Source organism: Ammospiza caudacuta, chromosome 3 (genome assembly GCF_027887145.1).
Source record: "Ammospiza caudacuta isolate bAmmCau1 chromosome 3, bAmmCau1.pri, whole genome shotgun sequence".
In the NCBI taxonomy this organism is placed as follows: domain Eukaryota; kingdom Metazoa; phylum Chordata; class Aves; order Passeriformes; family Passerellidae; genus Ammospiza; species Ammospiza caudacuta.
The window spans coordinates 118,378,746-118,504,383 of NC_080595.1; the positions used below are offsets into that span (position 1 = coordinate 118,378,746).

The following is a 125,638-nucleotide window of genomic DNA, read 5'->3' on the forward strand; positions in this document are numbered from 1 at the left end:
TCTGTGTCACTTTGGGCAGCCAGTATCCAGCATCCAGTCCTTCCTTCTCAAATGCCTCTGCCAGGAGCTGGGCCTTTGAATCCTCCTCCTGTGTGTCCTCCTGCAAAGCCATGGCTGTGGAGGAAGAACAGAGACTTTCCCTAAGGTTTTGTCGTAGGCCCCAGGCTCCTGGCAGAGGCTCTGCAGCAGCTGCCGCCCTGAGGATTGCTCCCACACGGCTGCTGGAGCCAGGCCCGGGATGGCACAAGAGCCAGGGTCTCCTTCGTAGCACCCTGGATGTCTCCGTCGCTTTCCTGTTTGCAGGACCAACGCTGAAGCTGAGTGTGTATCTCAGAGACAGCAATGACACACAGAGACACAAGCACAGAGATACACACAGACTCCCTCAGCCACACAACCTGCCCTGGACAAGGTGCTGCCTTCACCATCACCCACATCCTCCCAGCACAACTCCTCCATCCACAAGTGCAGACTGCCTGGGGCCATTCCTGGCTCCCTGGAGCACTGGCACAGCCCCTCTGCCCATCCAACAGCCCTGCCTGCATCCTGCACCCTCTGCCCAGCCCACGGCTGCCCTGCTCGCTGCCTGGCCCAGCCTGCTGCTCCCAGCACCCGGAGGCAGCGCTCACACACTCCCCCCATGGGCACCCCACACTCCCCAGACACACTCCCCCCATGCCCCCCAGGGGCTCTGAGCTGTGCTCCTGCTCCAGCTGCCAGCGCAGCCCCTCCCTCGCCCCTCTCTGGCCTCTTCCCAGGAGCTGCTTCCTGGCACCCTCAGGGGCCCACCCCAGTGCAGGGGGAAAATCCACCTTGTCCCTGCCCACAGCTGTGTCTGGGACATCCTGGTGGCCCTTCAGGAGATACTGGAAATGCTGGGACCCATCTCAGAGAGGTGGCCTTTGTAATCTGCTGCTCGTTAGCACAGAGGATCTCATCAGGCAGGTGCCCTTTGGTGGCAGTCTTGGCTTCAGCCACCACAGAGCCAACATGATCAAAATCTCTGTGACAGGAGGAAAAGTGCCTGCAAACTTTCAACTGGGCACCCCCCCCTTTTAACTTTTGGGGGTTTTGACTCTTTCACACAACTCCAAGAATTGTCCCAGTCTCAGTTCATTTGGATACTGGAGAGATTTATTCCTTGCAAAAAATCTGTCTGAGTATTCAGCTTCTGTCCCACCAAGGCCACAACATTGACACCAGCACAGGAACTGATCTAAGGGGATTAGATTCAGATCCAATAGATCCAAGGGCTCCTGCACCCTCCAGCTCCTTCCAGACCCTTCAGAGGCAGTTTTCCCTGTGCAGGGAATCACTGCAGATGTGGGCAATGTGAGCAAGGGCTGTGGGCTCTGATTCCCCTCACTCACCTCACAGCAGATGCTCCCGTTGCTCCCAGCCTTGGCTTCCCAGCAGACACCGGCAGTCGAGGGCCCCGCCTCAGGGGACACAGCACAGCAGCAGGGGCAGGCCTGGAGTACACGGTGGGTGTGGAGAAGAAGATGAGAACCCCTTGAGAACTCAGGAGGAAGAGCAGCAGGAAGGAAAGGCCTGAAATCCTAAAGGAGAAGAACAGACAGTCAGGAGAAGGCGACCCATGAGTATGGCAGATACATTCCAGGGACACTGGAGGCCAGCCCTTCACCTCCACTGACAAATGCCCAGGCAGCAAAGACTCCTCAGGGCTCTTCTGGGGAGGTGACCAGAGCAGGGTTTCACCTGGGACCTACATCCACATTCCCCCACCAGAAGGAAGCTGGACATGCTGGAGAGGTGGGACAGAGCAAAGCCCCTGAAGGTCACCAAGGCCAAGTGCAGGTGCTGCCCCTGGGTCGGGGCAATTCCAGGCCCAGACCCAAGCTGGGAGGAGAATGGATTGAGAGCAGCCCTGAGGAGAAGGACTTGGGGCTGCTGTAGGGTGAGAGGCTGTGCAGGGAACATCTGTGCTCTGGGTGCAGCAGACAAGGTGAGGAGGGAACAGAGCCAGGGGAACAGCACTGCCAGTGGGGCAGCAGGGCCCTGTCCCACCACTGCCCACATCACGCAGCTGCTGCTGGGGGGAAGCTCAGGGCCCCGCAGAGGGGGGAGAAGCAGCACTGGGCTTGGATCCCAGCAGGCACTGAGCCCCCCCAGCAGCTCATGTGCTCCCACCAGCATGATGGGGACAGGATGGGGACAGGATGGGGACAGCAGAAACAGGAAAAGCCCCTGACTCAAGACAAGGGCAGTTCAGCAGCAGAGGAAAGCTGGGTGTGCTTGCAGAGCACAGGTGGGATTTCAGACACCAATTGTTTTCTGTGGGCACATGTCCAGCTGCTCCCTGGGCAGCAGAGCCTCAGTGCAGGATGACTTCTCAGGATGGGAACAGCTGGCTCAGGGTCACTGCTGGAGCTCGTCCACTTGAGCCACTTGTCCCAGTCCTGTCCTCTCCCAAATTCTCTCCCACTGGAGCACTGCCAGTGCTGGTTCAGTTTCAGGAGGCAGAGGCTGCCCTGGACAACATCAACTCCAGCTCAGTCGCACCCTGATACTGCCCCCAGGCAGCCTTGGCAGTCCCTGCACGGCTTCCCAGTGCTGCAGGAATAAGGGAAAAGCCCCATGCGACTGTGTCAGTGCTCGCAGAGGCACTGAGCACATTCAGAGCATAACTCGGGACCGAGTTCATCCTTGGAAGCAAAGGAGGGAAGCAGCAAGGCTGGCAGCAGGCCCTGCCATGGGAATGCCTGCACCCCATTTCACAGGAACAGCCCCCCGAGAGTGTTTTCCGCAGCCCTGGCCCAGGGAAAGGGGCTCTGGGAACACTGCTGCCTTTGAGGGGCTGTCCCATGGACCAGAGCGCTCGGGGTGGTGATGCTTAGACTGCAAGAGAGGAGAATCCCACCCTCCCTGCAGGGGCAGGAAAAGGAACGATCCCCCCGGCTCCTGCCCTCAGGGGAGCGCAGCCATCCGGCCCCGCCGCGGGGCTGGGGGTGCCCGGGCCGGGCAGGGTCGGCCCCGCCTGCGGGGAGCGTTTCCCGGCCGGGCACGGGCTGGCGGCAGGGAAGGGGCTCCGCTCGCCATCTGTGCCCGGCCAGCCCCGCTGCCGGCTCTCGGGACAGCCTGTGCGCCTCTGCAGCCTTCCCTGTGCCCCTGCATCCCCGCATCCCTCCTCCTTCCCCCGCCGCTCCGCTCCCACCGCTCTGAGCCCGGGGCCCTCCCAGCTCAGCCCCCGCAGCGCACACGGCTCCCCCGAGCTCCCCAAAGCGGTGCCAGCAAAGGCGGCTTCCTGCAGCCCACGCTCGGAGCACACAGCGCCCGTCCGCTGCCCTCAGCCCCCTCTGCTCCTGCCCTGCCATCTCCCCAGCCCTGGCAAAGCACAGGGAACAGGAGGCGGGAGAGCAACAAGATCCCGCTCCCGGCAGATCCCGGCTCTCAGCCCCGCAGCTCATCCCCATCCCCGCAGCTCATCCCCAATCCCCATTCCCCATTCCCCATCCTCAGCCCCGTCCCCATTCCCCATCCCCATCCTCATCCACATCCCCATTCCCATTCCCCATCCCCATCCTATTCCCCATCCCCATTCCCCATCCTCAGCCCCATCCCCATCCTCATCCCCATCCCCATCCCCATTCCCATTCCTATTCCCCATCCCCCTATCCCCATATCCCCATATCGCCATGCCCATATCCCCATAGTCATTCTCCATCCCCATTCCCCATACACATCCTCATCCCCATGCCATCCCCATTCTCCTTCCCAGCCCCATTTCCCGTCCCCATATCCCCATATCCCTATATCCCCATCCTCATCCCCATCCCCACACTCATTCCCCATTCCCCATCCCCATCCTCATCCTCATTCCCCATCCCCATGCCCATTCCCCATCTCCATCTCCATCCCCATCCCCATCCTCATCTCCATCCCCATCCTCATCCTCATCCCCATCCCCATCTCCATCCCCATCCCCATCTCCATCCCCATCCCCATCATCATTCTCATCCCCATTCCCCATCCTCATCCCCATCCTCATCCCCATCCCCATCCTCATCCCCATCCCCATTCCCCATCCCCATTCCCCATCCTCATCTCCATCCCCATCCCCATCCCCATCCCCATTCCCCATCCTCATCTCCATCCCCATCCCCATCCCCATCCCCATTCCCCATCCCCATCCCCATCCCTATCCCCATCCCCATTCCCATTCCCTACCTTCTCCTTCCCTTCTCCCTGCTCAGTGAATTCCAGCACAGCCCACCCAGATCTGGCTCCTTTGGAGGGAGCTCTTTCCCTTTTTATAGGAGCAGTGATTTAGCAATTACTGCTTTCCTGGAAATCTTGTGATTTTCTGCAGCAGTGTGAAAGTGAAACTGCTGCTGCCTGGTTGGGAGTGAAAGTTTTTTGGTGAGATGTGAACTTGAGGGTGTTGGAAGTCTTTTCCAACTTTTTTCTTTTAGAGAAGGAAAAAAAAGAAGAAAAGAATTAAAAATTGTTGTTCAACGTGTAGCATGGGACGTGTCTGCCGTTCTTTATTGCAGCACTGGTCATTTGGGGGATACTTCCTCCAATCAAGTCTGACAGTGTTGGATGAACAGAGCTTTTATCATACAACTGATTGCATATTCATTAGCTATCCCTGCATACTTGACTTTATTTTACACAGTCACACCCCTTACCAGGAGTCCTTATGTGGTTCCTGGGGGTCTGTCTTTAAAATTCCATGTCCTTTTTAGGGGCGTGTTCCTTGACCCCCACTTTTGAGTAAGGGAAATATCCTTGGTTTGCACAACTTCTGCTTTGTCAGCCTTGCACAGCTGAGCTGGTATCCTGCTCCCAATTTTCATGACTTCTGTTTGCCTGAGTTACATCCTTTATCTGTTTCTCCAAGGCTGTGCTGTTCTCCTGTCCATATCAAATCCCTCCTCTTCATTATTCTGAGTTCTTTAGGGAACCAGTCTCTTAAGATTTTTATTTCCTTTAGGAGTGTAAGGCATTAAAACAGCTGCAACACTGAATCTTGATGCTGGCTAAAACCATACAGTAATTATTAAGGTGGTGATTATAAACAGATGTTTCACCAGGTCCAGCTGGGTACCCATGAAGGACATTTGGTCCAGATTTCTTCAAATCGCCAGGAGCTGTTGGTTTTGAAATTTGAGTTTGTTTCCAGATTTCCTGGACAACTGTAGACACTCTACAGTGTTTTTTGGTCAGTGAATACACAGCAACTGGAGTTAATTATAGTCCATGTTCCTCCTTGTGATGCTAAAACAAGGTCTAGTGCCATTTGGTTTTGTAAAACAGCTCGTGACAAGCTCTTGACTTCTTCCCAAGGGGCTTAGGCCCTTTTAATTCTGGAACAAGGTATCCAAAATTTTACTTTGTGCCGTTTCAACGCAGTAAAAGTTGTCAGCAGTGCTTGGAAAGGTCCCTTCCACTTTGGTTGGAGTGCAGCAGTTCCCCAGTCATTCAAACAGACCCAATCTCCTGGTTGGAACTCGTGCCCTGGTGTGTCCAACCACTGCAAATCCTGAAAGGTTTTACTGAGAGAAATGAGGTAATTATTCAAATCAACCTCTGCTTTTTAACATGTGTGTTTCCTGGAGTGTGGCACTTGGTAGGGTCAACCACAGAGCAGCTCACAGGGGCTGATTTTGCTGGTGCCCCACGGCTGAATTCTGCTTTGAAGCAGAGCACCAGGTAAGGCTTGGACCCAGGTCAAGGAGCTTTCCTGACACATTTTACCCAATTGCAATTTGATTGCATAATTCACTCACTCCACTTTGCCACTAGCCTGGGGCCTGTAAGGAGTGTGAAGATCCCAAGCTATTCCCAAGGCTTTCCTAAGTTGTTGTTTCTGCAATAACATGGGAATCTGTGTCTGATGACACTCCCAAAGTTACCCCCAATTTTTGATTTATTGTATTTTTGGGGTTTTGTATTTATTTGATTTGACAGTACTTTAGTGACTTCCCTAACCGGGTTGGTGTGACAAGGGAAGATTTCTGGCCACCCAGAGAAGGAATCCACCAGAACTTTATAATAATTCTGGATTTATACCCCCCCTTGTCTGGGCAATTCAGTAAAATCAATCTGCCAATGTTCACCCAGAACATTTCCAGGTTTTATGGCTCCCAGCATTATTTTGTTAGCCTTGTTAGTGCTGTTTCTTTAACAAACTATACTTTGTTGGATCCTTGATTGCACAATCTGAGCCATTTTAGACCCAATTATAGATTTTTGCAAACGTTTTAAAAGTTTTTCAGCACTCCAATGAGTGTCTTCGTGTTTGTGACCCCCTATTTCACACAAGATCAGTTCTGGGACTGCTTTCCATCTGCTTGGGGTAACTGCCCAGCCTCATGGATCGAATTTTGCTTCTAAGGTTCTGCTGTTCAACTCCTGCACTGGGCAGGCTCTGCATTTTTGGGGGGTCACAGTGATCTTGGGGCTCCTCCAGCACTGTTCCTGCATGTGTTGCTCAGTCCCAGCTGCTTTGTCCTCACACAGCATCTCCTCTGCTCCCACAGGCTTTGGGACATCCACAGGGACATCATCTTCACTCTGGGCACAGGGGAGAAGGTGACACTGTTGTAAATAACTGTGTAGTTGTTGGCTTTCGCTATTATATTGGCTTTTGCAAATTATTTTGTGCTGTTTGTAATCACCTTTCAATTTTCCATATAATATAATTTCATATTTATTATTCATTTTAATATTTATTTCATATAATAACATTTGTCAGCCTTTTATGTTTAATACCCTAATTCCAGTGTAGATTATATATTTTAGTGTGATAAATATATTATAGTTTAAGCTCTCACAAAATATTAAAATAGAGGCTATGTGCTGTGTATTATAACATTAACTGTTGCAGAAGTAATTTTAGTTGTGAAATAATAACTAATGCTTTTATTTTTGTAGCTGACTGACAATAGTGAAATAACTAATATTGATTGAAAATACTTATAAAAATGGCTACAATGTCTGTATAAGATAACATTGAAAAGAACCATGAAAATAACACCAAAAGAGCAAGGAGGAATTCACCACTCACTCTTCAGCTATAAATAATTGTCAAACCATGGACCAGGGGCCCTTGTGAAGAAATAAAATACAAAACTCTCAAAATCACATCTGCACTGTGGCGCATGCTCTAAGATAAGGTCAGGAGTCAAACAAAGCTAAAGAATTCCAGGAACAAATAAACTCAAGTGAATTTTGAATATGTATCATTTTCGTGAATATGTATTTGAGCAATGCAATGAAAAATATATGAGAGTTGTTATAGTTAATAGTACAAGTTGTTATAGCTGTGCATCCAGCACTGTTATTTTTGCTTGTTATAGTTAATGTTACATGTGGCTACGGCTGTACATCCAGCACTGTTATTTTTGCTTTATCCCTTTTATCCCTTATTAAATTTCTAAAAACTTCAGAGTGTGTGGTGGTGTTCACAGGGGTCCCAGGAAGAGGGAAGAGACGAGGATCTGACTCCATGTTTCAGAAGGCTTATTAATTATTTTATGATATATATATTAGATTAAAACTATACTAAAAGAATAGAAGAAAGGATTCCATCAGAAGGCTAGCAAGGAAAGGAAGGAAAATGGAATGATAATAAAATCTTGTGACTGGCCAGCAAGTCTGAGACAGCTGGGCTGTGATTGGCCATTAATTAGAAAAACCACATGAGACCAGTCACAGATGCACCTGTTGCAGACATCTTTTTATGAAAAATCCTTTCGTTAGGATTTTTCCTCCTGAGAAGCTGAGAGGCTGCAGGAAAATGTAAACAATGATTATGTGCTGCTGTGGAATGCAACAGGTAGATCTTTGATTGGCCCATGTTGGATATTTGCAATTAATGGCCAATCACGGCCCAGCTGGCTCGGACAGAGAGCCGAGCCACAAACCTTTGTTATCATTCCTTCCTATTCTATTCCTAGCCAGCCTTCTTATGAAACCTTTTTTTCTATTCTTTTAGTATAGTTTTAATGTAATATATATCATAAAATAATAAACCAAGCCTTCTGAAACATGGAGTCAAATCCTCGTCTCTTCCCTCAACCAAAACCCCCTGAGAGCACCATCACAACGCACCTGCTGCATTCCACGGCAGCAGATAACCACTGTTTACATTTCGTTCATGAGGCCTCTCAACTTCTCGAGAGAAAAAAATCCTAAGGAAAGGATTTTTCATAAAACGCGTCTGTGCCAAAGAGCGAGCCTCGTTTCTCGCAGCACCGTCCATCCCCCGGGCAGCGCAGCCGCTGCCCCCAGCACGGGCGATGCTCACCGGCAGCGATGCTCCGCAGCTCCTGCACGTCGTGCCGCAGCCGCAGCCGCAGCAGCTCCCGCAGCAGCTCCCGGCGCCGGCCCCGCGGGGTGACCCCCATGCGCCGCAGGGAGCCCTCGCTGAGGCGCAGCAGCGCCCGGCCCGTCAGGGCGTGCTCCCGGGCCAGCTCCGCCGGCCCGCCGTGCGCCGCCAGCCACGAGCCCACCTCGGCCCCCGACCACTGCCCCGCCGGGCGCTGCGGCCCCTCGGGCACCTGGCGGGGAGGGGAGGGAGCTGGCTGAACCGTCAGGGTCAAGCTGTCACCTCAGTGGCACAGTGTCCCCCCACCCAGACTGAGCACAGCCCTTGGTCACATCCCTGCACTGCACCCTCATCCCTGTCCTCAGCCCAGAGGGGTCCCCAAATCCCTGCCTGGGCGGGTCTTCCATCCTTCCCCCCTGGGGATCCATAAATAACTACCTATAGGAATTCCCCCTCTTTCACCCCTGGGGTCCCCCATCCCCTTCCCATGGGGGTCCCTGAAATCCCCACCCATGGGAGTCCCCAAATCCCTGCTGGTGCGGGTCCCCCATCCTTCAATCCCGGGGATCCACAAATCCACAAATCCACTTATAGCAATCCCCCCTTCTTCACCCATGGGGTCCCCCATCCCCTTCCCGTGAGGGTCCCCAAATCCCTGCCTGTGCGGGTCCCCCATCCTCCCCCGCTGGGGATCCATAAATAAGTACCTGTAGGAATCCCCCCTCTTTCACCCATGGGGATTCCAAATCCCCTGCCCATGGGGGGTCCCTGAAATCCCCACCCATGGGGGTCCCCAAATCCCTGCCTGTGCGGATCCCCAATCCTCCACCCACAGGGATCCACGAATAACTACCTATAGGAATTCCCCCTCTTTCACCCGTGGTGGTCCCCAAATCCCTGCCTGTGCAGGTCTTCCATCCTTCCCCCCTGGCGATCCATAAATAACTATAGGATCCATAAACAAATATAGGAATCCCCCCTCCTTCACCCGTGGGGTCCCCCATCCCCTTCCCATGGGGGTCTCTGAAATCCCCACCTATGGGGGCCCCAAATCCCTGCCTGGGCGGGTCTTCCATCCTCCCCCCTGGGGATCCATAAATAACTACCTATGGGAATCCCCTCTCTTTCACCCATGGGGATCCCCCATCCCCTGCCCATGGGGGTCCCTGAAATCCCCACCCATGGGAGTCCCCAAATCCCTGCCTGTGCGGGTCCCCCATCCTCCCCCCCGGGGATCCACAAGTAACTACCTATAGGAATCGCCCATCCTACACCCGTGGGGATCCCCCATCCCCTTCCCATGGGGGTCCCTGAAATCCCCACCCATGGGGGTCCCCAAATCCCTGCCTGTGCGGGTCCCCCATCCTCCACCCCCAGGGATCCATAAATAACTACTTATAGGAATCACCCATCCTTCACCCATGGGGTCCCCCATCCCCTTCCCATGGCGGTCTCTGAAATCCCCACCCATGGGGTCCCCAAATCCCTGCCTGGGCAGGTCTTCCATCCTTCCCCCCTGGGGATCCATAAATAACTACCTATAGGAATCCCCCCTCTTTCACCCATGGGGATCCCCGAAATCCCCACTCATGGGGGTCCCCAAACCTCCTCCTGTGGGGTTTCACATTCTCCCCACATCTGGGTACCCAAACACCTACCTATGGGGTCTCCCATCTTTCACTTGTGGGTCTCCCCCTTTCATTCATGGGGGTTCCCAAACTGCCACCTGTGGAGGTCTCACATCCCCATCCATGGATTTCCCCCCTCTTCCACTGCTGGGGTTCCCTGGCAGCTGTCCAGGAGGGGTCCCCAGCCCCTGCCCACTCTCACCTCAGCCTCGGGGCTCCCCTCCTGGGGTGCCTCAGCCCCATCCTCCGCCGGGAGCTCCATGTGGGGCCGGGGGCGGTTCTGGCTCCCTGCAAACGGGGCTCCGTCAGCGGGGGGGCCCTGGATCAGCTCCCCCATATCCTGCAGGCCCCACAACCCCCCAGCCCTCCACCCTGCCAAGCCACCATCCCATAGTCCCTGCCGTGGGCACACAGTCGGGGGCTGTCGCGCTCCTCGGTGCCACCCACCCCGTGCCCCCCAGCACAAGGGGCTGCTCCCGGGGGTGACACGCCGGTGACACCGGCCCGGCTCTGCCGTGCCCTGAGCCCGCAGGGGACACCGGCACCGCCCGGCCGGGATCTCTGACTCCTTCCTTCTTATCCCCCCTTCCTCCTACCTCGCTCCGGCTCCGTGCCCGACACCAGAAGAGCCAAAGGAACCTTTGCCCGGGCGCTGCCTCCACGGGCACAGCCCCGGGCGTGCCCCGAGCGCTGCCCCACAAACGGCCCCGCCGGGCACACGGGACCCCTGGGCATGCCAGGAGCCGAGGCACGGGGCCGGGCGGGGCTCGAGTGGGCTCCATCCGGACCGGGAGCCGCGCAGGGGCTCAGCCGAGGATCCCACAGCCCTCCCGGACCGCTGCCGCCAGCCCACCCCGCTACCCTGGGCACCTTGCACGCCGCACGGGCACGGAACGCACCGGAGCGGCTTCAGCCTCGGTGGTGCCGATCGATGGCCCCGAGGGTCCCGCAGGCGGCGGGGACGCGGGAGAGGCAGCGGCGGAGCGGGGGAGGAGCGGGATGAGTCTCCGGGATGAGTCACATCCGACGGGCTGCAGCCCTGCCCGGCCGAGCGTGTGCGGGCCGGTCCCGCCTGCAGCTGCCCAGGGCGCTGCTCTGCCCCCGCAGCCTGCAAGGGGTTAAACCCCCCCAAATAACACCTGCAGGGTGGGCAGGGCACGGCTGGAGTGCCCGTCCCGGGAGGGATTCAACAGCAGCGTGGATGTGGCATTTGTGGGTCAGTGGTGGGGGAGTGGCTGGACTCAATGCGGAGTTTTCCCACTTTTCTTTTCCATCTGTGAAAAATGCATGTATTTTATGATTGGCTTTTTGCAAATATTCAAATGGATATTGTATGTGTTGTGTTAGAAAGCAATGCTGTATTAATTCTCTTAAGTACTGTGTTAAATATAGTTTTAGGTTATAAAAATTGTTAAAATAGAAACTATGCTACGTCAGATGCTTTGTTTAAAAGAAAGGACTTGCAGCAAGACAGCAGCCACAGGACACCTAAATCTTTCAGAAAAAAAGAATTTATTGCCTTCTTATCAGAAGAAACTAACTTCTTTCCACCTCGAAGGCGCTGTTAGGATTTGGAGGAAGAAGTTGACAATGACCAGACAGAATCTTGTGTTTGAATGGAATTTATGAATCATGTATGAAGTCTATGAATATGTAACAGGCTATTGCTTTTAAGGGTTAATCTTTGTTAACCGGGGTCCTTTTTCAGGCTCGTGATGCCCAGAAAAGGTACCCAGACGTCCGTAACTCTTTGTTTTTATTGTCTCATATTGTCCTAACCATTTTATTACTATTTAACTTTTAAAAATTTTAAAAACAAGTGATTGGCGTTTTTCACACATCCTAAAAGATTCTGTGATTCTAAAGCAATCTCGGCCTTCCTCTGGCCCTGGCAGTTCCCCTGTCCCCCTGGAGCAGTGCTCTTGCACAAGATTTCCAAGGAAGAATAAACAGGACAGCCCGGGTGCTGCACCCATCCCTTGTCTCAGCCGAGGAGAGCCAGGCAGCAGCTGGTGGGTGGCAGAAACTGCTTCTGTCAGAAAAAGGACTCGGAGGTGTTTGTGAGGTTATTTAGGAGAAACTCTGCTCCCTGGCAGGTAAGGGCAGCCACCCTCAGCATCACCAAGCCATGAAGAACAAGTGAAGAAAATAATGAGGAAATTAAAAGAACAAAAATCTCATCTTCCCAAAGCTAGGGTGAAGGACAGCCCTGCACACTTGAAGTTTGTCAACACCTCAGAGCCCCTGCCAGGGCCTGAAGGGGATCCAGGAGAGCTGCAGAGGGACTGGGGACAAGGATGGAGGGACAGGACCCAGGGAATGGCTCCCAGTGCCAGAGGGCAGGGATGGATGGGAGATTGGGAATGAGGAATTGTTCCCTGGCAGGGTGGGCAGGCCCTGGCACAGGGTGGGCAGAGCAGCTGGAGCTGCCTCTGGATCCCTGGCAGTGCCCAAGGCCAGGCTGGACATTGGGGTTGGGACAGTGGAAGTGTCCCTGCCATGGCAGAAGGTGGGTTAGGTGACCTCTCCAAGCCCCTGCCCACTCACACCAGCTGTGATTCCAGGATTTCAGAGAGCCAACACCTGGTGTCAGCTCAGCCTCCAGCACAGGAACAGTCCCCAAAGCATTTCAGGTGAAGGGAGGGAAAGAAAACAGCCAGAACTGGGTTTTGTCCTGATTTATTGCAGTTCCATCAGTGACATTCATTTGTCAGATGCAATTTGCCCATTCCAACAGCATTTGGACAGTGTGGAGCAAAGTGCCCCCTCAGAGCCCAGCTCAGCCCCTGGGACTGCCCCACTGAGCTGCTCCTCCCACAGCATTACCTCCCCTCTCAGCCCCTCCCTTCACATGCTCCTGATCTCCAAACTTAATCCTCCATCCAGAGCTTTGGAATAACTTTTGTTCCCCCGTGGGAGAAATCCTGAAGAGTTACCAGAGGGATCAGACAGTTACAGGGAGCCTGCAGAGACTCAGAGCTGTGTTAACTGCTCCTCTCCTGGAAGTGGAATAGAGCGTGCTCATTACATAAAAATTACTGGCTGAGTAGCTAAAAGGGATTGACAAAGGCCACAAATCCCCTCTCCAAGAAGGATTGGGTGTAGGATTTATTAGTGCATTGAAATGGCATCGCCAGGCACAGGGTGGAGGGACAGCACTGCCAGGGCTGTTACTGGGGGTAGAGCTCCACAATCATCGCGTGACCCTGGGGACAAACAGAGACAAAACAGCACAGGAATGGCTCATTAACAGAGACAGGACTAATTATTATTATTGACACAGACTCCTATCAAGAACATGAGCTGGACACGAGCCCAGGTGTGCCCAGATGTGCCAGAGGCCAATGGCCCCTGGGCTGTGCCAGCTCTGGGGTGGCAGCAGGGCCAGGGCAGTGCCCGTCCCCTGTGCTGGCACTGCTGGGGCACCTCCAGTGCTGGGGGCAGCTCTGGGCCCCTCCTGCCAGGAGAGACCTGGAGGGGCTGGAGCGTGTCCAGAGAAGGGAACGGAGCTGGGAAGGGAATGGAGCCCCAGGAGAGGCTGAGGGAGCTGGGAAGGGAATGGAGCCCCAGGAGGGACTGAGGGAGCTGGGAAGGGAATGGAGCCCCAGGAGAGGCTGAGGGAGCTGGGAAGGGGCTCAGCCTGGAGAAAAGGAGGCTCAGGGGGGACCTTGTGGCTCTGCACAAGTCCCTGCCAGGAGGCCACAGCTCCCAGGGAACAGGGACAGGACTGAGGGGTGATGGGGGCAGCCAGAGGTGTCTGAGGGAGCTCTGAACACGCAGCACCCAGAGCTGGGCTCACCAAGCAGGACTGCAGAGTCCCAGCAGGACCAGCCCTGCTGTTCCTGCCCTCTCCCAAGGTCCCTCCCTCTCCCCAGGCTGGGGCACAGCACCATTACCTGCCCTCCTGCAGCACAGGCAGCCACCAGGCCGTACTGGCCCCCCTCCTTCTTCAGCCTGTGGGCAGCAGTGATGACCAGGCGGCAGCCGGTGGCCCCAAAGGGGTGTCCCAGGGACAGGGAGCCCCCCCAGGTGTTGAACTTGTCCAGGGGAGGGGCTCCAACCTGCAGGGACACAGAGGGACACACCCCATGTCACCTGGCTGGAAGGGGTGACACCTCATCCCCCCTAATCGCAACATCCAGCCTAAAGCAGCTCAGGATGGCTGATGAGGGGATAAAACCACCCCAAAGGACAAAACCACACCTGCAGCCCCTCAGGGGAGCCCTGCACTGAGCAAGGGCTGAGCCCCTCTCACTGCCCTCACCACCCTCCTCTGCAGGGATTGTGGCTCTGGATCTCCACCTCCTGCCGACAACGGGAACAGCAGCCCAAGGAAATCTCATGTCCCAAAGAAACTGCACAAACTGGGATTTGCTAAGCCAAGCTCAAGGAGCATCACTGCCCCTCACAGGACAGAGCCAGAGCCTGGCTGTGCAGCACCAGCACGGGCAGGAGGGAGCCCAGGAACCCCAAAGTTGAACTGAACTGCAGAGAAAAGTGGGTGCAGAGGAGACCCCAGAGCTGCTCCCAAGGCTGGAGCCAGGCTGGGAGAGCTGGGGGTGCTCAGCTGGAGAGGAGAAGGATCCAGGGAGAGCTCAGAGCCCCTTGCAGGGCCTGAAGGGGCTCCAGTAGAGCTGGAGAGGAGACAAGGGCCTGGAGGGGCAGGACAAGCAGGAAATGTCCTGAGTGTGCCTTACCTTTGACCTCCTGCCCATGTAGTTCTTTGCAAACCAGTCTGAATCCATGGCTTTCAGGTTAGCCAGGATCTGGCCCTGCAAGGGAGGAGAGGGTGACATTGGGACTAACCCAAGGCAGGTGGCCACAGGGAGCCATCCCAGCTTTAGAGCACTTACAGCAAAGGCCTCGTGGAACTCAAACACATCGATGTCACTCATGCTGAGCCCGGCCTTCTCCAGCACTTTGGGGGTGGCATAGGTGGGGCTGGAGGAGGGAAAACACACCAGTCTTGCATCTATGTTCCCTGTGAGCTCCATCCTCCCTCTTCCACAGTCACATCCTTCTCTCTGGGCTCATGGCCCATCCCTGCCCAAGGGAGGCACAGCCCCCAGAACTATTGCTGAGGTGCCCCAGCAATCCTGGGATGTTCCTGCCACTGCTGCTCTCCCACCTTGTGAAGGCCTGGAGAGATTCAACATCTCCTGAGGCACTTTCCAAAACCCCATCATGGCAGGAGAAGGCTGTTGTGGGAGCAGGGGCTGTGGGGAGAGCTCTCCATCTCCACCTACCCCAGGAGCAGCTGGTCCTTGGGATCCTGGGACACGTACACGAAATCCCTGTGCAGGAAAAGGGCTGTGAGTGCCAGGCAGAGGAGAAGGAAGCAGGAGCAGAGGCCACTGGAGCAGCCCCTCCTACCTTAGGTAGGCCTTTGGTTTGTAGCCCATGGCCAGGGCCTTCTCCTCAGACATGATCAGCATCGCCGACGCTCCATCAGTCTGGAATGAGCAGGGAGAAAGGTGAGGGGTGAGGGACCTGCCCACAACGAGCCCCACAACCCCCAGAAAGAGAGGACCTGAAACCAACAGAGCCTCCAGGACACCCCACAATGACAGGGACCAAAGGACAAGGCTGCTGGATTGAGGGGATGGAGGGATGGATGGTCACTGGTGATGCCAGCACACACATAGTGCTGAAGCACCTTCTCACAGCCCACAGGCACAATTCCCCTGTTCCACCCAGGACAGAGGAGCCTCAAAGCCCTGCTAGGCCTGGGACAAGCTGGTAACCCCAAACATTCAGCTGTCCTCTCATTTCCATCCCAAAAATGGGAATAATTCTGGGATGATACAAGCCCCAGGCTCACCACATGACAAAAATGTGGGTTATTATTAAACCCACTTATTGTGGGTTTGGCACATCAAATCATGGAATGGTTTGGGTTGGAAGGGACCTTAAATCATATCCAGTTCCATGGGCCATGGGCAGGGACACCTCCCTTTGCTCCAAGTGCTCAGAGTTTTTACCTTTTATATCTGTGTAGCTTTGTAGAATGTTTAATGCTTTGCTATAACTTCCAGTGCTTTTCCAGCAGTGAACAAACTCTTATTGATGCATTTCTAAACTATTGTTTCGTTTTTCCTGTTACTACTCCAAGAACTTTTTATTTTGCACCATGAAATCACAGACATGATAAAGGAAGGGTAGGAGGTGGGGAGGAGAGCTCCCATGGAACAGAAGCCAGGGGGGAATCACTTAACCAACTGCTCCTCTAATTGGACAATAATGGCTGGATATTCTAATTGCCCCAGCTTGTATGGAATGGCACAAATCTAATTCAGGATGTGGATTTTTGCCACATTCTGTACCTGAAGGCTTTCAAGGAAAGGTTTGTTTTTATTCTAATGTTGTCTGGCAAAGGTTGTGTTCTATTTCCAGGCATCACAAGCCCCAAAGTCCAGCCTGCCCTTGGGCACTGCCAGGGATCCAGGGGCAGCCACAGCTGTGCCAGGGCCTGCCCACCCTGCCAGGGAACAATTCCTCATTCCCAATATCCCATCCAGCCCTGCCCTCTGGCAGTGGGAGCCATTCCCTGGGTCCTGTCCCTCCAGAGCTGTGGCTGCCCCTGGATCCCTGGCAGTGCCCAAGGCCAGGCTGGATAAGGCTTGGAGCACCCTGGGACAGTGGAAGGTGTCCCTGCCCATGGCAGGGGGTGGCACTGGATGAGATTTAAGGTCCCTTCCAACCCAAACCATTCCATAATTCTGTGAACCCAGACTAAACCCACTGACTTCAGTTGTACAACGTGACCAACCCCCACCCTGGGACAGAATCCCTCCAAGGGCTTTTCAAGGATTGACCCTCATGAAGCAGCTACAGAGAAGCAAACAGGTCAGACATCCCAAAACTTCAGGGGTTTTGTTATGGATTTGAAAATGAAACTATCCAATACCCAAATCCACCAGATTACAATGGAGTTCCCGGAAAATCTGGAAATTAAAAGGGTCATTCCCAATGATACCAGCTAAGGGAGACAGAGGGTCAGGTGCACAGTTCTCCCCTCTGGCTGACAGTGCTGGGAACAGGAATTACCAGGAAGGAGGAGTTGGCTGCTGTCACTGTTCCATAGGGCTTGACAAAGGCTGGCTTCAGTTTTCCCATCTGCTCCAGGGAGGACGGGCGGATCCCGTTGTCTTTGGTGACTGTGTCTTTGCCTGGTGAAGGAAAAAAAAGTACATTTCAACTACAAAAATCAGCCATGCACAAGGATTTCATCATCAGGACTCCAGGGGGGGGAAAAAAATCAGAAAATTGTGGGGTTCAGGACAAGTGTGAGGAGGGGAAAAAAGGAAAATGTGTTTGTGGCATCAGGATACTTAACATGGCTAAAAACAGCACTTAAAAAATTGAAGCTACCTCACTTTTCCTCAGATGACAGCAAAAACAAAGTGCTGCCATCTGTTTACTGGAAGGAAAAATTACCACATGGGAAACCCAGCTGAGAAAAGAATTTAAATTTAGGTTAAAAAGCCTAAATGGAGAACTGGCCTTGAATCAGTTTACATTTGCATGCTGAGTTTGAGGAATAAAGAGCACTGGGAAAACCCAAATATATCCAACTGCTAAATAAGCCTGTTAAGAGAAAGTACTAATTTTATCATAAAGACCACAAGGAACCATGGATCTGCAAGGAATATTTCTCCAAGATACCAATCAGAGTTCCCAAATGAACAGGCATTGCAGCCAAGTGTGTCCCCTGGCTCCTGGGGGGTGAGGGGGACAGCAGGACAGGTTTGAAGGTTCTCCCCAGATTATTTCACCTCCCAGCAAGGAGTGTGAGGCCTGGTGAAATGGAGCCTGCCACATTCCAGCTCTTCCCATCCAGCATCTGAGTTACCAGACTGGGATTTTGTTGGGCTTGTGTTTGTTGTTGATATTCTGAGGTATAAAGGTGGTTTCTCTTGCCTGGAGGAAGAGCAGGGGGATTCCATGGCCAATTGTCCTGATTTTCCCTTGTTCATTAACATAGATATGGGCTTGGCAAGAAAAAATTTAGATATGTAAAGGTAGGACAGAGGGCAGGGTTAGATGGGTATTTTTGAAGGAGTTTTGAATGAGTTAGAGAGGGGATCTCTGAGCTTTTTAGATGATGTGGTTTATTTTTCTTATCTTCTACATAAGCAGGAAAGGTGAGTTCTGCTCACATCTTCACTGCAAGGCTCAGAAGGTCACAAGACCTTTCAAGGAGTTATTGACCAATAAGAATATTTATATTCTTAACCCAATCCTTAAATATTTAATCTTATGGACTCATGCTACAGTGGAAGCTTTCTTAGCCAATCATGTTATGACACACAAACCTACAGTACTGCATTCTAAACTCCTTGTTTACCTTTGTAATTACTTTATTTTTTCTATATCTTAAACCTTAAAACTCTAACCTTTCCTTTACTTAGCTTAACGTGTCTCTGCTTTAAACTATAAATCCACATTCTTGCTTTTAGCACTTAAGTTCCAAAGTCGTTTCTAAGGTTTCAGATCAAATCCTGTGTTTAATTCTAAGCTTGGCTTACAGGCCCAAAGTTCTGACAATCTCTTGCATTTCAGGTTCCAACAGGGTTAGACGGGATATGGGGAAGGATATTGGGGAAGGATATTGGGGGGGAAGGATATTGGGAAAGGATTTGGGGGGGAAGGATATTGGAGGGGGAAGGATATTGGAGGGGGAAGGATATTGGAGGGGAAGGATATTGGAGGGGGAAGGATATTGGGGTAAGATCTCTTCCCTGGGAGGGTAGGGAGGGCCTGGGATGGAATTCCCACAGAAGCTGTGGCTGCCCCTGGATCCCTGGGAATGTCCAAGACCAGGCTGGACATTGGGGCTGGGAGCACCCTGGGACAGTGGAAGGTGTGGCCTCACTTGGAGTACTGTATCCAGTTCTGGGCCCCTCACTTTAAGAGGGACGTTGAGTTACTTGAGCGTGTCCAGAGGAGAGCAACGAAACTAATAAGGGGCTTGGAACACAAGCCATATGAAGAGCGACTGAGGGAGCTGGGGTTGTTCAGCCTGGAGAAAAGGAGACTAAGGGGTGACCTCATCACTCTCTACAACTTCCTGAAGGGTGGCTGTAGTGAGCTGGAGGTCGGCCTCTTTCTCCGGGCGACAACGGATAGAACAAGAGGACACAGTCTCAAGTTGCGTCAAGCTAGATGTAAGTTAGAAGTAAGAAGGAAATACTTCACAGAAAGAGTGGTCAGAAACTGGAATCATTTACCCAGTGAGGTGGTAGAGGCATCATCCCTTGAAGAATTTAAAAAAAGACTGGATGTGGCACTTGCTGCCATGATCTAGCTGAACAGTTAGAACATCGGCTGGACTAGATGATCTTATAGGTCTCTTCCAGTCTTGAAAATTCTGTGATTCTGTGATTCTGTGTCAGGGCAGGAACTGGGTGATGTTCAGTGTCCCTTCCCACCCAAACCATTCCATGCTTCTGTGTTTCCACCTTCAGTCATCCCATTTACAAACACCTCCCCACGCCAGCAGCTCTGCAGCAGGGACAAACACCCTGACAAAACCCACCCAGCCCCCCAGCACTGCCTGGAGCTGCCCCCAGCAGCGAGGGCTGGCCCTGGCACTGTCACCTGGCACTTTGAAGGGCACCACATCCTGCAGCAGCCCCTCGTCCTGGGCTCTCTTGGCCAGCGTGTGCGAGCGCAGCGCGTACTCGTCCTGCTCCAGGCGGGAGACGCCGAAGGCGGCGGCCAGGCGGTCGGCAGAGTGCCCCATGGTCTCGCTGGTGGAGAACTCTGCCACAGCTGGGAGCTGCCACGGGGAGGGAGAGTCAGCACAGGTGGGACAAAAACCCTCCTGGGAGCACACAGAGCTGAGCCCCATGGTTCAGCTTTCTGAAGACATCCAGCCCCTGGCAGGATTTGGCCAGGAACAGGAATCGTAAAGCATGTTTAATCAAATTAATCAAATTGATATACTGAGGATATTCCTAATACTAAGGGGGTTACTGCTGTTATCTAGTAAAATTCCTCTGACCCTAGAATGCTTCTGACACTTCAGAATAACCTTTGTATTTATGGGTAAAAAACCTTCTATTTCTGTCATCTGCAGCATAGTTTGTCCAGGAGTTGCAGAAGGAGGCTTAGCACTAAGTTTGGTTTGCTAGAGATGAACACATGGGAAGAAAAAGCAGAGGCCCAAATGCTGTGAGATGCATTAATCAGTGTTCTAACCCAAGGCAGAGAACAGAGATTGATCATGGTGAACACCAGGAAACACCTCACCCATCTTAAATCCTCCCCATCAAGGGCTGTTCCCACCCTCTAAACCAGTTCACTAAACATCTAAATGCCTGAAAAACCAAAAAATACCTCGGGAGCAAAGTAGTCAGGGCGAATTTTGGAAATGAGGGAGAGCTTCTGGCCCAGGGTCTTGGCTCTGTTCAGGGTCAGCATGGTCTTCCTCATCTTCCTGCTGTGGCGGATGGGGACGTCGGACATGAGCTCCACGCCGCCGGCCACCACCACGTCACACTGGCCAGCTGCAATCATCCCCACCCCTGCAGGGACAGAAACACTGCCAGGACAGGGACAGGAACACTGCCAGGACAGGGCCACTCACCCCCTTGCTGGAGTTCTGGGTGCTGAGAATTTCAGATTTTCTGTGCTGAGAATTTCAGACTTTCTGTGCTGACACACTCTGATCCCCAGGGAGCACTGCATTTGACCTGAGGCCGTGGAGAAGCTTCCAGAATTGATTGAGAGCACTGGGATTGTGGGTGTGGAGTGGGGTAGAAATGTGTGAAATCACAGGGTGGAAAACTTGGAGTTTGGGGTTTTAGAATATGGTAATAAATATGGGGCAGGATGGAGGTTTTAGGGTGGTGGCAGGTTGTCCTTCTTTACCTTCTTCCTTCTCCTTCATGGGTTTGGGTGGTGTTTTGTAATTGGACAGCAAAGTCCACATTGCAGACTTTGACTGATTAGTTATTGGGTTAAAAGTGAAAATAATTTAGGTGTCATTTCTTAATTGGATAATTTAGCCCAAGAGATGGTTGGCCATTTTGTGCCTTGTTAGTGAAGAACTGCAGAACTCACTGCTGTGAGACTGTAACATAGATAAGAAATAATAAACACCTGAGTCTGAATGTGAGCCATCCTCTCGAGTGCCTTCAATCCTGACCTCAACAGGGAAAAAGGGAAGTTGAAAACAGGCACCCCAACAGAGCCCTGGCCACTCCTGCACCCCTCCTGCAGCCCCTGGCCATGGCTGGGTTACACATGAGCTGCTGTCACTTGGCTGTCACTTGTCCTTGTCACATAGAGCAGGGAGGGAAGGAAAGCCCCAGCAGTTTGAGCTGTGTCTCCATTTTTTAGCCCTGGTTAGGCTAAGGCAAAGATAAAAGGAGCAAATTTCTCACCATGGTCAGTCTTTACCTTCCAAATTATCACAGACACTGGGCAGAGATGCTGCTGCAGGCCTACAGCAGACACTCACTTCATGTTGTATTTTGTTGGCTAAAAAACTTCCACAGAATCCCCGAGGTTGGAAAAGACCTCCCAGACCATCAAATCCAACCTGTGACTGATCTCCACCTTGTCACCAGCCCAGAGCTCTGAGTGTCATCTCCAGGAATTCCTTGGACACTTCCAGAGATGGGGACTCCACCATTCCCTGGGCAGCTCCTTCCAGTGCCTGACCACCCTTTCCAGGGAAAAATTCCTCCTGATGCCCATCCTGACTCTCCCCTGCCACAGCTTGAGGCTGTTCCCTCTCATCCTGTCCCTATTCCCTGGGAGCAGAGCCCAACTTCCCCCTGTCTGCCCCCAGCTGTCAGGGAGTTGTGCAGAGCCACAAGATTCCCCCTGTCTCCTTTTCCCCAGGCTAAATCCCATTTTTCCTTCCATTCCAGCATTTCTTCAGTTGTTTTTTTTTACATTCACAAGCAGTGCCAGTTGAATAAAGGCTATAAAAGAATTCCCAAGCTCCCTCTCAACCCCACAGCTTGTTCTTGCAGCCCACATACCTGTGGTCATGGCCTGGTTTGAGGAAATGCAGGCCATGGTGACAGTGTGGGCTGGAGTTTTGTCGGAGAACCCTGCTCCCAAGGCAGCCTACAACAACAAAAGGGGAGGTTAAACCTCCAGCTGCTGCTCCCAGGCAGAGCTCCCCCTGCCCAGCACACATTGCCAGGTGGAGATGACAACAAAGACATGGAGTTTTCATCCAGTAATTATGACAGCAGCTCTTCCCCTCCCCAGGCTCTGGAGCAGGCTGCACTGAGAACAGTCACTGCCTCTCCACATTTTTTAATAAAGAGACAAACAAATCACACCCCACATTTTAAAAAAAACACATCAAAAGAGCCTCCAACTACTCAACATTAACTTTGCTTCACCTTATTGGTAAAGCCAACACGTGAAAGGGTGATTTAGACCACTCAGCACAAGGCTGAGCGGCGTCACAGAGAGCAGCAAACTGCAGAGCAGTGACTCATCCGAGCAGCCCAGAGACCTTCCCTACTTGGGATGCGGCCAACTAGTTGAAAGTTCAGCAGTTGTTCCCAAGTTAAAATTACCCTGCAGCCCCATCTGACTGGCAGGTGACCAAAGACAGGCCTTGCACTCACGAGGCTGCACAGGGAGCCCAGGTAACATCATGGATTTCTCCAGGTGCAGAGGCTGCAGGTTAGCAAAGATCAGGCTGCTGCCTGGCACATGACTCCTGAGGATAATGCAGGAATTGTGTTTTCTGGCTGCTGGAAAAAGAGGGCAGCAAAGCTGCTCTGCTTCAAATCCTGAGAATGCTGTGTCTGAGCAGGCAGCTCAAATAAATAAGTAAATAAATACCACAAGAAAACAAACCCTCACAGCACACTCTGTTCCTCCCAGGATATTGGGGAAGTGCTCAATCCAGCTGGTGTTTAGGAGCTGAGGGATCAGCAACCCTCAACAAAACTTTCCCTTGCAGGGAAGAATCAAGTAGGGGCTCCACAGCATTGAAATATAAAAATTTGATAAAAAACAATGCTAAAATAAATCTGTAGCAGATTTCAACAGGAAGCAAAGAATCACAAAATAATTTTCCTTATAGTCCCAGGAACTCACTTAACAGACAATACTACACAACTACTTCATACTTTCAAATAATATATAGACAAACAATAATAATGGGAAATCATTTTTTAGCAAAGATCTATCATTTTCAGGGCATTTACAGAAATCAGACTCTCAGGAGAATGCTGCATAGAACCCACCTCTCTGGCAACATTACTGGTCTTCACCTCCTGGATAACTGTGCCATAAACAATGTAATCAACAACATCCCTTGGGACACTGGTCCGGGTCAGCAGGCCCCTAAGGACAGGATCAAAACAAAGGGAATTTGCATCACATAAATAAAAACTTGTCCAACATCCTTTTCCTCCAGCTTGGCTGCAGAACAGGGCAACTGTTCCCCCCTCAGAAGAAATCTCATGTGCATGTGGGTCCCATGGGAAGTGTAGCTGATTGTGGGCTGCAATCAATCTTGGTGATAATGTCACAATAAATCATTGCAGAACTTCATTAAAGCAATTACTTTATAGTCCTTACATCTCTCATTGCATAAAATGGCTCACAGAATCATCAAATCCCAAAAGAGTTTGGTTGGGAAGGACCTCAAAGCTCATCCAGTGCCACCTCAGACATGGCAGGGACATTTCCAGTGTCCCAGGGTGCTCCAAGCTTGGGCACTGCCAGGGATGGGGCAGCCATCTCCAGGCTTCTCCAAGCCCTCTCTCTTCTCCAGAGCACTTTGCTCTGCCTCTCAACAGAACAAACCCACTGCTAATGACCCTCAGAATAGGAGGATTACAGAATTAGCTCAATGCCCTTGTTGTCACTTCATTTCCTCTGTGTTGACCAGGTTGTTTTTCCCACCAGATGTGAGCACACCTCAACAGCAGCTCTGATGTCTGTGTCTAGAAAGCTACAGCTGGGAATCAAATTCACTAAAATTTGTCACCATCAGCATCTCTTTGCATCAACACCAACCTACTGAAAACCCCAAAAAAACAACACAAACCCCACTGCTTAAGCCACCCACTGCTGTGGAGGGAGGCCAGGAAAAATAAAGCACCTGAGCTGTTCAGAGCCAAGCCCAGAGCCTTGGCTCTGCAACCCTGAAACCTCAGCAGTTTAACAAGAATTCTGAGCCCTTCCAGTGCTCCATTTACTTACTGCAGTGCTGCTCTGGCTAAGTCATGTGGCATCAGATCAGCATACCTGGAGGGTGAAGAGCAGAGGAAGAAACTCAGAGGTGTGAGAAATCAGTGCAAATTGTCAGTACAGGAATCAGGACAGAATTCTCCTGTGAGCAGCAAGAACTGGAGATGGACCAGAAATGATCCACTGAGCAAACATTTCAAGGAATCACAGATTGGTTTGGGTTGGAAGGGACACTAAATTTCATCCAGTGCCACCCCTGCCATGGCAGGGACACCTCCCACTGTCCCAGGTGGATCCAAATCCCAATGTCCAGCCTGGCCTTGGGCACTGCCAGGGATCCAGGGTGGGCACCCTGTGCCAGGGCCTGCCCACCCTCCCAGGGAACAATTCCTTATTCTCAAGATCCCATCCAGCCCTGCCCTCTGGCAGTGGGAGCCATTCCCTGGCTCCTGTCCCTCCATCCTTGTCCCCAGTCCCTCTGCAGCTCTCCTGGAGCCCCTTCAGGCCCTGCCAGGGGCTCTGAGCTCTCCCTGGATCCCTCTCCTCACCAGGTGGGCACACCCACCTCTGCCAGCCTGGCTCCATGGCAGAGGGGCTGCAATTACTGCACTAAACCCACATAAAAGCAGCAGGGATGGGATAAAGAAATCCCTTCTCCATCCTGACAGTCAGGTGTGGTTCTAGTTCAGCTGTGGATTTGGTGGCACAACAAACCAGGAAGAAGAGCCTACAGATGATTCTTGGCCCTGCCAAGTTCTGTCAAACTTGTTGCTTCATCTCTATCAATTCTCCAACTGCTTCCTCTAGACATGCTCCATAAATCCTTACTCTTCTCAGGATTCAAACACAGGAAAAATCATCTTCAAACCACATTCCTACACTAAATAAACTGCAATAACTGCAGCAGCCCAACTCAGGGCACCTCCTGAGCCTTTAGGCCCAAGAATAACTCCATTAAAATGAACAAGAGAGATTTTTTCACAGAAAGAGTTGAGTTTTAAGCAAGTCAGGGGGTGTTTTCTGGGTTTCACTCCTCTCTGGTACTCACGTGGTGCCAGACTGCAGGAAGGGAATGCGGACACCCTCCACCACCACCACATTCTTCACCCCACTTTTGCCCAAGCTCTGCTTAGTCTTTGGCTGGGCTGTGAAGAGAGAAGCGATGGTGACAAGAATATCAGCAATTTTCATATAGATCCTGCAAAGATTTCTAGAAGATAAAGAAAAATGGCCTTTTTTGGTGTGTAAGTGAAAGGCAGGGAAGGTAGGACACCTGAACTGGAATCTTGGAATGGTTTGGGTAGGAAGGGACCTCAAAGCTCATCCAGTGCCACCCCCTGCCATGGACAGGGACACCTTCTGCTATCCCAGTGTGCTCCAAGCTCCATCCAACCTGGACTGGAACACTTCCAGGGATGGGGCCTGTTCCTCATCACCCTCACAGCCAAGAACTTCTTCCTTCTGGGAAGAAATTTCTTCCTAATGGGAAGAAATTCTCTCCCCAGTGGGCAAGGTTCAAGACAAGGGATGTCACGACCCAGCATTATTCCACAGGTCAGTGCCAGGACAAAACTCCAGCACTGTCTGGAGATTCCTTCAGGCTCTTCCCAAAGCCCAGGGAATAATGGGGAGCTGCTGTCCAGGCCTGCTCCCAAAATCCCAAAGCCTGAGTCACCTGAGCAACCCCCACAGTGAACCCAGAGCATGGATCACCCCAAACACTCCCTGTGGACTGTGACTAAAAACTGGGAATGGCTGCTGGGAGCCAGGAGCAGACTGGGAACAGCACTCAGAGGATGAGAGGACTCTGCTGAAAACACTGGTTTGCCTGAAGTTTTCCTTGCTTGCAGCTTTTCAGGAGCACCTGAACCACTCTGCATTCTGCACCATTTCTAAGATTTAAGCTTCCAAAACTGTGTAGCACAGGCCCACTGAGATTCTGGTGTTTTCCCCTTACCTGCAGATTGGAACTGCGAGGAGCAGCTGAGTGATCGAGTAACTGGAAAACAAGAAAGGAAAAAAAAAAAGCCAGAAAAATGTTAGGAACAGTTCTAGTCTCTGCAAGAAGGATTAGAAAAGCAAATAATGTCACTGTAGGACACCTGACCACCTGTGTTGGGTGGTTTACTCTGTCCAGAAACCTGACATACTTTCTGTTAACTCAAGACTCCTCCCTATATGATGCAGGAAGGGACAAACAAGGCAACAATGTAATTTGGATTAAAAAATAAACACTGTCAGCCTTTTAAAGGTGAGAATGGGACAGATTCAGATCCCAGCATCCATTCCAAACCCAGCATTTCACCCAGAGGTTTATGCCCACCAACAAAAGCCAAAGATACTCACAGGCCCCAGCAGCCCAGGCTGAGGACACGGGGAGGTTCCGCAGGGCAGAGCTCAGCATGGAACTCATTTTGGGAAAAGGGAAAGGCTGGGCTCAGTCCAAGCTCCTGTGTCCAGAACAATCCCAAGGGAAGAGTCCTGCCTGCCTCACACAGAGCCAGCAAGGTGAGGGGCACACACTGCAAGGGCAGCAGAAGCAGCAGCAGCACAGGAATCGCCTCCGAGCACGCTCAGAGCCTGTGAATAAATACTGCCCAGTGAGCTTCTCAATTCCCTCCCAGCAACTGCTGCTCCTCCACTTCCCACTGGAAAATTGTCCCAGTGCCCAGGCAGCCCTGCTGCCAGCAGCACCTCCTGACACCAGCAGTGTCCTTGGCACCCCTGCCCCTTGCCAGCCCCTGGTGCCAGCCTGAGCACCAGGAGCTCCTCCTGTGCATCCCTGTGGCAAATTCAGGTCCTCCACCCCCAAAAACCCTCTGCAGCTTTCCCAAATCATGTTTCCCTACAAACAAACCCTTATCTGCAGCTTTTATTGCCCAGGGATGACCCTCACAGCTTCAGGATTTGTTTGATCCGTGCCAATATTCATCTCCCTCTGTCACACTTTGGCGTTCAAATCTTGGCACTTTCTCTCCCAAGCACAAAGTTTTTCCATGGAGGGGCACAGGAACACCCACAGTCCCAAACCCAGCCCTCTGCAGCTCCCCAAAACTCAGCACAAGCTGCCAGTCACCCCCTCTGACACCTCCCAGCTGCAGCTCCACACCTGGAACGTGCCCCTTCCCAGCCCCAGGCTCCTCCTGCCAACAGAGATCCCAAAACCAAACCTTTCCAGGGCATCCTGCTCCTCCTCCACCTGTGCCAACCTCCCTCCCCAACCCTGATTGAGGCTTTTCCCTAAATTTTCCCTGCCTAGCTGACAGAAGTTTCTCCCAGGTGTAACCTCCTCCCTCCCACACTGCACCCCCATTCCTGCACCCCTCAAATGCCCCAAATCCCTTCATTTTTTATGCTCCCCTGGCACCCCAAGGGCTCAGCCCTGCCTGCACAAACCACCGGGGCAAAGCTCCTTGCAGAGTCAGGATTTGCCTGGATTCTACAGCTGAGCCGGGCTCAGTGACCCTCAGGGATCCCTTCCAACTCAGGATAATCCCCAATTCCATGAACAGCCCCTGCTCCCTTCCCATCCCCATACACCCTGACACTTTCGCTGCTCAGCACCATCACCCCGGGACTCCCAGCGCCCACCCCAAACACACCCGCGCTGCTCTCAGCCACTCCCAAACTCCCCTCGTCCATTCAGGGCTGACTCCCGACACCTCCCATCTGCCCAGGACCAAGCCCTCGGGCCCTTCGTCCATCCGGGACTCACCCCCTTGACTGGCTCTCCTCATCTTTTCCCAGCCCTTCCCTACCCCATCCATCCAGAATGAACCCCCTGACTCCCCTCACTCCCACCGGGGACGAGCCCCCCGACTCCCCTCACTTTTATTCAGAACGAACCCCCTGACTCCTCTCACTCCCACCCAGAACGAACCCTCTGACTCCCCTCACTTTTATTCGGAACGAACCTCCTGACTCCCCTCCCTTGCATCTGGGATAAATCCCGACTCCCCCCACTCCTCCCCGTCCACCGGAACGAACCCCTCACTCCCCTCACTTATTCGGAACGAGTCCCCCGACTCCCCTCACTCCCATCCGGAACAAACCCTCCGACTCCCGTCATTGCTCCCCTGTCCATCCAGAATGAACTCCCCGACTCCCCTCACTTCTATTCGGAACGAGCCCCCCGACTCCCCTCGCTGCTCCCCCCATCCATCGGAACGAACCCCTCACTCCCCCCACTTCTATTTGGAACGAACCCCTCACTCCCCTCACGTCTCCCCGTCCGTCTGGAACGAGTCCCCGGACTCCCCTCACTCCCATCCGGAACAAACCCTCCGACTCCCGTCATTGCTCCCCTGTCCATCCAGAATGAACTCCCCGACTCCCCTCACTTCTATTCGGAACGAGCCCCCCGACTCCCCCTCACGTCTCCCTGTCCATCTAGGACGAGCCCCCCGACTCCCCTCACGTCTTCCCGTCCATCTGGGACCGCTCCCCGACACCCTTTACTGCTCCCCGTCCACCCGGCACGAACCCCCCGACTCCCCTCAGGTCTCCCATCCGGCACCGCCCCCCGGCCTCCCTTCATCCTTCCCCCGCCTGCTGAGAACCGACCCCCGACCCTCTGCTCCAGCCCGGACCGAGCCGCCTACCCCTGACCCTCACTCGTTTCCCCGGGACTGACTCCCGACTCGTCTCACCTTTCCCACACTCCCGTCCACCCAGGACGGAGCCCGTGACCGCTCCGTGCCCTTCTGTCCCCTCCTGTCCCTTTCTGTCCCCTCCCGTCCGCTCCCGCCGCTCACCTCCGCCCTCACCCCGCTCTGCCGCCGCCGCGCCGCCACTCACCAAGGGCCCCGCGTCCCTCCCACTCTCCGGGCTGACCGCCTTACGCCTGACCCACACCTCTCCCTCCGCCGCCGTTTCTCACCCCTACCCCGGCTTCTCCCGCAATCCGCTCCGGCTCGGCGCGGTTTGAAAACACCCGAGACACCGCGAAGAGCGGAGGAGAAGGAGGCAGCGTTGTGTTGGCGGCGGCGAAGCGCGCGGGCAGCGCGGCGGGGCGGGCGCGGGCGGGGCGGCGTGGGCGGGGCGGGCGCGGGCAGGCCCCCGGCGGCCTCTCCCTCATTCGACCTCGGCGAAGATGGCGGCGGCGGTGCGAGCCATCGGCAGCCTCGGCCGCCTCCCGGCCGCCGCCAGGGCCGGCCCGACGCGGCACACCCCGCCCCGCGGTGAGCGAGGGGACGGCGGGGAGGGCGTGCGGTGTCCCCCGCGTGAGGGGAGCACCGGGGGACGGGGGCAGTCAGGAGTAAGGGACGGAGATAACGGAGGGGCACTGAGGGGACACTGAGGGAAGGGGAGCGCTGACGGGCATGGGGACAGCGAGGGGGCACTGAAGGCTCGGGGAGTGAGGACTGGCGTGGGATGGGGCCCGCTGAGAAGTGAGTTTTGGGGGGACGGTGAGGAGGCACTGAGAGGTGAGGGCAGAGGGGCGCTGAGAGCTGGGAAAACAGGGCAGTAAATGGGCGGGGGTCGGGGTGGTGTTGAGGGGGTGAGGAACAGGGGATCCCAGAGAGGATTTCCTGGTGCTGGGGCAGGGGTTGGGTGGGTCTGGGTGTCCCGAAGGGCTCCTCTGGTGCTGTGGCCGTGAGGGCTGTGAGGAGCTCCCAGGGAAGGGGCTGTGAGGACTGGGACAGGGACAGAGGATCCCCGGGGCAGCTGTGGGGTGGAAGGTGTCCCTACGTGAGAGATTTGTCCCGATGGCCTGGGAGTCACACGGGGGATCCCTGGCAGGTCCCCAAGGTCTGTCCCCCCATGTCGTGGGGTCTCTGGGGGCTGTGTGTCCCTGTGGGGGACATCCTGCCGTGCCAGTCCTTGCACAGGGACACACTGTGGGAACCTGTGTGCCAGTCCTTGCACACTGTGGGAACCTCTGAGCAGTTCTGGGGTGTCCCTGTGACCTGGCACTGAGAGGGGGGGACACTCCCTCCAGTCAGGATGGTCCCTGCACGTGAGCTGAGCAGCAGGGAGAGAGTGTCCTTGTGCCCTGACACGTGTGCCTGTCCCAGTGCCCCGAGAGCCTGCTTGGAAAGGAGAGGGTGTCCCCGTGCCCTTGGCAGTCTGGATCCTGTGGCTGCCTTCCAGACAGGCAGGGGATCCATGGGAAGGGGGGATCCCTGTCATCCCTGTGACCCTGTAATCCCACTTGCCTGGGGGAGGGTGGCTGCAGGTGCTCCATGATCCCTCAGCTGAGAGAACTGGGATTGTTCAGGCTGGAGAGGAGAAGGATCCAGGGAGCAGGAGAGGCCCTGAAGGGGCTCCAGGAGAGCTGCAGAGGGACTGGGGACAAGGATGGAGGGGCAGCACACAGGGAATGGCTCCCACTGCCAGAGGACAGGGATGGAGGGGATATTGGGAGTGAGGAATTGTTCCCTGGCAGGGTAGGCAGGCCCTGGCACAGGGTGCCCACCCTGGATCCCTGGCAGTGCCCAAGGCCAAGCTGGACACTGGGACACCCTGGGACAGTGGGAGGTGTCCCTGCCATGGCAGGGGTGGCACTGGGTGAACTTTATTGTTCCTTCCCACCCAAACCATCCTGTGATGCAGTGATTCCATGATTTTGTGTGGGGCATCTCCCATGCCAGCTCGGGCAGGGCTGTGGCTCTCTCCTGCCTCTTCACAGAGCTGCACTGGTGCTTCCTGGCTACCAAGGCAGGGAGTCCCCAGGAGCCCTGGGAAAGCCAAAGGGCCTGGCTGGGAAGCTCTGGAAACCTCATATTTGAGCACTTTGAAGGGCTTCAGAGTCTGGTGTTGATGTTCACCCAAAATCTAGCTGTGTTTCATTTAAACCCAAAAGCTGGGCTTGGTTCAGAGCTGGACTCTGTGCTCTGAGAGCTCTTTTCCAACAATTTCATGGTTCTGGGATTGTGATGAGCAATTCCATGGCTCTGGGATTGTGATGAGCAATTCCATGGTTCTGGGATGATCGTGAAGAATCCCATGGTTCTGGGATGATGGTGAGCAATCCCATGACTCTGGGATCCTGGTGAGCAATCCCATCGTTCTGGGATCATGGTGAGCATTTCCATGGCTCTGGGATCATGGTGAGCAATCCCATGGTTCTGGGACCATGGTGAGCAATTCCATGGCTCTGGGATCATGGTGAGCAGTTCCATGGTTCTGGGATCATGGTGAGCAATCCCATGGCTCTGGGATCATGGTGAGCAATCCCATGGTTCTGGGACCATGGTGAGCAATTCCATGGTTCTGGGACCATGGTGAGCAGTTCCATGGCTCTGGGATCATGGTGAGCAGTTCCATGGTTCTGGGATCATGGTGAGCATTTCCATGGCTCTGGGATCATGGTGAGCAATCCCATGGCTCTGGGATCATGGTGAGCAATTCCATGGTTCTGGGATCAGGGTGAGCAGTTCCGTGTCTCTGCGATCAGGGTGAGCAGTTCCATCGTTCTGGGATCATGATGAGCAGTCCCATAGTTCTGGGATCATGGTGAGCAGTTCCATTACTCTGGGATCAGGGTGAGCAGTTCCGTGTCTCTGGGATCAGGGTGAGCAGTTCCATCGTTCTGGGATCATGATGAGCAATCCCATGGTTCTGGGATCATGGTGAGCAGTTCCATTACTCTGGGACCATGGTGAGCAATCCCATGACTGTGGGACCATGGTTAGCAGTTCCGTGTCTCTGGGATCAGGGTGAGCAGTTCCATGTCTCTGGGATCATGGTGAGCAGTTCCATGTCTCTGGGATCATGGTGAGCAGTTCCGTGTCTCTGGGACCATGGTTAGCAGTTCCATCGTTCTGGGATCATGATGAGCAATCCCACAGCTCTGGGACCACGGTGAACAATCCCATGGTTGTGGGATCATGGTGAGCAATCCCATAGTTCTGGGATCATGGTGAACAATCCCATGGCTCTGGGATCACAGCTGTGTTAGGTGCAGCCTTGGAGCAGGTCTGTACGTGACAGAGTGCTGCAATCCCTGAGGAGGAGACTTGTGGCAACTCCAGGGAGTTCTCAGGCTGCTGCTGGTTGGAATTCTTGTTCTAACTGGTAAAGCTCTGCACAACAAACAGCCCTGGAGCTGCTGTGAGGACGCTGTCCCTGTTCATAATGAATAAATACCCTCGTTCTGCCTTGCAAAACATTTGGGAAGTGGATGCAAAGCTCGGGGGCAGCCCAAAGGCAGGGAGCAGTCAGGAGCCAGCTGAGCTCCAGGGCTGGCTGTACCTGCTGGGCCACATCCCTGTGCCACCAGGTTCCCAGGGAGGCTTGGGAAGCTCAGTCTGCCAGGAGCTCCCCATCTCACGGCTCACAGCTCCGTGCTCAGGTGGCCTGAGCTTCGTCCTGTCCATCCTGCTGGGGTTTGGGGTGCTCCAGGACTGGAAAAAGGAATTTCCCTGAGCCATGGAGGCTGTTCCCACTACAAGCCGTGTGCCACGTCCCGGTGAGTGGAAGGGTGGGAAGTGCTGGGCAGGGAGGCAGCTGAGGCAGGAACAGGGAGAGGAAAAAGTGGGAAGGAGCAGGCTGGGCTGTGGGGTGGCTGTGGTCCATTCTCTGGTGCATCCAAAGTCCTCAGGAGGTGTTGGTGTCCTGGTGCTGGACAGTCTTTGAGCTAAGAAGTGAGATGGAACTGATTTTCAGGGCTTTAACTCTGGAATCAATGATGGGACATTCACTGAGGCTGGGCTTCTGCTTCCTGCAGCATTTTGGAGGAATTTTCTGGCTCCAGTCTTGACAAGTTCCCATTGCAGTGCTGAAGGGATCAACACCTAAAGCAGATGTGCAGGGACCAGGACAAGGAGCTGCTTTTGCTTCCTGGCAAAAGATGTTTTCCACAAATTTGCTGGAGTTAAAATAAACCATTGTCAGGCTACAGAAACCTCACTCCAGTGTTCACAGCTGGTGCACTGCTGACAGCACCTCTCCCAAAAGAGTTTATACTCAAGGGGAGTGAGATTTGTGCAGTCATGCCCCTGATTTATTTTTTTTCCTACTTCATCTCTTCTGTTTTGTGAGAATGGAAAGGTAGAGTGGAATTGAAGGCTGAAGGTTTTCATGGAAGGAATCTGTTTGGGAGCTGGTATGGAAAAGGAAAGCCATGTAAAGAACAAAAAACCTGAGATCCCAGACTGGTTTGGCTGGGAGGGATCTTAAAGCTCATCTTGTTCCACACCCCTGCCATGGGCAGGGACACCCTCCACTATCCCAGCTTGCTGCAAGATTGAATTAATTAATTCAGGGAGACAGTTTAACCCTTGCTTTCTCTTTAAAGAGGCTGCATGGCTTTTATTGGGTTGAAATATTGCTGTTTAGGTGCATGTTGTTCTGCTGGGCAGCCTCTCTCACCAGAGGAATTGTTGTCAGCCCACACTTGATTTGTGGGAATTGAATGTTAGTGCTTATTTTCAGGAGTACACAAAGAGTTTAGGGAAATTATTGCTGGGTGGAGCTATCACATGTGGGTATTAAATATTGCTGAGGAGCTTTGGGGTGGGAACTGGTTCACTCTTTGTTTATAAAATGCTGCTGTGGGCACATGACACACACACAGGCACCCCAGAGCTGTTTGCTGGGACAGCCTGACACTGAATTTCCATCCCCACGGCATCACAGTGCATATCCTGGGCTCAGGAATGGGAGCAAAGGTCAGTCCCTACTGCCAGCACCCCGGACAAGGTGGAATAGAGGCCAAAGTGCAGCCCTGAGCCCTCGTCACGGGGCTGTGGCAGGGGGGGACACCCGTTGGGGAGGCACAGTTTGCAGTTTGTTCTCCTGGTGTTGTTTTATTCTCCCTGCTGGGAGTGGGAATGTTCCATTCCTGAAGGCTTTATCAGTTTGGAGCAGAGCCTTCCCCTGGCTAATTGTGCTGTGTGCTGGCTGGTGGATAGATCCATGTGGAAGTTACACTTTTGCTGGAATTCAGGCTTAAAGCAGCTTTGGCAGGGACTCAGCCTGGATCTGAGTTTGGGGATCCTTGGGGTCTAGATCAGGGTTGCTTGGAGAGATCGTGGGGCCAAACACAATTTCTGAGCAGAAAGAGGAGATTTAGGAGTCAGAAACTTGTGTTCGTTTGTGGTCTGAGGTTTCTGAGGGATCTGGAAGATGTGTTTGTGTGCTTTGCATGTCATTAGTGGAGGTGGATCCAAGAGCTGGAGAATGACCCTGGACAAGGGCCTGGAGGGACAGGACAAGGGAGAATGGCTCCTCACCTGCAGAGCTGCCCCAGCCCTGGGGATTCCAACAGCACAAGGACCTGGAGCTGCTGGAGAGAGCCCAGAGGAGCCCCTGGAGCCAGGCTGGGAGAGCTGGGGGTGCTCACCTGGAGAGCAGAAGAATCCAGGGAGAGCTCAGAGCCCCTGGCAGGGCCTGAAGGGGCTCCAGGAGAGCTGCAGAGGGACTGGGGACAAGGCATGGAGGGACAGGAGCCAGGGAATGGCTCCCACTGCCAGAGGGCAGGGATGGATGGGAGATTGGGAATGAGGAATTGTTCCCTGGCAGGGTGGGCAGGCCCTGGCACAGGGTGCCCACCCTGGATCCCTGGCAGTGCCCAAGGCCAGGCTGGATGGGACTTGGAGCCACCTGGAACAATCAAAGGTGTCCCTGCCATGGCAGGGGTGGCACTGGATGGGCTTTAAGATCCCTCCCACCCAAACCAATCTGTGATTCTGAATATTTTGTTGATAGATAGAGCCAAGAATAAATATTTTGTGAGCCCATTGTGCCCCCTGGGAGTTGTGTGGTCACCTCGGACTGGCCCCATTTGCTGGCACCAGAGTGTGTTTTTACAGAAATACCCTGGCCAGTTGTGTTTGCTTTGCAGGGAATCCACCTTGAAGCTCCCCAAAGTGCAGGACAGTCCCTGGTTTAGCACAGGAAGAGGTTGGAATGAGGATGATCAAGGCCAAACTCCCTGTCCCACCTGCTCCATCCCCTGCCAGCTGCTTGGGAAGAGGGATTTCATTTTTCTGCTCTCAGCTGGGCACTGCAGAGTGGGGTCTGTGCTGCAAGGTCACTGCTGGACTCTGGTGGGGCACAGATCAGGCTGTGAGGGAGGGACTGGCTCATGCCCTGGGTTTCCAAAATCTGTCCTTGGCAGTCCAGGGCAGCTGGGAGAGGCTGAGGCTGCTGAGAATTCCTTTAACACCTGTGCCGTCTTTTCCTCAGGTTATGCCTGCCGTAACATCTCCGCCTCCAGTGCCCTCCAGAGTAAGTGTGAAGCTTTTCTGTAAATCCATTTTTTTCCTTCAAATGCCTGGAGCAGGAGCTGAGCCCCCCCTGTGTTTGCTTGCAGACAGAACCCACGTCAGCTGTGATATCAAAGGGGATGTTGCTGTCGTGCGCTTCAACACACCAAATTCCAAGGTATTGAAAATTCCCATTTAGGGCTAAGAGCTTCCCCGACCTGCAGCCTTACAGAGTTGGGAGCAAAGGAGAAGTAGGAAAAGAAAATTTGGGGATTTTGATCAGACATCTGAGATGCCTCTTGGAGTACTTTGTGTGTGCTAAGCTAATTTGTTTCTTTCCCAGGCACAAGGTCTTGTTAAGTTCTAAATCTCAAGGAAAACTTTAAAAAAATTAAATCTTACCTAGTTCTTGTATTCAAGTCAGTTAAAGAATGTGTCCCTACTTCAGTAATTTGGAATCCATAAGTGCTTTTGATTCTATTATCATGAACACAGTATAAATAGAAGCTAATTGTAATTTTTTAGGTCAATACAGCTGCAGTTGTTCAGGTATCAGGAGGCAGGAACTCTGTAAATGACATCTAAGGAATACATCTGAAAATGCATTTTGGAGTCTCATAACCTGTAGTGAATTTCAGGTGTCATCTCACAGATGGAAATGCTCTGTATGAACAATGATAGAGCTTGCAATAAAAACCTGGTTTTTAAAGCAAAGCAGCTGAGCTGCTCTGATGTTGTACAAGATATAAAGATTGAACTGCTGATGCTATGAAAAATCTTGTATTAATTGTAGCAGACCAGAGGATGGTTTTTATATACTCCTTTCATTTGAGGAGCAGCAGCAGTCTCAGGTTTGAAATATTCCATTTCATGTGAGGATTTGGTGGTACCTAAAGAACCCAGGCTGGATTTGTCCTGCTTTTTGCAGCCTTTCAGTAAAGCTGAAGGGCTGTTGTCAGCCTGGTCTGGAGAAGGTGTCCCTGCTCATTGCAGGGGGTTGGATGAGATGACCTTGAAAGGTCCCTTCCATCCCAAACCATTCTGTGATTCTATGATTATATAAAAAATAACAAACCAGTTTACAAGTTCATAAAATCAATATTTCAGGCCACAAACCCACTTTTGGGAAGATTAAAGAGGAACTCCCTAATTAAAGATGACCTGCTGCAGGGTTTTATCCAGGAGGGAGTTTTGTGCTAGGGTGTCACTGATGTATTTTTTGAAAAATCCCTTTGCCAAGATTTATTCTCTTGAGAAGATGAGAGCTTCTCCTGTATTTGCTGCTCTGGAATGTGGTCTGGAGATTGTTTATCTAAACATGTGAATTGTTTTAACTTAATAGCCAATCACAGCCAGCTGTGTTAAGAGTCTGAAGAGTCAGTCACAAATTTTAATTATTCATTCTTGATAAGCCTTCTGTCTGTATCTTTCTCTTTCTTTAGTGTAGTTTTAATATAGCATTCTATGATATGATATAATAATAAATCAGCCTTCTGAGAACATAGAGTCAGATTTTCATCTATCACCTTGTCCTGGAAACCTTCACAAACTCAACACTAGGATTCTCATCTATCACCTTGTCCTGGAAACCCTCACAAACTCAACACTAGGGCAGGGCTGAATTAACTTGCAGCAGGTGTGGGCTCCAGGTGAGCTCCTGCTGAGCTGCTGCTGTGCTCCCAGGTGAACACCCTGTCCAAGCAGCTGAGTGCAGAGTTCACCGACGTCATGAACGAGATCTGGGCCAACGAGACCGTGAGGAGCGCCGTGCTCATCTCCTCCAAGCCAGGCTCCTTCATTGCTGGAGCGGATCTCAAGTAAGCACTGGGCTTCAGGAGGTGCTGGAGCTGTCCCTGGCACCTCCCTGGGGTGAGGCACAGGCTGGGAGTGAAATCCCCATGCTCAGGATTTCAGAGTTGCTGAATTGAAGTGAGGATCTGAGCAAAGAGGAATGTGGCAAGTCCTTAAACCCCTCCTGGCTGTGGCATTTGGTCACTCCTTCCTGCAGCCAAGGAAACCCAGCCTGGCTCTGGGCTGGGCATTGTCCTTGGGCACCACGAGAGGGGATAATTCACATGCAGGACTCGTTTGAGCTGGGTTTTTGAGAGTGCCAAACCCTGCCTTCCAGCCTGGCCCCTGCTTTGGGCAGGGTTTGGCACTCTGCCCTGTGCTGAGCAGCTTCCCAGCTGCCTGGGTAACTTTTCCAGGGTGGGATGATCCTCTGGGTGCCCACTGGGACCTGGAATGCCATTGGCTCCTACTGCTGACACTGACAGGGCAGAATAATTGTTTAAAGACTTTGAAAGCCAGAATGCTCTGAGGAAAGAAGGTAAATTAAAAATAGATCCTCCAAAACTGTGTTACATTTTTGGCTGGCTTTGTCCAGGGACAGAGACTCACACCCTGTTCAGGAGGGAAGGAGGTGAGCAGAGCAAAGGCCAGGCTTGATTAAGAGGTGTCTTCTCCTGGCCTCACCACCTCCAGCATCCCAAATTACTCCTGCCTGGCAAAGGCTGTGAGCCTCCAGGAGAATAATTAGCACAGGGAGGCTCTAATTGGCAGTGTGGCATCAGAGCCATCTGCTCCTCTTAGAGTGATTCTGGGCTCTTTCCTCCACCCTTCCTGGCAAGTGCTTTGAGGCTTCCTATGACCCTTCCTGCTCTCCCAAAGGCTTCCAGAGCCCTGGCACAAGGGATCCCATTCAGGAAAACCCTGTGTCAGCATGCAGGGCCTGACCCTGCTGGGTTTAGTTAGTCTCCCTGTGTTGTCTGATCCAAAACTGGGGCCTAAACAGCTCTTGCCCGCCTGTCAGCCACTGGAGATTGTGGGAAAACAGGAACAAACTCATCAAAACCTCTCATTTTCCTGCTGTTTTGTCAAGAAAACTGACCAAAAAAATGCTTTTCCCATCCTCATCCACCTCTCTCCTCCCCCCAGCATGCTTGAAGCCTGCAAGACTGCTCAGGAAGTGACTCAGCTCTCTCAGGATGGACAGAAGATGCTGGAAAAGATTGAGCAGTCTCCAAAGCCTGTGGTTGCTGCCATCAGTGGCAGCTGCCTGGGAGGAGGGCTGGAGGTACTGGGCAGTGCTGGGGCTCCCAGCAGGAGGGGGAGCTGACACTGCTGCTTCTCTGCTTCCCCAGATGACACAGGCAGGACTGGTACTGTGAGATGAGTTTGGGAGCTGATGAGGGCTCATTACATCATGTAAATGAGTTTGTGGCAAGTTAATGGCTTGCTTGTGCTTCAGGGCTCTGCTGCTGTGGAAAGAGAGCAAATCAAATCTGCACCTGTGTGGGCCAGGATAATATTTAGATGAGTGTCCAAGGGAAAACTGGCTGTTTCCAGCAGGCACTGGGTCTGCATCAATGCTGCTGGCAGAGTTCAGCCTGGAAATTGCTGCTTTTCAGATGAAGTGAGCCTTGTATCCCAGCAACTTCCATTCTTTGTGGGGCTGAGTGTGGGGACCCAGCCAGGCTCCACCCTGCCTGCAGCTCCACTCCAGCACCTTGGCTGCATCTTCTGCCTTGCAATCTCCATCCAGGGTTTTGTAAACAGCAAGGCTCTGCTAATTCCTGGAGCAGAGTTGTTACTAAAACAGTGTAATCTTGGAATGGAGACTCTTCAGTTTGTGCTGATTTCTCAATACTTTTTTTACAACCACTGTGTTGACTCATCTTGGCGGTCCAGGGATAAACCAGGAATCATCTGTAGATGGGACTGTGATCTTGGTGAATTAGTGAATTAATTAAGCCCTAGATGGTCTAGGTGAGATTAAAAATCAGCTTGGGAGTTTGATGATCATCTCAGCAACCTGGGCTAATAGTGCCTATAAACAGCCACATTTCCTAGCTCTTTAAAAACAATTCACTTCTAAGCAAGGATCAAGTGGGAAAGTTTATCCAGACAATTTTAACTTCACCCTGAGAACCGTGGATCTGTTTTAAAAGAATGAATACAGCTAAAGATAAGCTAAGGATATCTGGGTGTCCTGGGCTGATCCCCCAGTGTGGGCAGCAGAAAAGGGGGGATTCTGATGACCTGATGACACTCCTGCTTGCTGTCATCCCCCAAAAACCATCAGGGAGCACAGAGGGAATTTGGGCACTTGTTGAAGGAATTGGGGCAGGGTGATGAGGAAAGCTGAGGCAGTGTGTGGGAGAGAGCTGTGTGATGGGTGCCTGGTTCTTCTTTCACAGGAAAACCTTTCCTTGTCTCTTCCATTTTAAGGTTGCCATTGCCTGTCACTACAGAGTAGCAACAAAGGACAGGAAAACAGTCCTGGGAACACCTGAAGTGTTGCTGGGTCTCCTGCCTGGAGCAGGGGGTACTCAGAGGCTGCCAAAGATGGTGAGTAAGAGGAAAACTTAACCCCATAGCCCTTTCTGCCTGGCAAACTCCCACTCTGAAATCTTCTTTCTGCCCTTTCTAGGTGGGACTTCCTGCTGCCTTTGACATGATGCTGACTGGGAGGAACATCCGTGCAGACAGAGCCAAGAAGATGGGGCTGGTTGACCAGCTGGTGGAACCACTAGGTCAGACATGGTGTTCCTCAGTTCCTTGATGTGCTGCTGCCTGTCAGGGAACCCCTCCCCTCACCAAAATACACGGAGAGGTTTTGTTCTGCTCTGCAGGGGAGCAGAAATCCCTGTTCCAACCTTACAAGCACGGGGGCCTTGAAATGTGAGGCTGCTGCAGAAGCTGAGTGAGCAGGAGAGGTCAGCATGGAGGGCAGGCCTGCTGGCTGTCCTCCTTAAGCTAATTATCCAGATAAGAGCCCACATTACTCATGTATCATGTCAGAGGACAGATTGCAGCCCCTAATGGAAGGACAATGGATGAGTGATGGGTGTGTTTCTGCAGCCTGCAGATGGTAATCCCTGACAGGAGCTGCAGCTGCAGCCCCCATGGCTTGGGCACTCAGAATTGCCAGCTGGCTGTCAGCTGGGGGGAGAAATTCCCTGCAAACTGCAGGATTCCAAGTGTTGCTGAATCATGTCTTGCTCCCAGAGTTCTTTCACCAGGGCAGCTTTCTTGGAAGGTGGAAATGGAGGAGTTTGAGGACTAAATCCTCCAGAGCCTCCCAGGAGGAGCCAGCAGCCTGTCTCAGGAGTTAGAATGGAAGCCACTGCTCCAGCTGGCACTGCCATGGACTTGGAGGGTGCTGAGCATGGTTCCCCCAGGCACAGCATAGCCAGAACACACTGGTGGTGCTGAAGAGAATAAAGTTAATAAAAAGCTGCTGCTGCCCACCCTGAGCAGTGCCAGGGAAGCCCTGGTGTCCATGCTGTCCCACAGGCCAGTGCTCAGCTGGGTCATGGGATGGTCTGGGTTGGAAGGGACCTTAAAGCTGATCCATGCAGAGGCAGGGACACCTCCCACTGTGCCAGGGTGCTGCCAGCCCCAATGTCCAACCTGGCCCTGGGCACTGCCAGGGATCCAGGGTGGGCACCCTGTGCCAGGGCCTGCCCACCCTGCCAGGGAACAATTCCCAGTTCCCAGTATTCCATCCAGCCCTGCCCTCTGGCAGTGGGAGCCATTCTCTGTGTCTGTCCCTCCATCCTTGTCCCCAGTCCCTCTGCAGCTCTCCTGGAGCCCCTTCAGGCCCTGGCAGTGGCTCCAGGATGTCTCCAGAGCTCAGTTTGTCCCTTGAACCCCCCAGATGTGCCCCCCACAGGATTTGTGTGCTGAGAATCAGAAGCCCAGCCCGGAGCCATGGCAGGCAGCAGCACCTTGGGATGACAGGATGCCAACTGGGTTGGGTGGGAAGGGAGCTCAGAGCTCCCTCAGTGTCACCCCTGCCATGGCAGGGACACCTGGGACTGTGCCAGGGTGTCCCAGTGTCCAGCCTGGCCTTGGGCACTGCCAGGGATCCATGGTGGGCACCCTGTGCCAGGGCCTGCCCACCCTGCCAGGGCACAATTCCCAATTCCCAGGATCCCATCCAGCTCTGCCCTCTGGCACTGGGAGCCATTCCCTGTGTCTGTCCCTCCATCCTTGTCCCCAGTCCCTCTCCATCCTTCCTGCCAGCCCCTCCAGGTGCTGCAGTTGGGTCACCCCAGAGCTTTCCCTTCTCCAGGCTGAACAATCCCAGTTCTCCCAGCCTTTCCTACAGCAGAGCTGCTCCATCCCTCTGATCACCTTGGTGCCTCCTCTGGGCTCTCTCCAGCAGCTCCAGGTCCTTGTGCTGCTGCCCAGGGCTGGGGCAGCTCTGCAGGTGGGCTCTCACCTGGGCACAGGGGGCACAGGGATAGAATCCCCCCTTTCCTGCTGCCCACACTGGGGGATCAGCCCAGGATACCCAGATATCCTCAGCTTATCTTTAGCTGTATTCATTCCTCTAAAACAGATCCATGGTTCTCAGGCTAGAGTTAAAATTGCCTGGATAAACTTTCCCACTTGATACTTGCTTAGAAGTGAATTGTTTTTTAGGAGTTACCAAATGTGGCTGTTTATAGGCACAATTAGCTCAGTTTGCTAAAAGGAAACGTGAGCTTTCTGAGGAGCTGCTGGGAATCCTGGCTCAGCCCAGAGAAGCACGTAGGAGGAACACAGAAATACAAATGACATGCAAACATTGGATGTGTTCCTTGTTATCCGAACAGCAGCCAGTGCCAGGAGGGCTCCTGTTCACTCTGTCTACGGGGAAAGCAGCTCTGCCTGGGGTGATGCTTTAACTGATGACAGAAAGCTTGCAGGGAGACACATACCATCAATCAGGAGGCAATTTCAGGGCATACAATCAGTTCTCCTTCAGCAGGGAGCTCTGCAGCATTCCCCGAATCCAGTTCTGGCATGTGCCATTTATAAAAGAAAGCAGATGGGAGTGCACAGCTCCTGGGTTAGGACACAGCAAAACACTGGGGATTAACTGCAGGTAAAGCAAACCCACACATGTGGGGTCAGCCACTCGGTGTGAGTGGTTTCACAGCTCAGACTTTGAAACAAACAGCAATTTTCTTCAGCTGGAGTATCAGAATCCAGCTCTTGTTAATGTATCCAAGCTACTGGAAATCAGGGATTGACATCTTGTAGCACATCAAGTTATCAAGCTGAAGGTCTCAGCCTGGAAGGGTGAAAAGAGAACTTGGAAGCTGGTGAAGTCTGAGCTCTGAACTCCCAATTGCTGTTGGGTTTTTCCAGTGAATTCTCTCAAACCCCCTGGGCATTGCTGAAATGTAGATTATGCAGCAGCTCTGAGCTATATTTTGTCTGCTGCCTGTAAAATCAATTGTGTTTTGTTTGGCTTGTTTTTCCTTGGACTGGCTCTGACATTCTGCCAGGGAAACTTCCACAGGGAGCTTCCCTGAGCTGTCAGAGTGTTTGTGCTGCTTTATCTCCTCCTTGCTGAGAGGCTCCCTGAGCAGGGAGCAGCTTCTGGGATCTGCTGGGTGAAAACCCACAAGTTGTTACATAGAGAGGTGAAACAAAGGGGCCACTGAGCTGCTCCAAGGGCTGGAGCCCCTCTGCTCTGGAGCCAGGCTGGGAGAGCTGGGGGAGATCACCTGGAGAACATCCAGGGAGAGCTCAGAGTCCCCAGAGGGGCTCCAGGAGAGCTGCAGAGGGACTGGGGACAAGGCATGGAGGGACAGGAGCCAGGGAATGGCTCCCACTGCCAGAGGGCAGGGATGGAGGGGATATTGGGAATGAGGAATTGTTCCCTGGCAGAGTGGGACGGAGCTGGGCTGGAATTCCCAGAGCAGCTGTGGCTGCCTCTGGAAGATCCCTGGCAGTGCCCATGGCCAGGGTGGGCATTGGGACACCCTGGGACAGTGGGAGGTGTCCCTGCCATGGCAGGGGAGGATTATATGACCTTTAACATGCCCTTCCCAAACAAAAAATTCTGAGTTTCTATGATTAAAACCTTACTGCTGAGGAGGAGAATAGTGGGAGATGAAACAGGAGGGAGTTTCTGATTTGGATTTTACCTGTCTCCTCTGTCAGAGTGTCTGTGGGGTGTTTCCTTAGCTCTGAGGGCTCTGCAGTGTCTGGGTGTGTTTGGAGCAGTTTGGGTGAAGGTGAATGGCCCTGCCCAGCTGCAGGGTTGTAATTTCCCCAGGTTTGTTCGGCCCAAAGTTGCACATTTAGCTCCAGGGTCTGCTTGGTGACTCTGTGCAGCTTCACCAGGCACTGCTCTGTCATTAATGACTCAGAGTTTGCCTCTGGCAGCATCTCACTGCTGCCTGATCAGCCCTGTGCCGTGTCCTCCTGTCCTGATGATACAATTGTCTGGAAATGAGGATTCCTGTGCTTGGAAATTGTGCAACCCACCCTCAGAAGCTGCTAAAACTGGTTTTGTGGTGGCTTGCTTCATTGTGGGGCAGCTTTAAGTTAGGCCAGGTGTTACAGTAGCTAAAGCCAGAGGGAGGCTTCGTGCACTGAGTTCAAAGGTTGGGGTTGGTTGGACATTGACTCCAGTACAGAGATTTCCAGGGACTCAGCACTCCCAGAATGCTGGCTCTGTGTTTGACAGCTCAGTGTTGGCACAGCATGGTGGGACACACACACAGAGGAGAGGCAGGGGAGGCAGAACACCTCAGCTCCCTCAGGATTCTGGGTGCCTGCAGTTATGTCAAGTGCAAGGTTTGAGAAATAAAGGGCACAAGTGGCAAAAAGATGGTCAGGAGCTGAGGACACCTGCAGAGAGGTCATGGAGGTGTCCTGAAGGTCCCTGAGCCTGATCTGACTGCAGAGTTGGATGTAACTTGTGCCTGCTCCCACAGGGAGCTGGCATTCCAGCATTCCTGCACAATGCCCTCTGTATAAATCCCTTGGAGCCCTCATATGATCCCTTCTCAGCCTTCCACTCTTGGTCATAACCCAGAAAAGCCAAACAGGAGCAGGGAATGGAGTGGGAGCGGTCCAAAGCCCATCACTTTGTGTCTGCTCCTGGTTTCCCTGCATCCAAAGGTTCATCACTTTGTGTCTGCTCCTGGTTTCCCTGCATCCAAAGGTTCATCACTTTGTGTCTGCTCCTGGTTTCCCTGCATCCAAAGCCCATCACTTTGTGTCTGCTCCTGGTTTCCCTGCATCCAAAGGTTCATCACTTTGTGTCTGCTCCTGGTTTCCCTGCATCCTCATCCCTCAGGGATAACCTGTGCTGTGTTCTCTGCTCTCCCCAGGGCCAGGACTGAAGGCTCCTGAAGCAAGAACAATCGAGTACCTGGAGGAGGTGGCCATTGGCTTTGCCAGGGGTCTGGCCAACAAGACTGTGTCTGCCAAGAGATCCAGAGGGCTCATGCAGAGTAAGTCAGCATGGAGAAATCCCAAGGGACAGCACTGAGTGTAATCCAGCTTGGCTTCTCCAGGATGTGTTCATGCTCCTACTTAATTCCATTTCAAAATGAAATTATTTCACATTGGAATCATCTCTTGAGTAATGTGGGGTGGTAGAGAGAACATTGCCCTGCAGATCCGGGCTTTGGCAGAGCTGGCTGTGGTGGCTCTTGAGGTTGCTGGAAGGGAGGCAGTGGGAGTACTGCAGCAGGTACTTCCAGGGATTGTCCATCTGCAAAGTTCTGGTGGCAAGTTCTGTACCAAGCTGGCAAACTCAGGTGGGAAGAGGTACAAGGGACTGCTCCATGCTGATCCTCCACAGCACTGCCCAGAAATGGGGACATCTGTGGGAATTCTGCTTCACGGGGCTCAGTGTGTCACCAGTTGTGTTAGGAGGACACTTCAGCCCTCAATGAGACTTGTCCATGGAATAATCCAGAAACCCTCTGAGCAGCCCCTGCTGCCTGGGTTTCAGGTGCATGTTTCTAGTGCAAATATTCACATTTGTATTCCTTCACCATCCTGGCAGGCTGGCTGTCCACAGCACTGTGCTGACCCTGTTCTGTCCCTCCTTGCAGGGCTCACAGACTATGCCATGGCTCTTCCCTTTGTCAGGCAGCAAGTTTACAAGACAGTGGAGAGCAAAGTTCAAAAGCAAACCAAAGGGCTCTACCCTGCTCCTCTGAAGATCATCGAGGTAACTCCCCTGCCAGGTGGGAGGGGCTGCAGGGCACGTGGATGTGTGGGAAATGTGGGACAGGCAGAGGGAAGGTGATCCTTGCTCTGAGTCAGGCCAACATCCTGATCCTCACAGATCAGTCCAGAGTGCTGGCTGTGGGGTAGAATTCAGGATCACTGCTCCAAACATGATCACCAGTTCATGGGTACTGGTACCAGTGAGGGGTAGAGCAGGAATCCCAACTGAGGGAAGGCTTAGCTGGAATATTTTGTCCATGAGACTTTCAGCTGCAGTTTTCCCAAGTTTTCTGTACAGTCTCTGAAGAGTTCAGGAGACCTGTTTAACACCATAAAAATAGAAATTGCTATGATTTTCACAGCACTAACTACATACTAGTGTACATAGAGTATTAACATTAATACTTTAGCTTTTTAACTTTATAATTAATACTTTATTACATAAAATATTACCTTTATTAGTCCCCTCTGTTACACAGACATCCTGTTACACTCACTCTGTGAATGAATCCTTATTGTAGAATGACTTTTCACTACTGAAGTTGTTGCCCAGACTCCTCTAAAACCTGTGAATGATTTGAGAGCAGTGACATTACAGGAGCACAGTTCCTAAAACCATAGGGAATGGCTAAAAATTAACCTGGTGGTTAACTCCTCACCTGTTCTGTGCTAGAAGGACAGGGTGACACAGAGCAACAGGGACAGGACTCAGGGAGTCTGAAATGTGCCTTGAAATTTGGGAATCCTGGAGACAACAGGGAATCCTGTTAAATTATGTGTTTGCAGCATGACTGAACTGTTCTATGTCTTTTCTGCTTTTGGATTAGGTTGTAAAAACTGGTCTGGATCAGGGGAGAGATGCTGGATACCTCATTGAAGCCCAGGTAAGGAGAGGAGATCCTGGCAGAGATCAGGTCCTGGTGTGATGCCTTAAGGAGCTGAAACTGAGGCTAGACAGAGTTAAGAGGAATAAAGAGGATATTTATTGAAGTGCCTTCCAAGGCAGTACCCAGATGGCTCCAAGATGGGAGCAAAAGAGAGCTTGGTCACACTTTTATAAGTTTTTGTCCATTTGCATATAGGAGTTAACTGCCCAATTAATAGCTTCAAATTATGAAGTTTCATCCTCCTTGCTTGCTTGCCTGCCCTCCACTTTTCATATTGTTTATGCTTTGGGCCTGAAGTTTGAAGAGATTTTCCTTGAGTCTCCAGCTAGAAAAGGATTGTTTTGTCTTTACCACCCTGTGGAAAGATCCTAGTGACACTTAATACAAGGCTAAAAGCTGCACACCAAAACAGAACAGAAAAACTTAGAACCCAAGGTATCAGGTGTGCTCAGGACCTGTGTTTACCCCACCAAAGGTTCATCACAGCCTGCTGCCTATTCCATCCCACCCCCTGTCATGGGTAGGACACCTTCCCCTACCCCAGGCTGCTCCAGGCCCCATCCAGCCTGGCCTTGGGCACTTCCAGGGATGGGGGAGCCTCAACACAAAGCTCTCACAGGCAGGGCCAGTGTGGGTGAGAGATGCTGCTCCTCCTGGAAGGGCAGAGCTGAGGTTCCACACTCCCCTGTAGGAGCTGGCTGGAGATGTGTCATCTCTCACTCATCTCACCACGCCGGCACATGGGCCTTGTGTCCTTAACACCATCCAGACCTTCCTGAGCTTTGCTGGGACACAGGGAGAACTGGAATAGAGTTTAATTGAGGGTGTAGGACAGACTGTGGTGGGCAGGTCCAGGGCTGGAGCAGGCAAGTGTCCTCCCCAGCAGGGAGGACCTGCTTTATCCTCCACACGCACCACAGTCTTTGTTTTCCTCAACCATTCTCTGCCATAATAAGCAGCCTATCCCTAATTATTTTTTTCTCACTGGTCCTGGTTTTGCCACACTTTTGCTCAATTTTGTTATTTCTGGTGGCACAGAGGCAATTCTGGCTGTGCAGAGTCACAGGTGGGCTTAGCTGGGCGCTGCCAGCTCTGCAAGATTGAATCCCCAGCACCCCATGTGTCCATCTGATTATCTCTGTATTTGGGTTGTCCCCAGGGTCATTGCCCCTTAAATGCTGGTGAAATCCATCCACCTCCCACTTCCCTAATGTGCTTTGTAACTCTTTTTGGTCTGAGCTGTAGCTGCCACCTCAGCAGTGCCCTCCTGGCTGTGCCCCATCCCTGCTGGTTGTGCATTCCAGCCACGTTTGGGCTGGTGCTGAATAAAAGCCTTGGGATACTCTGTTCCTTACAGCAAAGAATGAATGGGTTTTTTTCCCCAGAACAGCAGCAGGATGGAGATCTTCCCAGAACCCCTGAAGAATAATAAGTGTCAGTGTTGTGGCTTTTTTACTGCCTCACTTTCTCCCCCAGGACAGGAGATTTGCAGATTCTCTTCCAGGCTTTGTTTTGGGTATTTTTAACTGGCAGGGCAGTGGTGAAGGAAGGTGCAGCCTGCTCCAAACCTCATTCGCTGTTTTTTCTTAGCAGACTTGGCTCAGACAACTTTTGTTTTGTGTGTGCTTATGCTTTGTGTTCCTCAGAACATTCCTGCTGAGTGCTGGGAGGTTGTTCAGGCCTTAGATTTTGTTGTCTGTGATCCTCTAGAAATAGGATCAGGCTGCTGTTGTCAGAACTGACCTGTTTGTAAGGATTTTTGTCAAAGCCTGAGGACAGGCTGCTTCCACCTGGATCTGTGGGAACAGTGGCCCCAATTAATGTGGGATGTATGTGGGGGGGAAGGGTCTCATGTCAGGGAAGTCCAGTCCTGTCCTTCAAATTTCAAACTTAAGTCTAGTCCCGAGGAACTGAAATAATCAAATCCCAAAATGATTGGGAATGATGGGTGGGAGGGATCTTAAAGCCCATCCAGTGCCATCCCTGCCATGGCAGGGACACTGCCACTATCCCAGATGCCTCTAAGTCCCAATGTCCAGCCTGGCCTTGGGCACTGCCAGGGATCCAGGGGCAGCCCCAGCTGCTCTGGGCACCCTGTGCCAGGGCCTGCCCACCCTGCCAGGGCACAATTCCTCATTCCCAAGATCCCAGCCCTGCCCTCTGGCACTGGGAGCCATTCCCTGGCTCCTGTCCCTCCATGCCTTGTCCCCAGTCCCTCTGCAGCTCTCCTGGAGCCCCTTCAGGCCCTGCAAGGGGCTCTGAGCTCTCCCTGGATCCTTCTCCCATCCAGGTGAGCACCCCCAGCTCTCCCAGCCTGGCTCCAGCCCTGGAGCATCTCCATGGCCTCCTCTGGGCTCTCTCCACCAGCTCCACATCCTTGTGCTGTTGGGGAGGAGGAGGTGGTGCAGGCTGGGCTGTGCTGAGCCCAGAAGCTGCCTCTCCTCAGAGGTGACCTGGGCCCTTGTCCCTTTTCTATCCAGGTCGCTCACCTGTGCAGTCACACAGTGCCTGTCTCCCCTTGCCATGTTTTTGTGTGCTGGCCCTGAGAGAGCTGTTAAATGCCAACACCTCTGCTTCCCTCTTGCTTTTCTTCCAGAGCTTTGGCCAACTTGCAGTGACCAAGGAATCCAAGGCGCTGATGGGGCTCTACCACGGGCAGGTGCACTGCAAGAAGAACAAGTTTGGGCATCCTCAGAAAGAGGTCAAGTAAGTGCCAGTGTGGGATGCCTGAAGGAGCAGTTGGGGATCTCTGAAAGGCTCCTGGGACTGAGTGAGCTGCAGAGCTGTGATCAGAGCAGAGGTTCCCAGCCTCCAGAGCCTGACCCACTGCAGTTTGGAGGCCTCACTGCTGTGTGGCCTCACTCAGGTGGTGCCTGGATGGATGACAGGAGCTCTGTGACTCTGCCAGCAGTGATGGGAGTTCTCCATGTCTATGTTGAAGGTGTCCCCTTGTTCCTTCTCTGCAGGACTCTGGCTGTGCTGGGAGCAGGGCTCATGGGAGCTGGCATCGCCCAGGTTTCTGTGGATAAGGGCATCAAGACCATTCTGAAGGACACGGCACAGAAGGGTCTGGACAGAGGCCAGCAGCAGGTCTACAAGGGGTATGTGTGTTCAGGGGGTTTGCTCTGGTGCCACTGGGCTGGGTTTAGTCATAGTTCTCCTGTGCTGTCAGCAACAACAGCTCCTGACACTGCTGCTCTGCTGGAGGAGCCATGGATGTCGCAGAAAAGCTTTATTTTAATGTTGTCCCCTGCAGTGTGCTGGGATATTGCTGTGGGATGGGCTCACCCTTAGCTCCTTAGGTAGGTAGAGTCCTAAGATTCAGCAGTGACTTCTAGAGCTAAGGAAAAAGTGATCCTGGCTGCCTAAAGGCAGGGAAGGCATCCCAGGGTTTTCTTGCTGGGTTTCTTTCCCTGTTCTCCTGGCTCTGCAGTAACAGTACTCAGCTGCGTGTAGTCAGGAATGTCAGTGACCAACCTTCAGCTGAGCTGTAGGAGCAGGACTCTCCTGTTCCCACGTGGAAGGAGGGGTCACAGCACAGAGTGACAGTCCTGCAGGGTCAGAGATGGGAGTTCTGGGGGGAGACAGGAGGGATTCCCATGGTGCACCTCCAGCAGCCTGGCTGGTCCACTCAGGAGCTGTGACAGAGCTGTCCCTCCCTAGGCTGAATGGCAAGGTGAAGAAGAAGAGCCTGACATCATTTGAGAGGGACTCCATCCTCAGCAACCTGATGGGCCAGCTGGACTACAAGGGCTTTGAGAAGGCAGACATGGTCATCGAGGCCGTGTTTGAGGACATCAGTGTCAAACACAAAGTGCTGAAGGAGGTGGAGGCTGTGAGTATCAGTCCTGAGCAGCCCCTGGATGGGGGCCCTGGCTGGTGGAGGGTCCTGGGCTGTGCTGCTGGGTTTCTCCCCTCCCCTTTGTGCTGCTCTTGGGTCTGGGTACTAATCAGCTACACCAGGACATGAACAGGCATCCAGAGCAGCCTTTCTGTTCACTGAGGACACTCCCTGCTCCATTAAAGAATTGGTAGCTGAATGGGACAAAAAAAAAGTGCTCCAAAAAAAGCTTCCATTTGACTGAGCAGACTGATGTGACAGGGATGTCCTTGGGTATCTCCACACCTTGCAGTCCTTCACCTGCTGTCCCTCTGTTCTATCCAAGGGCACACTGAGGGAAAGGGGTGTTCCCTGCAGTGTCTCCTGTGGCTGCAGATGCCTGCCAGAAACAAGGGAGCTCTGGGCCTGATACTGCAGACCTGGGGAGAGTTCAGGGCAAATCACAGCTGTCTGACTTGAGCTACTGCTTTCCAATTAGTTTCTAATGAGCAAACCCAGTTTGTCTCATTAGCCAGGGCTCCCTGATCTCCCAGGGCTCTGCATGGTCCTGTGTGCTGACACAGCCCCTTGTCCCCTCCAGGTGATCCCTGCTCACTGTGTGTGTCCCTTGTCCCCTCCAGGTGATCCCTGCTCACTGTGTTCTGACCCTTGTCCCCTCCAGGTGATCCCTGCTCACTGTGTTCTGACCCTTGTCCCCTCCAGGTGATCCCTGCTCACTGTCCCTTGTCCCCTCCAGGTGATCCCTGCTCACTGTGTGTGTCCCTTGTCCCCTCCAGGTGATCCCTGCTCACTGTCCCTTGTCCCTCCAGGTGATCCCTACTCACTGTGTGTCCCTTGTCCCCTCCAGGTGATCCCTGCTCACTGTCCCTTGTCCCCTCCCAGGTGATCCCTGCTCACTGTGTGTGTCCCTTGTCCCCTCCAGGTGATCCCTGCTCACTGTGTTCTGACCCTTGTCCCCTCCAGGTGATCCCTGCTCACTGTCCCTTGTCCCCTCCAGGTGATCCCTGCTCACTGTGTGTGTCCCTTGTCCCCTCCAGGTGATCCCTGCTCACTGTGTGTGTCCCTTGTCCCCTCCAGGTGATCCCTACTCACTGTGTGTGTCCCTTGTCCCCTCCAGGTGATCCCTGCTCACTGTGTGTCCCTTGTCCCTCCAGGTGATCCCTACTCACTGTGTGTCCCTTGTCCCCTCCAGGTGATCCCTGCTCACTGTCCCTTGTCCCCTCCAGGTGATCCCTGCTCACTGTGTGTGTCCCTTGTCCCCTCCAGGTGATCCCTGCTCACTGTGTGTCCCTTGTCCCTCCAGGTGATCCCTACTCACTGTGTGTCCCTTGTCCCCTCCAGGTGATCCCTGCTCACTGTCCCTTGTCCCCTCCAGGTGATCCCTGCTCACTGTGTGTGTCCCTTGTCCCCTCCAGGTGATCCCTGCTCACTGTCCCTTGTCCCCTCCAGGTGATCCCTGCTCACTGTGTGTGTCCCTTGTCCCCTCCAGGTGATCCCTGCTCACTGTGTGTGTCCCTTGTCCCCTCCCAGGTGATCCCTGCTCACTGTGTGTGTCCCTTGTCCCCTCCCAGGTGATCCCTGCTCACTGTGTGTGTCCCTTGTCCCCTCCAGGTGATCCCTACTCACTGTATCTTCGCCAGTAACACCTCTGCCCTTCCCATCAGCCAGATTGCTGCTGCCAGCAAGAGGCCTGAGAAGGTGAGTCCCCAAGGCCACGTGCCCTGCACAGAGCTGTCCTTGGTGAGGTGGCTTTGCTTTAGAGACCTTCTGCCCTCTCCTCAGGACATGGCACAGCTCATCCTCTGCTCCCAGGGCCAGCTTTGAGCAAAGAGCTTGGGGGCAGGTGAGGAGAAGGTGGATTCACCCCCAGGGTGATGTTGGTGGGGCAGCACACATCAGAAGGTGTTGGGGGCAGAGAAGCTGTGGAAGGTTGGAGCCGAGTGGGGCTTGGGCTCTGCTCCCAGGGAAAAGAAACAGGATGAGAAGAAATGGCCTCAAGCTGTTCCAGGGCAGGTTCAGCTTGGATATCAGGAGGAATTTCTTCCTGGAAGGAGTAGTCAGGCATTGGAAGGGGCTGCTCAGGGAGGTTTGGAGTCCCCGTCCCTGCAGGTGACAAGGGAATTCCTGAATGTGGCACTGAGTGCTCTGGGCTGGTGACAAGGTGGGGATTGGGCACAGCTGGGACTCAGTGATCTTGCAGGGCTTTTGCAGCCTCAGTCCATCTGAGCAGGAGCACTGATCCCACTGCCCTGCCAGGGGTACCTGTGGTGCCTGTGAGTGTGAGGTGACCTGCTGGGGGTTCCTGTCACCCTGCTGAGCCTCTTCCTCATTTGCTGTGGGACCTCTGTTGCATCCAAATTGCCAACTGAGCCTCATTTGTTCATCCTTACAAATTACATCCTCTTGCTGTTTAAATTGCCTGTACAATGGCTCTTAGGGGGAAACTCATAGGAAGTCAGTTAACTAATTAGCACATTTTCTTTAATTAGTTTTGCAGCCTGCAACTCAGCAAGGTGCCTCTGACTTACCCAGGGCTTGGTGCCAAGTGTGGCTGCCAGGAGGCATGAAGGTGACAGGCTGATGGCATGGTCACACTCACACAGTGAGGCACACTGAGATAATCTGCACTTAAACGCTGTTCCCGGGGGAAGGCTGCACTTCCCTCTCTAATGAGTTCCTGGATAGAAGCCTTTTCATCCTTAAATTCATTTCCTCACCACAGACATTCACAGGCAGCTTGCAAGGACTCCCTGAGCCCAGCAGACTGGGTGGGGCTGCACTGCCAGCTCAGGTGTCCCTCCAGGTCACACCATGCCCCTCATTTCCCTAGGGATGAGCTCAGGGATTCCCAGGCAGATTTGGCTTAAGTGGTCCTGTAAAAGTTGTACCTTTATCCTGAAAGACAGGAGCTCCTGGGCATGTGCTGTGTGTCCTTGGTTTTCTCCTTGGTTTTCTCTCCTTGGAAAACCAAGGAGAGGAGGGAATTGGAGAGCACTCCTGTCATAGATGCAGAGTGTGCTCAGGGCCTTCCCTCTGCACTCAGCTCACCCAGCTGATTCCTCTGGGAGCCAGAATCCCTCTGAACCCAGCTCCTCTCTCTGCCAGGTGATTGGGATGCACTACTTCTCCCCTGTTGACAAGATGCAGCTGCTGGAAATCATCACCACAGAGAAAACCTCCCAGGACACAGCTGCTTGTGCTGTTGATGTTGGCCTCAAACAGGGCAAAGTGGTCATCGTGGTGAAGGTGAGGGGACACTGCTGGGGCTGGGTAATAAATAAAAGGGTTTGTGCACTGAGGGGAGGGTGAAACATGTCTGTGGACACATTGGCTGCTCCTCTGAGAAGTGAAAAGGGAAGTCAGAAAGGGGCAAGTGCCCAGGTGATCCTCACATGTCCTTCAGGGCAGGCATGGAAGGCCACCAGGCACACGTGCAGGGCCAGCACGAGGAGCTGGCACTCCTGTCCCACACAGCTTCCAGGGCATCCCAGACAGTGACAGGACTGTCACCACCTCAGCTCCCTGGCAGGCTGCAAGGACAGAGGGTCAGTGAGCAGCAACTCCTCTGCCTGGCTTAAATCTTGGGGGAGAGGGGCAGGAATGTGGAAAAGTGGATTTAGGTTGGATATTAGGGACAAATTCTTCCCTGTGAGGCTGGGGAGGCCCTGGCACAGGTTGCCCAGAGGAGCTGTGGCTGCCCCATTCCTGGAATTGTCCAAGGCCAGGTTGGTCAGGGCTTGGAGCAACCTGGGACAGAGGAAGGTGTCCCTGTATTTTTCCTGATTCCTGAGGTTGCCAGAATGCTGAGCATGTCTTTCCTGTAGTGCTGGGAAAACTGGCTTGTCAGAAAGTGCTCTGGGCATCTCCAAACACCAGTGGGGATGCAGAGCTGCTTCCCTGAGCCTCATCCCCACCTGAGCTGCCTCCCTGCAGGGCAGTTTGCAGCTCATCTGCTGCTTCCTGACTTTGTGGGGAGCAGCAGAGGTGGAACAACTGGCTTATGCTGGTTTCCTTTGTGCTGAGCACCCTTTGCCTCACCAGCCTGTTGGGCTTAGTGAAGCAGCAGCTTGCTCTGGACCTGCAGGCACTAATTCAAATAAAAACACTGGGATGGGAACTTGCAGGGAGTAAGTTCATGGAAGCCTGCAAACACTGCTGAGCTTTACAGGGAAAAAAAAACACCCAACCTATTCTGGCAGTCAGTACCATAGTGTAGGAGATGAGGTTTGGGGGGTCTGAAGTGCAGCCTGGGCTGTGAGCCACAGTTCTGGTGCTGCCAAGAACTCACCTGCCTCCCTGCACTGCTTTTCCCAGGATGGGCCTGGATTCTACACCACCAGGTGCCTGGGGCCAATGCTGTCAGAGGTGGTCCGAGTTCTCCAGGTGAGCATTCCCCAAATAATCATGGAAATTGCTTCTGCTCTGGCCAGGGCAGGGGTGTGCTCTGCCTGGGTGTGGACAGGAGAGGATGTGTGTCACCAACCCTGGGTTTTGTGGCTGTCCCCAGCCTGCTCCTGGCTCCTGTTTGCAGTCAGTTAATGGGGCTGGGCTCTCTGCCCCACCTCACCCTGAGATCTCATGGTTTCCCCTCCTCTCCTGCAGGAGGGCATTGACCCGAAGAGAGTGGATGCCATCTCCACGGCCTTCGGCTTCCCGGTGGGAGCGGCCACGCTGATTGACGAGGTGGGCGTGGACGTGGCCACCCACGTGGCCGAGGACCTGGGCAAGGCCTTTGGGCAGCGCTTCGGAGGGGGCAGCATCGACCTCTTCAAGCTCATGGTGCAGAAAGGCTTCTTAGGTGAGCTGCTGAGGTGTTCTCAGCTAAAGGGTGTCCCCTCTGCTCCGGGAAAGGCACCAGCAGTGGGAGAGCAGCCCTGGGAATGGGGCAGGAATCCCTCCCACAGAGGCAGTGCTGCTGTTGGTCCTGTGGACCCAGAGAAAGGGCCTGGCACAGTGGCAGCTTCTTGCCAAGGTCCCTTCCCTGTGCCCCTGCTGAGGCAGCAGATCTGTGCTCTGTGACCGTGTTCACAGGGGTTTTTGGTTGAGGGAAGAGGTGAGGATCTGACTCCATGTTTCAGAAGGCTGATTTATTATTTTATGATATATATTACATTAAAACTATACTGAAAGAATAGAAGAAAGGATTTCCTCAGAAGGCTAGCTAAGAATAGAATAAGAAGGAATGATAACAAAGGCTTGTGGCTTGGACTCTCTGTCCGAGCCAGCTGACTGTGATTGGCCATTAATTACAAACATCCAACATGGGATCCAACATCCAATCACAGATGCAGCTGTTGCATTCCACAGGAGCAGATAATCATTGTTTACATTTTGTTCCTGAGGCCTCTCAGCTTCTCAGGAGGAAAAAGCCTCAGGAGAGGATTTTTCATAAAAGATGTCTGTGACAGTGCTCCGAGTGCAGAGTGCTGGGAGGGTCTGTCCAGGAGCAGGAACAGCAGGCACAAAACAAGATCCAAGGGTTCAGGAGGAAACAGGACACATGCAGGAGCTGATTGTGTGCTGTGATCCCCGCAGGTCGCAAGGCAGGGAAAGGCTTCTACGTGTACCAGGAGGGAGTGAAGAACAGGAGTCTGAATTCTGGCATGGATGAGATCTTGGAAAAGTTCAGGGTGCCAGCAAATCCTGATGTGTGAGTACCTGTGTGTGAGGGAAGGCTGGGGCTGGCTCCTGCTCTGCCCAGCTCCTTGTGCTCTGAGCAGCAGCACGAGGGGCACCAGGTGGCATTGAGGGGCATGGAGCCAGGCTGGGAGAGCTGGGGCTGCTCACCTGGAGAGGAGAAGGATCCAGGGAGAGCTCAGAGCCCCTGGCAGGGCCTGAAGGGGCTCCAGGAGAGCTGCAGAGGGACTGGGGACAAGGATGGAGGGACAGGAGCCAGGGAATGGCTCCCAGTGCCAGAGGGCAGGGCTGGATGGGAGATTGGGAATTAGAGGGTGGGCAGGCCCTGGCACAGGTGCCCAGAGCAGCTGGGGCTGCCCCTGGGTCCGCTGGAAGATCCCTGGGGCTTGGAGCAACCTGAGATAGGGGAAGGTGTCCCTGCCATGGTAAGGGTGACACTGGATGGGCTCTAAGGTCCCTTTCAGCCCAAACCATTCTGTGATTCCATGACATGGCTGAACACAGAGGTTGATCAAGCCGTTGCTTTTATTCCATATCCACCTGGCCACAATCCTGAGTGCCATGCCCCAGGAAACCCTGCACTAGAGGAGCCCCAGTGGTCCCTTCCAATCTCAGCCATTCCCTGGTTCTTAGTGCCTGCTTCAGGACACTCCCAGGGCTTAGCCCTGATCCTCACATGGACTGGGACATCCCAGGGAGGCCATTCCCACCCCTGGCCTGGTTCTGTGTCCCCCCTGTGTGCTGGCCCTGCCCAGCTCTCACAGCCTCTGTCCCACAGCTGCTCCGACGAGGACATCCAGATGCGCCTGGTGACACGGTTTGTCAACGAGGCCGCCATGTGCCTGCAGGAGGGCATCCTCAGCAACCCCGTGGAGGGGGACATCGGGGCTGTGTTCGGCCTGGGCTTCCCCCCCTGCCTGGGAGGTGAGTGCTCTGGCTGGGCTTTGGGCTCCAGAGCTCCCCGTGGGCTGCAGCCATGTGGCAAGGCCAGGTTTGAGCTGCAGCCTGAGGAAATGGCCTCAAGCTGCATCACAGAGGGTGTAGGTTGGATACTGGGAGTAATTCCAGGCTGTCCATCCCTGGCACAGCTGTAAACTCTCCATTTAAAAAGGGATTTAAAAGCCTTGTGCATGTGGCCCTTGGGGACATGGGTTAGTGGTAGTCTTGGCACTGCTGAGGAATGTTTGGACTCAATAGTCTCAAAGGGCTTTTCCACCCTAAATAATTCCATGCCTCTGATGCTGTCACTTGACACTGCTGCTGGAGTTCACCAAGGGCTCTGAGGTGGTGCTTCTGCCACTGCCTGGTGCTTTCCCTCCTTGAGCCATGTTCAGACTGAGGGAGCAGCCCCAAGGGACTTCTTACAAAGGCCTGAGGGACAGGACAATGGGGAATGGCTTCCCGTGGTTGGACAGGATATTGGGAAGGAGTTCTTCCCTGTGAGGGTGGGCAGGCCCTGGCACAGGGTGCCCAGAGCAGCTGGGGCTGCCCCTGGATCCCTGGCGGTGCCCAAGGCCAGGCTGGACACTGGGGATGGAGCACCCTGGGACAGTGGGAGGGGGTGAGACTTGGCAGGGTGGGAATGGATGGGATTTGAGATCCCTTCCCACCAAAACCATCCATGATTCTGTGGTTATCCATGTCCCAGCTTGTCCCCAGCCCTCCCCAGCTCAGGTGAGCAGGGAGCAGAGTCCCTGATGAGAGACTGGGGGGTCTCTTGTGGAGAAGGATGAATGGGACAAAGCCATTGCTTCTGGGTGTGGGACCCTTCCAGGCACTTTGGTGCTTCTTCTTCCCTGTCCCAGCTATGTGTCCCTGTCCCAGCAGCGCGTCCCTGTCCCTGCTGTGTCCCTGTCACAGCCATGTCCCTGTCCCAGTTGTGTCCTTGTCCCAGCAGTATGTCCCTGTCACAGCCATGTATCCCCGTCCCTGCTGTATCCATGTCCCTGCCATGTCCCTGTCCCTGCCATGTCCCCATCACAGCCATGTCCCCATCGCTGCTGTGTCCCCTTCCCCATCCCAGATGTGTCCCTGTCCCCACCATGTCCCTGTTCCAGCCATGTGTCCCTGTCACAGCTCTGTCCCTGTCACAGCTCTGTCCCTGTCTCTGCTCTGTCCTCGTACCCGCCATGTCCCTGTCCCTGCCATGTCCCTGTCACAGCCGTGTCCCTGTCCCAGCCGTGTCCCCGTCCCCACCATGTCCCTGTCCTAGCCATGTCCCCATCGCAGCCATGTGTCCCCGTCCCAGCCATGTCCCTGTCACATCCATGTCCCCATCACCGGTGTGTCCCTGTCACAGCCATGTCCGTGTCCCCACCGTGTCCCTGTCACAGCCGTGTCCCGTCCCAGCCCTGTGTCCCTGTCACATCCGTGTCCCTGTCACAGTCATTTCCCTGTCCCAGTCATGTCCCTGTCCACATCCGTGTCCCTGTCCCAGATGTGTCTCTGTCAGCTCCATGTCCCTATCCCAGCCATGTCCCCATCCTAGCCCTGTGTCCCTGTCCCAGCCATGTCCCCATCCCAGCCCTGTGTCCTTGTCCCAGCCATGTCCCCATCCCAGCCCTGTGTCCCCATCACAGCCATGTCCCTGTCCCCGCAGGTCCCTTCAGGTTCGCCGACTCCTACGGCGCCCGGCAGCTCGTGGACAAACTGCGCAAGTACGAGGCCGTGTACGGCAGCCAGTTCACACCGTGCCAGCTCCTGCTGGACCACGCCAACAGCCCCAGCAGGAAGTTCCACCAGTGAGGTGGCCTGGTGACACCCCGACAGCTCCTCCAGCCGGGCCCCAGCTCCCCTCTGCACCCCATTCTCCATAGGTTAATCTCCAAAGCTCCCGGGGCAGGAAGGGAAGAAAGGAAGGAAGGAAAAAAAGAAGAAAGGAGGGAGGGGGGCAGGAGGTTGCCTCAGGGCTTGTAGTCATTTCAAGTGCCTTACCAGCCACTGTGTGTTGGGTACGTCCGTCCCAAGCCAGCCTGGGCCTGGGGGCTCCGTGCTGGGGGAGGGAATTCCTGCTGCCTTTGCCTCCTGAGCCGTGGCCTCCAGAGCTTCCAGCCTGGCCAGTAGCATCCAGCTTGTGGCTGGAGCCGAGGCCTTGCCTTTCCATCAACAGCCACCAAAATAAAGCCCCATCTCCTGGGTTTGGACTCCTGCTTCTCCTTCCATCTCCCTGAGGGAACAGCTTGAGTGGAGATTGACTGGTTCAGGCCCTGGTGTCCTGGGTCCATGGAGGGGCGGGATGGCAGCAGTGCGGGACAAAGCAGTGTCACCTCTGCCATCACTCAGGGGCTGTGAGGAGCCTCCAGCTCTCTCTGCCACAGGGTGATCCTGGCAGGTGATCCTGGCAGATGGACCTGCCTGTAATTGCAGATGGAGCAGCCAAAGGCCAGAGGGCCCCCCCGTGGGGAGAGATCAAGTTAAACTAAAAGGCTTTAAATCTCTGGGCACCTGTCACTGGCCTGGCCCCCCCTCCCTGGCTTCCTTTCCAGCTTCCTGCCATTTTCCTGCTCCCTGGCAGGCCTTGGGCCATGGCTGAACCCTGCTGCTCTTCATGTCACCTCTCCCTGTCTTTCAAAGCTCCCAGACCAGAATTGGGCCAAGACATCATCTCATCTGCCTCTGCTGAGTGGTGGGGCAGGCACGGAGCTGGTAATCCCTCCCCAATGGATGGGAAGGGTCTGCAAGGAGGGGAGAGACCCCTCAGAGCATCCATCCCCCCCCTTCCCCTCCTCCCCAAGCAAGAGCCTTCTCTGGGGGCTCGTTACTCTCCCGTACGTTTATTATGCTAATCCACAAGGATTAAGTTAAACCAGTCGACGCAAAATCCAGTGTTTTCCAGCCCTTTGGGGCCAAAATTACTGTCCAGTGTTAAAAGGGGAACTGGGGAGGGCTGGGCAGTGGGAGAGAGGAGAACCTGCAGCATCAGAGAGGGACGGGAGCGGGGCCACCCAGAGCCGTGCTCCAGGTGATTTGGGGACCTGCCCGTGCAGGGGGTCCCCGGCGTGGCACTAGATCTTGGGGCGCCAGCCCTTGATGAACTGCATGATCTTCTTCACCTGGAGCTTGGTGAGGCGGAAGTCGTCGGCCAGGATCTCCTCGCTGAGCTGCACGAAGATGCTGCCGTCGATCCTCTCGCGGGCGAAGAAGCTCACGACGTCCTCGGAGAGGCCGATGAAGCGCAGGCACTTGGACACCTCCTCCAGCGACAGCGCCGACAGGTCGGCGGGGGGCAGCCAGGCCGGGCCGTCCCCGCTGGGCCGGGGGGCGGCCGGCGGCGCTGCCCCATCGCCCCTCGCCGCCGGCGGCACCTCGATGACCCCCTGGGCCAGGTACAGGCGGGTGACGCCCTCGGCCCCGCGCAGGACGGCGGGGGACAGCGGGGCCGCCCCCCGGATGACGATGCCGTCCCCGTCCAAGCCCTTGGGGGGCCGAGGAGGGGCCGCCGCTTCCTCGGCGGGGGCGAAGGGCTCCGGCGAGGAGGAGGAGGAGGGAGCGGCCGGGGCCGAAGGCGCCGCTTTGGACCACTCGGGACTCTCCGGCCACTCTGCCGGGCCGGCGAAGGGGTTGAGCGCCCCGAAGGGGGCGAAGCGCTTTTGGGGGTGCGGGGGCTTGAGGCGGGGGCAGCTGCGGAAGGGCTTCAGGGGGGGCTCGGACCCCAGCAGCGGCGTGGAGCAGCCGCTGCCCGCCCCGGCGCCCGGCTCGGGGAACGCCCAGGGCTCGGACCAGGAGCTGGGCGCGGGCTGGGCCGGGGGCAGCGGCCGCCCGGGGGGCTCGGCAGCCTTGCAGTCGGCCCAGGTGCAGGGGTAGCAGTACAGCGAGTACGCGTCCGGAGAGGGCGAGGCGCTGCCGCTGCGCGGGGCCGACCTGCGGGGGCGAGGGCAGTGTCACCATCACCCCGGTGTCCCCATCCCTGGGATTCGGGTACCCCAACCCACCCTCCCCGGTGTCCCCGGAGCCACTCACCCGTCGTGGAGCCCCGAGGAGTAGTAGGAGAGGCTGGGGCTGGGCGAGGGCACGGGTGCCAGCTTCGGGCAGCGCAGGGGGGCCGGGGGGCTGCAGGGGGCCGGGGGGCGGCTGCCCCGGGGCGGCACCGGGGGCGCGTTCAGCAGCCGGCACTCCTCCTTCACCTGGAACGGGGCAGCGCCGTCAGGGCCCGGGGGGAGCCGGGGATCCCCGCGGCTGGAGGGGGTGATGGGGGTCGGGGACAGCCGGTCCTGCCCGACCACAAAGTTCTGGGTGCGAGTGGGGAGGCTTGGGGCCCTCCTAGCCGGTGGTGCGAGGAGATCACAATATTGGGGTACCCTGTGGTGAAGGGGAGCCTGAAATTTTGTATAGGGAAGGCCAGAGGGTCGGGTACCTCACGGTTCTGGGCAGCCCAAGAGCTTGAGGTACCCGATGGTGCAGGGAGCCCTGGGGATCATTCCGGGGGTCATGAGGAATGAGGATCGGGGATGGGCAGCCCTGGAGAAGCGAGGTCTGCAGGTTTGGGTGACCAAGCAGAGTTGGGGAGGGACCCCAGGGAGGGGACAGGGAGGGGGTCGGGCTGCCCTGCCATGGCGCTGGCTTTGCCATGGATTGGCTGACGGGAGCCCGGCGATGCCATTCCCCATCCCTGGGCACAGGTGCGGGCTCTTACCGCCTCCGATTTGGGTGGCACCGGGGGCGGCGTGTCCCCGCGGGGCTCGTCCCCGGGCCGGCGCGGGGACCCCAGCGGGGTGACAGCCCCGAAGGACACGAGGTCGGGCCGGCCGCCGCTGCTGCCCAGCTCGCAGCAGCCCTCCGGGCTGGCATTGCTCCACAGCTCCTCGTAGGGAATCTCCAGCGGCTCCTGAGTCCTGAACTCGGGCTCGGCCCAGTCGGGCGTCATGTACTCCCGCTCGGGCTCGGGGAAGTCGGGCAGCGGCGGGCGCGGGGTGCCCGGGCCGAGGCCCCGCGGTGCCTGGCAGCGGCCGGGGGGCTCCCGGGGGCCCCCGGAGCCGCAGGCGCAGAGCGAGAGGCGCTGCAGGGGCTGGCTGAGCTCCTCGCGGCCGCAGGCGGGCAGGCAGAGCCGCAGGCGCCGCGGGCTCGCACACTCCTCCAGCAAGTCCGGCTTGGCCTCCCGCACGGCCCGCGAGTACTCGTCGGGGTTGAAGCGGTCGTGGCAATACGCGGCGCTGTCCCGCAGCAGCTTCTCCAGCTGCGGGTCCCCGGCCAGCAGCCCCTCGGGCAGCTGGAAGCGCGGCATGTCGGTCAGCAGCAGGAAATGGAAAGGCACCAGCTCCTCCCGGCGCAGGATGCAGCACAGCACCACCGTCTTGGAGATGATGCTGACCAGCTTGTAGCAGTGGCCCTCTCGGATGGCGTGCAGGTCGTAGGGGTTGCGGGCGGGCCGGCTGGGCACGGCCACGTTGACGGGCAGCCGCACCTTCTCGATGATGCTGCGGATGGTGTGCTCGCCCTCCTGCAGGCGCAGCTCCAGCGGGCTGCGGGTGCTGAAGCGGCCCTTGCACTGGAAGGGCAGGCTCAGGCTCTCGTTGGTGCGGTGGTTCATGCAGATCAGGCACGGCATCTTGCCCTTCACCTGCCGCGCCCCCGCGGCCGGCGCCGCCTTGCCCAGCTTGCGCAGGAGGGTGTTGAAACGCGACTTCTCCTTCACCGTCTTGGCGCACAGGATCTCCGCTTGCCCCATCAGCGTCAGCTCGTCCCCCGCGTTCAGCGTGAAGTTGTAAACCTCGCTGTCCTCGCTGAACTCCCCCGACACCACCTGCCCGCGACAGCCCCAAGGTGGCACCCGCTGCCCTGCCCTGGGCCCCCGACACCCCAACAGTATCCTTGATGTCTCACCAGCATCCCCTGATGTCACATTACCACCCCTGACATCCCATCACCATCCCTGACATCCCATCACCATCCCTGACATCCCACCACCATACTCTGACATCATCCCACCATTATTCCTTATCCCACCACCATCCCCCAATGTTCCACCACCATCCCAGACATCCCACCATCATCTCCAATGTCCTGCCACCATCCCTGATGTCCCACCACCATCCCTGAAGTTCCACCATCACCCTGACATCTTCCTACCATTACTCCTGTTCTCCACCACCATTTCGAAGTCCCACCACCATCCCTGAAACTCCACCACCATCCCCTGACATCATCCCACCATTATTCCTGATGTCCCACCACTATCTCCTGATGTCCCACTACCATCCCTGACATCCCACCACCATCCCCTGATGTCCCATCAGCATCCCTGACATGCCACCACCATTATTCCTGATGCTCCACCACCATCTCGAAGTCCCACCACCATCCCTGACATCCCATCACCATCCCTGATGTCCCACCACCATCCCTGACATCCCATCACCATCCCTGATGTCCCACCACCATCCATGACATTCCACCACCATCCCAACGTCATCCCACCATTATTCTTGGTGCTCCACCACCCCTCCCCGCTGTCCCACCAGTGTCCCCCGCTGGCCCAGCCCTGTCCCCTGCTGTCCCCAGGACCTTCACGCTGAAGGTGATGGCCTCCATGACGAAGATGCGGTCTGGGAAGATGCTGGCCACCTCCTCCACGCTGTTGAAGTACTGCACGGGCTCACGGAGGTCCCGGTCCTGGTCCAGCAGCTTGAACTTCCCTGAGGGGACCCCCGAGGTGAGAAGGGGCCCGAATTCTCACAGGGACCTGCTGTCACCGCCCTGGGCCTTTCACGGGGGACAGCCACCCCTGAGGCAGCCCGGGGTCCCGAGCTCCTCACAGGGACCTGCTGTCACCTCCCTGGGGCCCTTCACGGGGGACAGCCACCCCTGAGGCATCCTGGGGTCCCCAGCTCCTCACAGGGACCTGCTGTCACCTCCCTGGGGCCCTTCACGGGGGACAGCCACCCCTGAGGCAGCCCGGGGTCCCCAGCTCCTCACAGGGACCTGCTGTCACCTCCCTGGGGCCCTTCACGGGGGACAGCCACCCCTGAGGCAGCCCGGGGTCTCCAGCTCCTCACAGGGACCTGCTGTCACCTCCCTGGGGCCCTTCACGGGGGACAGCCACCCCTGAGGCATCCTGGGGTCCCCACCACATCTTTGGGGACATTCCCGTGGGCTTTGCCAGTGTCCCATTGCTGCGAGGGGACCCCAGAGCATCCCTGGGGGGTTTCTGGGTGGGACAAGGCGCGGGGTACATGGGATGCACCCCCAGAGCTGCAGGGACCCCCCAAAAGCGTTCCTGGGAGTGCCCAGAGCAGCCCAAATTGCCAGGGGTGCCCATTGCCCCCCAAAATCCCATCCCAGCCCTGCCAGGGAGAGACACCGGGAAGGGAACCGGGCAGTGGAACAGGGAAGGGCAGGAACGGGAACGGGGAAAGGGCAGGGATGGGAATGGGGAAGGGCAAGAACGGGAACGGGAAAGGAGGAACTGGAGCAGGGAAAGGCAGGAATGGGAACGGGGAGAGGTCAGGAATGGGAGCGGGGAAAGGCAAGAACTGGGAAAGGGCAGGAACGGGGAAAGGCAGGAATGGGAACGGGAATGGGCAGGAATGGGAATGGGGAAAGGCAGGAACGGGAATGGGGAAAGGCAGGAACGGGAATAGGGAGAGGCAGGAACGGGAGCGAGGAAAGGACGGAAGGGAGCGGGCAAGGGCAGGAACAGGAATAGGGAAATGTAGGAACGGGAACGGGGAACGGGGAAGGGCAGGAACGGGAAAAGGAAGGATCGGGAGCAGGGAGAGGCAGGAACGGGAACGGGGAAAGGCGGGAATGGGAATGGGTAGAGGCAGGAATGGAAATGGGGAAAGGGAGGAACGGGAATGGGGAGAGACAGGAACGAGAGAGGGAATTGGCAGGAACGGGAGCGGGGAAACGTCAGGAACGGGGAAAGGTCAGGAACTGGAGTGGGGAAAGGCAGGAACGGGAGCGGGGAAGGTCAGGAACGGGAGCGGGGAGAGGCAGGAATGGGAGCGGGGAAGGTCAGGAACGGGAGCGGGGAGAGGCAGGAATGGGAGCGGGGAGAGGCAGGAATGGGAGCGGGGAGAGGCAGGAACGGGAGCGGGGAAGGTCAGGAACGGGAGCGGGGAGAGGCAGGAATGGGAGCAGGGAGAGGCAGGAACGGGAGCGGGGAAGGTCAGGAACGGGAGCGGGGAGAGGCAGGAATGGGAGCAGGGAGAGGCAGGAACGGGAGCGGGGAAGGTCAGGAACGGGAGCGGGGAAGGTCAGGAACGGGAGCGGGGAGAGGCAGGAATGGGAGCGGGGAGAGGCAGGAATGGGAGCGGGGAGAGGCAGGAACGGGAGCGGGGAAGGTCAGGAACGGGAGCGGGGCGGCTGCAGCCCCAGCGCCGCCGCCTCCACGGCTCCGGCTGCCGGGCACGGACCTGACGGGAATTTTAATTCCCGCCCGCCCGGCGGCGGAGCTGGGACACCAGAGCTCCTCGCCCGGCTCGGGGGCACCCGAGGCTGGAGCCGGCTCAGCCCCGCATGCCGGGGCAGCGGGGGCACGGCCGACCCCCGATCGCTGTTAACACACTGCCCAGCCCCCTGCAGCCCCCGCGGGACGCGTGATTAACCCCTCCCCCGCTCCATTTCCCATTATTTATTTATTAGCAGGACTCATTACCGCCGTGGAGCACTTAGAGGGGTCATTAAGGCTCTGGCGGCTGCCGGCAGAGGCAGCTCAGCACCTTCGTCTGCACTGCCGGCCCCAACCCGGCCCCATCCTCATCCTCAGCCCAGCCCAGCTCCTCCCCATCCCACGCTCATCCCTCTCCCTGTCCCCATCCCTTCCACATCCCATCCCAGCTCATCCCTGTCTCTTTTCCCCATCCCATCCTCGTCTCTCTCCCATTCCCAGCTCTATCCCATCCCACCCCATCCTCATCGCTGTCCTTGTCTGCATCCCATCCCATGAATCCCATCCCATCCCACGAATCCCATCCCATCCCATCCCATCCCATCCCATCTCATCCCATCCCATCCCATGAATCCCATCCCATCCCATGGATCCCATCCCATCCCATGGATCCCATCCCATCCCATCCCATCCCATCCCATCCCATCCCATTGATCCCAATCCCAATCCCTGCCATCCCCTCTGCAGCTCTGCCAGGGGTGGGGGCAGCCCCCAAACCAGAGCATCTCCTGCCCCAAACTGGACCTTACTGGAGCAGCCCCAGCAGGAGGAGGGACGGGAGGGGGGGCAGGTCCGGGCTCTGCTGGCCCAGGGCCACCATTCCCGCTGTCACCATTGTCCCCAGCCCCCCCCCACACCTGGGTACTGGAGCGGGATGTCGATTTTGGGCCCGATGACGTAGTGTCCCTCCTCCAGGCTGTGCGCGGTCACCGTGGTCCACTGCCGGCACGAGTGGACCAGCAGCACGTCCTGGGCCGTCACCCCCTCCACGCGCTCACCTGCGGGGGACAGCGCTGTCACCACCGCCACCCCCCCGCCCCGCCCCCCGCGCCGCCGGACGGACGGACGGACGGACGGAGCGAGGGATGAGCAGGTGCCGCTGCCAAGAGGCGCCAGTTGCCCAGGAAACAATTTCTTTGTCCCCCCTGAAAAGCTGCAGCCGCCGCAAACAAGAAGTTTATTGAGCCGGGGCCGGCGCGGGGCCCCCCCCCCGGGAGCCCTCCAGAACCGCGGCACCCCGACCGACAGCCCCCGGTATCCCCGAGAGCCCCCAGGGCCCCCAACACCCTCCAGACACCCCAACAGCCCCCAGGGCCCCCGACAGCCCCCAGGGCCCCCAACACCCCCAGGCACCCCCAACACCCCCCGGCATCCCCTGCAGCCCGCCGGGATGGGCCCTGATCTGGGGGGGACACGGCCAGGCTGGGGGTACCCTGCACCCCCTGCTCCCCACAGCCCCACATTTCCTGCTTCCCTCACCCTCAAATCCCCTGCTCCCCAACCCCCAATAGCCCCTGCTCCCCACATCCCCTGCTCCACACAGCCCCACAGCCCCACAGCCCTGCTCCCCACATCCCCACAGCCCCATAGCCCCTGCTCCCCACATCCCCACAGCCCCATAGCCCTGCTCCCCACATCCCCAAAGCCCCACAGCCCTGCTCCCCACATCCCCACAGCCCCACATCCCCTGCTCCCCACATCCCCACAGCCCCACAGCCCCTGCTCCCCACATCCCCACATCCCCACAGCCCTGTTCCCCACAGCTCCACATCCCCACATCCCCTGCTCCCTACATCCCCATAGCCCCTCCTCCCCACTGCCCCACATCCCTGCTCCCTGCTCCCCACACCCCCAAATCCCCTGCTCCCCACAGCCCCACATTTCCTGCTCCCCACCCTCTCATAGCTCCACATCCCCTGCTCCCCAAATCCCCTGCTCCCCGAAGCCCCTGCTCCCCACACCCTCACAGCCCCACAGCCCCACAGCCCCAAATCCCCTGCTCCCCACAACCCCACAGCCCCACAGCCTCACAGCCCCAAATCCCCTGCTCCCCACAACCCCACAGCCCCTGCTCCCCACAGCCCCTGCACCTCAAACCCCACATCCCCTGCTCCCCACACCCTCACAGCCCCACAGCCTCACAGCCCCAAATCCCCTGCTCCCCACAACCCCACAGCCCCACAGCCCCACAGCCCTTGCACCTCAAACCCCACATCCCCTGCTCCCCACACCCCCACAGCCCCACAGCCTCACAGCCCCAAATCTCCTGCTCCCCACACCCCCACAGCCCCACAGCCCCTTCTCCCCCCTCAGCCTGGGCTTGGGGGGGGTCCCAGCCAGGCCCCCCCAGCCAGGCCGTGTCCCAGGCGGGGCAGGGAGGGGACACGGTGGCTCCCAGCCCCCGCCAGCACCCCCAGAGAGTCACCCGGGAATGGCGACAGTGGGGGAAATCCTGGGCCGTGGCTGGGGGGCTGGGGCACACAAACTGCCCCCTCACATCCCTGAGGGCAGGGACCCCCCTGAGGAGCAGCCCCGGTCCTCCCACCCTGAAGGACCCGACCCGAGCAGCGCCGGAGCCGGGACAGCAGCTCGGGCTCACCTGGCCCAGCCTTCCTCCCTTCCTCTTTCCCTCCTCCTCCTCAGCACTCCAGCCTCCTTCCTTCTCTTGGTCCCTCCGGTCTTTCTCCTCCTCATCCCTTCAGCCTCTCCCAGCCTACTCTTCACCCCTCCAGCCTTCCTCTCTCCCTCCACCTCCTCCTCACTTCTCCAGTCACCATTCCTCCTCCTCACCTCTTCGTCTTTCCTACTTTTCTCTTAATCCCTCCACTCTCCATCCCTTCCTCCGAGCCTTCCTCCCTTCCTCCTCTTCACTCTCAAGCCTTCCTCACTTCCCCATCCCTCTACCCTCCACCGCTCCCTGCTCTTCATCGCTCCACTCTCCCTCCCTCCTCTTCATCTCCCCAGACTTCCTCCCTCCCTCTTCCCGGTCCCTTCGTCTTTCGTGTCTCCCTTTCCCTCATCACTCCAGCCTCCCTCCCTCCTCGTCCTCACTCTCCGGCCTTCCTCCCTCCCTCCCTCCCTCCCCATCCCTCCGCCTTCCACCCCTCCCTCCTCCTCATCACTCCATCCTTTCTCCCTCCTCCTCCTCCTCCTCACTCCAGCCTCACTCTCCGTCCCTCCATCCTCCCTCCCTCCCCTGGTCCCTCCAGCCTTCCTCCCACCCTCCTCCTCCTCCTCCCCATCACTCCAACCTCCCTCCTCCTTCTCGTCCCTCCAGACTTCATCCCCGGCCGGGCTCACCCTGCCCGAGGCAGACGAGGGTGGGCAGGCGGCACTGGCTGACGATGGCGTCGAGGGGCAGCGCCGCGGGGCTCCAGCGGAGCCGGGCCAGCCCCGCCGCCAGCTTCTCCATCGCATCGCGGCTCAGGCCGGCCCCGGGCCGGGCTCCATCGCCGCCGCCGCCGGGCCGGGGCCGGGGCGGGGGGCGGGGGGCGGCGGGAGCGGGGCAGGAGGAGCCGCCCCCCGCCCGCCCCCGGCCCCTCCTGCCCGCCCGCCCCGGCAGGCGGAACCCCCCGGCGGGGGCGGGGGAGGCGGCGGCGGGCGGGGACCCCCGTGCGGGGCATCCCCCCGGGCACGGGCACCCCTCGGGACCGGGCACCCCTCGGGCTGGGCATCTCCCCGGGACCGGGCATCCCCCCGGGCACGGGCACCCCTCGGGACCGGGCACCCCTCGGGCTGGGCATCTCCCCGGGACCGGGCATCTCCCCGTGCGGGGCATCCCCCCGGGCACGGGCACCCCTCGGGATTGGGCATCTCCCCGGGACCGGGCACCCCTCGGGCTGGGCATCTCCCCGGGACCGGGCATCTCCCCGTGCGGGGCATCCCCCCGGGAACGGGCACCCCCTCGGGATTGGGCATCTCCCCGGGACCGGGCACCCCCTCGGGCTGGGCATCCTCTCGGGACTGGGCACCCCCTCGGCACCGGGCATCTCCCCGGGAACGGGCACCCCCTCGGGCTGGGCATCCCCCCCATGCGGCGCACCCCCTCGGCACCGGGCACCCCCTTAGGGCCGGGCATCCCCTCCGCACCGGGCACTCCCCCAGGGCTGGGCATCCCCCAGGGCCGGGCATCCCCCCGTGGAACCGCACCGGGGGTGTCCCGTGGGGTTGGGGGCGGCTCCGCCCGCGCCCTCGGGCTCCGGGGGGCTCAGCCCCGGCTCGGCCCGGGCTCCCGGGTTCGGCTCTCTGGGGCCGCCGAGGGAACGGGCGGGGGGCGCCGCGGGGACCCTCCCCCGTCCCGTCCCGTCCCGTCCCGTCCCGTCCCGTCCCGTCCCGTCCCGTCCCGCTGCTGGAGCGCGGAGCCGCCGGAGCTGCCGGGGGTCCCAAGCTGGGGCTGCGGGGAGCACAAGGGACCGGTGGGGCACAGGGGGGACCCCGATGCCGCCCCACACCCCGATGTCCCCGCCGGAACCCCGACCCGGCGCTGCCGGACAGACGCGGAGCACAAACGGCACCGGGAGAGGGGGCCGGGGACATCGCAGTCCCTCGGCAGCGACATCAGCGTCACCCCGAGCGGGGTCCCCGCACCCTGCGGGCTCCCGGCCGCCCTGAGCGGGGGACACCGGGCCCGGAGGGTCCCCGCACCCTCGGTCACTCAGCCCGGGGGATGTGGAAGCTCCGGTCCCGCTCTGCAGCGTCTGCTCCGGGATCCCCTTTGCCGGCTGCATCCCCACTGCGCTGGAGACTGGGCTGAGGAGGATGAGGGAGGGGAGGAAGCGGCAAGTGTCTGCAGGGTCAGTGCCCGCTCCTGGGGATGTGTCACCTGTGCGTGCTGTCCCCTGCCCCCGCCACTGTCCCCGGGCCAAGCACAAGGGGAGGCTGCAGGGATGGGATGGGATGGGATGGGATGGGATGGGATGGGATGGGATGGGATGGGATGGGATGGGATGGGATGGGATGGGATGGGATGGGATGGGATGGGATGGAGCAGAGATGGAACAGTGAGAAGGGTGAAACAGGAGCAGGGAAGGGAAGCAGCAGGGATGGGAAAGAAGCAGGGAAAGGGAGGGAACAGCTGTAGGAAAGGAGAGGGGACAGGGAAGGGCACGTATGTAGCAGAGCCGGGATGGAGCCGGGATGGGGATGGAGCCGGGATGGGGACAGAAAGGAGAATCCAGCAGCAGGAGGAGGAGGATGGGGAAAGGGCCGAGCCTCACTGCCGGGGGTGACACGGACAAACGGGACACTGGGAGCTGCTGGATGTGTCCATGCGGGAAGGTCCCTGCCAGGTCCCCTCTCCCCGAGGCTCTCTGGGAGTTCCCCCCCAAATCCCGCACCCATGGGTGGCTGTGGGGGCTCTCCCACGCCGTGAGCCCCGGGATGGGGAGGATTTGGGGTCTCTGAGCCGCTCCCACGGCCTCGCCCCCTGCCAGGGCCTGCCGGGCACCGCGGCCATGACGCACTCCCGGCTTTATTCCCAGCGGCGGCACAAAAACAGCAAAACAGCAAAACAGCAAAACAGCCTCTGCCGGATCCCGGCGCCATGGGAACGGGGACACCGTGGCAGCGGGGACACCACGGCATGGGGACATGGTGGGAAAAGGCATGCTGTAGGAACAATGGCAGTGGGGACACCATGGCAGCAGGGACACTGTGGCATTGGGGACATTGTGGGAATAGGGACACCATGGCAGTGGAGACACCGTGGCAGTGGGAACAGGGACACTGTAGGAACAGTGGCACCGTGGCAGTGGGGACACAGTGACAGCAGGGACGCCATGGCATGGGGACAGTGTAGGAACAGGGAAACTGTAGGAACAGGGACACCATGGCAGCAGGGACACCATGGCATGGGGACACTCTCGGAACAAGGACACCATGGCAGCGGGAGGGCAGCAGCAGCAATGGGTCCTCTGCTGTCCCTGGGATGGTCCCTCACTGGGCTTTGCTGGCCCCAGAGGCTGGCAGAGGGGACAGGCTGGGGAAGGACAGTGGCACAGCACTGAGGGCTCTTGGAGAGCTGGAACAGCCACCCCTGACTCCCACCCAAGGCAGGGGGTGCAGAACATGGGGTGGAAAAACAAAAAACTTTTCCCAAAAAACACCCAAAGTCCCTCCCCAGCAGGTCCCCAGAGGAGACCTCACACCCCCAAGCTGGTGTCCCCACCCCAAGGGGGCTCCACATGGGGATGGGGCAGCCTCAGACCCCCCATAGCCCTTCCCACCACCCTGCCCTGGGCAGCTCTGGGAAATGCAGCAGGAACAGCACCACGCCAGGCAAACCAGCCCTGAAATTCTGGGCGGACTCATCCCACCTCCTCCAGGGCCGGGCTCACTCCCAGCGGAGCCAAAGGGAATTCAAGGGGCCCAGGAAGTCACCAATGCAAGTTTATAAAAGCTTTTATTTGCTCTTGGTACGACCAAGAATGGGACAGTGATCTTTTATACAATTTGATACAGTAAGTGGTACAAAAGAATGTGTTTTAAATAAAAAGCCAGAGTGGAGTAGCAAAAATATTAAAAGATTAAGTAAAAAATTGTCGGCATGGGAATTAATCCAAGACCTTGACGCTGTTTTGTTTCCACCGTCCGAGGGCATGAAGCGCCGCGGCCACCCCGGCGCGCGACACGGCCGTGGGGCAGAGCCGAGCTCGGGTTTGGTTTAGCAGGACCAATTTCATGGTTTAACTCTTTGTTTTGGTGACCAAAGGGCAGCGCCGAGCTCCCTCCGGGGGCACGGAGGGGCTGCTGACACCTCCCGCTGCCCTTCTCTACTCCACAGGGCTGGGCTGGGTTCCAAGCAGAGGTTTCACAAGCAGTTAGTCTGGAACGAGCAGGGAGTTGAGATACCAGCAGACATCAAGTTACTGCAAACTCCTCCGACATCATCGTTATTATTAATATTATTATTAATTTTAGGGTTTTTTATCTGTTTCAGCATCGTGCTGCTCCCTCCTCCCGGCCCTGCAGCTGGAGCTTGGACAGGAACAGAAATAGACCCGATAGAAACAGCTCAGTTTTATTGATGGGGAGGGAGGGAGGGACGAGGGGGCGGTGTTGGCAGCGAGTGGCACCAGCGAGTGGCACCAGCGAGTGGCACCAGCGAGTGGCACCAGCGAGTGGCCTGGGCTCCACCTGTGCCTGCAGTGGGCACAGCGTCTACAAAGGGGGCACACACAGGGAGCCGAGCCCCTGCAAGCAAATAAAAAGCTCACGTTTAAAACAAGGATTATACAAAAAGAAAAACCACCCTTGATGTAGATTTCGCCATTTTTTTTCCCTTTTTGATCACGTTAGAAAGTGCAGATTTAGCCGGAAGGGGCCGGACTCTGTACGCTGAGCCGAGCTCACCAGCCACTCGCCTGGGAAGGGTTAACACACACGCTGGGGACAAAATGCCAAATACAGAGGGACAGGGGGGGACACCTCGGTGAGGAGCCGCTCCGGACCAGGAGTTCCGTGTTAAAACACCGTCATTTCATTAGAATTCACTCAGCGTTAGCGGCTGCGGCGAGGGCGGAGCGGAGCCACTGCCGGTGCCAGTGCCGGTGCCAGGGCCGGTGCCAAGGCCGCGGCCGGAGCCAGGCACAGGCGGGGCCCAGGGGCTCGGGGCGGCTGCCGAGTGTCCTCCCCACTGGGACCGGGCTCGGGGCCGGGTTTGGAGCCGGGATTCACCGCCGGGGATTCACCGCTGGCGATCCACGCGGGGCAGCGGCCGCGCAGGGCGAGCGCTCGGTGCCCAGGGCTGGTGCCAGCGGCAGGACAGGGCCAGCAGGGCCGGTGACAGTGGCAGGACAGGGCCAGCAGCGCCGGAGCCAGCGGCAGGAGCGATGGAAAGGCCGCCGCTCCATCCCGAGGGAGCTGCCCCGCCGGGATCCGGAGCGGGGCTGGCCCGGCGCGGCCGCTGCGGACACTGGAACGTGGAAAGTTTCCAGGGAGGTAATAAATTAAACTGCCCTCTGGCTGGTTTGTTTCCTTTCCTTTCCTTCTCTTTCCATCCAGTTCCGCTCGGGCTCGGGCCGGCCCCGCAGCCCTCGGGGACAGAAGCTGGGAGCTCGTGTTAATGAACTGCTGTCAGTTTGGGGATCCATGTTATATTCATACACAGAAAGTAGACAACCACATCACCCTCCATAGAAACTAGTGCATGCAAATAACTCTTCCATATGGGGGGAAAGGCCGGGGCTACGCGGGAGGAGGAGGAGGAGGAGGGAACCACTAGTGACGGACAGGCCTAGGGGGGTTAGTAGGAATCTCAACATTTTTACCTCGGAAGCTAAATCAGTGCTTTGTATTAAATTTTTGGCAAACACACTGCGTTGCCATCCTTTCCATTAACACATCACACCATGGAGAAATGCAAATCAAAGCAGCATGCAGGCAAAAAAAAAAAAAAAAAAAAAGAAAGAAAAAAAAAAGAAAAAGAAATAAAGGAAAGAGCGGCAAAGTGAGAGAAAAAAAATGGCAGCAGGAAGAGTTGGGAACGGCGGGATTGGCAAGAGGAGACACAGCAGGTTACATGGAGTTTGCTTTTGTTTTGCACCACCCTTTGTCCTCGATGCATGACACCAACGTTACAGAAAGCAACCACTACAGAGGTCAGGACTCAATGGCACAGGGGGGATGGGATGTCTCCTGCACATGCTTCCACCAGAAAAGAGAAAAGAAAGTGAAAATAAAAGTTCCTTTTTCCACATAAGGCACAGAACAAAGAAACCCCACTCACGGACTCAAGGCGAAAATGAGTTTTTCCTGGCTCTTGCCTGATGCATCTAGAGAATATGGTGACTCAAGCACATGATCCATGACAGAAAATTCCACTGTTGTACAAAATCAATTGTTAATTCTAACCTTTATTCTTATACAATTTGCAGAAGAGAGTTGAGTATGATTGCTCTGGGGTTTAATGGCAGGAGGGACGGGACTATAATACAACCCAAACGTAGTGGTGAGCTGAGCAGGGACATGGAAATGAAGTCACGGAGATGAATTTCCTATACATGTGTTGAGAAAACTGGAGTAGGCAAAGCTGTCCTAGCCAGAAAACCAAGGGGAGGCAGGAGCTCGTTAAGATGAGGAACAAAACCATTGGTTTCAGGTTAAAAAACGGGCAGAGTGGTTTGTTTTGCAGCGAGAAAAAAGGGGCGGTGGATGGCGATTGGTGAGAGAGGAGAAGGTTCAGCAGCACTTGCTCTTCCAGCCCGTCACCCCACTGCCACTGCTGATATCTACATTTTCACTGTTGGGCTCTTTTACAGGGGTCTGCAAGGAAACAAGTGAACACAGTTAGCTGGCCCTGGAGATCCCCCAGGAAAACACCCAGAGCTGGGGGCTGGCATCACCAGAGGGAACTGAGATCAACTATGCACAGAGTCCTCAGAAAGGCAGAAATCCTCCCTCCAGTCCAGCACAAATGTGCAAAACCAATTTAAGGTTTTTTTCTGTTGTTTGGTTTGTTTTAAATAAATCTAAAGCTGGGAAAAAACCCAGTGCTTGAAGTGGGACCACCCCAAAGTCAGCTGGAACTGTTTTAGAGCCAACGCTGGGTTTGGTGGAGTAAGGAAATCCCAGCCTGCAAACACCACAAGCTGAACTCAGATAATGTGAACTAATGACCTCCAAAACCCAGAGTTTTTATGGATAAACTGGGCTTGTTCCCAGCCTCTGCTCCAGGGACAGCAGCTCCCAAGGAAGGACACACAAGCTCCTCCTTGTCACAGGACGGAACTTGGTGACACCAAAGCCAAAACCCCACTCCAGTGGGTTTGATCCAACACCAACATCTACTTCCAGCTGGCTGGAAAGGAACCCAAACCCTCACCACAACTCACTCTCCACATTCCTTTTTAAACTCTCTTCGTCAAAGCCTTGCCAAAGAACCCGCGGGATAATGACAGAGGCCAAAAATGAAGATTTAAGCCCAAAGGTTGGTATGGTTTGCAGTCTGACCTCCTGTTCACCAAAGGCCAGGGTTTTTCAACCCATTTATCACACAAAGCTTGTCAGAAGCTGTTGAAGAAATGAGTGAGGACTGCAGTGACAACTGGGTGACATTATCCACAGAATTATCACACGGGAGAGGGAGGGAGGAAGGAAGGGCTGAGACAGGCTCAGGATGGGGTTCATTTGTGGAGGAACAGGAACAACAAGGGCCAGGGTTGGCCAACCCATGTGTCTGGAGCTCCACAGAGTTCCCATGAGCTGCTCCTAGGCAGGAATGTTCCAGCACAGGGGTTTGTGTGTGCACTGAGCCCTTGGCCAGGGGAGAACATCCCACAGAAATGGTCCCAGAAATGGTTTCTGTGTGCACTGAGCCCTTGGCCAGGGGAGTACATCCCACAGAAATGGTCCCAGAGCTACACAGGGATCCAGCCCAGCTCAGTCCTGGAACACCTCAGTGGCACCTGCAGGAAGCTGATGGATTTTGAATTCCTGACAGAGGTCAAGGCCATAGAAACAGCAGCGCTGGGCACACAGGGAGCTGCTACAGGGCATAGACACAACCCAGGGTGGCAGCAGGGCCAGGACAGTGCCCGTCCCCTGTGCTGGCACTGCTGGGGTACCTCCAGTGCTGGGGGCACCTCTGAGAGACCTGGAGGGGCTGCAGCGTGTCCAGGGAAGGGAACGGAGTTGGGAAGGGAATGGAGCCCCAGGAGGGGCTGAGGGAGCTGGGAAGGGAATGGAGCCCCAGGAGGGGCTGAGGGAGCTGGAAAGGGGCTCAGCCTGGAGAAAAGGAGGCTCAGGGGGGACCTTGTGGCTCTGCACAAGTCCCTGACAGGAGGGACAGCCAGGGGACAGGGACAGGACAAGGGGAAATGGCCTCAGGCTGGGCCAGGAGGGTTTAGATTGGATACAGAGAACAATTTCTTGCTGGGAAAGCTGGCCATCCCTGGAGGGATTTAAAAGCCCTGTGGATGTGGCACTTGGGGACATGGATCAGTGGTGGCTCTGGCAGTGCTGGGGGATGATTTGACTTGGTGCTCTCAGCTTTTCCAGCCTCATTGATTCCATGGTTCATTGGTTCACTGCACCACACAGGAAGAGGAGCTAACCACCAGATGAAGTGGGGCAATGGAACCCCCAATGAAACGCCACAGCTGGGAGTGGCAGAGCTCATTCCTGCCCCACCCTCCACACCTGAACTCCTCCCAACAGCCCCTCAAGAGCTGTCAGTGCACAGACACAGTGGCAGGAAAGAATTCTCTCCATGGGCTGTCAGGAAAGGACAATTCTCTCCACACCAATGGAAACATTTAACTCCAGCACAGGCACAACAACCATGAGTGTAAGGCCCAAACAAACAGGAATTTCAGTTCTTGGCTCTGATGGATGTTACTCCCTATAGGCAGGCCCCCTACAACAACAAAACATCAAACAAGCTACAGAAGTTCAGCCCTGCTCCTTCAGGGACTGCTTTGCCTCAGCACAGCAAAGTCAAAGTGCAACAACACAGGTGAAGATCACAACAGGAGAGCTAGAAATTCAGGATATTTGTTCCCAAGGAATGCTGTGAGCACCTACCTTTCGAAGAATGTCTTCTGCTAATGTGAGGAATGCCTTCTCAATGTTTATATTTGCTTTTGCACTAGTTTCAAAAAACCTAATACCGTGCTCCCTGGCAATCTGCAGCAAACAGAGAGAGGGAGGTTAGAGAGGCTGAGCATGTTCCAGTGGTGCCACCACCACTTTGGGGTCAGCAGCTTCTATAAAGGAGGGAATACTGGGCTGGACATGAAGCCAGGGGTGCCCCTGGGCTGTGCCAGCTCTGGGGTGGCAGCAGGGCCAGGGCAGTGCCCGTCCCCTGTGCTGGCACTGCTGGGGCACCTCCAGTGCTGGGGGCAGCTCTGGGCCCCTCCTGCCAGGAGAGACCTGGAGGGGCTGGAGCGTGTCCAGGGAAGGGAACGGAGCTGGGAAGGGAATGGAGCCCCAGGAGGGGCTGAGGGAGCTGGGAAGGGGCTCAGCCTGGAGAAAAGGAGGCTCAGGGGGGACCTTGTGGCTCTGCACAGGTCCCTGACTGCAGGGGACAGCCAGGGAACAGGGACAGGACAAGGGGAAATGGCCTCAGGCTGGGCCAGGGCAGGCTCAGGGTGGACATCAGGAGGAATTTCTGCATGGAAAGGGTGCTCAGGCCTTGGCAGGGGCTGCCCAGGGAGGTTTGCAGTGCTCATCCGTGCAGGTGTCACCTGGATGTGGCACTCAGTGCTCTGGGCTGGGGACAAGGTGGGCATTGGGCACTGGTTGGACTCAATGTCTGGGAGCTCTTTCCCAACCTCAGGGATTCTGTGTCTCCCTTCCAACTGGCACCAAAAGCACCAGCCAGGTAAGGTGGTTCAGAAGATTCACAATGTCACAATTCAAAACAATTAAAATCTACTAAATAATCCCCAGTGTGTGTATGGGCCTAAGAGGACAGACACCACACACTGTGACACTGTGAGGAACTTCAGGGATGTCTGGGAATTTTGAGTTATCAAAGGAAGCAGAAACTGCAGCTGAGCTCACCCCATTCATGGCACTTTCTGAGCAAACATTCCCAGGATTCACATCCATCAGCTCCTGCATTCATTCCCTGGCACACCCCACTGGGGCATCCCAACCCCCTGGAGCAGGCAGAAGTCTTGGCAGTGATTTGCTGACTTGGATAAAGAAGTTTTTGTTTGCTACTCACCTGTTCACCTTTTGCTTTAGGGACAACTCTTTTATCTTCCATGTCACACTTGTTTCCTAACAGCATCCTCTCCACATCCTCGTTGGCATGCTGGAGGGACACAGGGACAGGGTTACAGGGTCACACATGTCCCCCTCACACCCTAAATACCTGCTTCTCTTTGGTGTGGCCAGGCCACCACCTGCACCTGCAATCGGGGCACCTTTACAGCTGCCCACAATGGAGCTCCATGCACTGCAGTGGCAGAGGAACAATTAATTGTTAATTAACCCCAGCCTCCTAATGACTTCCTAGCACTGGTTAATGGTTTTTTCCTCTCCACTTTGTCACTGCACAATGTGAGGGATGAGCCAGGGGAGAAAAAGGGATTGGGGAGGAAAACAGGGGCAGGACCCAAAGAGAGAAATGAGAGAAGGGAAGCAGAAACCAGAGTGGGGCAGGGTCTCCAAAGGGAGAGGAGGGGAGGGGTTGGTGTTTCCTCATGGTGTGGGGCAGAAGGATGCAGCGCCAGCCTGGCAGGGATGAGGAATCCCAGATCCAGCCCAGATCCATTCCCTGCAGCACAGGCCTCTCTGGAGAGGGAATATGGATCATTTCTCATCAGTCCTGGGGAGCTGGGGAGGTCCTGTCCCCCTGCAGGTTGCCCAGTGTGATGCCAGGCTCCAAGAATTACTGAAGGAGGATCCAGGAACTTCAGGAGCTGGGGAAGGTCCTGGAGCAGATCACCTGGGCTGTGATCACACTCTGCACGTGCAGGACAAGCAGGGGATCAGGCCCAGCCAGTCTGGCTTTGTGACAGGTCCTGCTTGACCACCCTAATCTCCTTTTGTGACAGCGTGACCTTAATGGAGGAGGGAAAGGCCGTGGATGCATCTGCCTGGGCTTTGCTGAAGCCTTTGGCACCTTCTCCCATGGCATTGTCCTGGAGAAACTGGCTGGTCCTGCCTTGGATGGGTGCACCCTGGCTGGATAAAGCTGGGCATGAGGGCACATCCAGCTGGGCACGGGCACCAGGGGCTCAGGGCTGGCTCAGTGCTGCCCAACACCCTCAGGGCATGGAGGGCACCAGCCTGGCTCAGCTCAGGGACAGCCCCAGGGATGTGGAGCTGCTGGGGGCTCTGCAGGGGGAGCAGGACAGCCTGGATCCATGGGCTGAGGGACAGCACGGGTGAGGGACAACAGGGGTGAGGGACAAATTGTTTTATCGTTTTCATGTGAATTTTTTTGACTTAATGACCAATCACAGCCAGCTGTGTCATGACTCTGGAGAGAGTCATGAGTTTTTCATTAGTATCTTTTAAAACTTCTGTAAGTATCCTTTCACTCTTCTTCAGTATAGTTTAGTATAGCATTCTTCAATATAATATAATATCATTAAATAATAAATTAGCCCTCTAAGAACATGGAGTCAGATTCATAATTTCTTCCTCTTCCGATGGGGAACCCTGAAAACAGCACACACAGGAGATCAGGTTTGGGATATCTGGCCCTGGTTTGGGGTGCCTGGCCCTGGTTTGGGATTTTTGGCTCAGGTTTGGGGATGCCTGGCCCCGGTTTGGGGTGCCTGGCTTAGGTTTGGCTGATGTTTGGGATGCCTGGCTCATGTTTGGGATGTCTGGCCCCGGTTTGGGGTGTCTGGCTCATGTCTGGCTCAGGTTTGGGAGGTCTAGCTCAGGTTTGGGATGTCTGGCTCAGGTTTGGGGATGCCTGGCTCACATCTGGGGTGTCTGGCTCAGGTTTAGGGGATGCCTGGCTCACATTCGGGTGCCTGGCTCAGGTTTAGGGATGTCTGGCTCAGGTTTGGGGATGCCTGGCTCACATCTGGAGTGTCTGGCCCCGGTTTGGGGATGCCTGGCTCACATCTGGGGTGCCTGGCTCAGGTTAGTGGATGCCTGGCTCACATTTGGGTGTCTGGCTCAGGTTTAGGGATGTTTGGCTCAGGTTTAGGGGATGCCTGGCTCACATCTGGGGTGCCTGGCTCAGGTTTGGGGATGCCTGGCTCACATTTGGATGTCTGGCTCAGGTTTAGGGGATGCCTGGCTCACATCTGGGTGTCTGGCTCAGGTTTGGGATGTCTGGCTCATGTCTGGCTCAGGTTTGGGGATGCCTGGCTCACATTTGGGTGTCTGGCTCAGGTTTAGGGATGTTTGGCTCAGGTTTAGGGGATGCCTGACTCACATCTGGGGTGCCTGGCTCAGGTTTGGGGATGCCTGGCTCACATTTGGGTGCCTGGCTCAGGTTTAGGGGATGCCTGGCTCACATTTGGGTGTCTGGCTCAGGTTTGGGGATGCCTGGCTCACATCTGGGTGTCTGGCTCAGGTTTGGGATGTCTGGCTCATGTCTGGCTCAGGTTTGGGGATGCCTGGCTCACATTTGGGGTGTCTGGCTCAGGTTTGGGATGTCTGGCTCAGGTTTGGGGATGCCTGGCTCACATTTGGGGTGTCTGGCTCAGGTTTAGGGATGTCTGGCTCATGTCTGGCTCAGGTTTGGGGATGCCTGGCTCACATCTGGGGTGTCTGGCTCAGGTTTGGGATGTCTGGCTCAGGTTTGGGGATGCCTGGCTCACATTTGGGTGCCTGGCTCAGGTTTAGGGGATGCCTGGCTCACATCTGGGTGTCTGGCTCAGGTTTGGGGATGCCTGGCTCACATTTGGGGTGTCTGGCTCAGGTTTGGGATGTCTGGCTCAGGTTTAGGGGATGCCTGGCTCACATTTGGGTGCCTGGCTCAGGTTTAAGCGTCAGGCCCAGCGTAGCACTCACCTCGTCGATGTTCCTGAGCCACTTGCTGATGTTCTCGAAGCTCTTGGCGTTGGTGATGTCGTACACCAGCATGATGCCCATGGCGCCCCGGTAGTAGGAGGTGGTGATGGTGTGGAAGCGCTCCTGCCCCGCCGTGTCCCTGCGGAGACACCACAGCTCGGCACCGACACCCACGTCTTTTATGGAAAATTATTCTAGTTTTTCATAGTTTTATTTTTTAATTGTAATTTTTAAAATTTTTATTTTAAAATTTTAATTTTTAAAATTTTTATTTACATGGTTTGCATAAATTAAACAATTTATACACTTTTAATAATTTTTAAATTGTTATTTACATTGTTTTAATATAATTTAAAATATTTTCATTTACATTGCTTCAATTTTTAAAAATTTTATTTACATAGTTCTAATACAATAAAATATTTAAATAATTTTATTATATTTTTAAAATTTTTGTTTACATCGTTTTAATATTATTTTTAATTTTTTTATTTATCTAGTTTTACTATACATTTTAAATTTTTTATTTACACAGTTGTAAAAAAAATTAAAATTTTTATTTACACAGTTTTATTTACATAGCTTTAAGATAATTTTAAATAATTTTTAAGATTTTTATTTACATGGTTTAATACTTTTTTAAAAAATTTATTTACATTTTTCAATATAATTTTAAAAATTCTTATTTACAGTTCTAATATAATTTTTAAAAATTTACATTCTTTTAATATAATTTTAAAAACATTTACATAGTTTAAAGATAATGATTAAAAATATTTTTAAAATTTTTATTTACATGCTTTTAATAAATATTTATAATTTTTATTTACATACTTTTAACATAAGTTTTTATTTACATAGTTGTAATATGATTTTAAAAAAATTATTTATGTAGTTGTAATAAAATGTTTTACAATTTTTTTACATAGTTTTAATATAATTTATAAAATGTTCATTTACACGGTTTTATTATAATTTTAAACATTTTTATTTACATAGGTTTAAGGTAATTTTAAAAAATAATTTTAAAATTTTTATTAACATAGTTCTAATAAATTTTTAAAAAATTTATTTCATAGTTTTAATATAATTTTTTAAAAATTATTTACACAGTTGTAATATAATTTTAAACTTTATTTACATAGCTTTAATATAATCTTTTAAATTTTATTTACAGTTTTAATAAATTTTAAAATTTTTTCTTTACATGGTTTTAATAAATTTAAAAAAATTTATTTATAGTTTTAATTTCTAAAATTGTTATTTACATAGCTTTGAGAATTTTTTAAAAAATTTATATCCATAATTTAAATATGATTTTAAAATATTTACATTGTTTTAATATAATTTTTAAAATTTTTATTTACATAGTTTTAATAAATGTCAAATTTTTTTTACATAGTTGAAATACATTTTTAAAATTTGTATTTAGTTTTAATATAATTTAAAATTATTTACATAGCTTTAGTAAATGTTAAATATTTTTATTTACATAGTTTTAATATAATTAAAAATATTTACATAGTTGTAATATAATTTAATTTTTTTCTTTATTTTAATTTAATTTTATTTTTATTTTAATAGTTTATATTTATAGGAATACTAGAAGGTACTGTGTTTGAATTTAATATGTTAGTAATTTATTGAAACTTATTTATTTTATTAATTAATTTTTTTTAGGTAGTTTACATTTTTCTTTGGGAAGTGTTTTATATGTGGAGAATTTTCTTTTTTGTGGGTGTGAGTTGTTTTTCTATAAGAATAGATTGCTATGTAAATTGATTTTTATTTTTATTATTTTTATTTCAACAGGAACTTTTAAGGTTAGTTGTTCGTTTAGCTGAAATAGTAGGGCTTGATTTTATAAGGTGTTTTTTAAAATAATATTTTACTTATCAGTAACAAGACATATGTCACAGATAGAGCAAGGTGAATCCACAGACAACAACCCAACATTTTTAGAGACTCACACTTAACCCTGGGAGGAATTCTGTTCTCAGATCAGCCTGATAAAACTTTAAAACTTTTTTTTTGTTTAACTTGATGCTGCAAATGTAAATTCTGCCATTTCTGATCGAACTCTGTGCTGTTAAATGTTGGTGTGTGAGCAATATGCTGAGAACTGATCAGAAACAGCAGTGACAGCCTGGAATTCCTGTTTTTTCCTGGGGTCTTTGCATAAGATGTGGAAGGTGGGAATGAGCTGAATACTGAGAATAAACTGGGATGAGATGTGCTTAAAGAAACCTGCATGGCAGGAAGGTGGGAATGAGCTGAATATTGAGAAAAAAATGAGAATGAATGTGAGAGATTTAACTGCACGTTCTGCAGGGTGTTTCAGAGGCCACAAACCGCAGAGACTGGAGCTTTACAGACACTGTTTCAGTGACATTGTTCATTTACACACAGTTTGAAGTGACATTGTTCATGTGACAAGGACATGCAGGACATGGAGCTGCTCCAGGGCTGGGGCCAGGCTGGGAGAACTGGGGGTGCTCACCTGGATGGGAGAAGGATCCAGGGAGAGCTCAGAGCCCCTGGCAGGGCCTGAAGGGGCTCCAGGAGAGCTGCAGAGGGACTGGGGACAAGGCCTGGAGGGACAGGAGCCAGGGAATGATCCCACTGCCAGAGGGCAGGGCTGGATGGGATACTGGGAATGAGGAATTGTTGTTCCCTGGCACAGGTGCCCAGAGCAGCTGCGGCTGCCCCTGGATCCCTGGCAGTGCCCAGGGCCAGGCTGGACAGGGCTTGGAGCCACCTGGGACAGTGGAAGGTGTCCCTGTGCACTGGATGAACTTTAAGGTTCCTTCCATCCCAAACCATTCTATGATTCAGTGATTCCATGACAAGGTAGACCCCAAGGTGTCCCCAGATTTAAACTGGACTAAAGCAAGGTTCCAGACTCCATAACTCCTCCAGGAAGGCCCAGTGTCTCCCTGCCCCACAGCACACTCAGGCACTGATGTCCCTCTGCTCCTGGTGACACCAGGACAAGGGCAAGGAGCACAGGAGGGGACAGGCAGGTCCCAAACCCCTCTGCCAGGGATGCCCTGCCAGGCCTGGATCTCTGCCTGTGGCCTCAGGAGGTCCCTGACTCCACTCCCAGCTCCACAAACCAGCCAGGGATCCCACACTGTGCCTGAAATGTGTGCAGTGCTTCTGGAACCTTCCCCGGCCTGCCCTGACTGGCCAAGGGCTCAGGTACAGCCCCAGCTCCCAGGGATCCCACACTGTGCCTGAAATGTGTGCAGTGCTTCTGGAACCTTCCCCAGCCTGCCCTGACTGGGCAAAGGGCTCAGGTACAGCCCCAGCTCCCACTGCCCCTGGACATGGGGATGTCCAAGGCCCAGGAACACCCAGGACACTCAGCTGGAGCCTCACCAGCCCCACACTGGGACATTTCCAGGTTTGCTGACCCCACTGCTGGCCCCACACTGAACTCCAGGACTTGGCATTTGGCTGCACTGGATTTCACAGGACTTTTTCCAGTGACTTTTCTCCAGCTGGAATTATTATTAGTTTAAATCCACTCCTTGACTGGATTTACACTTCACAGCTTCACCTTTTCTGGCTTATCTTCCATAAAAGACCCAGAGTCTCTCTCCTTGTCCCAGCTGTTAACTCCTCCCTGGCAGGGTGGGCAGGCCCTGGCACAGCTGTGGCTGCCCTGGATCCCTGGCAGTGCCCAAGGCCAGGCTGGACATTGGGAACACCCTGGGACAGTGGAAGGTGTCCCTGCCATGCCAGGGATGAGATTTAAGGTCCCTTCCCACCCAAACCATTCTGGGATTCCATGAAGTAATTTGGAGGAATTTAATTATTTAATTGATGGCTTTCCTAGCATATCCCAAAGAGAGGGATCCTTCCCTTCACTCAGGACAAACTCCTGCAAATTATCTCCACTCACACCCTCATTATTTTCTCTCTTCCCACATTCTGTACCCAGTTGCCACCACCTTCTGCCCCACTGGCTCCTACCAAGCTGGAGAAGCCTGACCAACCCCACCAACCCCAGATTTTTGAGATCTGTGATTCTCCTTCCTGTCACAGGAACAATTCTGAGTGCTTTTACACCAACTTGGAGTAGGCAGCACGGAGCTGCTACTCACTGCTTGTCACATCCTACAGCTGACTCCCTGGTTAACTCCTCCACTGTTTTTTCTGGCAGCTGGAGCTCAGCTAATGGAAGAGAAGAAAGCTGGGGAGGGAAGAAGTGAAGAACCTGGAGTGTTTGCATTTTTATTTTTTTTTTTTAAATAAATGCTACAGCTGCCCTTTCCCCTGGTTAATGGATTCTCCATTCATTATTCAGAGATAACTCCTAATGGCTGGAGATTAGAGCTGGCTGAGGCAAGAGGAAATGAGTTACGGTTGTGTGGGTGCCCACGAGGGCTGGATCCACCCTGGGCAAACTGCAGCAGACACTGCAGGGGATGTTTGCTGCCCTGGCTCCCCAGCCCTTTGTTCAAACCTCGCTGTGGGCACAGACTGGCTCACTCTCCCAGCTCCCATGGATGTGGGCAAGGATTACTGAAAGAGCCAAGGAGAATGAGACAGAGCTGGAAAGGGAGGGAGCTTGGGTGCTCAGCTTTGTGAAGACAAAGGAGGCTGTCCTGTGGGACTGGGGAAAGGAGATGCTCAAGGAAAGTGAAAAATCTATTTGGATTATTCTCGTGCCAACATTAAAATATGCATCAGCTGTATCATATTAGAGGTTTAACCTGGAGAGAAAGGAATTTCTGGGACAGCTTTCCAGCTGACCTGGCAGAGACTAAAGAAACCTTAAAATGCATTATGATTTATTGATGAAAGATTTACATGGCTGCAGCAAGATGAGATTGGATCTGATGATTTGTGAGCATCCTGCCAGTCCACGTGGCTCAAAATGAAGCTCTTCAGCATATTAAAGCAAGTAATTCCTAGCAAAATAATCCCAAGAATTTTATTAGTGTCTCAATGTTGCTACATTTGCAGCTCAGTGTTGCACTGGAGGGACCATGGAACACCAGGCTGAGGATTTCCCTTCCTAAAGGGAAAAGTGTCCCTGGCTCAGCACTCCTGGCTGGATAAAGCTGGGCATGGAGGCACATCCAGCTGGGCAGGGGCACCAGGGCCTCAGGGCTGGCTCAGTGCTGCCCAACACCTTCATGGATGGGCTGGGAGGGCGTTCAGGGCACCCTCAGCCAGGCCCTGGAGGGGAGGATGTGCTGGAGGGCAGGAATCTGGGCAGGCTGGATCCATGGAAAGGGTGCTCAGGCCTTGGAAGGGGGGTTTGGAGGGCCCATCCCTGCAGGTGTCACCTGGATGTGGCACTGAGTGCCCTGGGCTGGGGACAGGGTGGGCATTGGGCACAGTTGGACTCCATGGCCATGGAGGGATTTTCCCACCTCAGTGATCCTGGGGATCTGTGCTCTGTCAGACTTCATGACTGGCAAATTTCAGCTTTTCTGAGTAATATTCAGCAAGGAAAAAATTCACAGAATCACAAAATCACCAGGCTGGAAGAGACCTTCAAGATCATCAAGTCCAATCCATCCCCAACACCTCAACCAAACCCTGGCACTCCAGTTAAACACACCCAGGATGGTGACTCCACCACCTCCCCAGTCCCTGAAAATTCCCAAATTCCCCAAATTCTCAGATTTCCCAGAATGACCAGGTTGGAAGAGACCTCCAAGATCATCAAGTCCAATCCAGCCCCACCACCTCAACCAAACCCTGGCCCCCAGTGCCACATCCAGGCTTTGTTAAACACACCCAGGGATGGGCACTCCACCACATCCCAGTAACTCCAGAACTTTATCACCCTTTCTGTAAAGAACTTTTCCCTGATATCCAGCCTAAATTCCCCTTTGGCTGTGTGCTCTGGTTGTGTCAGTGCTGCCTGGAGAAAGAGCCCAGCCCCAGCTGAGCACAGCCACCTTTCAGGGGGTGTAGGGGGTGATAAAGTCACCCCTGAATCTCCTTTTCTCCAGGCTGAACACCTCCGGCTTCCATAATGAGAAATCCAAAACAAGAGAATTCTCCAATTGTTTTATAGGACTGCCATGACAGAGAAACATGTTCCACCTCGAGTCTCAAAAGCCCTCAGCAAACAGAATTAACTCCTAGCCATTCTAGGGCTAATTGCAGAAATTAATGGGGCTGATGGCACTGGGGAAGGGAGGTGTGTGCAGCTCTGGTCACCACCACACTCCCTAAACAGCAGAACCTGCACATCCCAGGGAATTCCCACACCTGGGAGGACTCAGGATGATTTATTTCTGACACCAGCTCATTGCTGAATCAACCAAGATCCTGAGGACACTTCTCTGGCCATGTAAGAGTGCTGCCAGCAGAGATGCACTGAGAGAAAAATGTTATTTCAGAGTCCTCCACACAGCTAGGAGCTGCACACTAAAGACATAAAGCTGTTCCTAAAATTTGGAATCAGTCAGAAGACTGTAGGAAAACAGGCTGACACACAAATGTCATTAAAGGTAGGAGAGTTGGAGGAGCAGCTAAGTGGAAAAAAAAGAAAAAATTCAATTTTTAGCTGCCAGTTCCATTCCTTTGAGGCTGTGCTTTGCCTGGATGACAAAGCCAGCTCTGCTTTTGGTGCCTCCTGACAAGCACCTGGGCAGCCCAGAGGTTTTCCAGCTTCCATTTCCCAGTGGTTAAGGAATTCTGGAACCAAGGATCCTCTCTGTGGATTTGAGAGTCCAAACCTGACCAGGCTCTTGTGAAATCCCCTGTGAACCTGTTCATGGACACCTGCAGCTACCCCTACATCCCATGGGGAGCTTCCCAGCAAAACTTCATTTCCTGGTGTTTTCCACGTGCCACTTTCCAGCCTCAGGGCAGAACTGATGTTCTGGTGCTGGAAAAAGGCAGCAAGTTCTACCAGACCCTCCCTACCTGCTCGGATATCCAGGATTTTCTGACACCATGAAGAACCCTCATTTTCCCATTTGTTCTCCCTAAAAAAGTCCCTTTCTCCCCAGCAGTGCTGGTCAAACCTGTGCTCTGTGGGACTGCCACCCTCCCTTCCTGCCCAGGAAAATCCCATTTCATTTCTCAATGGCCCCATTACGATAATGAGTTCTGGGAACTCCAAAGCCTTTTGGTTTCCATTTCAAAGCCACTCTGAGTTCCTGAATTTGTGATATCACACTAAACACAAGTTTTAGCTCCACTGCCCTGTCCCTTTGAAGTCCTTCAGCAAAGCCAGCACCATCTTCTCCTGGATCCATCACTCTGCTCCTTCATTCTTTCTCTTGACAATGTTAATATTCTTCTAGCCATTCAGCACTGTAAACCCCTCCAGCTCCCAGCCTTTTAAAGTATTTCCACTCCTAAATGTGTATGAATTCATTTCTCCCAGCTGGAAAATGACCCAGCCAAGGAGATCCTCAGCCCCTGGACTGCTTCCACCCAGAACCTGACATGCAGTGGGAGAACCTGGATATCCTGGTGGGTCTGCCCTGGATAAGCTCATTTCTTTGGAAGGGCAGTCCAGGGCTGTGTCCCACCCTGCTCCTCACAGCACATTTCCATCTGGAGCAGCAGCAGAACTCTGATCCAGCCTGCTCCTTACAGAGCTGCACCCCAGCTTCAACAGCTCCTGAGTATTGAGTTACTGCTCACCCCAGGCAGGTTCTAATTCAGCCTGACCTTTGTGTTCTTGCTTTAGTCCTAAATATAATTTCAGAGGTCAGTGAGGCTGTCAGAGGGGCCTTTTCCACAGCCAGGAGCTGCTCTGCTGTGTGGTGTCACACCTGAAGGACAGGGCCATCCATAAGGACTCCAGAGGTGGCCCCATGGGAATCTCCTGCAGATCCAGAGCAGCCTTTACACAGGAAATGTTCCCCTAAATCCACCCCCTGCTCACTCAGCTGCTGCCTTGCATGTTCTGGGAATGTTGCACAGCTCCTGCAAATGTGCAGTGAGTTCAAAGGCAGGAGCAGTGGGGAAATAGAGATGCACTGCACAAAACACCTCCAAAGACACTGAGCCACTGCTGGGCAAACTCCTGCCACAGGAAAAGTTGGAAACACAACACTGACATTTCTTTTTTTTTTTTTTTTTTCAGTAGGAGTTTCATTTTCTGCTTCCCAAGTTTCATTTCAAAAGTGCAATTTGAACCCAGCAGAAACAAGCAGCAGGTTCAGGCCACAACTTCCCAATTTTGTGACATTTAAAAGTTGCCACTGTGTAAATCTCAGCTCACCCAACTCCACTTCCCCAAGGCACTACACCCCACAATCTGTAACAGTTTCATTACATCTTACTCTTTATACATAAATATCCTAATTTTTCTATATTTTCTGTTTTTACATTTAATGATGATTTTCTTATTCAGTTTAATCATAGGGTTATGGAATGGTTTGGGTTGGAAAGGACCTTAAAGCTCATCCTGTCCTACGCAATGTCCAGCCCCAATGTCCAGCCTGGCCTTGGGCACTGCCAGGGATCTGGGCACCCTGTGCCAGGGCCTGCCCACCCTGCCAGGGCACAATTCCTAATTCCCAATATCCCATCCAAACCCACTTTCTGCCAGCTCTAACACTTCCTCAGGGTGCTGAGGACAGGAGGGCTCCAGAAGGCTGGTTAGGAAGGAAATCAGTCATGATTATCCTGGGATGATTATTCTGGGATGACTGGAAGGATCAGGGTCCCCCAGAACTGGAACTCACCCCCCTGCATGTACAGACACCCAGGTTATGGAGCCATGGGGTTGTTGTGGGTGGGACAAAAGGGACAAATCCCAGCTCAGAGCCCTGGGAGAATGCAGGGTGAGCAGGGAGCCCAGCCAGCCCCATGGGCCAGGAAAAGCCATGGGTTCTCCTGAGCTGACCTGACCTGCTGCAAAGCCTCAGCTTCAAAGCACAGCAGCTCAAAGGAAGGAGCTGAGGCTTTGCCTCTTGTCAGACATCCCCACAGAGCAGCTGTGCTGCTGCCAGCTGAGAGCCTCTCCACAGCTGAGCATGGAAAATTCCAGCCCTAGTGCAGCCCTGGGTTGCATTTTCTTGCTGACACAAAGCAAGGCTGAGAGTCAATTTATAGTCACAGACTGGAGGCAAGTCCTAATTTAAAAATTCCAGTTTCAAACCACTTCCCACTAAATCACAGCCTGTGAGGATGCTCTCCCCCCCCTAAAACAGGAGGTTTGCCAGCTGCCTGTCCCAGGGAGCAGCCAGGCCAGTGGTTACAAGCACTGCTACTGCTGCAGACACACACATGGAGTGGAGCTGGCCCTGTGGAATCACAGAACACAGCTGCAAACCTGCAGCCCTGAGGGAATCCAGAAGAGCAAACTCTGCCCAGGAACACCTGCTGCTGAGGGAAACTCTGTGTTACTCACCAGATCTGGAGCTTGATCTTCTTTCCTTGTAGTTCAACAGTTTTAATCTTGAAGTCTATCCCTAAAATAAACAAACACATAAATAAGTAATTAGTGTTTAGTTATTTTAAAGAAAAATCAATTCTACATGAGCTCTGAATAGCTGGGACAGAACAGCAAATTTTTTTTCTTCTTCCACTGACTGCCAGGTAAACCAGGGATGTGCAGGGACACAGAAATGGGAAGGGAGCTGGGACAGAGCACAGCCAGGGCCTCAGGGACTGCTCTGGAACACCCTGAGCAGGAAGGAGCCACAGGGATCACCCACTGCTGGGATCCAAAATGCAGGGAACTCTGAGAACTCTGAGAGCCAAAGCTCAGAATTAATCACAGGATTTGATCTGAGACCTTGGGAAAGGCTTCCAAACTTAAGTGCTGAAAGCAAGAGTGTGGATTTATAATTTAAAGCAGAGACACACAGTGTCTCAGACAGTTTAGATGCTTAGAGTTTAAGATATAAAATAATAAAGTAGTTACAAAGGTAAACAAGTTTAGAATGCAGTACTGGAAGTTTGTGTGTCATAATTTAATTAGCAAAGAAAGCTGACAATGCAGCACGAGTCCATAAGACAAAATATTTAAGGATTGGGTCAAAAACAGAAGTATCCTTATTAGCAGTGTTTTATTAGTCCATAGCTCCTTAAAGTCTTGTAACTAAGGGTCTTGAGAACTTCTGAACCCTGCTGTAACAATGGAAGCCAAACTCACCCTTCCTGTCTATGTGAAAAATAAGAACAATAAATAACATCATCTAAAAACTTCAGAAGTCCTGTCTCTAACTTATTCAAAACTCCTTAAAAATCCCCATCCAGTCCAACTCCTGCCCAGGACACCCCAACAATCCCCCTGTACCTTAGAGTGTTGTCCTGGAGCTCTGGCATGACAAACCCAGCTCTGCATCCCTGAGCTTCCCCAGGCATGCAGAACAGTTCAAGCCACCCAAAGCTTTAACCAGCAAGGAAAGGAGAATGGTCAGAGCTCAGTCTGCTTGTCCAGACCCATCCCTGCCTCAGCCTTGGGTGTGGGACAGACAAAGCCAGGCTTGGCAGAAGTGTCACCAATGCTCTGAGAGCTCAGCCAAGCACAGATCATTGAAAAAGGTTTTTACTTTCAGTACCAATACAGAAAGTTTCAAATGCCACATGCACAGAGCTGTTAAATCCCTCCAGGGATGGGCACTGCAAACCTCCCTGGGCAGCCCCTGCCAAGGCCTGAGCACCCTTTCCATGCAGAAATTCCTCCTGGTGTCCACCCTGAGCCTGCCCTGGCCCAGCCTGAGGCCATTTCCCCTTGTCCTGTCCCTGTCCCCTGGCTGTCCCCTCCTGTCAGGGACTTGTGCAGAGCCACAAGGTCCCCCCTGAGCCTCCTTTTCTCCAGGCTGAGCCCCTTCCCAGCTCCCTCAACCTCTCCTGGGGCTCCATTCCCTTCCCAGCTCCCTCAGCCCCTCCTGGGGCTCCATTCCCTTCCCAGCTCCCTCAGCCCCTCCAGGTCTCTCCACCCAGAGCAGCCCCAGGTCCAACCTTCCCTTCCCAAATCTGCCCACAAGAATTACAGCAGAGCTACACCAGAGCAGCAGGACACTCCAAACCATCCCCTCACACTGCTCTGACACTAATTAGGTGCCACCACCATCCTGGCTTTCAAATCCAATCAGAGAACACCACTGATCATCCCTCATGCTTTCCAAAAACCTGCTTATATTTAGACTTTTTAAAAGGCAGCAGCTGCAGGCCCAAAGTTCCCTCCCAAATCTACAAGGTCACTTTATACCAAGCAAGATTAAACAGAATTTATGAAATGCAGCATTACATAAGAAGTTTGCATGGGAGCTCTGCCTTGAACTCCTTTCAGCCAACACCCAGCACACAGAATTTGTTGGGCTGAGAGCTGGACAATGCCCAGCCCTGAAGGACATCCCTGGAGGGGTCCCAGCAAGGCCTGGATGTGGCACTTGGTGCTCTGGGCATTGGGCACAGCTGGGATTTGATGATCCTGGAGGGTTTTTCTGACCTGAAGAATTCTGGGATTAATTCTGGGCATTAATCCCAGGATGGCAGCCTGGGAACTCCCAGCCACCTCAGGTCAGGGCTCCTTTGTTCCCCAGCACTGCTGCATCCCTCACATCAGCTTACACTGGTGAATCAATGTAGGAACTGTCACACAAACGTGACTGGAAATACAAACCTGCTCAAGGATTGATTGCCAAGATACAAAACTGCCCCACATCCACCCAGCCCTGTATTTTTGTCAGCATTTCAGGGAGGTGTTTGCTGCCACGTCGTGTCCCCAGCAACACAACCAAACAAATGAACACCAAACATGTCAGTGAAATATTTTATATGGTGACAGTCACCTCTGGGCTGTGCCCAGATGCAGCAGAGTGTTTGAGAGCCACTTTTTATGTGTTAAGATAAAGTAAATTATTAACCCAGCCAAGGAAATTAACTCCTCTCTTTGCTGTGAGGGATTTAGCCAACTCCAGTATTTAGGGATAAAATAAATCTCTAATCCCATGTTATAGTCAGCTCCCATTCCAATATAATACCAGTTCAGCCCTCAGAGCAGCAAGGTTGTTATAAATAGCAATGAATTTCCCTGGAAACACTTCCAGAGGAGTTCCACCAGACTCCTGCATGGCTGCAGTGCCTGGCCAGCCAGGCTGTTGACAATAAACAGCAGAAACACAAAGGCTTCCCAGAAAACACATATGGGGAGGTTTCCAGGAAAATTCACTTCAGGAAAGAGCTGGAGAGGGCAACGGGCAGAGAAAACCTGAACAGACATCTCGTCATCACAGGGGGATAATGAAAGAGCTCATGAATTAAAGATGAGCATGAAATTACTCCCTCATTAAGTGTGGGTAAGATATTTATCACCTTCAGCAGGACAAGCTGGAATTCACAGGAAAACCTGGAAGAACATGGGCCAGGCTTAGGAAAACCTTATCAACTGCAGATGTTCCAATTAAGATATGGAAATGTTTGCTACCCTTCAGCACAGCACAGGTCCCAGGTCACTTCTGCATTTCCTGCCCATTTCCACTCCTCACCTGTTGCTTAGAGCAGCCTGGGGGTGCTGGTGGGTGAGAGCTGGACATGAGAACCCCAAATCTCCCAAGCCCTGGGCTGATCCTTCAGTGTGGGCAGCAGGAAAGGGAGGGATTCTGTCCCTGTGCCCAGGGATTCCACCTGCCCTAGGCATTCCAACAGCACAGGGACCTGGAGCTGCTGCAGAGAGCCCAGAGGAGCCCCAGAGCCAGGCTGGCAGAGCTGGGGGTGCTCACCTGGATGGGAGAAGGATCCAGGGAGAGCTCAGAGCCCCTGGCAGGGCCTGAAGGGTCTCCAGGAGAGCTGCAGAGGGACTGGGGACAAGGATGGAGGGACAGGAGCCAGGGAATGGCTCCCAGTGCCAGAGGGCAGGGCTGGATGGGAGATTGGGAATGAGGAATTGTGCCCAGGTCCTGGCACAGGGTGCCTAGAGCAGCTGGGGCTGCCCCTGGATCCCTGGCAGGCTGAACAAAGCTTAGAGCACCCTGAGGTAGTGGAAGGTGTCCTTGCCGTGGCAAGGGTGGCACTGGATGGGCTCTGAGGTCCTTTTGAACCCAAACCAGTCTGGGACTCTGGGATTCCATGGGCCCAGGTGTGACACACCTGAAGTCAGCTTTAGAAAGCACAGAAGCATTGATGGAGTTTCTGGGCTCCTGCTCCCACGCTCAGTGCGAGCACTGCCCTCACACAAACACCGGGTCTGCTCTGCCAGCCATGGCAGCCACGGCCCAGGAGCAGCTCCAGGGGCTGCCAGCTCACACTGGGCACTGAAGGCAGGCCCCTCCATGCCACAGCCACAGGGAATGCTGCCCACACCCCCCCTGTAGCTGTGCGGGCTCAAACCCTCAATGTCCTGCTGGATACACAACCACTGGCTCAAGGGATTTGTGCTTCCAGCTCTCTCAGATATGAGATGTTAATGAAGAGCCAGGAGCTGCAGCAGCAGAACAGCTTTAAGTCCATAATCATTTCCATATCACTTTCCACCTTCCCAAGCCCCTGCCAGATCCCCCCTCTGCCACTAAATCACAAAGTGACTGTTGTTGACAAGTGACAGACCCACGGCCACCGCTTGCAGAGGGAGGGAGGGAGAAAACATTATTTTCCAGTCCACTGCAGAGGTACAAATGATGAGCTGGCCCTTTCACACAGCCCGAATTTTGTTTGCATTCCTTCCAAACAAAGCCCCCATTGAGCACGGGGAGGACGCTGGGCGGGAGGAAGCAGAATGTAGGGCAGGAGGAGGGCACGGCTGCGAGCTGGAGCTTGATGGGCATCCTGCAGGGACAGCCCACCCTGCAGGGACATCCCACTCTGCAGGGACATCCTGTTCCATCCCACAGGGCTATCCCACCCTGCAGGGACATCCCACCCTGGAGGGACATCCCACCCTGCAGGGACATCCCATTCCACCCTGCAGGCACATCCCACAGGGACATCCCACCCTGCAGGGACATCCCACCCTGCAGGGACATCCTGTTCCATCCCACAGGGACATCCCACCCTGCAGGGACATCCCACCCTGCAGGGACATCCCATTCCATCCCACAGGGACATCCCACCCTGCAGGGCCATCCCACCCTGCAGGGACATCCCACCCTGCAGGGACATCCCACCCTGGAGGAACATCCCATTACACCCTGTAGGCACATCCCACCCCATCCCACAGGGCCATCCCACCTTGTAAGGACCTCCCATCCTGTAGGGACATCCCATTACACCCTACAGACACATCCCAGCCCATCCTACAGGCACACCCCATCCCACAGGCACATCCCACCCTATCCTACAGGGACATCTCATTACATCCTGCAGGCACATCACATTCTATCCTGCAGGGACATCCCACCCTGTAAGGACATCCCATCCTCCATGGACATCCCAATCCATCCTGCAGGCACATCCCATTCCATCCCACAGGGCCACCCCACCCTATAAGGACATCCCACCCTGTAAGGACATCCCACCCTGCAGGGCCATCCCACCCTGCATGGACATCCCAATCGATCCTGCAGGGACATCCCGCCTTGTAAGGCCATCCCACCCTGTAGGGACATCCCATCCCACAGGGACATCCCATTACACCCTACAGGCACATCCCACCCCATCTCGCAGGGACAGCACATCCCACAGGGACATCCCACCCTGTAGGGACATCCCATCCCATCCCATAGGCACATCCCACCCTGCAGGGACATCCCACACTGCTGGCACATCACATTCTATCCTACAGGGACATCCCAGTCTGCAGGGACATCCCACTCTGTAGGGACATCCCATCCCATCCCATCCCATCCCATCCCATCCCATCCCATCCCATCCCATCCCATCCCATCCCATCAGCACATCCCATCCTGCAGGGACATCCCACACTGCTGGCACATCACATTCTATCCTGCAGGGACATCCCACCCCACAGGGACATCCCATTATACCCCGCAGGGACATTCCACCCAACCCTGCCGGGATATCCCACCCTGAATGGACATCCCATTCCATCCCACAGGAACATCCCACCCTACAGGCACATCCCATTAGATCCTACAGGGGCATCCCACCCTACAGGGCTATCCCACCTGGCAGACACATCCCATTCCATCCTACCGGGACACCCCATCCTGCAGGGCCATCCCACCCCACCCTACAGGCACACCCCACCCAGCCCAGGCCAAGAGCAGAGCAGCACCGAGTGCATTTTGTCTGGAACTCATGAATAATTGCTGTGCACACGCTGCAGCAGGGCCAGCCCTGCTGTGCTCAGCTCGGGAAGGAAAGCAAACGTGCAAAATTCACCCTCAGGTTCACCAGGGGAGGGAATGGAGCCCCAGGAGGGGCTGAGGGAGCTGGGAAGGGAATGGAGCCCCAGGAGAGGCTGAGGGAGCTGGGAAGGGAATGGAGCCCCAGGAGGGGCTGAGGGAGCTGGGAAGGGAATGGAGCCCCAGGAGAGGCTGAGGGAGCTGGGAAGGGAATGGAGCCCCAGGAGGGGCTGAGGGAGCTGGGAAGGGAATGGAGCCCCAGGAGAGGCTGAGGGAGCTGGGAAGGGGCTCAGCCTGGAGAAAAGGAGGCTCAGGGGGGACCTTGTGGCTCTGCACAGGTCCCTGACAGGAGGGGACAGCCAGGGAACAGGGACAGGACAAGGGGAAATGGCCTCAGGCTGGGCCAGGGCAGGCTCAGGGTGGATATTTGGAGCAATTCCCACCTGGAAAGGGCTGTCCTGCCCTGGCACAGCTGCCCAGGGAGGGTGGCATCCCCATCCCTGGAGGGATCTAAAAGCCCTGTGGATGTGGCACTTGGGGACATGGGGCAGTGCTGGGGATGGTCTGAGATCCCTTTTCCAGCCTCATTGACTCTAATTTAAATCTTGTGTGCTCCAGCTGCCCAGCTTTGTGCCACAGGCTCTGAGAACAGCCAGGATTTGAAGTGTGACTGAAGGAACAGCTCTCAGCACCTGAGTTCCCTGAGCACATCCCCATCTCCTGAGGAGCAGCAGGAGGGGTCTGCATGGCCGTGCCCAGCTGAGCTCCTCCCTGTGCTGGGTCACCCTGAGGGAGGCGAAGTTCTCAGCCAGAGCCACAGCACCTTCTCCAAGAGCCCCAGCTGATGGGAAAACCATGCAGTGGTTTGGGTTGGAACTTTAAAGCCCATCCAGTGCCACCCCCTGGCACAGGCAGGGACATTTCCACTGTCCCAGGGTGCTCCAAGCCCCATCCAACCCGGCCTTGGGCACTGCCAGGGATGAGGATGGAGATTATTGTTGGATTACCCAGTCTGCAAATCTGTCAGCTACAAATGAAGTCACTGTACCACCAAAACAGAGTTCAGCTTTTGTTTGGGTTTTATGCTTTAGCAAGGTGAGGAGTCAAGGCTTTTCCTGCCAGCTGTGTAATTCTGTGTAATCCATGTGTTCCTCCACAGGTACCCACTGAGCTGGAGTCCAGCAGTGCCACTGTCCAGGCCTGGGGTTTGCTATTATCCCTCCAAAATAAACTCTCCTGTCTGAGCTTGTGCTTCCAAAACCTCTCACACCAAGTGAAATCCTTGTCCCAGCAAAGTCCCAGCACCCAATGCTGGGGATAACACCTGGAAAAATTAACACTGAGACCTTGCTGAAGGATGAAGGAGGCAGAAAACAGCTCCCAGAAAACCTCAGGAAAGCAGTGCTGGCACTAAAGGTGTAGGTTTGGGATGGTGCTATCCACACTGTGCAGCTCTGAATCCTCACAGGAGAAATGTTTTGAAAGACTTAAGCGGCAACTGAGATCATTAAGAGCTTAATTAAAAGCAGAACTCTCAGCTCCTGCCTGATGAGCTTGTGCTGGGCTTTCCTTGGAAAGAGAAAGTGGATTTGCTGCTGAAGCTTTCTTACGAAATAATTAATAATTATCTTAACTGATAACCAAGGTTAATGGCTGCTGCCCTGAGTAAATGACACTCTGAGGCACTAAAGGCTCTTTGCAAGAACTGAATTTCTTCTAAGAGTTTAGAGTTCTGCACTTATTTGGACGTGTTTGGTTCTGGGAAGGCTTGGAGGACATCAGGAGGAAATTCTTCCTGGAGAGGGTGGTCAGCCTTGGAAAGGGATGGAATCCCCATCCCTGGAGGTGTCCAGGGCATTCCTGGATGTGGCACTCAGTGCCCTGGGCACTGGCACAGCTTGGACTCCAGGGTCTTGGGGGTCTCTTCCAATCCCAGAGACTCCATCTCTCTCAAGACTTGGGGGACCTCAGCATGAAATTGCTGAATTTAGAAAGACCAGACAAATATTTCCACCCCCGAGTTAATTTGGTAATTTTAAAAGGTCCCAGGGTTAATTATTGCTGCTGCTGTCAGTTCTCTTTATTGCATTTTTGTTATTTAAAAGAAGGCATTTGGGGCTGGTTCCTGGGCCCTGTGTAAGCTCTGAGCACACCTGGAGGATCCCAGCTCCACAGTGACTCCAGGTGTGGCACAGCCTGTGCTCCTGGGATTGCTGCGAGTCCTGGGTCTGTTCCTGCACACTTTGTGAATGGGAGAGTTGTTCATTCAACACAGGAATTCCCAAGAAGTGAGGCAGCAAGGACAAGGTTTACACTTTCCTGTGGCCATTAAAGCCCTTCCTTGAGCTGGACGGGGCTTGGGAGGTGCTCCAGGCCAGGCTGGACAGGCCTTGAAGGAACCTGGAATAGTGGAAGGTGTCCTGCATGGCATGGAGCTGAGCTTCAAGGGCTGCTGGTTTTCAGCTTCCTTTTTCTACCTCTGTTGAGGTCAGGATTGAAGGCACTGCAGAGGATGGCTCACATTCACAGTCCAGTGTTTATTATTTCTTACCTGTGACACAGTCTCACAGCAGTGAGCTCTGTAACAAGGCACAAAATGGCCAACTGTCTCTTGTACAAGATCTTTTAAAGCTAAACTATCCAATTAAGAAATGACACCTAAATTATTTTCACTTTTAACCCAATAACTAATCAGTCAAAGTCTGCAGGGTGGGCTTTTCTGTCCAATTACAAAATACCACCCAAAGCCATGAAGAAGAAGGAAGAAGAAGGTAAAGAACAACCTGCCACCACCCTAAAACCTCCATTTGCTTCATATATATGACTATATTCTAAAACACCAAACTCTACAAAATTTCCACCCTGTGACATCACACATTTCTAACCAACTCCACACCCACAATCCCAGTGCTCTCAATCAATTCTGGAAGCTTCTCCACGGCCTCAGGTCAAACGCAGTGCTGTCCTGGGGGTCAGAGTGTGTCAGCACAGAAAGTCTGAAATTCCCAGCACAGAAAGTCTGAAATTCCCAGCACAGAAAGTCTGAAATTCTCAGCACCCAGAACTTCCAAGCCAAACCAATCCCTGATCCCTTCTATGGTTACACTGCTCAATTCCTGCAGCCCCTCCCAGCTCCTTGGGGTGTCTCCTTTGCCTCATCCAGGGGAGATGAGAGAGGAACAGGCCTCCATCAGCCAGTGCCACCTGTAAGGGTCACAGCTCTCTGAAAGGGCACTCAGGAAAGAGAATCTGAAGCTATTCCTGGCCTCATCCTTTGACAAAGGCTTGAGGGAAAGCCTGAGATTTATCAGGGAGCCAAACTCAGGTAATGTGGGAGGGAGTGGGAAGCTTTAGGCTGGCTGGGACAAGCCTGGACACTCATGGCAATTCCTCCTGCAGTCAGGCTTTGCCACCTCTGGCAGCCAGCACAGCACCCACCTGTGGAGGGGAGGAACTGCCAGAATAGGGCTGCAAAGGGAGATAAAACCCCCACTGTCCTCCCCCAATCCCAAAACTTCTCTGACAGGAGAGTCTCTGACCATCAGAGTTTTGGGATCTCTTCTTTCTCAGGAGAAAGATTCAATGAAACAGCATTAGGGGTAACCAGGCAGTCCCAAAACTTCTCTGACAGGAGCATCTGTGACCATCAGAGCTTTGGGAGCTCCTCTTTCTCAGGAGAAAGGTTCAATAAAACAGCATTAGGAGTCACTAGGCATCCCAAAACTTCTCTAACAGGAGCAGCTCTGACCATCAGAGCTTTGGGAGCTCTTCTTTCTCAGGAGAAAGTTCCAATAAAACAGCAAGAGGGGTAACCAGGCAGTCCCAAAACTTCTCTAACAGGAGAATCATCAGAGTTTAGGGAGCTCTTCTTTCTCAGGAGAAAGTTTCAATAAAACGGCATTAGGGGTAACCAGGCAGTCCCAAAACTTCTCTAACAGGAGCAGCTCTGCCCATCAGAGCTTTGGGAGCTCTTCTTTCTCAGGAGAAAGGTTCAATAAAACAGCAAGAGGGGTCACTAGGCATCCCAAAACTCACTCCCTGACAATGAGAGATGGCAATGAGGAAATCTGAAAGCTTGGGACCAGCTGGCTTCTTTTAAACAGTACCGGGAATATCCAGATTAAGGAATTGACACTTCAGGCCATGGCTACCCTTCCTAACAAAACATTTATTCATCAGGAGTGAGGACTGCACTGCATTTGAACCCTTCCTTGTGCTCAGCCCTGATCATGTGTAGCACAGTCAGGTACATGGGAAGGGCAGTGGGAACAGGGAAAGGCAGCTGGACCAGAACAAAAAACCAGGGATGGAACCAAAACAAGAAGCCTGAGCATGCTCTGGGTCTGACAGGGGGTGCTCCTGGTTTAAACCCAGCAGGCAGCACCAATTCTGCTCATGCCTTTGCAGGAGGATGCCCCAAGTCCACAGCCCTGCACACACCCTGCTCTGGGAGCTCAAACACACTTAATCCCCTGAGTAAACAGAGAGTAATAACTCAGTAAACCCAGCAGCTGCTCCTCCTCCTGCAGGGGAGAGCTCACCTGCTGCTGGGTGTGTGCAAAGAATCCCAGCACACAAATCCCTGCTGGGAGAGCAGCCACTCCTGCATGAATCCTTCCTACACTCACATGTGGCCAGGAATTCCTCAAGAAAACAGAAAAAAATAGCATTCACTGAATCCCAGAATGGTTTGGGTGGAAGGGACATTAAAGCTCATCTTGTCCCTCTTTGTGCCATGGGCAGGGACATCTTCCACTGTCCCAGGTGGAAAAGTTTGTGTTCTATTTCCAGGCATCAAAAGCCCTGTCCAAACTGCCAGGGATCCAGGGGAAACCTGTGCTAGGGCCTTCCCAAGGGGAATACTGGAATTCCTTCCCAAGGGGAATACTGGGATTCCTTCCCAAGGGGAATACTGGAATTCCTTCCCAAGGGGAACACTGGGATTCCTTCCCAAGGGGAACACTGGGATTCCTTCCCAATATCCCTGTCCTTTGCCCATGGGAGCCACTCCCTGTGTCCTGGCTCTGTCTGTCTGTCTAACCCAGCCAGCCAGAGACCCCAGAGGAATCTCCCAGCCCAGAACACCTGGATCAGAGAGGCCAAGAGCTCTGCTGGCCTGAGCCAAGCCCACACAAAGAGCTGCAAGTTATAAATAATGCAGGGCCCAGCACACATGGGCAGCAGAGCTCAGATCTATGCACATTCCCAGCCCTCCTCACCACAGGCTACTCCCACACTACTCAGAGCCAGGATAAAAGCTCTCCAAAGCACTCCAGCCCATGGTACAAACCGTCAGGGGAGCTCCCTCCCAAGTGCAGTGACTCAGGAGTCCAAGGCAGGATGAGGAGTTCCTGCCTGGCTTGTTCAGACACACAGCCCATGCCTGGAGGGGGAGCAGAGCTCACACAGGGAGCAAAGGGGCCCCAGGAAATGAAGAGAGGCAGGGAGGACTCCCAGAGACAGAGCCTGGGCTGCCACAGCTGTGGGGAGAGGCAGGGGCAGCCCTGGGAAGAAGCCAGAGAGGATCAGTCACCACAGTGACACTGGAATGGCTCCTGGCTGTCCTTGCTCTCCTCCTCCACACCTGCAGTTCCATCATTGCTGACATCCCACCACCAGGGCTGTGGTGACAACTCAAGGTATGAGTAAATCATAGATCTGTGTTAGCAAAGCAGAAATTCAGTGAATTTTCAGTGAATTTAGGTGTTTCACCCTCTCTGCAGGAAGTTTCTGCCAGTGCAGGGTGTGCAAAGCAGAGCTGCAGCAGGAACTCACTGGTCCTGCTCTGCAAGGTTTCAAGTCGTGACAGCTCAGCCCTGACAGAGCACCTGAAGCTGGATCTGAACAAAGTCAGCACATACCTCATGAATAAAGTAACACACACCTCAGCTGGAACCTTGGGAAATGTGCTCTGAGCTCAGTGACAGAACAGAATCGTGGAAATGGAAACAATCACCAAGGCCAACCATGCCAGTGGTCTCAGAAAGCTCCACAAGAGGGTGGCAGAAACTCCTCCCTGCAGGTGCAGCTCCTGCCTGGGAGCCTGGGTGGGATCGAGCTGGGCTTGGCAGCACCATGGGAACAGAGTCAGGTGATTTCATTGCTTTAATCCACCAGCCACAACTGATAGCATGATCACTGTTAGCAGTTTTGCCAACATCTGGTGCCAACCCTCTCATTCTCAGTCCATCACCCAAAGGCTTCTCCTACCCCAAAACTCAGGGCACACACCTCAGCTGGAACCTTGGGAAATGTGCTCTGAGCTCATCTGCATAACAGAATCATGGAATTGGAAAAAATCATGAAGACCAACCACTCCAATGGTCCCAGAAAGCTCCATAAGAGGGTGGCAGAAACTCCTCCCTGAAGGTGCAGCTCCTGTCTGGGAGCCTGGTTGGGACCAAGCTGGGCTTGGCAGCACCATGGGAACAGAGTCAGGTGATTTCATTGCTTTAATCCACCAGCCACAACTGATGACATGATCAGTGTTAAGTTTTCCCAACATCCAGCCCCTGTGCCGACCCTCCCATCCTCAGTCCATCACCCAAAGGCCTCTCTCATCACCCACTCACCAATCCAGCCCTTGCACCCTTCGCTTTTCCCCCTGAATTATCACCTGGGCAAACATTCCCTGCTTTATTCTCCATCCATGCACACCATGGATGATCCACACCAAACTGCTTTTCTGGGTAACATTCACAGCAGCAGCAGAGAAACTCCCATGGGAAGAGCTGTATCCAACTGCTGGGGATCCACAGGAGCTGCAGCTTCCTGAAAATTGGTATTTTGTAGAGCAGGTACCAAGAAGAGGAATTATGACTAGATTTCACTCTGTAAAGGTAAGTTAAAAACTCTTATCCAGTGATATTTGCTAGCATGAGCATGTGTATCTTGAAAAAAGTTTATTTAATCCCAGCATCTATTTTTAGGAATGCAGCAAATTCCCAAAATCCAAACAAAGCACTTCAGCTTTTAACACAAAATTTGCCAAGTTAGAGATCCTTAAACTCAAGTGTATTTCCTTTCCAAGAAGCTGCTCAAGCTCCACCAGCCCCTCTTAGTGACCCCCTGGCCCTGTCCTGTACCCCCATTCCCCAATATTTTATAACACTGCCCTTCCAGGCTGAGTTTCCCCAGCCCCAGAGCACTCCAGAGGAATTCCAGAGCTGGTGATGTAAGGCAGGACACGGGACAGGGGCAGCAGCACCAGCAGCACCAGAGCCAGGTCTTCTCCTCCCAATTAATCTATTCTTAACGAAGCAGACGACAGTCCTGTGAGACAGCAGCTCCTGGGCTGACCTACATTCCCCTCCTGATGCATGTGTGTGCCTCAGTCCCCGTCACACATCCCCAGCAGGGTACGGGGAGATCTGATTTATGCAAACCAGCCCCGAGCAGCCCACCAGGGACTGGCTGAATATTCATCTGGGTGACAAATGCAGGACTCTGCTTCTATCCCCCCAAATCCCAGCTTAATCCCCCCCAGACAATAGGAGGCTGTTGTTATCCAGCCTGACCTGGTGTCTGGGAATGGCCACTTGCTGGCAATTCATCCACATCTCCACTGCTGGAGGAATTTGGGGATCTTCCCAAAGCCACCTCATACTGCCCTTACAGCACCCAGCAATTCAGAGCTGAACAGGATTCACAACTCCAGGAGAGGAGGAGACCTTCCTAACTGGAAATTCCTTTCTGGAATGCTCCTGTTGCCATCAGAGCAGCAAAGGAGCTGTGGGCAGGTGAGATCTCTGCCACTGGCCCTTCCAGGGATGCACAGCAAATGTAGAGAACCAAAATTGTCTCGCTGCAAGTCCCCACCAAACCTTCTCCATGACTGGTTTTGAGATTTGTATTAAAAATCACAAATTAACACCTGAGGTAAGTCACTGCAAAAGGCTTCCAAGAATTCTTGTTGAAAATATTAAAAATATGAAGTGACCAAGGAGACAGAGGTGGTGGGAGCTGTGTGTTCCCCACACAGCACCTCCATGGCACGGGGGACCTTCCACCTCTCCACTGCTCATCACCTAAATTAAAATATTAATCACTGCCAGGAACAATCTTCTTTGTTCCACCTTATTCCTTCCAACAGGGAGCAGTCCATTACCTTGCTATTACACACTGGATGCTTGCACATGTAAATCCTTTTATCAGCTGAGTTTTTTCTCCTTAAAACTACAGATTCTATCCACACACTTAGGTCTGGGAAGGCACAGGGCTGTGAGGAAGCAGAGAATCAACATCAGGGATTCCCCAGAGCTGCTGCTCCTCAAGCAGCACTGCTCATGTTTGACAGATGGATTACAATGTGAGTGCTGCTCAGCCCACACCTGCAGTTAAAATCCAAATAATCGGGAGCTGGGGAAGGCCCTGGTACCACACAGCAAACAGGGACCTGCCTGGGAGGGATTTCCAAATGTCTCTTTCTCATTTGTGATGACACACAAGGTCTTTCCAAGAGCTCCACATCAACCTCAGGTTCCAGGTCCCACACTCCATCTGCTGCAGGTATTTAATACTGACACAAAGCGCCAGCCATGAATTTTGTACCAATCTTTGCAGATAAATTTCAATTTTTCTGTAAAGTGAAGGTGACAGCTCCTCCAAGGGAGGAACAAAGGTGTGTGAGCTTACAACCATTAGTTAGAGGTGGCAGGAGGGAAAGGGGACTCAAGGGACTGAAGTCAAATCCCCAAGAGCTCAAACCAACCTATTTCTACCTTGAGAGGCACCACATCCTCCTCCAGCTTCACAGGAAGGGACAGCAGCACAAGGAGCCACACCTGAGAAACTCAGCTACCACAGGATCAATCTGGGTTGGAAAAACACTCCAGGATTGAGTCCTGTGCCCAATGCCACCTTGTCACCAGCCCAGGGCACTGAGTGCCACGTCCAGGCCTTCCCTGGACACTTCCAAACCCTGCCAATGCTAATTTGGGGGATTAACAAACACAGCCTGGGTGATTTCAGCTGGGGTGGAGGCTGAGGCAGCACCAAGGGACATCGTGGTTCTGGTTCTCCCACCCTGGCAAAGCCACCAGGGCACCTGGGAGGGCTCTGGCTGTGCCAGGAGAGCTCCATGGAATGCTGAGCAGTGCCCACAGCAGCCAGGCCTGATGCTGAGTGGGTGATGAGAGAGCTTTGGGGAAGGAGAGGCCTTTGGGTGATGGGCTGAGGATGGGAGGGTTGGAACAGGAACTGGATATATGAACTGGATATATGGAAAAGCTGTTAACACTGATCATGCCATCAGTTGTGGCTGGTGGGATTAAAGCCATTAAATCACTTTACTCTGCCCCCATGGTGCTGCCAAGCCCAGCTGGATCCCAACCAGGCTCCCAGGCAGGAGCTGCACCTGCAGGGAGGAGTTTGTCCCACCTGGGCAGGAGCAGAGCCCCAGCCAGTGGGCCAAGGCTTCGTGGCACGGTCTGATCTGGTGCTTTGATCCCTGAGCCAGCACCCTCCATATCAGCACGTGGGCAAAGTTCAGGAGATAACTGGGGAGAGGAGCATTCCCATAAAATGGAGTATTTCCATAAAATGGAACATTTCCCATGAAATGGAGCATTTCCCACGAAATGGAGCATTTCCATAAAATGGAGCATTCCCATAAGATGGAGCATTGCCATGAAATGGAGCATTTCCACAGAATGGAGCATTTCCCATAAGATGGAGTGTTTCCCATAAGATGGAGCATTTCCATAATATGGAATATTTCCACAAAATTGAGCATTTCCCATAAGATGGAGCATTTCCATAAGATGGAGCATTTCCGTAAGATGGAGCATTTCCATAAGATGGAGCATTTCCCATAAGATGGAGCATTTCCATAAGATGGAGCATTTCCGTAAGATGGAGCATTTCCATAAGATGGAGCATTTCCGTAAGATGGAGCATTTCCATAAGATGGAGCATTTCCCATAAGATGGAGCATTTCCATAAGATGGAGCATTTCCGTAAGATGGAGCATTTCCATAAGATGGAGCATTTCCCATAAGATGGAGCATTTCCATAAGATGGAGCATTTCCGTAAGATGGAGCATTTCCATAAGATGGAGCATTTCCGTAAGATGGAGCATTTCCATAAGATGGAGCATTTCCCATAAGATGGAGCATTTCCCATTAGATGGAGCATTTCCCATTAGATGGAGCATTTCCATAAGATGGAGCATTTCCATAAAATGGAGCATTTCCATAAGATGGAACATTTCCCATAAAATGGAACATTTCCATAAAATTGAACATTTCCATAAGATGGAGCATTTCCCATAAGATGGAGCATTTCCCATTAGATGGAGCATTTCCATAAGATGGAGCATTTCCATAAAATGGAGCATTTCCCATAAGATGGAGCATTTCCATAAGATGGAATATTTCCACAAAATTGAGCATTTCCCATAAGATGGAGCATTTCCATAAGATGGAGCATTTCCCATAAGATGGAGTATTTCCCATAAGATGGAGCATTTCCATTAAGATGGAACACTTCCCATAATATGGAATATTTCCATAAAATGGAGCATTTCTATAAAATGGAGCATTTCTATAAAATGGAGCATTTCCATAAGATGGAGCATTTCCATAAGATGGAGCATTTCCATAAGATGGAGCATTTCCCGTTAGATGGAGCATTTCCATAAGATGGAACACTTCCCATAATATGGAATATTTCCATAAAATGGAGCATTTCTATAAAATGGAGCATTTCCATAAGATGGAGCATTTCCGTAACATGGAGCATTTCCCATAAGATGGAACATTTCCATAAGATGGAGCATTTCCCATAATACGGAATATTCCCACAAAATGGAGCATTTCCCATAAGATGGAGCATTCCCATAAAATGGGCATTTCCCATAAAATGGAGCATTTCCATAACATGGAGCATTTCCATAAGATGGAACATTTCCCATAAAATGGAGCATCTCCCAAGCACTGTGACCTGGACATGAAGACACAGCCACTTTCCAAGAGCCCAGAATCCCACATGTTTATCCCAGACAACAACAGAGAATTCCAGAGCTGCTGGGGCTGGAAGGGACCTCTGGAGACCCTCCAGTCCAACCAGGATCACCTGGAGCACGTGGGTTTGAAACATCTCCAGAGAGGGAGACCCCACATCCTCCCAGGGCTCTGTCACCTCCATGGACAGAAGTTCTTCCCCACGGGGAGCAGCTCCTTGTGTTCCAGTTTGTGGCATCTTATCCTGCCACTGGCACCACTGAGCAGAGCCTGGCACCATCTCTGGCACCCCCTTGGAAATTTCTGTGTGCACCATCAGCGTGGGGCAGTGACTGCTTCACATTTCTGAAGCCAGAATATGGAACATCCTCATCCTCCCCAGCTGCCTTCAACTCACAAACATCAGTGCAACTTTCATCCAGGGAGGCCTGACTGACCCACACTCCCCCCAGGGCAGGAGTTTCACAAGTCACATGAAAGCAGAGCTCAAATCTTTGTGTAAAAACAATCTCTGTGCAGAAAGGAGGCTCCAGGTTCCTGCTGACACCACCTACGCTGTCACTAAGGTCCCCGAGACCACGGCTTCAACACAAGCAGTTATTTCTTCCAGAAAAAAGAAATTTGATCATTTTGTTATTGCAGCAGCTAAACCTTACACAAGGCTCCCACAAACAAAACAAAAGAAAATGAACAAAGGAACTATTTTAGTGATGTTTTATGCATACCAAGAGACAAGAGAGACAATAAGGTTTTTATTCATAAGGTACTAAGGGGGGGAAAAAAAGGAAATGAAGCTCTAGCAAGAAAAAGAACTTCCTTCAGAGCTGTTCCCATGCAGCAGCAAAGTCTGCTCAGTGTCAGTTAATTCCAGGTTTGAGGGCTGATTTAATTCCCTGCCATTACATCTTTCATTTTCCAATATACTCAATTAACTCTGGTCCAGGCCTTCAGCAGCCCCTATTTTTAGGGAGGGCATCACATGAAGCAGCTGCATCTCCTCATGAATCCCACTGTCAGGAGCCCATCAGGTCCCACACCCAGAATCACAGCAGGGCAAAGTCTGGACTCCAGACAGCCCAGTCTGCAATTGGAATTCTACTCTAAACCACCAAGGACATGAATTAAATATGTTCAAGTTCAATTACAGCAAATTAAATCAGTTTTCATGCATGTCTCACCCTACTTAAGCTATATTTGTTAGCTAGGAAATAAATACAGCACATGAATCTGCTTTCACATAGACTGCTATTTATGAAACCCAGAATTTGGCACTACTTGCTGCAATGGTAATTTTGCCCTCAACTTACATAAAAATAAATTCAAGTTAACACTTATCCTGGCTAATTTATACTCAGCAGATGGACAAGAGAGATAATGTGAATTCATTCAGAAAAGCATCAGCTTTACCAAAGAGGAGGTGCTGTGCTGGGGAGGTCATTAAAGGATTCAATTCACTGCCAGGGAATCACTGAATCCCAGAAGGGTTTGGGTTGGGAAGGATCTTCCAGCTCAACTTGTTCCATGGGCAGGGACACTTTCCCCTGGACCAGGTTGCTCCAAAAGGAGCCATGTGACAATTCAGTGCTGGAAAACCTGTTTGTGTTCTTACCAACACAAAACAATCCCATTATTTCTGAGTGTCCCAAGCCAAGCTGCCCAGAGCAGAGAGCTCTGTCACTGCTGGCACCACATGTGACCTCACATCACTGCTGCTCACAAAGGGCTGGGGACAGGCTGGGAGCCAGCCCTTGCTGGGTGACATTTCCAGCGGGGAATGGCTGATTAGGGACACACCTGTTCCCTCCCCAGGCTCCTGCAGGATGTTCCAATAATCCAACAGGTGTCCATGAACAGCTGCCACATGGCCGGGGGTGCTCCCACTTACTGATCAGCAACTCACACAGCAGAAAATGTCATTTATTAACCCCTCAGCATCAGTAAAAAGTGTGGCAGCAGGTTCTGATCATTGTTCACACCAAGTTCTAGCAGTCTGTAAGGCAATTCCTACACATCAGGGTCATGGGCAGTGTGACCATGAGAGATCCTCCAGCTCCTGGAGGAGGTCAGATATTGGAACACCAGACGTTTCCACCCAAACCTTAAGTTCTCCAGCAAGTGAGATGAGTGGCAGAGCTCTCCAGTTCATCAGCAGGGAAAAACCTTGAAATAAAGGCCCATTGTTATGATATTGCCCTGAAGCATCACATTCATCAGGAAGTTTTATCACCCTTTTGAGCTGTTATTGATACTGCAACAGTCTAACTGAACTCACAGAAAAAGCCTGAGAAACAGGAAAAATGTGCCTTTGAAAATGTGGAAACGACTGGAACAATGTCACACAACACACCCAGAATCAACATTTCTTACTACCCAGAGCACTGGAATCTCCTGAGGCAGCACTGGAGGCTGTGAGACTTGTTTGGATTTTTCAGGTTGCTGTATTCTGCAAGAAGGTTCACAGACCCCAGAATGGTTTGGGTGGGAAGGGACATCAAAGCTCACCCAGTGCCACCCCTGCCATGGCAGGGACATTGCCACTGTCCCAGGTTGCTCCAAGCCCCAATGTCCAACCTGGCCTTGGGCACTGCCAGGGATCCAAGGGCAGCGCCAGCTGTGCCAGGGCCTGCCCACCCTGCCAGGGAACAATTCCTCATTCCCAGATCCCATCCAGCCCTGCCCTCTGGCACTGGGATCCATTCCCTGGGTCTGTCCCTCCATCCTTGTCCCCAGTCCCTCTGCAGCTCTCCTGGAGCCCCTTCAGGCCCTGGGGGTCCCCACTGGTGCTGGCATTGATCATAACAGGGAAAAGCTGTGCTGCAGGTGGTGTGTGACAGGGACAGAAATGCAGAGAGCTGCTGCCACTGCTGCCCCTGGGGCAATGAGAGTCCCCAAATGACCACAGCCCTGCTGTGGGGTGACAAGCACAGAGTCTGTGCTCCACAGGCTGCCTCAGCCTTGCTGCTGCTCCTGGGTGCCAGGGCAGGACCTGAGGAGGGGATCCCATTTCCCAGCGTGTCAGAGCTGCCCAGGATCCCACCAAAAGCCCTGCAGCCAGGGGAGATTCCTGCTGGGTGAGGTCTCCTTATGATCCTCAGAGCATCTGGGAGCTTTGAAAGCTTCTAACCCTGCAGGTGGGCGAGACAGAGGTGGTGTGGGACGTTCTGCTCCGAGCAAGTACAGGTGCTGTCACCGGCAGCTGCCAGAGGTGACACAAGGACTGTCATGCTGTGGTTTGGCACCCTGGGGCTGCTGCTCCAGCTGCTGGCAGAGCTCTGCTGCAACCTCAGCTCTTTTCCTGTAAATCCTGGTGATGTTCTCTGACACAGCCCATGCTGGGCTGGAGCTCGGAACAACCTGGGAGGTGTCCCTGCCCATGGCAGGGGGTGGAGTAAGGAACATTAAATGTTCCTTCCAACCCAATCCATCCTGTCATTCCATGCCCCAAACCCAGGCAGCTCCATCTCCTGTTCTCTGCTGGGTCAACGGCTCAGGCACACTGGGACACGCCCCTGAGGCTGGGGACACATCCCTGACACTGGGGACATGTCCCTGACACTGGGGACACATCCCTGACGCTGGGGACACGTCCCTGAGGCTGGGGACACATCCCTGAGGCTGGGGACACATCCCTGACACTGGGGACACGTCCCTGAGGCTGGGGACACGTCCCTGAGGCTGGGGACACGTCCCTGAGGCTGGGGACACGTCCCTGAGGCTGGGGATACATCCTCGAGGCTAGGGACACATCCCTGAGGCTGGGGACACATCCCTGAGGCTGGGGACACATCCCTGACACTGGGGACACATCCCTGACACTGGGGACACATCCCTGACACTGGGGACACATCCCTGAGGTTGGGGACACGTCCCTAAGGTTGGGGACACATCCCTAAGGTTGGGACACAACCCTGACACTGGGGACACATCCCTAAGGTTGGGGACACATCCCTGACACTGGGGACACATCCCTGAGGTTGGGGACACATCCCTGAGGCTGGGGACACATCCCCGACACTGGGGACACATCCCCGACACTGGGGACACATCCCTGACACTGGGGACACATCCCTAAGGTTGGGACACAACCCTGACACTGGGGACACATCCCTAAGGTTGGGGACACATCTCCGAGGCTGGGGACACATCCCTGAGGTTGGGGACACATCCCCGAGGCTGGGGACACATCCCTAAGGTTGGGGACACATCCCCGAGGCTGGGGACACATCCCTGACACTGGGGACACATCCCCGAGGCTGGGGACACAACCCTAATACTGGGGACACAACCCTAATACTGGGGACACATCTCTGACACTGGGGACACATCCCTAACACTGGGGACACATCCCTAACACTGGGGACACATCCCTGAGGCTGGGGACACATCCCCGAGGCTGGGGACACATCCCTGAGGCTGGGGACACATCCCCGAGGCTGGGGACACATCCCTGTGGCACATGGCCACCTCAGCTGGCCACCACTGCCAGCCTAACCCTGCTGCAGGTTTGTGAGCCCCTCTGAAGAACACACAGCATTTCTGCTCACTGAAACAGGAATGAGACACAGCAGACTCCCAGAGAACTCTCATTCCTGTCCAGGCTGTACTGGACAGACCCACAGGAAGCACAAATCCCAAAGACCCAGACAGGATTTACTTTTGCTTTTCCCAGATATTTGTGTAGCTAAAATAACTAACTAAGTAACTTTGTTGCTTACTGGGAAGATCAATAAGTTCCCTGGAGATGAAAGCCCTTCCCAGCACACCCAAGGAACCAGGAGTGTTTAGGGACTCCTTTAACCAGCACTCAGCTGCGCTGAGACTCCACACCTGAGCCCCCTCTCCAGTGACAGAGGCACACACACATCCTGCCACGTGCACAGGGCTGGAGGTGACAGCTCAGCTTCCAAGGAGCTCCTAATCCCACCTGGAGAAGGGAGAGGAGAGGATGGATCAGACACAGCCTGAAGCAAGCCTGGGAAGGTGTGAAATCAATGCTGCTACCTGAGGAACTGGAAACTTCTAGGTACTACCAGCATTTCAGTGACCTGAGTTCAGGCATTTATTACAGATCTGCAGTAATGAAAGTGCAAAGTGCCCTCACTGCATGCCAGGTGTCACCTCCTGCCCTCAGGGGGACTTGGTGGGGAGGAAGAACAGGTACCATGGCCTGCTTGGAAGGGCAGGAGGTGACACCTGGCACATAAATAGGTCAGACATCAACAGGTGAGCTCCTACTTCCAGGTGCCCAAAGTCAGCACCTGAGCACCTGAAGGGAAATGTAAAATCACCTTTAGTGTAGAAGATTGCAATGGTGAGACCTGAAGGGAAATGTAAAATCGCCTTTAGTGTAGAGGATTACAATGGTGAGACCTGAAGGGAAATGTAAAATCACCTTTAGTGTAGAAGATTACAATCCTAGTGAGGCCCACTTACGACATAACCATCTCAGGACAGAATAACTTATCTGGGATCAGGTACAGCCCATTCAGGTAATGCTGCCAGGAAACAGAGGCAAGAGTTTGCTCTCATGAGGTGCAGATGAGCCATGACAAAGCCCAGCCTTCCAGAACCTTCCATAAATCCAGTGGCTGTACCATCCCCTGACCCAGGCCAGGTCAGCCACCCTCCTGGACAAGCTGAGATGACACCTGAACCCACCAGAGCACCACCCACCCTTGGAACCAGGATTTAAGGGTTCTGAAGTTCAGATCTGAGGCCAGGACAGCCTCCCCAAGCATGATGCTGATCCCAGCACCAAAGGAACTCCCAGCACACACAGCAGCAGCAGCACGATGCCACAGCAGAGCCGTGGGTTTGGGAAGAGACATTTCCAGCACTCCTCCTGGTCCAACAACAGCTTCAGTGCATCCAAACATGAAAGCACAGCAGTTTGAGAAGCATCCTTGAGGAAAAAGCTGTTCAGGTATGGATGTAGCTGTAAAAATCCCATACCTGTTGGCTCTCAAGAAAGCAGGTGTCTCTCTGGGAGCACTAAGTCAGATTTTGGAAATGCAAGACACAAAGGCGTGCTCCTCCAGGTTACAGAGAACAGTCACAATCCCAGTGGGAGAGAAAGCCTGGAGTTGTTTTAGCTACAGAACAGAACCAAAACATGCAGAGACTTTAGTTAAACCCACACAAGACTTGTAGTCAAACCCACACAGAGAGAGGAAAACCCACACAGCTGAGCTGCACCGAAACACCAGACATTCAACACAACCTGCACGAGCAGCTCTGGTCTCTCCCCTGCTCTCCAGGGCCACACAGGGAATTCCCACAGCACCAGGAATTTGCCAGGCTGGTTCTTCATAAAGCTTTTCTCAAACACCTTACCCCCTCACAAGAGTTACACAAAGCAAGGCTGAAATCTCTACTTTTTGCTCTCTTTGGTGGCACAACAGGATTGCTGGAGAATCCGTGTATCCTGCTCTGCTCTGGGGTGCTGTCTGGGCATTCCTCAAGCCCAGGTGGGATGAATTTTGCTGAATTCCCTCAGCACCAGGAATTTGCCAAGCTGGTTTTCCAGAAAGCATTTCTCAAACACCTTACCCCCCCCCCACAAGAGTTACACAAAGCAAGGCTGAAATCCTTCTCTACTTTTTGCTCTTTCTGGTGGCACAACAGGGCTGCCACTGCTGGAGAATCCATGTATCCTGCTCTGCTCTGGTGCGCTGTGTGGGCATTTCTCAAGCCCAGGTGGGATGAACTCTGCTGGCAGAGCAGCCCTGTCCCAGCCACCATCCCTCCTGAGGCTCTCCAGCTCACCAACAAGCAGGGACACGCTGGCTTTCCGTGCTCCAGGGAGGAGGAGCAGGGAGCAGGCTGTGGGTACCCAGGGTGGGGAGAGCCCACGCCCTGCTCTGGGGCTGCAGGGACAGAGCAGGGCCTGCCAAGGCAAAACCCTTCCCTGGACCTCAGGCAGCAACATCTGCCTTAATTCTTCAAGTCAGGGTTGATTCTTCCTGTCCCCTGATGAGGTTTTCATCAATAGGCTCTCAATCAATGCCCTAATTAAATATCAGTATTGACTTGGAGAGTGGAAGAGATCAAGTGTTTTCTCAGGGTAAAGAGAATTGGTGAATCACAGGATGGTTTGGTGGGAAGGGAGCTTAAAGCTCATCCCATTTCACATCCTGCTATGTGCAGGAACTCCTTCCACCATCCCAGGGTGCTGCAAGTCCAGCCTGGCCTCAGACAGCTCCAGGGATGCAGGGGCAGCCACAGCTTTTCTGGGCAACTTGTGCCAGAGGGAAGAAAATCTTCTGCAAGAGCATAAAAGGTTTTCTTTCAAAAGACATAAACCCAGGAGTCAAGAGGAAAACACTTCTCTGCACCTCCCAGTTGTGTTTATCATTCAACAAAGCACTAAAAACTAATCACTGGCTACTTAAAACAAAGGCTGTGCTCCTGCTTAGGCATTCATGAACAAGTTTCTAGCAACACCAACAGACATTTTGTTTGGCCTCTGAAAATTCACAAGCAGCCCACAGATCACGAAGCCTGTGCTCCAAATCTGTGCACACATTACCCCAGAAAATATCAGTGACTTCCTAACTCCTCATCTCTGTCACTGCTGAAGTGACAGCTCAGTCCCCTGCTGGAAACAGCGATGGCTTAACTGGAGCAGCCAACCTGGGCACTCTGCAGGGCTCCTGAATGTGCTCAGCACATTTGGGGAGCTGAGTTTCAGCTGCACATCACCAGTGTGTCAGAGCAAGGACAGAGGAGCAGCAGGGCTGCCAGAACAGGGCTGAGCCCAGGGAAGCAGCTCTGCAGTGCTCACCTCCTTCCCTGATCAGCTTTGCCTGAGGCACCGACAGCAACAGCAGCAGGAGAGAAGAGAGCCCAGTTTGGGGTTTGTTTCATACTGGGAGGAGGGAAGGGCAGGCACTGGAACTGCTGCCAACAGGTCTGTGGATGTGGAACTGCAACCAGAAAGTGAATTTTCGTGGGGAACCCCTCAGGCCCAGGGCAGTGCCCGTCCCCTGTGCTGGCACTGCTGGGGCACCTCCAGTGCTGGGGGCAGCTCTGGGCCCCTCCTGCCAGGAGAGTCCTGGAGGGGCTGGAGCGTGTCCAGGGAAGGGAACGGAGCTGGGAAAGGAATGGAGCCCCAGGAGGGGCTGAGGGAGCTGGGAAGGGAATGGAGCCCCAGGAGAGGCTGAGGGAGCTGGGAAGGGGCTCAGCCTGGAGAAAAGGAGGCTCAGGGGGGACCTTGTGGCTCTGCACAGGTCCCTGACTGCAGGGGACAGCCAGGGAACAGGGACAGGACAAGGGGAAATGGCCTCAGGCTGGGCCAGGGCAGGCTCAGGGTGGACATCAGGAGGAATTTCTGCATGGAAAGGATGCTCAGGCCTTGGCAGGGGCTGCCCAGGGAGGTTTGCAGTGCCCATCCCTGCAGGTGTCACCTGGATGTGGCACTGAGTGCCCTGGGCTGGTGACATGGTGCAGACTGGGCACAGGTTGGATGGACAGGCTGGGAAAGCTTTTCCAGCCTCAGGGATCCTGGAATTCTGAGTACAAGCACCACCTCCTCTGCTGTTTCCATGCCCCCTGCTGCCCTATCACTCCCCCAGCACAGATCTGGAGGGTAACATGAGGAGCCCCATCAGGGAACTGCTCCAGCTCAGCTGAAAAAACAGCCACGTTACACAGAGAAGTTTGCAGCCAGCTCAGTTCCTCAGCTCCTCACCACAGCCATCCCCAGCTCCTCATCAGCAGCTCTGTGAGGCGTGTGCAAAACTGCTGCTCATTATTCACTGCCCTACATGAGAAAAAAATCCCCAACCACTCACACACAAAAGCCCCAAAAAGCCCTGCTAAAGAAAACCAAAACCAAACCAAGCTTTTTGTACAGCATCACACAACTCCAGCTCGCTCTGTCACCCTTCCCCTGGCTGTCCCAGCACACAGAGGAGAGGACAACCCCCCTCCAGGCCAAACAATGCCTGTCCAAGCTCCAGAAGCCCAGAGCCCAGGGGATTCCCAGGCTCCAGAGCACTGTATTCAATGCCCACCTACAGATTCACTTCCATTTTCTACTTTCATTCTGAAGCCACCATCTTTTCCCCTCTGAAATTCCCCTGGCAGCCACCTCCAAGTGGAAATGATTTTGGCCTCTCCTGCTGCCTGATGGGTTCAGGTCACAGAAATGGCTGAGCAGGAGTTGGGATCGGGGGGGCTTTGCTGGGCCAGGGTTTATTGGGATTTTTCCTTGTCTGATTCACCTGCTCCATGCCAGGCTGAGCCCACAGCCTGGGCACAACACGAACACAACTCACAGCTGGTAGGATACAAAAATGGGATATAATGATGGAATATGGAATGGTTTGGCTTCGAGGGACCTTGAAGCTGACTCCATTTCACCTCCTGCCATGGGCAGACATCTTCCACTAAACCAGGATGCTCCAAGTGCTGTCCAACCTGAGCACAACACAAACACAACTCACAGCTGCTGCTGCTCCTGCAGGCAGGATACAAAACAGGGATTTAATAATGGAATTATGGAATGGTTTGGCTTCAAGGGACCTTGAGGCTGATCCCATTTCACCTCCTGCCATGGACAGAGATCTTCCACTAAACCAGGATGCTCCAAGTGCTGTCCAACCTGGCCTGGAACAGCCACAACTTCTGGGAACAGGCAAGCCAGCACTTCCCACCTAACCCCTGCTTTATTTGAATCCTGAAACTACTTGGTTTTCAAACTTCATTGCATCCCCTGCACAGCAACAGCATCTTCACCTCTCAAACCATCATTTGTTTCCCAAAATCTGGCAAGTTTTTCTCCATTCTCTACCTGGGGATCCCTCTTTCCTTCTGACATAAATATATCACAATCCTGAGTGAACAAATCCTCCCAGGATGCACAAACAAACTTGGATTTATTACCTGAGGACTACTGAGGTCAAATTTTTAAAAACTTCAGTGCTCCAATGTGCCAAGATGAAGCAATTTCAAAGCAAGTGGTTCTAACTCAAATTCAATTCAAATAAAGGCAAAAGAAAGAATTAAAAATAATTATTTCATCCAAATAGTTTTCCTATACTTTCACATTTAAAATACCAGTTTTGCACACTCTTAGCACAGCTTTGGTTGTGCTCAAAATAAAACAAACCTCAAAAATCACTGGTTTTTATCTCTGGATTTCCAGACTTGCAGCAAGGTGAGTAAAGCTCAGGAATACAAAATACAGCTGCACCGCCAGGAGGGATAAAGATGCAGGGAAGTTTTACCTCCATCAGGAGCACTGGGCAGGGATAAAGATGCAGGGAAGTTTTACCTCCATCAGGAGCACTGGGAGGGATAAAGATGCAGGGAAGTTTTACCTCCATCAGGAGCACTGGGAGGGATAAAGATGCAGGGAGGTTTTACCTCCATCAGGAATACTGGGAGGGATAAAGATGCAGGGAAGTTTTACCTCCATCAGGAGCACTGGGAGGGATAAAGATGCAGGGAGGTTTTACCTCCACCAGGAATACTGGGCAGGGATAGAGATCCAGGGAAGTTTTACCTCCACCAGGAATACTGGGATAGGAAATCTCCCAATGCTCACACACCCTTTGTTCTCCTGAGCTGTTACTAGAGATTTCATGGGAAAACATTTTTGTGACTCACCTTCATTTGCATTAGACTTAGTCAGACAACAGTGATTACACGCTTAGGCTCAGCTCTGGCATTTAAATCCTTCAGCAGCCATCCTGGCCAGAAGAAACTCCCTCCCTACCTGTTCCAGGTGCCAAAGGCTGGACCTCAAGGAGCTCCACAAAGTGTGCCCACCTCCTATGGATCCTTTATACACAGCTCCCTTCAAACCACCAACAACTGACACACTGAGTGCCAATAAAGATATTAAAAAATAAGATCTCAGGGATATGCTGCCTGGAAGTTACTCATTTTTAACATTCAAAACAAAGACAATCTGCTGGGAGAGCACAAAAATGAGGAGGAGCAGCAGTGCCAGAGGGGCAGCTGCACCCACTCATTGACCCTCAAGCACCACAATTCTCAAAACCAAATACCATAAAAATGGTTTTTGCACCAGAAAATTGCTGTAGAACAGTAAAAACTTAAAATTATTTGTGATGGACTAAGCCTTCCAAGGTTTATTCCTTTTGTACCTGCAATGAGCAGGGCAGGGCTGAGGCTCAGGCCTGGCCTCCCCAGGGAGGTTACCATGACTCTGGGATTTCTTGCAGAAATGCCAGCTGGAATATTTATAGTGCCTGAGAAGGGGCAATGAAATCACTCAGGCTGGCACCTCAGCACATCCAGGAGCTTAACTGCTGCTGCAGCAGGAAATATTAGATTGAAGTGACTCAAAGTCAAAGTGAGACTATGGCAAATCACAGGGGCACTAAGTTACCTCCCAGCAGCCACCACGGAGCAGGGTCCATGTGCAAAGATGGAATGTGAAGTGACAGAAGTCACTGACATGAAGCAGAAATGTTCTGTTAGGGTGTCTTCCCTTACATATGCAATCAGGCCTTTGGTTTTAGAGAATTAAAACCTTTTTCTCATACCTTCTCCTTAAAAAGAGGTCAGTTTCAACATTCCTTAAGATTCTTCTTTTCATTGCAAACTAAAGATGGAGCCTTCAGTGCTTGAAGGGAACCTACAGAAGAGCTCAGAGGGACTGGGGACAAGGATGGAGGGACAGGAGCCAGAGAATGGTCCCAGTGCCAGAGGGCAGGGCTGGATGGGATATTGGGAATTGGGAATTGTTTCCTGGGCAGCTGGGGAAGGGCTGGGATGAATTCCCACAGCAGCTGTGGCTGCCCCTGGTTCCCTGGCAGTGCCCAAGGCCAGGCTGGGCATTGGAACACCCTGGGACAGGGGGAGGTGTCTCTGCCATGGCAGGGATGGCACTGGGGGGGCTCTGAGCTCCCTTCCCACCCAACCCATTCCAGGATTCTATGAACCAGCCCCCAGCAAACACCCCAGAGTGTTTTTGGTGTGTCCCAGGCTGTTGGTAGAGCTGTGAGCAGAGCTGCTGGGGTTACTCAAACACAGGAGAGCCCCAGCCAAGGATCCAGCCACAGTCACCTCCCGTCACCCACTGTGTACACAGGGCTCTGCAAACCACATTTCCTTGTTGCTACAGGTCACAGACTCCAGGGGGGCTTTCCCTGAAACTCTGCTCTCCCAGCTGCAGGGCTGGCATTTCCCTCCATGGAAAGCCCTTTCCAGGTTCCTGGATTGTCACTGCTGCTGCAGGGCCAACCTGGGCAGGTGTGAGAGCTGCTGAGAGCAGGGGGAAATTGAAATCCCATTTTCAGCCACACTGCTGCACTGTTTGGGATAACACAGAGAACTGAGTGGACCTGGATAACTCAGTGTTTGGGGTCTTCCTTCAGGGATGGGCTGTTTTTCTCAAGGTGCTAATGGAGGTCACCCTTACAACTGACATTGTCTGCACAATTCCCTCCAGGTTTCCACACCAACTTAAAGAAGAACTATGGAAACAACACATTTAAGGCATCTTTGGGCAGTTGAACACCACGCAGAGAATCAATTTGTACCCCAACACCTGCCAAATTCCACTGTGAAGACACAAACCTGTCACAGCTACCATCTCCAGACATTCAGGTCAGAATTCAGGGAATAAAACACCTCTGCCCTCCAGTTTAGGCACTCCACAAACAAACAGCCACTGGTGTGACTGGTGAGAAACACCTCCAAAATCTGCACATGCACACTTCTACTCATCTTGGTGATACTCCTCTTGAAGGCCCCAAAACTGCACAGTCAGACCAGCAACTAATACTAATTAGTAAAAGCACGAGTTGTTGGAGCAGGAGCCACTGTGCCTACTGACTTTTCAACTATGACGTTGACTATTTTTAACTTTGAGAATTGAAATAAACCTTCCCAATGAGCTCCAAAGGCAAGGAATGTCATGTGATCCCAGCAAGGATCTGCCAGGCAGTGCCAAAATACACCCTGGCCACAGCAGCAAACCCATCTGGCCTCCCAGAGCCATGGGAAGGGACATTAACTGTCACACAGTGCCCCAAAAAAATTCACCAAAATGCCAAGCTGAGGCCCTGAGAGGCTTTAGGAAATAATTTTCTCTTAGCAGTCACAAAGGGGATTTTTTTTCACTTTAAATTTCCCAAGCCTTGCTTAAGAGAGTGTTTTTATGTGCTATAGTCTGAGGTGCAATTTTTAGGTGATATTTCATCAGAGATAAGGAAGTGCATAGGGGTGAACTCACACCCAGCACTAAGATCTACACTAACACTCCACGTTCCCTCAGCTGCATGACCAGTGATTTAAGGGATTTACAGCAAAAACAAAAAGTCAGATCCAGTCCAAACCCCTCAAATAATTTTCTTTTTTATCTAAATGTGGGTATCCAGTGCAGCACCAGTGGGTGCTGCAAGAAAGCTGAGACAGGAACGACCCTTAATTTCCAGAGCCAGCCACCAAGAAGGTGACAAGCTGCTGACCGGTTCATCTGCCAAAAAAAGACGTTCAGGAGAAGCCCTGTGGTACACCTGGGATGGAAGGATTGGGTACCAGGCCGGTCCCACGGCACAGATTGCACGGAAAAGCCAAAGACACGTCCCTCGTTCATGATGTCACGGCAGCTCTACCTCGGCCAGGAGGTGCCGAGGGGGGAAGGACAGCTTTGTCGGGCGAGAAACCAGACCCCACCCACGAGCGCGATGGTTTGCGAGGCACCTCCATAGCGGTGCAAACGCGGGCACGGCGAGCCCAGCGCCCCGCAGGCACCGGGATTAACGCTGATGGAAGGGGCCAGGTGGGCTCCGGAGGCTGCCACGGGGCGGGGGGGGACGAGCTGGCGGCGCAGCCCCCGCGGGGGGGACAGCGAGGGTCGCCCAGGGTCACCCAGAGCCCAGGGAGGAAGCAAAGCCACCCTGCCCTGCCCTGCGGCGGGGGCGAGGCGGCGTCGGGCGGCACCGGGGCGGCTCGGCCGGGGCTCGGCACGGGCACGGGAGGGGGACACGGGAATGGGGCTGGGGGGACACAGGGGGTCCCTGAGGGGGTGCAGGAGTGGGGCAAGGGGGTGACACAGGCCATCCCTAGGAGTGACACAAACACGGGGCTGGGGGTCCCTGGGGCGTCCTGATGGGTGGCACAGGGTGTCCCTGAGGGGGGATACAGGAGTGGGGCTCGGGGGTGACACAGGCCATCCCTAAGGGTGACACAAACACGGGGCTGGGGGTCCCTGGGGAGTCCTGATGGGTGGCACAGGGTGTCCCTGAGGGGGGATACAGGAGTGGGGCTCGGGGGTGACACAGGCCATCCCTAAGGGTGACACAAACACGGGGCTGGGGGTCCCTGGGGGTGGTAGGGGGGGGTCACAGGGGATTCCTGATGGGTGACACAGGCCGTCCCTAGGGGTGACACTGGGGGCTGGGGGTCCCTAGGGAGGGAGGGGGAGGTCACAGGGTATTCCTGATGGGGGACACAGGAGGGCCCTTGGGGGCTGGAGATAACACAGGCGATCCCTTGGGGGTGACACAATAACGGGGCTGGGGTGAGCACTGGGGGTCCCCGGGGGTGACACAGGGCCGGAGCTGAGGGGGGTACGGCGGTGGGAACCGAGGGGTCCGCAGCCCCGCCACGGGCGGAAAAGCACTGACCAATGGTGGAGATGAAGGTGGTGTTGAAGGCATCGTCGGAGAAGCGGAAGAGGACGCAGGTCTTGCCGACCCCCGAGTCCCCGATGAGCAGCAGCTTGAAGAGCAGGTCGTAGGTTTTCTTCGCCATGGGGGAGGGCGCGGCGGCCGCCGCCGCCCCTCCTCGCCGCCTCCTTCACCGGGCCCGGCCGCTCCCGAGGGCGGCGGCGACGGCGGAGGACGAGGAGGAGGAAGAGGACGAGAGGGACGAGGAGGAGGAGGAGGAGGAGGAGGGGGCCCACAAAATGGCTTCCTGTGGCGGGGCGGCCTCGCGCGCTCCCCGCGCCCGCGGCTCCTCACGGGGAGGCGGCGGCGCCCGCCCTCATAACCCCGCGCTCCGCCCGGGCTCCGCTCGGCTCGATGGGCCCCGCTCGTCGCCGGCCCTTCCCGGTTCTCCCCCGGGGCTCGCGGCGGCTCCTCAGAGGCGCTGCCGAGGCTGCGCGCGCCGCCTCCCCCGCCTCACGCACCGCGCAGGCCCGGCGGGGGCGCGCGCGCGCGCGTACGCCGCTGTGACGTCACCGGGGCGGCGGGTGCGGGTGACGTCACCGCGCGGCCCCCGGAGTTCGTTTGTTTTGTGCGTGTTTTTTTTTTTTTTCTGCCCGGGATTCGCGGCCCGGGGAATGGATGAGCTCCGGGAGCGAGGATCTCGTGGGGTTTAACGGGACCGGGTGCTGGTGCTGCTGCACTTGGGTCGGAACAAACCCTCGGATCCATCCAGGCTGGGCATGAGCACAGGGAGAGCAGCTTTGGGGTGTTGGTGGGTGAGAGGCTGAGCAGAGCCTCCAGAGTGGGCATCAGGAAACGGAGACATTCTGCTACTCTGCCCCTGTGCCCAGGTGAGAGCCCATCTGCCCCAGTCCTGGGCATTCCAACAGCACAAGGACCTGGAGCTGCTGGACAGAGCCCAGAGGAGCCACCAGAGCTGCTCCAGGGCTGGAGCCAGGCTGGGAGAGCTGGGGGTGCTCACCTGGAGGGGAGAAGGATCCAGGGAGAGCTCAGAGCCCCTGGCAGGGCCTGAAGGGGCTGCAGGAGAGCTGCAGAGGGACTGGGGACAAGGCATGGAGGGACAGGACACAGGGAATGGCTCCCAGTGCCAGAGGGCAGGGCTGGAGGGGATTTTTGGAATCAATTCTCGGCCATTCCCGCGCTCTGCCCCGCTCAGGTGCGCTCCCGCAGAACCCCCGCGTGATGACGTCACCGGCGGTCGCGCGACCCTAGGGGATTCGGCCCCGCCCTTGCGCCGGCGAAAGCCCCGCCCCTCGCTGCGCTCTCCGTGCTCCCATTGGCTGGGCTGGCCTCCTCCCCTAAGGGGTGGAGTGACGTCACTGAGGGGGGGCGGAGCGCGGGCGGGGCAGGAGGCGCCCCCTGGCGGCGCAGGCGTGAGGGGGCAGAGAGCCCTGAGGGGAAACAGGAGAGGGCCGGGATTGTGGAAAGGTTTGGGTGGGAAGGGACAGCAAAACCCATCTCATTCCACCCCCTGCCATGGCAGGGACACTATCCCAGCCTGCTCCCAGCCCCAGTGTCGATCCTGGCCTTGGGCACTGCCAGGGATCCAGGAGACAGCCCCAGCTGCTCTGCCCACCCTGTGCCAGGGCCTGCCCACCCTGCCAGGGAACAATTCCCAATTCCCAATCTCCCATCCGTCCCTGCCCTCTGGCAGTGGGAGCCATTCCCTGGCTCCTGTCCCTCCATCCTTGTCCCCAGTCCCTCTGCAGCTCTCCTGGAGCCCCTTCAGGCCCTGCCAGGGGCTCTGAGCTCTCCCTGGATCCTTCTCCCATCCAGGTGAGCACCCCCAGCTCTCCCAGCCTGGCTCCAGCCCTGGAGCAGCTCTGGTGGCTCCTCTGGGCTCTGTCCAGCAGCTCCAGGTCCTTGTGCTGTTGGAATGCCCAGGGCTGGTGGAGTCCCTGGGCACAGGGGCAGAATCCCCCTTTCCTTCTGGCCACACTGGGGGATCAGCCCAGGGCTGGGGGATTTCCAGGTGCTGGCACACATGGCCAGGCCATGCCCAGCCTCTGATCCAGCAGCATTCCCTGGATGAGCTGGAGGGGATGGCTCAGGTGCTGACCCAGCACGAGGAGCCCAAGGACCTCCTGCACCTCATGTATTTGCAACCTGGACATGGGGAATTCCCTCACACTTCCTGCTCTTCCCACAGAGGGGAGGAAAGCTTCTTGCAAGAGCCAGGCTGTGGAACCAGCACTGAAGGCACCGGAAACGCTGCAGATGCCCCATCACAGACCCAACACTCCTCTCACGTTGAATCCTGAGCTCTCCCATGGTATGATCCAGCATACTGCCAACTGCAATTTGCTGTCATAATTGAGTATCCAGCTGTCAGTAATTTCCCACTCTTTGCAGGATGAGTTAACTCATGTGGGGGCAGAGGGGCTGGAAGGCTGGAAAAGGCCCTGAGGGTGCTGTGCCAACAGCTGGACACATGCCCAGGTGTTCCAGAGGCCAATGGGCCCTGGGCTGTGCCAGCTCTGGGGTGGCAGCAGGGCCAGGGCAGTGCCCGTCCCCTGTGCTGGCACTGCTGGGGCACCTCCAGTGCTGGGGGCAGCTCTGGGCCCCTCCTGACAGGAGAGACCTGGAGGGGCTGGAGCGTGTCCAGGGAAGGGAACGGAGCTGGGAAGGGAATGGAGCCCCAGGAGGGGCTGAGGGAGCTGGGAAGGGAATGGAGCCCCAGGAGAGGCTGAGGGAGCTGGGAAGGGAATGGAGCCCCAGGAGGGGCTGAGGGAGCTGGGAAGGGGCTCAGCCTGGAGAAAAGGAGGCTCAGGGGGGCCCTTGTGGCTCTGCACAAGTCCCTGACAGGAGGGGACAGCCAGGGGGGTCGGGCTCTGCTCCCAGGGAACAGGGACAGGACAAGGGGAAATGGCCCAGGCTGGGCCAGGGCAGGCTCAGGGTGGACACCAGGAGGAATTTCTGCATGGAAAGGGTGCTCAGGCCTTGGCAGGGGCTGCCCAGGGAGGAGGAGGTGTCCAGGGAAGGCCTGGATGTGACACTGAGTGCCCTGGGCTGGGGACAAGGTGGGCATTGGGCACGGGCTGGACTGGATGCTCTGGGAGAGCTTTTCCAACCTCAGGGATTCCCTGCAGGCTGTGTCCCTCCCAGGCCCAGCTGTGACACAGGGCTGGGTGTATTTGCTGTTTTGGTTCCCACCCTGCTGGCTGTGCAGGCTGCTGCCCCTGCTGTCCCTGTCCCCTGGCCTCTGTCCCTGTCCCCCGAGCCCCGGCAGCGGCTGAGCTGCAGCGCTGACACAGCACACACAGCAGCCACAGCACACACACACGGGGTTATTTTTAGCTCTTTGCTCGAGCAGAGCACAAACACTTCCTCTGTGACTGAGCAGAGATGAGGGGAGAGCTCCAGTGCCCGTGGCACAGGCACTGCCACTGAGCCAGGCTGGCACCACGCTCCAGGGCGCTCCAGGCACTCCTGGGAGGTTTGTCAGCTCTGCAGGGTCACAGCCCTGTTTGCAAGAACCTTCTGTCCTCGGCAGCTGGCTCATGGACTGCAGTGCTCCAAGGAAGGTTATCTCTGGGGTCCTGGAGAGGACGTGGTGCCACACAGAATCTCAGAATCCCTGAGGTTGGAAAAGCCCTCCCAGACCTTCCAGTCCCAGCTGTGCCCAATGCCCACCTTGTCCCCAGCCCAGAGCTCTGAGTGCCGTGTCCTTGGACACCTTCAGGTATGGGCACTCCAAACCTCCCTGGGCAGCCCCTGAGCACCCTTTCCATGCAGAAATTCCTCCTGAGAATCCCACACATCCCTCTGGAAGCAAGACAGAATGTTTTCTGTCTGCTGTGTAAGGCTGGCCCTCGTGTCCAATTGTTAAATGTTACCCCACGAGAGAAGCAATCCCTCAGGAGATGCCTGGCCAAGGACAAAGACACCTTTGGTCTTGGTGGCTCAGTCAGGAGAGCATCCCTGCAGGACTGGGAGATTTGGAGATGTCCAGGCAGGGGTGGAACAGCTCCCACAGCTCTCCCCACACATCCTTCCCAGGATCTTCTGTGCTGATCCCCAGAGGACACTGATCTGCGACGAGGAGAAATTACCAAATTAGGGCTAATGAGGCGTAAAGGGAGAGCCAGCAGGGCCTGGCAGCCTCTTCCTGGGCTTTGCAGGGCCAGCTGAGCAGCAGGAATTGCAGCGGCACTGCTGGGGAGCTGTGAATCAGCGGGCAGTTGTGCAACAGGAGCACAGCAGTGACACACTGGCCTGGCTGTTTACTCACAGCCTCCCAGAGCAGGGCCCAGCCCGTGCTGCTGTGGGGATGGAAGGGCCTTTGTCATCCCAGAGCCACTGGGAACAATCTGCTCTGTGTTCTGCAGCTGCTCCCCCAGCCAAGGCAGGGCTGGGGGCTCTGCTGCTGGGCATGGGCACAGGCCAGGCCATCTGGGGAGGTTCTGGGAGCACCATTCCATGAAGGATGAGCTCCCA

General features: G+C 54.1%; 5 protein-coding genes across 7 annotated transcripts in view; 1 reads left to right on the forward strand and 4 right to left on the reverse strand.

Annotated features, from left to right (window-relative positions):
- The window catches only part of LOC131555399 (interferon-induced very large GTPase 1-like), a 16,162-nt gene extending 14,679 nt beyond the window's left edge, over window positions 1-1,483 (reverse strand). Inside the window, exons 1-2 of the mRNA XM_058801410.1 lie at window positions 1,371-1,483; window positions 1-114 (exon numbers count right to left, since the gene is read on the reverse strand). The exon at window positions 1-114 is cut by the window's left edge and continues 14,679 nt beyond it. Of these exons, the coding sequence (XP_058657393.1) occupies window positions 1-112 (112 nt within the window). The 5' untranslated portion in view covers window positions 113-114; window positions 1,371-1,483. The remainder of the gene's footprint in view (window positions 115-1,370) is intronic.
- An 11,104-nt stretch (window positions 1,484-12,587) lies between these two features.
- Window positions 12,588-28,919, reverse strand: HADHB (hydroxyacyl-CoA dehydrogenase trifunctional multienzyme complex subunit beta). 3 transcript variants are annotated; one of them, XM_058801709.1, is made up of 16 exons: window positions 28,900-28,919; window positions 26,449-26,682; window positions 26,060-26,101; window positions 25,151-25,247; window positions 24,115-24,159; window positions 23,151-23,250; window positions 21,921-22,008; window positions 20,266-20,453; window positions 19,525-19,705; window positions 16,972-17,093; window positions 15,298-15,377; window positions 15,171-15,218; window positions 14,778-14,865; window positions 14,622-14,696; window positions 13,821-13,985; window positions 12,588-13,130 (listed from the first exon to the last, which is right to left on the reverse strand). In XM_058801709.1, exons 2-16 carry the CDS (start codon window positions 26,513-26,515, stop codon window positions 13,095-13,097), a joined length of 1,422 nt encoding a protein of 473 aa, XP_058657692.1. In that variant the 5' UTR covers window positions 26,516-26,682; window positions 28,900-28,919; the 3' UTR covers window positions 12,588-13,094. The 3 variants fall into 3 exon arrangements, with proteins under 3 accessions (XP_058657692.1, XP_058657694.1, XP_058657693.1); XM_058801711.1 differs by lacking the exon at window positions 28,900-28,919 and adding an exon at window positions 28,857-28,879; XM_058801710.1 differs by lacking the exon at window positions 28,900-28,919 and adding an exon at window positions 28,752-28,843.
- A 265-nt stretch (window positions 28,920-29,184) lies between these two features.
- HADHA (hydroxyacyl-CoA dehydrogenase trifunctional multienzyme complex subunit alpha) lies at window positions 29,185-58,728 on the forward strand. Its single transcript, XM_058801256.1, has 20 exons — window positions 29,185-29,282; window positions 35,236-35,277; window positions 35,363-35,433; window positions 36,939-37,072; window positions 38,193-38,331; window positions 39,486-39,605; window positions 39,688-39,790; window positions 44,378-44,500; window positions 45,110-45,228; window positions 46,055-46,111; window positions 48,711-48,820; window positions 49,081-49,215; window positions 49,778-49,949; window positions 51,567-51,653; window positions 53,061-53,201; window positions 54,270-54,338; window positions 54,558-54,753; window positions 55,491-55,605; window positions 56,371-56,516; window positions 58,192-58,728. Exons 1-20 carry the CDS (start codon window positions 29,195-29,197, stop codon window positions 58,335-58,337), a joined length of 2,313 nt encoding a protein of 770 aa, XP_058657239.1. The 5' UTR covers window positions 29,185-29,194; the 3' UTR covers window positions 58,338-58,728.
- Window positions 58,729-59,442: 714 nt separating this feature from the next.
- On the reverse strand, window positions 59,443-68,418 carry GAREM2 (GRB2 associated regulator of MAPK1 subtype 2). Its single transcript, XM_058802563.1, has 6 exons — window positions 68,281-68,418; window positions 65,838-65,978; window positions 63,093-63,223; window positions 61,225-62,331; window positions 60,552-60,715; window positions 59,443-60,452 (listed from the first exon to the last, which is right to left on the reverse strand). Exons 1-6 carry the CDS (start codon window positions 68,390-68,392, stop codon window positions 59,597-59,599), a joined length of 2,511 nt encoding a protein of 836 aa, XP_058658546.1. The 5' UTR covers window positions 68,393-68,418; the 3' UTR covers window positions 59,443-59,596.
- Window positions 68,419-71,361: 2,943 nt separating this feature from the next.
- On the reverse strand, window positions 71,362-121,660 carry RAB10 (RAB10, member RAS oncogene family). The gene is made up of 6 exons (XM_058802812.1): window positions 121,160-121,660; window positions 89,750-89,810; window positions 80,407-80,545; window positions 77,648-77,737; window positions 76,501-76,602; window positions 71,362-74,241 (listed from the first exon to the last, which is right to left on the reverse strand). Exons 1-6 carry the CDS (start codon window positions 121,284-121,286, stop codon window positions 74,158-74,160), a joined length of 603 nt encoding a protein of 200 aa, XP_058658795.1. The 5' UTR covers window positions 121,287-121,660; the 3' UTR covers window positions 71,362-74,157.
- Window positions 121,661-125,638: the final 3,978 nt, after the last annotated feature.

What these genes read in the sequence shown, in the direction of transcription:
- HADHB (XM_058801709.1), bottom strand. Translation starts at nt 26,515, where the DNA reads ATGAGTTCCATGCTGAGCTCTGCCCTGCGGAACCTCCCCGTGTCCTCA. An exon ending in TTCCTGCAGTCTGGCACCAC is followed by an intron (nt 24,160 to 25,150) that starts GTGAGTACCAGA and finishes TTCACCCTCCAG; the next exon opens with GTATGCTGATCTGATGCCAC. An exon ending in TTAGCCAGAGCAGCACTGCA is followed by an intron (nt 23,251 to 24,114) that starts GTAAGTAAATGG and finishes TCCTGTCCTTAG; the next exon opens with GGGCCTGCTGACCCGGACCA.
- HADHA (XM_058801256.1), top strand. Translation starts at nt 29,195, where the DNA reads ATGGCGGCGGCGGTGCGAGCCATCGGCAGCCTCGGCCGCCTCCCGGCC. An exon ending in CATCCTCAGAAAGAGGTCAA is followed by an intron (nt 48,821 to 49,080) that starts GTAAGTGCCAGT and finishes CCTTCTCTGCAG; the next exon opens with GACTCTGGCTGTGCTGGGAG. An exon ending in CAGCAGCAGGTCTACAAGGG is followed by an intron (nt 49,216 to 49,777) that starts GTATGTGTGTTC and finishes GTCCCTCCCTAG; the next exon opens with GCTGAATGGCAAGGTGAAGA.
- GAREM2 (XM_058802563.1), bottom strand. Translation starts at nt 68,392, where the DNA reads ATGGAGAAGCTGGCGGCGGGGCTGGCCCGGCTCCGCTGGAGCCCCGCG. An exon ending in CCATCACCTTCAGCGTGAAG is followed by an intron (nt 62,332 to 63,092) that starts GTCCTGGGGACA and finishes TGTCGCGGGCAG; the next exon opens with GTGGTGTCGGGGGAGTTCAG. An exon ending in TCCTCGGGGCTCCACGACGG is followed by an intron (nt 60,453 to 60,551) that starts GTGAGTGGCTCC and finishes TCGCCCCCGCAG; the next exon opens with GTCGGCCCCGCGCAGCGGCA.
- RAB10 (XM_058802812.1), bottom strand. Translation starts at nt 121,286, where the DNA reads ATGGCGAAGAAAACCTACGACCTGCTCTTCAAGCTGCTGCTCATCGGG. An exon ending in AAGATCAAGCTCCAGATCTG is followed by an intron (nt 80,546 to 89,749) that starts GTGAGTAACACA and finishes GTGTCTCCGCAG; the next exon opens with GGACACGGCGGGGCAGGAGC. An exon ending in CAGAAGACATTCTTCGAAAG is followed by an intron (nt 74,242 to 76,500) that starts GTAGGTGCTCAC and finishes GTTTCCTTGCAG; the next exon opens with ACCCCTGTAAAAGAGCCCAA.